General features: G+C 39.2%; 1 protein-coding gene across 1 annotated transcript; it reads right to left on the minus strand.

Moving 5' to 3' along the window:
* Positions 1–17,072: 17,072 nt before the first annotated feature.
* LOC127233963 (amphiphysin) lies at positions 17,073–121,261 on the minus strand. The gene is made up of 21 exons (XM_051200643.1): positions 121,172–121,261; positions 114,374–114,454; positions 89,532–89,586; positions 83,819–83,913; positions 80,551–80,646; positions 73,289–73,396; positions 71,700–71,785; positions 65,246–65,321; positions 64,563–64,645; positions 61,914–62,052; positions 60,609–60,737; positions 47,794–47,910; positions 46,839–46,862; positions 44,956–44,979; positions 42,217–42,249; positions 41,511–41,567; positions 37,274–37,396; positions 27,838–28,044; positions 26,824–27,090; positions 24,150–24,251; positions 17,073–17,935 (listed from the first exon to the last, which is right to left on the minus strand). Exons 1-21 carry the CDS (start codon positions 121,259–121,261, stop codon positions 17,828–17,830), a joined length of 2,100 nt encoding a protein of 699 aa, XP_051056600.1. The 3' UTR covers positions 17,073–17,827.
* Between the last annotated feature and the right edge of the window lie 4,375 nt (positions 121,262–125,636).

Genomic DNA, 125,636 nt, shown 5'->3' on the forward strand with positions numbered 1-125,636 from the left:
GAAACAGTTTTTTGAGTATTATAACATAGAAGCACATAACTGGTATACCATACAATCCTACAGGACAAGCAGTAGTTGAGAGATCTAATTGTACTTTAAAAGAAATGCTCTATAAACAGACAGGGGGGACCAAGACACCCAAATGCAGATTTCATAATGCTTTATTAGCATTAAACTTTCTTAATGCTAATGAAAAATGAAAGAGAGCTGCAGAAAGACACTGAACAATAGAAAAAACTTCTGAACTAAATCAGCCGGTGTACTTCAAGAATGTATTGACCTCAGGATAGAAACCAGGATATGTGTTACATTGGGGTAGGGGTTTCACCTTTGTATCTATAGGAGAAGAAAAGCTGTGGATACCATCTAGGTTGATCCAGATCCGAGTTGAATACAAGAAACATCTTAATGAAGAGAAATGACAAGTCATCCAACAAAGTAGTTCCCATGAGTTGGGCAGAGACCTCTGAAAGGTAGGGGAAGTGTCTGTTCTTTCCTTACAAGAAAACAGAGAACACCCATCTTCAAACAGCCAAAAGACACTGAACATGTAGGTACCTACAGAAGAGAAAAAAGCTCACCAGAAAGAATCATTTAATGAAGAGGAATCTGATTTATGGTAAAAAAAAATATTTAATTCTAGTCAACTATTTCTATACAGAAATCTATTTCTCTTTACTATCTAGTATTCTTCTAGTCTCAGTTCATGTAAACCAGTGCTGGCTTTGGAGTTGGATTTGGCTTTCCTTCTCTAAATTCAAGCATGTTGTTAAGATTAAATTCACAGTTTCTATCTTATATCAAGAAGCTTATTGGTGTAAGGCAGAAGAAAACAAAATCTGCGGCCTGTCATTTGCCGATAATCAATTTTCTTTCTGAAATTCTAATTTTCCTCATATACGTTTTCATGCTTATTGTTGCCTTTCCCAATATGAATACCTTAAAAGTTGAAATTTTTATGTTGATATTGATGTTTAAGTTTTCCACAAGGAATAATAACAATTCCTAACAGCAATCTTTGAACTCTCTGAAAAGAATATGGGGCCCCACTTTGTCATTTCCAGTTGACTCAATCTGATGTATCTAGACTACAAACCTCACCCTAAAACTGTTTTGGGACTGTTATGCTTGAGACAACTCCTGACTAGCTAGCTGAAATGGTGAACTTTCTTATTACACTTTGGCCAGAGTTTCACATAGAACTGCAGTCAAGCATTTCCTGCAACACAGAGACTAGCTACATATGTCATAGCCAGTTCTGTTGAGAAATTTTGTTACTAAAAATTTTCTTCCTACAGGATCCCATGGAGCAATCATCATCCCATTTCAGCAGGAAGTAATCTTAAGATACCGACGTTCCCTTTCCCTACTCTTGGCTTTTAGGAATAAAATTCATCTTCATAGGGTTGGTTTTAGTTACTTAGGGTTGAGTATGGAAGGTAATACCTAGTCTTGGTTATCTTTTTTAGACAGGTATAGGGTATGGTTGGTAAAGGTATAGTTTAGATGTGATATAGGTAGATTTGCCTATCTTTTTTGTGAATTATTTTAGTACTAGTGAGATATTAGTATTATACAGCTTACATTGTTATAGATTCTTATATGTAAAATTAAGTCTATAATCCCTTCCCAGATGAATTGTATATTATACTTTGTCATATTGTATAAAATCTTTCCATTTATGATGTTTTATGCACAATATCCTTACCATATTCTATGTATGTATACTTGTACTTATGTTCAGGAGATTTTGTATATTGATACAATTTAGGATATTTTTTATCATTCTGAACTATATAGTTCTACCTCTGGTCAAGACATATCTACTTTACCTCTGTTTTAGAGATTTATATGTATATATACATAAGTAGTTATATTGTTTAGGTATTTGTCCCTGCTTTACTCAAGGAAGTCTCAACCAGTTTCATAGCTAGATTCCTGGGTACTATAGATTATCTTCACCCATGTTTCTTATACCTATGAGATTAGTCAGACATAGATGGTTAATCTTCAAACACTTCATAGGTCTGCAGAACATGGTGTTTAAATGTTTTAATATTAGTACTCAGTTGACATGAGACACCATTGCTCCTGACAGCACCATGCATTTACCCAGAAATATGTTGGGCACTGTTGTCTCTCCTTCTGGAGTCCATCATCGCTTTGGCTAATGGCCTCTTGGACAAAGAACTGCCCCCACCTCGACCACTGATTTGGATGTGCAGTCCTATGTGCTTGCAGGAGACAAACATAGAAGACTGCCGAACCTTGCCAAGTCAGGGTAAGACAGCCTTTTTACCGCCCTGCTTCTGTAGTGATCTGTCAGACACACTCTAGGCCTTAGCCAAAAACTGATTGCACCAACATTGCTGTCAGACTTTGGGTGACTGTCCAGATAGCCTGCTGTTTCTGTCCTCGCTGCACCATTTGGAAGTTGCCCATCTACACTTCCTGCCTACCCTAATACTGTTACCTTCCTTCTCAGGTTTTTGATGAAGTTGAAGATTAAACTATCAGAACTTTATTCTCTCTTCCTGGTTAGATATATTAGGTACTAGACTTAACCTTTCCAACGTAGGACAACTCTAATGTAAACTCCATTATGCCTTCACCCTAGGACTAGATATGTAGGTCTTAAGTTTGTATGTTCTCAATTTTCCTTTTCTTAAAGCACACTTGTCGTTCACTGTTACGTATATAGTTTTGTGTGAAGCCTAGATCTTTTCTTTAGAATAAAAGGGGAATTGTAGTGAGATATTCACTTTGTCTGCACCTGCGGTACTGACCATGCCCATTGGGGTGAGGAGAGGGGCCGATGTGACCTGGGGGAAGGGGCCCCAGAGCACTCTCTTGCTTGCAGGATGGGGACAGAGAGCATCTGGAGGCATCCTCGGCACCAGGAACCTGCTGGTGTTCATCTATCCCTGTTGTAAGTTATTTCTCCATGAATAAACGTCTACTCAGCCTATCTGTTTTTTTCCTGATTCTTATTAAACCACAATACAGCTTTTCAATGCTCAGGACACTGGGACAGCTCTCCAAGGGTTCCTAGTGGTAACATGGGCCACAGACATCATCATAGACCCTGTGGTAGGACCATAGACCCAGACATGGCAGCATAGGCCACTCAGATTATTATGGCCCCACTGGCAGCATGACCCCTGGACATCAATATGACCTCTGCTGGAGGCCCAGATCATGGGCGTCCATATGGCCTCCAGTGGTATCACAACCATAGACATCTACACAGATCCCAGGCTGTGGATCCACACATGGCCTTCTGCAGTAGCAGGCCAGGATAGCACATGCCCCAGGTGGCAGTGTAGGCTACCACTATCAGCCTGTTCCTTACTGCCAGAGCATCTCCCCTTGCACTTTTCTCCACAGTGCACAAACCACTTCATTTCTCCTTCTCTCCAATTTCTCCACCCACACACTTGTTCATCAAAGTAGCATCCACCCACCTGGGCTGCTTGACCCTGGGCAAACTGGTGATAAATAAACACTTTTAAAGGCTTTTGATTAAATGTAGGACAATGTCTATCCCAGTCACCTTTTGGTTTCTAATAGGCAATTCACTTTCCTGTACAATGAAAGCTAGACAATCAGAAAGCTTGTGGCAAATTGTTTTGTCTCTGGCCTGCTGGTCCAAAGTGTAAGGATGTGAAACTGCGGTAGGAGTAGTTCTGAAATCAGAGGCATTGATCAGGGGTGGGAGTACATACATAGGCAAACACTGCAGGTTCTCACAAGCTCTACTGTCTTGGAAGCTGGAAGGCCCTTGCTAGGATAGAAGGCTCAAAATTAAAACTAAGGAAAGAGGAAATTACTAAAACCAGAGTAAAAGGATATTCTTAAAAAAAAAAAAAAGTCAGAAAATGAACTCATTACAGAAGAACCATACAAACACCATCAATGAAGAAAGGCCAATACCAAAGTGTTTTATTAGAAATATCCATGGAATACAATGGAAAATGCATAAAGGAACTCAGACATATGTGTAAGGGTGGGGCATTCAGATCAGCAAGGAAATACTGCTCATTCATTTACTGTTCTTTTGTGGAATGATATTGTTACATTGCTACGTTAATATATACAAAATATTTAAGTGTAATAAAGATGAAAGCAGAAAGTATTAGAATTTTGCATTGACAAGTTTTACAGACATTATAAGAAAGGCCTTTCCTATTGCTGACATTAAAAGCAATATCAGGCATGCTTCCTCTGAATTTGTAGACTAAATAAATGAATAACTAAACAAATGAATGTCTAGGAAGAAGCAGAATCTGTAAGGAAAATGTTAGGGTTACGGTTAGGATTCTTATATAGTAGTGTCTGAATGATCCATACATATTGCTATGGAAGAATTGTCAACAGTTGTATTTGTTACTTTTTTATATACTGCTGTTTTATACAGTGTGACAAGGCAGTTAATAGAATAAACAGTTTATTTGGGCTTACAGTCCCATCAGGGTGCCAAAGATGTCAGATCAGAAATATGTTAGCTGGAGACTGAAGTGAGAACTTCCATCTTGAATCTCAAAAAGTGAGCAGAGAGAATGGGAATGGCATGGACCTTTGAACCTCAAGGCCTGCCACCAATGGCATACTTCCTCCAGTAAAGCCACTCCTTCTAAACTCACTCAAACTATTCTACCAGCTAGAGACAGGATATTCAAATGCCTGGGACTATGAAGAATATCTCATTCAAACCACTACATTTCACTCCCTGACCCCTATAGTCTCATGCCCATACATAATACAAAATTCCAAATTCAGAAGTTCCCATACCCCTTTACAGTCTCAATACTATTTAAAGTTTTGAAGTCCAAAGTCTTCTCTGAGACTGGAGGCAATCTCTTAACTATAACCCCTTTTGAAAACAACCACAACCAGTGTACTTCCAACATACAGTGGCATTGAATATATAGTTCTGTCCCAAATGGAAGGAATAGTGGCATAATGAAAGCATGGGGAATGCAGAATTTTGTCTAGATACTTGAGAAAGAGGTCCAGCTACTGTTTGTTTCTGTGCAGATTGTTTGAGCCTGACACCTGTTGAATGTCTGTGAAATAATCACAAACAAAAAGCATACTCAGCAAGTCACTTGTCCAACAACTGATGTGTCTGTTGTCACAGATAGCTGAACTTTCATTTCATTTCACAATCCTATCAAGAAAAGGTTTGTTGTTATGTATAATAAAGAAAATGACACTTTTTCTTTTTCTTTCGTCAGTTCATGAGATGCCTATTTGTCAAGCTTCTTCAACTGGCCAGTTTCTTCTGATAGGTCCAAATTTGCTAATAGATATATTTCTGCATTTCCTGGTAATTGGACAGGTCATATTTCACCAGAGCTAAACTATCATGATAGAATTGTAAAAATGAGCATTGCCTTGAGGGGCAGGTTATAGCAAACACATTTTAGTCTCTGTGTGATGATACCTAGCAATGATATAGAAATTACTCTATTTACCATGAATTAGTATAATTATTGCATTCCCGGTGGTTTCATAACCTGTAAGTAGGTGTCTGATCTCCCTGAGCTATGTTTTGGGCATAGTGAGGTGGATCATTAATGTGTGTGGCTAGCTCCTGGGTCCACATTCAGCAGGATTAGGAGCACTCATCACAGAGTCTGAAGCATCACAGACATTTAGTATGTGTGTTCAAGGGAAATCATCATAATACAATTTTAGTGTATCAGTGAAGCTAAATTGTGAATTATCTCCATAGAAGGTTTAAAAAGAACTGTCATTAACAGGCCTTTCATATCGTCAGCCTGGACTGGATCATGGGCAGGAACAGTGACTACCAAACCATTGCTGACCTAGGAGAGGTATTAACAGTGGATTAGACAGGAGAGGAGGTAGACATAGGGATCCTAGTTCATGTTACATGCCTCTGCAACTCATAGGGCCTGCTGGTTCTCATGCAACAGTAGCATCTCCTGTGAGTATGGACAGTCAGGGCCAGACACCACGTCCTGTCCTGGAAAGTTGATTGTGTCCTAGAAACCTCAGAAAAAGTTCTATTTCCTGGTCACTGTATTCATATGTGCAAAAGAATACCAGGAAGCCACGAGTTCTGACCAAACACTGCCTCAGGCTACAGGACTGTCACACTACTCAGTCAGGTCATGAGACTCACTGGGAAAGGACAGACAATAGTGTGAACAACATACAGTGTACTGGGGACAAGAACTCTGGAGATGGAACTTCAGGAAGGACACCATAAAGAGTTTGACTGAAAATCTATGATTCTTCAAACACAATTGCTTTGAAAAGGGCAGAATGACCAGTCAAGTCCACAGCCACTTAGAAGAGTGTGTCCTTGGGAAAGTCCCTATAGAAGGCAATAATAACTCTTCCCCTCTGCACATGATGTCCTGGGGACTGCATCAATTTATTGGTGTTTAGATAAATGAGTTAGTTTTAGGGACAATTTAAAATTTTATAACCTTTTAATCCTTATACTAATATTTCAAGAGAGATTAAAAACTGCATTTGACAGGTGGGAGAATTGGAATTTCAGAAGCTTTACCTGCTCAAGGTCACTTAAGACACAAGGAGGCTTGGACTACATACAAGCCCAGAGAGTTCCCAAGCAGAAGCCACTCTTTTTTTTTTTTTAATCACATAAAGAATCTGGTGTAGACATAACTTCTACCCTAAACTAGACAGTGTAAGTGAATGATATGAAGACATTTTCAGAAACTAAAAACATAGCACTCAGGTGTCACTAAAGAACACGGGGTATTCTCAAAGTGCTTAGTCGATTATGGGAACTGAAAAAATTAGTAGCATTTCCCCTGACATTTCAATAGCCAATGGCTCTTTATGAAGAACTAAGTCTTGATCCATAAATAATAACGAACTGTCTTTAAGACTTATCTGCCATTTCCTAGTAAAAGTAAAGTTAGTGTTACTTGCTCCAATTTTTTAAAATGAAGTTAGGGCTTAGGGCATCTAAGAACTAACTCACTGATTTCATGTATCTCTCCAGGGACTCACTAAGAATTTGAAAGGGGGTTGGAGAGACAACTCAGTGGTAAAGCACTTGCCATACATGTATGAGGACCAGAATTTGAATCCCAGCACCCCAGTGAAGCTTGATGTGGTACATATTCTACCTGTTACCCCTGTGCTAGGACAGCAAGATGGAGGCAGAGGTAGAGTATCCAAATGCTCAGAGGTGAGATAGCCTGGCATATGTGAAGGGGAACAACAAAGGGACTTTGTTTCTAACAAAGTGGAAGGATCCACACCCTAACTTTGTCCACTCAACTATTGCACCTGTTTTCTGAGTAAACTACTTGGCTGTTTATATTCAGAATTACATTTCTTTGCCACATTTCTAACTAAAAACATGATAATAATGCACCATCTTTAAATTTTCAAATGTGTACTTACTGCTTAAAAACTACAGTTATTTGATTGTTTTATTTACACCAATTTCTGGCACCCTCTTCTGGCCATAGTAGGTGTAGCATCACACTGTCCCTATATTGAGGCCCCAGTAAAGGATATGTTCTAAAAGCAGACAGGTCCCAATCTATCCACGGGCTTAGTTAAGAGAACCTCTTTTGCACAGTCTCTACTTTTCAAAATTCAAAAGTGAGAGAAGGGACTGATGGGTTCCTTCCAGATTAATATTTTGTGATTCTGGTTTGAATAGATGGTCCATATACTGAATAAATGTGTTAAGATGAAAGAGGGAAGTTCATCATTTTAATTTTGATTCAACAATAATGTATATTGCTTTTATTTGCTTGACTAGAAACCGAGAGGGATTGTTAAGGAAACCATGTGGGCTTTCTCACTCCTCCACAGAGCAAGATGCCCAAAGGGGTGGGGGGAACACCAAGTCAAAGAAGATAGCCCTGGCTCCCACCATCGTGAAGAAACAGGAGGCCAAAAATGTGGTGAATCCTTTGATTGAGAAAAGCCTAAGAACTTCAGCACTGGGCAGGACATCCAGCTCAAAAGAGGTCTCACTGGCTTCCTCAAATGGCCTCACTATCTCAGGCTGCAGTGGCAAAGGGCCATCCTCTACAGCAGCTCAGAGTACCTCCTGCCATTAACCAGCTGAGAAGAAGGCTGCTGGCAAAGGGGACGTCCCAACTCAGAGACTATCTGTCCTTTGATCAGTGTCAATACAGCACCGCCTTGGGGGAGAACAAGAAGGCTCAGCTGGTGGTGATTGCCCAAGATGTAGAAACCCATTGAGCTGGTGGTCTTCCTGCATGCCCTGTGTCAAAAAGATGGGAGTCCCCAACTGCATCATCAAGGGAAAGGCCAGGCTGGGGTGGCTGGACCACAGGAAGACATTCTCCACTGTTGCCTTCACACAGGTTATCTTGGAAGACAAGCATGCTCTGGATAAGCTGGTTGAGGCATTGGGATCAATTACAATGATAGATATGAGAGATTCACCACCACTGGGGATCCTGGGTCCTAAATCTGAGCCTAGAATTGCCAAGCTGGAAAAGGGGAAGGTTAATGATCTCCACACTAAACAGAGTTAAATGTGCACTGCTGTTTTCTGTACATAAATGTAATTATAAAAGATTTTTATATATTTATTTTATATAACCAAGTCCATTTAAATGAAAACAAACATTTATAGACAATATTTGGGAATTTGGGTGTCGTTCTTTTCAAACTACTTCCTGCTGGTAAGGGGCGCTGTCATGGGGGGATTCTAAGAATATGCAGAAATCCTGTCTGTAAGGCTGCTTGGCCCAGCTGAATGTTGAATGTAGAATCACCTGGTCCTCTGTTTCAGGCGGTCTGGCTTGATCAAACCACATTAGTCTGGAAGGAATCAACAGCTTTTCATTTTCTGTGGAAACAAAAATAGAAATCCTTTTCCCCAGTAACTTGTCCTTGAACTTAAATTTTGGAGTCAAAGCATTTTTTTAAATTTAATTTATTATTTTACATGTCGATCCCAATTCCCTCTTCCTCCCTCCGTCCCTCCCTCCCTCCATCCCTTCTTCCCTGTCTTTTACCCTCTCTGCCCTTTCATATGCACTCTAACCACCCTCCCCTCCCATCCCCCCACCCCAATTCCATATGTAGGGGAATGCCATCCAGTTGGGGTCATGTAGATCTGACAGGTCATGTGAAGTAGGGACTAGGGCTTCTCTCCTGTCTCTAGATTAAGGCAGTTATCCCTCCATGGGGGATGTGTTCTCAAGGATCTTTTGTGCACCAGGAATACATCCTGGCTTCATTGTCTGAGGTCCCTTAGACTGCTCAGTCCTTCTGGCTGAGACCCATATTCAGGGGGGCCTGAGTCAGTCCCATGCTGGCTTCACAGCTATCAGTCTGGTGGCCCGTTAGCTGCTTCTTGTTCAGGTAAGCTGTCTCTATGTGTTTCTGCTGCCTGGCCTTGTCCTCTCCATCTGCATCTGGGTTCTACTTCGACTCAGTGTTTATGTATGGGTGTTTGCTCCTGTTCCCAACAGACATTAGTTGAGGGCTCCATGGATAAGTTAGTTGTTGATCTCACTCTCTGGAAAGGGCATTTATGGTAGCCTTTCCACGGAAGCTCAAATTGTTACTCAATTGAATGAGGGTGTGTAGAAGACTGCAGATAGACCCATGTCTGATGCCATGAGCAAAACTCAAGTCCAAATGGATCAAAGACCTCAACATCAATCCAGCCACATTGAACCTCTTAGAAGAGACAGTAGGAGGTACCATTGAACAAATTGGTATAGGAGACCTCTTCCTGAACATAACTCCAGGGGCACAGACACTGAGAGAAACAATTAATAAATGGGACCTCTTCAAACTCAGAAGCTTCTGTAAGGCAAAGGACACAGTGGACAAGACCAAAAGGCAGCCCACAGACTGGGAAAAGATTTTCACTAATCCTATACCGGACAAAGGGCTGATCTCCAAAATATACAAAGAACTCAAGAAACTAGTCAACAAAACACCAACTAACCCCATTAAAAAATGGGGTACAGAAATGAAGAAAGAATTCTCAGTAGAGGAAATCAAAAAAGCTGAAAGACACTTAAGAATGTGCTCCACATCCTTAGCTATCAGGGAGATGCAAATCAAAACAACTTTGAGATACCATCTTACTCCTGCCAGAATGGCTAAAATTAGAAACACCAATGATGACTCATGTTGGAGAGGATGTGGAGAAAGGGGAACACTCCTCCACTTCTGGTGGGAGTGCAAACTCATACAGCCATTTTGGAGATCAGTATGGCGGTTCCTCAGGAAAATGGGAATTAGTTTACCACAGGACCCGGCAATCCCCCTCTTAGGCATATACCCAAATGATCCACATCATGCAACAAAGACATTTGTTCAACTATGTTCATAGCAGCACTATTTGTAATAGCAAGAACCTGGAAGCAACCTAGACGCTCCTCAATTGAAGAATGGTTAATGAAGATGTGGCACATCTACACAATGGAATACTACTCTGCAGAAAAAAATAATGGTATCTTGAAATTCGCAGGCAAGTGGATGGCACTTGAAGAAACCATCCTGAATGAGGTAACCCAGTCACAAAAATAGGAACACAGTATGTACTCACTCATATATGGATTTTAGACATAGAACAAATGATCACCAGCCTATAATTCACACCACCAGACAACTAGGATACAAGATGTATTCTAAGAGATTCATATAAAGTCCCTCACAGAACCAAGAAGGGACAAGTCCCCCAAAGAAAAGAGAAATTGGGGGTGGGGGGGCAGCGAATGGAGAGAGAAGTAGGAGAAAACGAGGAGGAAAGGAAAACACGTGCAACCAGGAAGATTGAGCCCGGTTAGGAATAGAAGACAGGAGAGAGAGAGAGAGAGGGAGAGAGATAGAGAGAGAGAGAGAGAGAGATAACATAAAAGAGGGAGCCAATGTTGGTTTGAAGATAAAATTGAACACAAAGAAAGGTCTAGATAACTACAAGACTGCTGCCAACTAACAATATAAAAGATTTTTTTTAAGAAAAGAAAACTATGTAAGATACATAGTGTCAAAATAGCTGATGGTTTAGCTACCTAGCTTGGTTGCTAAGGAAGGTGAGCAACTCCAATTAGTGCCCAAATCCTTTATTGCTCTCATTCCAGGTTGCTTCAATCATCTCAGAAATTCCCAAGATGAGTATACAATAGTCAGAGCCACCTAAATGGCCCTTAGCAACTGTGGTTACAGACTTTTCCAGAGAAAGAAAAAAAGTCACTTTTTCTACAACCACTAAAGACAGAACAATTCACTTTACCCTGGTCTCAATTTATGAGCAGAAACCTCTCTGTGTGACTGAAGATTATGGGTTGTCTAAGTCTCAAGACCTGATGGTTAGGCATGATGGGGAGCACCTACAGGCCCAGCTACTTGGAGGGATGAGGTATTAGGATGGCAAGTCCAAGGCCTGCCTGGCCTCTATTCTGAGTTTAAGTCTATCATGGGTAACTTAAGATCCCCTCAAATTAGAAATAATTTAAAATGTGGCTGGGATGTATGTCAGTGGTAGAGTACTTGCCTAGCATTCCTGAGTTTAATTCCCATTATTGAAAAAGAATGAAAATAGTTTACATACAGGTTTTTGGATGGTTACCCAGAAATCAGTAAAACATCTCATGCTGGTGCTGTTTTAGACCTTAGATCTCCTGTTTGTTTGTTTGTTTGTTTGTTTTCCTGAATAGTGGCATGCTGTCCGTACTAACCCTTGCCAGTATCAGGACATAATTTTACCTATCTGTTCACTGTTGTACTTGTTTTCTCTCTATTCCTCTCTCTTCCTGTGCACTCAATCGAAGACATTTTATGCACATCCTTGGAGCCTCTGTTGTCTGTGCAAATGGCCCAGTGCTTTGTGAATCACGCGTTTCACCTGCTCAAGCCACACACTTTTTCCTCCTGAGTCAGGAGGTACTGGAACTCCAGGTTTGCTGCCCTGATCTGTTTGCCTTGCTCCACAGCTAGCTTTGCTGATTACTATCCAGGAGGCTTCCCAGGGTTAGGGTCTTTGCTGTCAGTGTCCATGTTGTGCTGTAACATTCATGGACCTCCTTTCAGGGAACTCAGTTCCTAGAGTTGCTGTTCAGGGGGAATATACACACATATACTAGCAAGGCACATGCAAGCATGCATGCACATGCGTGTGCGCGCACGCACACACACACACACACACACACACACACACACACACACACACACACTTTCACAAAGCATTGCCAGTGGGTGGTGATAGAAATCTTTAATTTTTGCCAGTATGTCAGTATGTACTAAGCAAGATCTCCTCGGTTACTAGGTGCTGATCTGATCATTAAGTAACTGGGCATGTGCAATGTCAATTTTTCTTTAAAACCCTGGCTATCCATGTCCTTTATGTACAGCTAAAGAGTTAGAGAAGGAGACAGTCCTCTGAGGTTAGACATATCCTGGTACTGCTATTCACTGATTATGTGACCTTGCTCAAATTTCCCTGTTTGTAATGAGTGATATTAGTTATTGCAACATAGCTTTTTGAAGATCAAGTGATTTCAAGCACAGAACGCTTAGAAAGCCTGGCAAACCCACACATTATATTAACTACTCATGTCAATTAACCAAAAATGTATACATGAACAAATATACAATATAAATTACTGTAAGAAAATTCTTGGAATTCCTTCTTGGATGAGTAGCCTGTGTGCTGCCAATCCTTTGTGAGCCTCACATGTAACAAGTATATCAAGCTGCTTGCCATCTATATCACTTCATTAAATGAACCTTCCTAGTCAAACCTTTTTATTTATTTCCAGCCATTCATGAGTTAGGCCTTGGAGCTTTATTTAATAATGCTTTCCTGTGTGACATAGTTACTTTATATTTCTTATGTTTATTTTCAGATATTCTGGAATGCTGTTATTGAAATGCTTCTGTACTTTTCTGAACAAATTGATTGGTGCCATGCCTCTTGTTTACTCACTCAGCATGCTTACATATAAACACCAGGGTGGATGGAGAATATGAAGCTGGGCTTCATCAGCCCAGCCAGTGTGGGAAACAAAAGGCTGAAGATATTCATGCACACTCTATACTCAGTAAGAAGTCTGAGTGGATGAAAGCACAGGATTCAACAGATGGAGAGCTCTTTATTTCAGAGAGACGTAAGCTGTGTTCTGCAGTGGCAGGGAGAAGAGTTCAGGCAAGTAGGAAAGGGGGCATTCCAGAAGAGCAAAGGTATAGCATGTGCTTGTTTAGAGGGTACTGGGTAGGGCAGTGAGAAGACTCATATGAGGGAGGCAGAGGGGAAATACTGGTGAAGATGGGAGGTCTTTGAAGGCCAAGCAGTGTCTCTGGGATACATACATATGAGAAGCAAAGATAAGGAGGGGTGTTAGCATGCTGGAATTAATGTTGTGTATATAAAAATGAATTGAGGAGGGGGCAAACTGGGAAGGCAGGAGGTGAAAAATCACTTATGGCTATAGGTTCAGGTAATAAAAACTAAAGTACAGGATGACGCGTCATTTTGGAGGGCAGAGACAACATGGTGTATGTGTTCTTGAGAAACTGAAGCACAAAAAAAGCCCCAATTCAGGGCTCAGCCATGTGCTGAGAAAAGGTGGAAATCTCATAGAATAAATCTACAAAAGCTATATATAGCTTATACGGAACTTGACTACTGTTTAATGAGCATGCAAATATGTTGCATTAGAAGAAACAAGGGGCCCTCTTGAGTCTTTAGACAGCAGGGAAACAAACTGAAGGGTATTGCCATCTCCTCAATTAGGGTACCACTCCTAGATCTCTCAGAATGAAGGAAAACAAGCACAGAAAACCAGAAAGGGGAAATCAGAGACACAGGACAAGTAGAAATTATATCTTGGAATCTTAGGGAGAGTATGGAAATGCCACAGAAATCAAATGGTGGTCAGAAATGGGGGAAATATGGCAACATGATAGATCTATTTTATTGATGGGAGAGGGTACACGGGTATCATCCTTATGACAAAGTACTTACAGACAAGGTGCTCCCACACTCAACTGAACTTATATAACTTTATGATGTACAAGGATGGATTTCTCAAGAGATAAATAAAGACACATCCATAGGGGCTTCAAGGAGGCAAAAAATCAGCTTACAACTCCACTTGTCCTTCAAGCATTGGACAACCTGAGTGTTTGACCTGAGATCGTAAGGGTCTAGGGCTATTGATTTTAGGAAACTAATACAAAGTTTAAGTTTCCTTTGACAAAAGCTGTAGGATCTTCTCTCGGGTTGCATAGATTTAAGAGTTATGTCACAATTATCTTTTAAACCATAAAAGTCATTAAGCAGTCTTGAGAAAGTATAACCAATGTCACAAAATATTTGGGCAGATCACTCATTTTTTTTTTTTTCATGCATTTGAATGTTTGGTGCTTTTGAACTTGCCATCCCCTTGTTACGTGATAGGTTACAGAGAGCTGGTCTCAGGCAGATTGAATTCAGTCAAATGTTGTAGTTTAATCTCAAATCAAGGTTGAGTCAGGAAAAAGAGCATTGTAGGCTGAACAAAACCACATAGCTCTCTGTTGTGTAAGTTTGCCAAGAGACTGTCATGGTGTTCTTCAAGAAGCTATAAAATGTCTATTTACTTGAAGCTCAAGTAGAGGTAACATTCTGGGAAGAGAGTAGCTACTACCACACGAGAAAAGTCTATATGTCCTCCGCCAAGGTCTGGCACACAGTGTTTATGAAGATTTTTCCCTCAGCTCTAAGTAAAAATCAGAAGGCAGATTTTAGTTGGGCTTCTCAGAAAACACTAGTAGAGTTCTAGGATGATTGCTCTGATGACTGTGTCTCTCTAAAGTTTCACAGTGCTCAGTCATGCAGTCTGGGAGAGAAAAATGACTGAGCCTTTGTCATCAACAACTTCTTCATTTCTCACGTGTTTGCAGTTTGACCATGGTGTCTTCTTCAATTGGGCCATCTGAATGGCATTTGGAATCCTAATTAAATTTTTTAAAGAACTTGTGGAATGATGAATCTTCACATTCTACCCAACAGATTCCATCATCGTGGTTTTCTTGTTGACTCAAAAGCTTCCCTAGCTTTGACAGAAAGAATCTTGTTGGTGGTTGCACAGAGGCACAATGCAGGGACTTCTTCTTCCAGAAGAACAGTTTATCCTGATATGCTACTGAATGTTTAAAACAGCAAAGGGTGTTGTAGTTATCAACACCACACAGATTAATGGAGTAAAGTACTAGTATGGGACCAGGCTGGTGTCCACTTCAAGATACCCACAGGCTTTCTCTATCTGATTCTTAAAAATGTGAAAATCTGCATACTATTGGTTTTGAAAGAGAAAGTAAAAGAGTAAGTGGCTTAGACACAGCTTCCTGGATTCGGGCCATGTGGGATAAAATATAGGTACAAACTCACTGATACATAATCAAGTGATGTGCACCGGATGGGTTCACCAGAGTGTTCGCCTTGGAACCACCTGAAGCCACTACCTCCCCCTAGAAAGCCCACTAGAAAAGAAGAGTAGTTTCCTTATCATGGGACAGGGGCACTGTCTCCCACTCATCCCTTCTTAGGATGTTGGGAATTCTTGGATCTTGCCAGTTCCTGAAACAACATGAATACTTACATTTCATATTACAAAAGTAAAAAGTAATTTAGATAAGGACTAAACAAGTAAAGCATGTCGTTCTGAATGAACTTAGTAGGGTCACCTTGGTTCATTCATCTAGGAAGTTCAGGGCAAAACTGATCTGAGCCACATGTTATGTCCCATGTCAGCCTCTGAGGGAGGATGACAGTGGAATTTCAGAGTAACTTCTCCTAGGGATGTAGCAACTAGCTTTGCTCAGTTTAGGTACATGTTATTATTAAAATAATTTGTAAGATGGGGGATGCAAATATATTGCCTAGCATTTGCAATGGTAAGAGTTTAATACCAAACACAACACACAACAACAAAACCAAAGCAAAGTATTCAATCCCGTGTTTGTTCAGTCATATTTCAGCACTCTATATGCTCTCATGCCAGGAATGATTTCCTTTACGAAGTTCACCTTACTACACTTCGCTTGCCACTGCTGGAAAGTGGCATGTTACATTTTATTTTTTGTATTAGACTAGCATTCAAAGTGATTAAGCCTCCCTGTAAATTTCTTCTTGGGAAAACAATGGGTCAAGAATAATAATATCCCTATTAACACTTAAAAAAAAAAAAGAAACCCTAGTAATCTATCAGAACTTGAAGCATAAAAAGAAATACATTCATGCATGTTCTTGATCAGCATATACTGTATACAGAGCTATATTAGTAGAAATTTCTCAAAATGAAATATGTTTGTATGAAGAGTTCTCTTCTAGCTACAATGGCTCCATGAACTGACTTTTCTATTCCATCTGATCTCTTTTTTTTTTTTTAATGTACGTACAAACATAAAAATGCCAGAAAGAAAAGTGACCAAAGATGAAGCTGTTGTGATCTGATATGAGTCATACGGTTGCCAGTGATTCACAGACTGAGTGTCCACAGCCAACAATAGAAGGGGGTCTCCCCACAGCTGTTATTTGTGCTCTAGTAATTACTGGTTCCCAGGAAATACTGAGTGACCAGCAAGAACTGGGATGGAGGGATGGTGAAGGAAGGCAGGGCCATGGAGCACAACCGAGAGGTGGGACAAGCACATGTCTGCACAAATAACAACGCCAATAAAACTGTTTCAAGTAGCATGTCCAACTGGATCAAGATTTTAAAAGAAAAAAAAAAAAACACTCGTGAAAAATAATCTGTGTAACTTGGAGGTTACCAAAGGTTTATTTGGAATGACACAGCACTGAGAACATAACTGTTACAGATGGTTTGTGATACAGCATTCATCACCTCTTTCACTTTAGAATGGTCTGTGAAGATGAGTTGCATAAATATAACGTGGAAGTATATAGGAGCTTTGTCAATAGGTTCTTTTGCCCCCTCATCCAGCCAATTGCATAAAGGCAGAAGTGAAGACTGCATAGTTACTGATCCAGATCTAATTTTTATCTGGCCCCAGCAGCTGAGCAGCTACACAACCAGGCTCTGCTCTCTCCAAAGGGGCAGCAGCGGACGTGCTATCTGTTATATCATCCTGAAAACAGCACACAACACACACAGACACTGTCAACTGTTTTGGCAATGGAATGAGTGGTTTTGCCCTGAGGCAAAACTGCAGCTGTAATGCCAGACGGAATAAGAGCAATGCGTGTATCAATGACACTTAGAGGCGAAGAGCTACAGTGGAAAGGGAAGGAATCAGCTATGCATATGTAGCCATCTGCATACACATAGGTTCAGCAGGCATGGGAATAAGCTTGTGGGACTGTGAGTCCATACATATGTATATAGCGGTGATTGGAAAAGACTGTTAAGAACGTTTGCAGCTGTTTAGTTTTAAACACAGTAAACTTGAAGGGAAAGAGAGTATGTGCTCACATTAGGCAAGGGAGTAAAATGGTGTCTCACTATAGGATAACTCATTACATCTGCAGGGCAGCCACTCGACATCACACACTTGATGCAAAGAAGTCAGAGTCTGGTCTGGAGAAAGCTACTCTAGACTTGGGGAGGGGAATCAAGTACCAGTGTCCACAATTAGACGAAGCACACACAGACCTCTATTGAACACAAGGAACAAAGTAAGGATTTGTTCCTTAATTTGCTACTCTCCCCTCTTCTTACATACATGCTCTATTGATCTGTCTTCCAAAGCCTCATCTGGCACCAGTCTGTCAGTCATTATGAGGGTAGTAGCAAGAGCAAACTCCTCTGCATTTCATGAGGGTTTAAAAACCCAGGCATGTGACTATTTTGCAACATCTGCAGCCCTACTCCAGACGCCGAGTGAAGTTCTCTGGAAAGAGGCCTTTGTAGGTGGCCAGGTCTCTGTACTGAAGCCAGTCTGACTCCTTCACCCCCACCAACCAGCCTGCATCCTGCAAGACAAGAACAGGGTTTCAGAGTACAGAAAACTCCTGGGCATAGCCATAGTGCCAAGAACTTTCATAATAATCCATTCATCTAGTACCGCAGCCTCAGGACAAAACACTACTATAAAACACTGTAAAATTCAGAAGTTGAAAAACTAATGAATAATTTAGGTTATGCATTATTGTACATAGCTAATGTAAGGTTAATTTTAACATTCTAATTTTGTATAAGGTATATTTAGTTAACATTAACTGAGTTATTAAGCTATTAAGAAAAAGGAATTTCACATGAAAACACGGCATTCAAGGAGCACAAACTTGGGTGAGCTCAGGATTGAGGAAACAATCCTTGGTGCCAAGTAGAGTCAAACATTTTATAGTTGTTAGGTTAGAATATAATGCTGACATGGCCACCAAATGTCTGGTGTTGCATCCTGAGCCACTTTCTTATAGGAAAGAATTGTCCCACATAGCCCCAAACAAAGCACCCTATACAAGGCTCATCACAACTGAATGCTGGACAATTGCTGCCTCATACTGCTGCTGCTGATGTTTCACATTCCTACGGATTACAGAGAAATTTGATGTTGTGGTATTCTTGTTTGAGATACATGTTCTTTCTAAATGACCTTTGTTTCTGTTATTGGTGCCATCATGCAAGTCAAGGCATTTAGCCACAGAAAGGTTAGAGAATTCACACTTAGATGGCCACCTCCAGAATGGGAGACAATTGCAATAACTGATAATTGTAAGCTGCTTCCTGCCCTTGGCCTCTAAAGAAAAAAGCAACATGGAAGAATACATACTACATGGACAGCAGTGGGAAACAACTATTTTTATTATGTTAATCAAGGCAGGAAAGAGAGCCCACTTAAAATGAGGGATGGCCAGATTTAATCTGAATGAATCCTCCATGAAGCTCAAGAACATCTGATAAAAAGAGGTCTCAAATTAAATAAACTGTTGGATATAATCCCTTTGATATCATCTGGGATTATAAATTGGTGCTTTTGTATAGGCAAGAAATATAAGCACTTAGACAGGCCAATTTTTGAAGAGAGAAAAAACCCCACAAAAATAACAAAGGAAAAAAAATGCCCCAATAAACTGACTGATAATAGTCTTGATGAGGAGGAAAGGTGCCCTCCTTGAAATTATGATGTCACATATGTGAAGGACAAAGTTATACCTAAAGTAGGAGATGATAAATATACATTTTTCCAAGCCTCTAATATGCATATGACAGGTCAGTTCCCCTTCCACATATCTATACTGGATTTTATTTGCAGGGAGTCAAAACCTAATGAGGCCAAATAGAGCTAGGCATTTTTAAAATTGCTTCAATAGAAAACAAAAAGATAAGCGACATCCACAAACCCATAATGAAGATATATTCTAACACATTACTCTGAAATACAACTTTAACTGTAACATGAAGGATATTAGGCAGTATAAATCTTTAGCTGAGGAAAATTAAATTTAACTGCTGAGAATATATGGTAGAGAAGAATTTCCAGTTTTGGTTATGGATGAAGAGCTTGTATTGGATAGATACTTTAGCATTGAGTAAGGAGTCAGAAAATGATGCAAGTGTGTGTGCATATATGAATCTATACATAGCTAGACATAGTTGTAAAATAAAATTATAAAATAGAAGTTTATATATAGTTAAGTGGGTGTATGTCATGTGCAGAGCTAGCTGAAGGCACTAAGAGTGACAAAAAGCAAGCAGAGAATGGAGGATGTTTAACCCTCCAATGTGAGAACAGCTTTTCCCCAAGTACTGTCCTCATTCTGCATGCTGCAGGGTTATAGAATTGGAGGTCACAAGAGCAGCTTTCTACTAATAGGCAGGAAAGCTCTTGGAGGAAGTGAGTCCTCAAGTGCTCAGAGACACTTTGCTTAAATCCTGGGCAGCACTTATACACGAGATGTCAAGAATTAGGGGAGAACAATGGCAACATGGTTGAGAAACGCAAGGAGAGTTTGGGCACTCTTGAAGCTGGAGAGTTGGCTCAGTGGTTCAGAGTGTAAACACCTGCAAGCACCAAGGTTCAATTCCGAATACCGGAGTTTGGTTCTTAGAACCCACATCTGACAGCTGTAACTCCAGTCTAGGACATTTGACACCCAGCCTCCCTAGGCACCTGCCTCTTGTGCACATATCCCCACACAGTCACATGTGCATACATAAAGTTTAAAATAAAAACAAATCTTAAAAAATAATGCTTACCGAGTCAGGAGAATTGATAAAATACTACACTACAGGCTTTCTATAGACAGCCGCCCTAAAAAGACCTTTTGTTTGAGAGGTAGGAATACTGTCCTATGAATAAGAATTTATAAAAGATCTATAGGTACACACCCTGAGAAAATATGAAACAGTCCTCAACAAATTGAGGTTAATAAGTTAGTAATTTAAGTGCCTACAGAACAAAAAATAAGTAGCCTTTAGATATAGAAAACAGAATCCAGCTCTCTACAATGTACTGTACATTTACCATGTCTAGTGTCAATATAAATGTTACCAGACACACCAGGCAGTAGTGGTGCATGCCTTTATTTCCAGCACTCAGAGAAGCAGAGGCAGGCAGATCTCTGTAACAGATATGAGGGCACCAATATGGGAGCTTAGTGCTCTGGGGTGGGCTATGGCTATCTGGTCATGTGGTTTTAGGCATTTGAAACTGTTTTGTGGGAGAACTATGGAAGAGTTTGAATCCCTGAGCAAGAAAAGACCTTGAATGCTGTACACACAGCCTAATGGGCTGTTGTGATGAGACTTTGGGAAATCAGAGTGCTGATAGAATGCAGAAGGTGAAGAATGACTGTGTCCATGAGGCGGCAATGAGGAACAAGGACTCTACCAGAGGCTACTTGTGTTTTATTCTACCAAAGAGCAGGCTGTGTCTTGCCTGTTTCCTGAAAGTATTAGTGATATTGAACTAAAGGTTAAAAATAATGAATGGACTAAGCTTGACAGAGGACATTTCAAGATAGCATAATATCCAGACTGGGGTATAGTCATAACCAATGGTAATGCATTGGCTTAGATTTACAGTGTAAACGAACAGAAAGATGTAGAAAATGTATAGTTTCAGGCAAATGGCTTGAACAAGTTATGGCTATAAACATAACTGATAAAGGGATAGTAACTAATGTAAAGCCAAGAACTTTGTACTGGAAAAGTAGGAAAGCCACACTACTCCTGCCACCAAAGACTCCAGCTTGTAAAAATGCAAACTTATTTGGATTTTTAAAATTTTAAATAGAATAATTGGATGAAGAGATCTTCCAAAGGCATCCTGATTGGGTAGGACCACTTAGTGAAGTGGTTTCTCAAGTTCATGCTTGAAGGGACAAAGATGCTACTGTGATCTAAGGAAGTCAAGCTATACTTTGAACAGGCAGCCAAGTTTTTCTTTTTCTACATGGTATTCATTTTTTTAAAACATACAACATACAAGTGTTGCAGGGCCCTGGAGGTTTATGCCAAGGTTCTAAGAAGCCATTGAGTCTAACAATGTGTCGCAGAGTCAGATTTCCTGCATGGATCTCTAATAGGTCAAAGCTGTGAAGGTGAAGACTGAGTTGCAAAATACCCCATGAGAGACGGGAAAAACCAAGGTTGTCTGCCAAGAAAAACTTCATTCGCTTAGTGAAACCTTGGGTAGCCAAGAGAGAGAACAGTGGTGAAGAAAGCAGTCAGTGCTAGTGGAGCTGGGAACAGCCAAGTCTACTGTAGCACAGAAGACAATGCCACAGGCCCAGATGCCACACATGAGTACTTGGTGTTGAATCTGGTCCAGTATTTCCTTGCTCTTCTCCAATTCCTTCCTTCTGGGGATGTTTACACTGGGCCATTATATAATGCAATAGGGTGGTCTTTCTTCACTCCCTCCTTTCCTCCCTCTCTTCCTCCCTCTCTTCTTTCCTACCTTCCTTCCTTTTCTTTGTTTTGATCTTACAGGCCTCACAGGTAAGAGAATGTCAAGGTCTCAATTGAGACACCGAACTTTTGAGCAATGTTAGAATGTTGAGACTTTAGGAATATTGCAGATGGACTAAATGCATTTGCATTGTGAGGGAAAGGGGTCAAGAGTGAAGTGCTATATTTTGCAAGAATGTATTTGGTTATCAAGTTGACAACAAATATGTTTGCTCTGGTTGCTTTCCATTGTCAACTTGATTAAATTAATAAATGCCTAGAGCATTTCATAAGACATGTCTTAGGACTTTTCTATGAGTGCTTTATCATTGAGGGTCAACTGAAGGGAGAAAACCTGTCCCAAATATACAAAGCACAGCCTCATGTGTGCTAAGTAAATAGAAGTAAATAGAAAAACTGAGAAATCCAGCTAAGTCCTGGCATGCCCTCTTCTCTGCCCCTAGACTGCCAAGATGTGAGGAGGTGAGGAGGAGGAGGCTCATATGCACATCCCTACTACCATGGAGGAGGCTCATATGCACATCCCTACTACCATGGAGTCACTTGCTATCATCAGATTTTCCCAGCCACCCATGATGAACTGCAATTCCCAGTGATCCACAATCTTCCCCCAAACCTGAGCCCGAATAAGGCCTCCTTGCTGGAGTTGCTTCTCCTCAAGTATTTAGCTTCAGCAATGAGAAAAGCAACTAATTAAAATGGATTTTAATACCTTAAAATGCACAGAGATGTTTTTGTTTCTGCCTATACTGCTAATGTCTGCTTTATCAATTTTCCTCATGAGCAGCCTAATGATAAATAATACTTTCATTAACCCTTTCAGGGGATTTATTTAGTACTTATTAGCTATTGTTAATTGTAAGGTTTTCTTTGTTTTGTACTTTTCTGTTTTCTGGGTTATTGTTTTTGAGTGTGTGTGTGTGTGTGTGTGTGTGTGTGTGTGTGTGTTGAGAACGCAATTTACTATGAAGCTCAGAATAATCTTTAACTGGTGAACCTCACTATCTGCCTTTGCTTCCTGAGTGCTGAGATACAACATGGGCCACCACGTCCAGAGTGCTATTGGTTGCATTCATTTGTGAATTTATTTTTCTCATCTCCTTTTTATTTATACTTAAGTATATATACGTATATACATATGTATATACGTATATATGTATATACGTATATACATATAATTTATTGTTTTGTGTTTTGCGTGCCTATGCATCACATGTGTACAATGTCTGAAGAGTTCAGAAGAGGGTGTTAGATTCTGTGAGACTGGAGACTGTGAGCCACCATGTGTTCTAGGAATCAAGTCTGAGTTCTCTGGAAGAACAACCAGTGCTCTTAACTGTTCAGCCATCTCTCCAGTCCCAGTATGAAATGTTCTTCACTTATAATATTATTTATTTGATAAATTTATTATTTGGAAATCAGTTTTTAGTTTTAATATTTGGAGCTTTAAAATGTATTTTTTTATTAATTTCTAACTCTAACAGAGGCAGAGAATTTGGGTGTTTAGCCATCAACTAAATCTATTACCAAAAGAAAGAACAAAATGTTGGCGTATAAATGTTAACTTAAAAAGCTTTGATTGTAAACTGTATTTTAAGGAGAAGACTCAAATGCATTTCTTTAAAATTAGTATGGGAGTCATAGCTCTTCTCTGTAAAAATACATTCTCACAGGCCCATTTACACATGCTTTGCCTAGCAATTCAGAAGTCCTCAAATTGTGAATAGGAACAACCTTGGAGTCCTGTATCTTACAATCAATCATTCTGGTAAGAGATACTTTCCCCAAATGAGGTATAATTTAAATGCTGTGCTGTATAGTGGCAGAGTTGTTAGCAATGAAGTCCAATAAGGTATAACAAAGGCTATATAGGTGTAACTTCACCATGATCTGAAACATTTCACTTTCTCTATAATGTTTTCCCAAGTTCTTTCCATGGGTTACCATACCATAAGAGGAAATTGCTTCTGAAAGGAATGTACAGTTCGTGCACAGTATCAGCCTTTCCAAAAACCCGGTTACAAGTATAGCATCCCTAGCAGGAAATCTGGAGACAAGAAAAGGCCATCTTATATAATTGTAGATAAATGGTATCATAAATGGGTATCCTGACAAAACAATTGATGGAGTGCTGAGCGTTCAAGTTCTTAAGGCCTTTTTGAATTTATTCTGAAGCATCTTAGACAACAGAGATGCTGCAGGAAGTCACTTGTCAAACTTGTCCTCAAAAAACCAATGTGGTCTGATGCACCTTCCAGTCTTATACATTACCTGGTCAGCTTCTGAGTCTGAGGGGACCACAAGCACCACATCACCCCTTTGCAGGTTAAGTTCATCAGAATTCGCTGCTTCAAAATCGTGCAAGGTTTCCACCTGCAAAACATTTAAACAATTGGTTAATTTGAGAAAGAAGCTGAGTATGGTGGCTCTAACTGTAACCCCAGTCTGAATCAGGACTATAGATAAACATGACTTCAAAGCCAGCTTGCGCTACCTAGTAAGCTCTAGGCCAGCAGGAACATGGGCTACACAGCAAGACCATGCTTCAAAATAAAAAGAAAGAATAGAAGGAAGGAAGGAAACGATAACGTCATATTTTCTAGTAAGATTACAAGCACATAAAGGACAAAGATACACATTGCAATCCTGCTATGGATTTGTGTGTGGCGGGAGACTTGGTCCCCAAAGGGGTGGTGAGAGGCATGGGAAACAATAAGATAAGGAGTGAAGTAGGAGGCCACTAGGGTGATACTCTCAAAGGAATTAGTGTGCTTCTCATAGAACCCTGGTTATTCTCCAAGATTATGAAACAGTGAGCTTTTCCATGTTCCAGCTTCCTGTGTCATCATGTGACCTTTTGTCTCACATGATAGCATCTGTCCTGGAGCCAGAACAGAGCCACTGCCAGTGTTGTTCTCTGAACTTCCCATTGTGAGCTAAATAACCCACTTTTCTTTCTAAAGATCTAGACTCCAGCATTTTACTATCATACCATAGAATAGGCTAACACAAACCACAAACCCCAAGGGGAGAAAAAAGCTCCGAAACACTTTTTGGAACACTACTTTCTATTTACTTAATATCCTTGCTTCTTACTAACTTGTAGGAGGCCATTCGTGTCTATCTCCATTAATTCAGTGTACTATACAATAGCTAAAAGTACTGTGGTGAATTTTAACTTGTTAATTTCTGTTAGATATTTTAGATATTTAATTTTGTTGTATTTGTTATATTTTGTTAGAAAAGTAATCATTGGTTATATATTGTCACTAATGATTATTTAAGTTGAGCTAAGTATTGACAAACTGAATAAATTTTTTTATAAAATAATGAAAAGCCTGGCAAACTGGTCACTTGAGTGTTATGCAAGAATTATTCTTTAATTAAACAAATGGCTTTTTTCCCCACTCTTTCCAAGACAGGGTTTCTCTATATTGGCTTACTTGTCCTGAAACTCACTTTGTAGACCAGGCAGACCTCAAACACAGAGATCCACCTGCCTCTGCCTCCCAAGTGCTGGGATTACAGGAGTGTGCCACCACTGCCTGGCAACAAATGGCTTTTTAAAAATAAAGTTTCACCTTATGCCACAGCAGCTTGTTTTTAATTTGCACTTTTAAAAACATTTCTAAAATTTATATTATGGGAAAACAGAAAGACTAACACATTAAGTACCCATTTCTCAACTTGAAGGACTATATATAAGTTCCTGGCCTGTTGTATTTCTTCCATGTTGGTTCCTTGCAAACACCTGGACCCTCAAGATAAAACAATCTGCCTTTAAAAATGCATTAAAAATGTGGAATGAAAATTTTGAGTGAGAACTGTTATACAAAAATTAATTTCTGCAATGAGAACTGATGTCCAGAGAGGAACTGGGATGTGTACCGTGGGTCACATGGTAGTGACTGGCCAAGCTAAGGACAGGTCCCTTGTGCTCCAGCCTAGCCTGGAACAAATTTCCTGGACTTCACTTGTACTGCTTAAGCAAATAGCCAGGTTTCTAGCCCCAACTTTAACTCATATGTTCAATTCTTTTGCCCCAATTAGTCCATTCATAAATCTATTATTATACCTGCACCCATTTCCAGTGGTAAGGTGGGAGTTTCCTTCCAAAGGAAGAACAGGGAGAACAGATAGATATTCAATGCCATGCTTATGGACACAAACAGATTATATATGTATTTTAAAAGACAAATGGGTATCCAGGCATGATGGTCTGTGCCTGTCTCCCAGCTGTCTGGGAGGCTAAAGCAGACAATCACAATGTGAAGGAATGTCTGCCTATGCAACTTAGCAAGACCCTGCATCCAAATGAAAAAAAGTACAAAGTATATGCCAAGTAGCTTGCTTAGCATGCACAGAACTGAGTTTGCTCCCAGGACTGAAAAACAAGGAACCAAATGAAAACAAGGGGTGCATTTTGAAATACAGTAGCAAATTATACAATGCTTACAATTTCTAATCAGATTTTTCTGGGTCATTATCCACTGGCAACACTAGGCTGTAAGTATGGTCTCTAGGCAATCAATGTTGTGTTGCTTTGTTTGACCAGTAAGAAGGCTTTAGTTTATGATGGTGCCTGGCTGGAAAAACTTTCTTCCCAGGAATGGAGGCTTATTTGTTTCATCCTTTTCAGAGGGCCCTTAGTGCCTTCAGGTACTTGCTTTTGGACTACTGGTTGGCCCCCTGATCTGCATTTGGAGTGGATGACTCTGCTTCCTGCCTATTTGGCTACTCCTTAGGAAATATACTGGAGCACAGCTGGCTTCAGATGCCTGTATTACTGTATGGACGTGTTACCATTTTTCCAGGGGAGGTCAGGGTAAAAGGAAAGCAAATTTGAGAAAGAATATACAATGCAAATAGCACACTAGAAAACCAGAAAGTGGTGCAAAGGGGACTCAATGAAAGGCCAATGACCCCGAAGTGACAATATAAACACCTTGTAGAGAAAGCCAGGAGGCACTTCCTGAGCGGCATCCTCTGCAGACAAGGAGGAATCCATAGCACCTGCTGCTGCAGGTGTAGCTGCCTGAGAATCCAGAGGCGTGGCCTCTGAAGCCAGTTCTGGTGTCTCACCAGCCTGGCTCCGGGGAGCCACATCTTCAGTGGCCTCTCTCGTTTCGGCACCCACAGTGGTTTCATGGTGTTCTCCTTCCCCTTCGTGGTTGGAGGCTGGCTCGATGACAACAGAAGGGATAACCTTCTCCTGATGGATAGAGAAGTGGATATTGTCATGGCCTGGGAAAGAAGAAGTGTGTTTGCTCATGGGCTGTCTTCTCCTGGCCACCTACACTTTCTGTGTGTCGCCAACCTGCAGTTCTGAGCCACTAAGTTTGCAGATTTTGAGCCTATACCTTACATTTGTCCCAACTTTCTCAGTTTCTCCTGATTACTAAAGCTTTAGTGAGGAGGACTCCAGGCTACTCTACTTTGCAATGGCTGTCCATCATGGTTGCCCAAGTCACAGAGTTTGGAGTATATTGTCTTTCATCACTGCAGGGAGACAGGAAGAGCTAGGGCCAACTCTAGCTTCATGCATGTGCTCATCGGATGATTTCCTTAAAAAGCGAGGTTTGCTTTGGTAAAAGAAGCCTGGTAGGGAATCTGAGATACTTGGATAATAGTAACCATGAAACACTGGTAATTGTAACTCGATCTCCGTATTCACACTGAGTTCCTACCAAGGGCTGGCGCTGGGCTAAGCCTCTGGGGGCATTTCTCATTCTAACAGCTTTGTCATCTCTATCACCCTCTGTCTTCCTCTCTCCACTGAGTTTTCTCATCATCTGCCCTTCATTTCTTCCCTCTCTCACAACTGCAGCTTCCTTTCCCCTTTTCTGTGCTTTAGCCATCAGGCGTAGGGAAGTCCATTCCACAGACGACTACCACCCAGGCCAGCAGACTGGAGCCCACTAAACGCCCTCTCCTCAGAAGTCCCTCAGAAACCCCTTACCTGAGTGGCAGCCACTTCAGTCTCTGCTGGTGGAGGGCTCTCACTGCTTGCAACCTCAGTGCTTTCAGCATCGATTTTGGCTCCCTCCATGCTTTCTCCTTCTGCAGCAGGGAGGGCAGCCTTCTCTGCCCCTGTGTCTTCTGCTGGAACCCCTTCAGTTGGCACTGTAGTTCCCACAGTCTCATCAGCATCGGTACCAGGAGGGATCTACAAGGTAGAGAGAATAGTCACTATGCCTGGGTCTCCAGAGCCTCCTCAAGGCATCAGCATCACTCCATCATTCTTCCCCAACTGCCCAACTGCTAAGGCCATCAGCACTGAGCTGCTTTGCCATGGATGGAATCCCAGTAGTCAGGGGCAAGAGAAGCTTGTTCTGTGGTCATTTCACTCTTTCCAGGGCATCCAATGATAGGGATTATGCATCCCTTGACTTTCCCTTCAGTCAAGTATGGTGGATGGCATTGCAACAGGTCACATATACCATTCTTTAGAGGCTATTAGTATAAACAGTGGATGGTTTTCTCTCTCCATGAGCTTTTTTTTTTTTGATGAAATTAGACAACAGTGGATTAAGCTTCAGGAAACACCTAAGTTATAACACTGAAGGGACCTGGGTTCCTGTGAGATCTGACTCACAGAGGAGGGCCACAGAGGAGTGGCATTCCGTCACACAGTCAGAATCAGAATGGTTGAATCACGTTCAGGGAAAAGGAGTGATGATATGGTTTCCTCTGAAAGAAGGTTAAAAGGATGAGGGGAAATAGCTTTAAATTCAACATGCATCAGCAATATGCACATATTCATGGAGCCATCAGCTGGCTAGAAAAATGTCGCCATCAGCTGGCTAGAAAAATGTCACAATCAGGCTTGGAGTCTTTACTAAGGGAAGCAAAATCCCAAAAAGTTTTCAGCAGTGTTTAAAAGATGAGATGATGAAATAGAAGAAGTACCATCACAGGTTTTTAATTTGAACAAATTGGGTTAGAGTCTATCTCTTTAATAGGATTCTATTCATAAGCATGGCAGACCTGATTTGACAAGGTAGAATAAAAAAGACTATTGAGAAAGAACATCCAGGCTGACGCTATATAGTGTACCCAGGACACAATCCAGACATTGATGTTGCTTTCTGATGGTTTAGCATCAGCAGGTGCACTCTCTTACTGGATTAGTTCTATGCTGTTCTCTGCATTGCCAGGGAAGCTATACTCATGAAAGCATTAGCTCTCCAAGCCCAACTTCTGAAGTGAGTGATGGAGAGCAGCGCTCAGTTAGCATCACAAACAGGGTAGGGGAATGTAACCTCACATAGGTACTCAGCATGACATTCTTCCAAGAACTCTCCTTTGCCTCAAAGTCACACCTACTATATTACTTAAAATTGGGGATAAAAGACAGCTGTATCTTTTGACACATGATAAAATATTATTCATATTTATAGAATTTTCTATGTTTTATAGGATAATTTCCTAATATAAGAATTTGGTTTTTTCACAGAAAGTGGACAATGGTGCGAAAGCAGCCACTTGTCTTTATTTCTTTTATTTTTACTCTGCCATTAAAGTACATGGATTCAGAAAAGTGATCCTCTTGTGTGAATTGCAGCTGATACTTAATTAAAATGAATTTTAAGTGTTGGTAAATACCAAAACAAGTTGAAAGTTATATGAAAATCTGTGTTTTGGTGAATGACTGAAAATTCCAACAAAAATAAAAGTAAACAATAATCCTCCATAAATGTTATTGTCACTGTTGTCAAAAGAAGTATAATTAGCAATAGCAGGAAGGCATCTTAATTCCAAGAAGAATAATGAACACTTGATCATTGATTTATTGTTGGTTAAATCAACAATTTTAGGCTGGGATGGAGCTCAGTGGTATATTTCTTCCAGCTGAGACTCTAGTTTCAACACCAGGTATTGTGATAAAAAGATAAGAAAAAGAAGGAAGGGAGGGAGGGACAAAGGGAAGGAGGGAGGGAGGAGAAATGGACTTTCATTAGGATACTAAAGACCTAACAAGTTTTCTTCCATAGTGGGAACTAATAATAAAAAAAAACAATATGAATACAGTGACTCAAAGACTTAAATAGGGAAGGCAAACTGTTTAGTAATAATTCCATTATTTTTACTTTCCATGTATCTGGACAGAAGTCACACCTATGAACTATGCCTGATTTTAATAGCTTTGAAGACAAAATTTATATACATACAGACAGAATGCCAAACCGTGAATGTGTGCACACTATAGATGAAAAAAACATAGCTTGATATTTCATAATATGTACCTCCTCTTACATAAATTCTTTCATTAATATATGTTTTGAGCAGCCAATGTCATTAGTAATTGGTGCACTGTCTTAAGTGAATTAATGTTACTTCCTCAGAAGAAAGTATATTAATCTTCTATGGCATATTTGTGTTGTTGTTTTGTAAGATTTATTTATTTTACTTATGTGTATATGTGTATGTATGATTACACAGGTATGTCAGAAAAGGGCATCAGGTCTTCTGGAACTGGAATTACGGGTGGATATGAGGTACCCAAGTGGGTGCTGGAAACTGAACTGGGATCTTCTGGAAAAACAGTAAGGACTCTTAACCACTTAGCCATCTCTCCAGGAACACCAAAGGTAATTTTAACACTCATTTGATGGAAATGGAATCATTAGCTTATAAATGATTGTTTTCTGTTTGTCTGTCTGCGGTCTCTATCATATTTTACTATCACAAGATAGACATGTCATAGCTTTTCTTTGGCTAAGTCATTTGGAACAGGCATTGCTGAGGGAATCTGCTTGTTCAGGCAACCAAAACTGCTGTGACAACAGCCACCAGCAGGTGGAGACCAGGGACTCGATTTAACTGTTCTATATTGCCTGATCCTAGAAGGGAGTACCTCAGCATCAGGGCCTCCACAATTCACATTACCTCTGCCACATGAAAGGAACCTAACTTGTAGGACAGGGCTAATAAGAGTGGTGGCAATTTCCAGTGGTCACTCAAACACTGGAATGAGAAATGCTGGGAATGGATGCTAAGGAAATTAGCATCCATTTATTTATGTTTATATGACCCATTTATTTATGTTTATATGATCCATATGAGAATCGGGTACAACATACTTTGATAATTTTTTTTTCAGGATTCCTATGGAGATTTCATATTGTTATGTTTTTGATAATGTATTTTGCTCTTTTCATAATGGTCAGTTACTGGCTTGGAGTAGATGCTACTATGTGTGTGGAAGCTCTGTGCTATTCTAGCAACTTCTGACCTTGTTTTGAGAAGGGTAATTCTAAAGCAGGACTCACTGGTATTTGCTTACAGAACTTTTTACACTTTGCATTAAAAAATTAACAATATATTTAGATGTTCTTGTCAATAGTTTTGCCATTGTGTGATGTTTTATTAGTTAAATGCATTATACACAGTAATGGGTTTCATAGAATGTTTCCATTCAGGTATATCATTACTTGGACCATATTTGCCTTCCTATTCTCCCCCATCTCCATTTTTTCTCCTTTCTTTTGCCAGATAGTCTCACTTCTTTATTGTATATATACAAATGACTATATATATTACATAAATGAGCACACCCCCATACACACACGAGAGAGAGAGAGAGAGAGAGGGAGAGGGAGATGGAGAGGGAGAGGGAGAGGGAGAGGGAAAGGGAGAGGGAGAGGGAGAGGGAGAGGGAGAGGGAGAGGGAGAGGGAGAGGGAGAGAGAATGTAGTCTCTCTTCCTAATTGTGATTTCTTGTGATCTACCCCTAAGGAGTCTTTCAATCAGAAAACTTCAATTTAACATGACATGCCTCCCTGAGTCTATCAATCTCTGTTCAGCCCCTTCTTGAGAGTCAGCAATGGTCCAGGAGTTGGATTTTTCCTTTTAGCCTTCCAATCTGTTACCTTTCCTATGCCTTTCCTCTGTACTTGCAGATCCCAGGTGTCTGCACCTATCACTACCATTTCTTTACACAGTAGGCCCTGGTCTTTCCACTTGGAACTCAAATCTTAATTCTAATATGGCATTTTCTTTTCTTACTCTCTTTACATCAGACTTACATCGACTCTTTTCCTCTCATCAATGTCATCTTGAATTTCACAGTGAGAAGACAAATTTGAATAATTTTCAAGTTTGTTCTCTAAAATGAAACTTTTACTTAGTAAGCAATCCTTTCCTTCCTTTGCATTGCTTAATGTGCTGTATGCTGCATAAACTGTTTTTGTTTAGTAACTTCAAATTAGGTGATATCTCGGGAGTTCCTGTATGTTGGAAACATTTTCTTTGTTCCATTTTGCATCCCATCTAGGGACATTCAGAAGCCCCTTTCAGGTCAACAGCTGGGAGAAATTGTCTCTGTTAGACCTTTGTTTTGTCAATTTGACATAATCCAGGACTATCTGGAAAGAAGAAACTCAGTTGAGAAAATGTCTCCATCAGGTTGGTCCATAGGCAAACCTGTGAGGCATTTTCTTGATTAATGACAGATGTAAGCATGCCCAGTACATTCTATGTGGTGGATCTAAGCTATGTAAGAAATCAGACTGAGTAAATCATTGGAAACAAGCCAGTAAACAGCATTGTTCTGTGGCCTTTACTTTAGTTACTGCATCCAGGTTCCTGTCCTGATTGAGTTCCTGCCTTGGCTTCTCTTAACAATGGACTGTGATTGGGATATATAAGCCAAATAAATCCTATCTTCCCTAGGTCGCTTTTTGTCATGGTGTTTGTCACAGCAGCAGTGATTTATCAAGCTGTTACATACAATCACCATGTACTTTGAATGTCCCAAATGTGTCAAAGGTATGCAAGCATGATCCCAATGGCATACTGTCAAGGTGTTGGTACTGTAGAAAAGCACTGCCATACTCAACCATCAATTGTCATGTAGGCTTGGCTATGACTTCTTTTACCTCCATGCTTTCTCTTACAGAACAGGCCCCTAGTCATAGCTGAGAATTCTAGAATATAGTACTATAGAAACTTTGATATTTTTTTCAAAAGTCCCTTTTATCTTCAATTTGGAGGATTATAATAGAAGAACTGATAAAAAGCTAATTTTATTTTTTGTAACTTTTTAGTGTCCATCATCCATCTTCAATCCATCTTCACTTATGGATTTATTTTATTTATGTTATTTTCTGGCATAAATGACATAAATGATAAGTGAAGACTATAAGAAGTATATATTACAGACTTTAGATAAAGGACACATTTTTATAATTGCAGGACAGCCTGCAATATGGTCAGAATATGGTAATATTCCTGAAGTTTGCTTTATAAAGACAGTAGATTGAAAGATCACTGAACTCTAGATTTTCCAATCCTAAAGAATAATAATTCTGATGCACAGATGGGCTGCTCCTGTAAATATTTTTATATTCCATCCTCAGCAAGAAACTTGCATTTACTGTGAATCCAACAGTCTCCAGGTGCCATCACAGAAGTTCTATGTTTACTGCATATTATTCTCTTAATATCTTAATATCTTACAGGTTATTCCCATTTCATGGAAGTTAATTAGGATATAAAAAAATGAACCAGTAAACAAGGTTTGTAATGGCCTGTCAAAATTTTGTGTTCATATCATACCAAGTCTGTATCCTAGAAAATAAACATCTGAATTAGGGAATTTTGTAGTAATCTTGAGAATCTGAACACCAACTACAGGCAATGTGGTGTTAGTTTCCAAACCAACCATGTTTGAAGAGGACTCTAAGTATGCTTTTTAAGCAGCCAATATGTATCCTATGCTCTTGGAATGCCACTCTTTAAATAACATTTTCTTGCTTCCTGTGTTACTTGGGAATAGGCTAAGACATGACACAAAGTATCTCTTAATTAATAGCAAATTTGCAACAAACAGAAATAAAGATTTTAGTTAGTGTCCTAGTTAGTTTTAATTTGTCAACTGGACACAACTTAGATGAAAACCATAATAGAGGATCAGATTGTCATGTTGACATGTCTATGGAGGCACTGTCTTGATTGTAGGAGCAATGAGTCTTCTGTGGGCAGCACCATTTCCTAAACAGGTATTCCTAAACTGTAAAACAAAGGTAGCTAAGCATAAGGTTGAACCAGCAGGCCAGCAGAGTCCCACACACACCTCCATCTCCATCTCACTCTGCTTTCAGGCCGCTACCCTCGTCTTTACTGCAATCCCATCAGAAGCTCTAAGAAGCTCACTTCTAGTCCAGTTCAAACCAATTACAGCACTGTTGCCATGGCAAACAGCTGTTAAAATTAGCTCCACATCTTCTTGAAAACCATCTGCAGAGATGCCAAAGTTAATGAATTTTTGTTGCTGTTAATTTGGCTTTAAGCACAGGGCACACACAGTATCTAGTAATGATACACTTTAGCATTAGGAGTTTCAATTAGTGATTTATTTGAAGAATCACTAGTAAAAGGTATAGCTTTTGAAGCAAAAATAAATATTATGTACTGTGCATGCTCAGAAGTGCAGACATGAGTAAGCAGTGGATGGAAAGCAATAATAACAGGTACCTTCAATGGGGCTTTCTTTATTTAATTTCACTTAACTGTGTTTGGTATTGAACTCTGAGCTTCAGTCAGGAAAAAGAAAATAGCACCAATACTGAGTCATAACTCCAGCCCTGAAGCTGGTTTAAAAAGATGTCTTTGCAAGTCAGGCATTGTGGCATGCACCTGCAATCCCAACATTCAGAGAGCTGAGGCAGGAGGACAGCTTGGGCTACATAGGTGACAAGCCAACCTACACACTGAGACTCTGACTCTAAACAAATGATAACAAAACAAGAGGAGCAGAAGTTCTCCTGTGTGGGAGCTGGATCAGGGTTGTGGAACTGAAGGAATAGTTCCAGGCCCAGCCTGAGACCAGATGAAGACTGAGCTGAAAATTACTTGAGTATTCTCATGTTCTACAGGCAGATATCCCAGCCCTGACCATGTGCAAGTCTCAGAGCAGTCTGAGCCTTGACAGATGGCAGTGCGTGGCCTAAAATTAGAGAAGGCAGCTGAGCATCACCCTGGGAAGGCCCTCTGGCAGCCCTCTAACATCGTGGCTTTGGAACAGTGGTAGCATTACTGGCTGAACTACTCCATGTGAATCTGTCACCCTTGGCTAGTAAACACAGGCTACTATAAACAAGACTGCTTCACCACACTGCAGGGATCTGAAAGCCCTTACATTTTAAAGCATTCAGTTGTAGAGTTTTAAGAGCAGAAGAACTTTAAGTTTATCGAGACAACTCCTTTGAAGGAGAGATGAGAAACAGGCACAGAGGGTAAAATGATTTCTCCAACATCAGCTTCCTACAGCCAATAAGCTCTTTCTGTGCATTCCCATTTTGGGATATTGCTGCTATGTCCCCTTTGACAACTGCTTCCCAGCCATAGCAGGGATGGGGGCACACATTGCCTGTGGGATGCTCAAGACTGAGCCGGAACAAGAGCTGTTTCATTTTGATTTTTTTCAGCTACACTTCAGGGACATCTCTCAGTTCTAAGAACTGATTGTAGAAAGTCCTGACATTTGCAGAGAGTTCAGCCTATGTGGGGATACTAATGTCCTTCAGAGACTCATTCACAGACAAAGAACTACAGTTAATTAGTGACAACAGAGAGAGGGAGAAATAGCCTCTCCCTTTGGTTACCTGATATAAAGTGTTCAGCCTTGAAACTATACACACACAAACAAAAATGGGCTCAGCGTGCTGCATTTATGTATTTGTGTATATGTATATATAAGTAATAATAAAAAGGGATTATTCATTTGAAACAGGATCCCTCACTGACCCTGGAGCTCACTGATTGGCTAGATTCTCCATCCTTCCATTTCTGGAACCCGCCTATCCCTGTTTCCTAGTGTTGTGACTATAGGCATGTGCCAACATGATTGACTTTTGGTGGGGGTCATGAGAATCTGAACTCAGGCCCAGGTCTGGGCAGCAAGCATGCCATCCAGTGAGCCACCTCCTCAGCTCCACTCCATTTTAAATAACCACACTAAGGTGAGTGTGAGCTAAGGTGAGTAAATGGTCAAAAGATCCCTGTAGATTCAAGATCTGCATGACTGGATTTTGAAGAAAAATTTGTAAAGAAGAAATCTTTATAGATTCACAGCTCTAAAATATATACCCTAGGTTCAGTATTGGGTCATCAACAATGTATGAAAGAAAAACCATAAATAATCAATACATATATGGCAAGCAAGGATAGGAGATAGGTCAGTGATCACGGGAAACCATTTGGTCTTGAGTTATGCAACCCCCTCCCCCCCCCATCTACAATAATGCACTTGGCAGCCTGCACATACTGTGTTTAACCACTCTTCTCCAAACAATGCACCTAAAACCCTAGAACCTCCATAACCTCTCATTTGCACCAGGCAACACCTGTCCCCATTTCTGAACAAAGATATAAGTTTCCTTACCCCTAGTAACAATCACATTATACAGTCACTATTCAAGTGAATCCAAACATGTCTGGGTATTAAGATTAGAAGGGCCAATCCGGCTGGAACTAGTTTTGCTGCCTAAGTAGTAAGGCAAACCTGTGTTCTCCTTTAGTGACCATCTTATGCCTATGCATAATTGGCCATGCATATGATTAAATCAGATGTATTGTGGGAAAGGACATTCATAGCAGAGAAATGATGACATAATCTAATTTATCAATCAGAATGAGAAGCACTCAAGCTGTAGTAGCCAGACCTTCTCTTGAATTCTATAGAAGGAAGCATAGTCAGGACCCTTAAGAATAGTCCTTTATGTGTCCTGCTGTCAATACTGTCAGTGTATCTCTCTTTAATCTGAACTATCACTTTGCTCCCAATAATTTTATCTTGTTTCTTTTGCAAGTCTGCATGAGACCTCATTTTCTATTGTTTTGGATAAGAGACCAAGACCCTGGAAATTCTGTCCATACCCAACTGCCAGTAACACCCAGACATGACAACATGACCAATCCAGTTATCCTTTCTCTTGGGCAATTTAATCCCCAATTACAGTACATTTCCAGCTATCTCAGGTAGAACATAGACATAGGTCTGATTCTCTCCACAACCGCAGCTTCTCAACTGACAAAAGGAGTGCATCAGGAAGAATCGAGGCACAGTTTTCACAGAGCCACACCTATGGCTACACGGCAGGTTCCCTGATCCGTAAATTCTGTTCTTCGGTATAATCTGAATAATAATAATAATAATAATAATAATAATAATAATAATAATAATAATAATATCATCATCATCATCAGGGAATTGAGATTTTACTCAATTGAGATGAAACTGGAGAAGGCTCTTTGATCTGATCCTGGGATCCATGGCAGACAAGTGGATTCCTTAGCCCAGCTGAAGCCTGGACCGGATGTGGTACAAAGGATCATGGGAGAAGGTGGATGGAAGCAACAGAGTGGATGGAGGGGGCAGGGAGTTGGCTCACCACTGCGTCTTCCTTTGGCTCCTCCGTCTCCAGTGCAAGGTCCAGCCCGGTAGCAGGTGCAGCAGTGGTGGCAGGAGCCTCCTCCTCGTGGGGCTCCATGGATAGAGCCTGTTCAGCTTCAGCCTTAAGTTATTTGTGGGTAAGAAGGAAATAAGAAGATTCAACACATGAACAGGTGACACTGAAGAATGCTGGAGAATCCAGAATTTCATCATCATTCAGAGCAGGCGGCAGTTTTGTTAAAGCCATCATAGAAAAATAAATTTTCTCATCTGGTGTCAGGGACCCTTGCAGAACTTTAGAGTCAAGGAGTGGGATGATGAGGAGTGGGATCGGGAGGAGTGGGATGGTGAGGAGTGGGATGGTGAGGGAGTGGGATGGTGAGGAGTGGGATGGTGAGGAGTGGGATGGTGAGGAGTGGGATGGTGAGGAGTGGGATCGTGAGGAGTATGATGGTGAGGAGGGGGATCGGGAGGAGTGGGATGGTGAGGAGTGGGATGGTGAGGAGTGGGATGGTGAGGAGTGGGATGGTGAGGAGTGGGATTGGGAGGAGTGGGATGGTGAGGAGTGGGATGGTGAGGAGTGGGATGGTGAGGAGTGGGATTGGGAGGAGTGGGATGGTGAGGAGTGGGATGGTGAGGAGTGGGATGGTGAGGAGTGGGATTGGGAGGAGTGGGATTGGGAGGAGTGGGATGGTGAGGAGTGGGATGGTGAGGAGTGGGATTGGGAGGAGTGGGATTGGGAGGAGTGGGATGGTGAGGAGTGGGATGGTGAGGAATGGGATCGGGAGTAGTGGGATTGGGAGGAATGGGATCGGGAGGAGGAGCAGGCTCCACAATTATTTCCTTAAGTCAGGCAAAGACCTACCGCTGTATTCACCTGTAACAGTTTATCTGTATAAAAGAACCATTTGCTAGGTAGAAGGAGTCAAAGAAGAACCTACAGGGCACATAGTTCTGTGATCTCTCTGTGTATAAGTATATATTACACTAAAAATGGAGGGATCATTCTAGTGTGCACATTAAAAGGTATTTACTTAACACAGTGGATCATTTCCAAAGCTGGGAGAGCAGGCTCAGCCACCTGGCTGCTCCATTAACTCCAGAATCTTTGTTGTTTTGATTGATATTCTGATTCAGTCCTTTCTTCCCTGCCTTCAAAAAATCTATAGCAATCAATTTATTTCATGTATCAAAGTAATTCCTTAATGAATAATAGGACATCCTTCTCCATGGTCTCAAGTAGACCCTTTAAACTAGTAGTTCCCAACCTTCCTAATGATGCAACCTTATAATACATTTCCTCATGTTATGATAACCTCCAACCACATTTTTGCTTCTACTTTATAACTGTAATCTTGCTACTGTTATAAATCATAATGGAAATATCTGATATGCAGGATATCTGATATATGACACCCAAAGGGGTCATGACCCACAGGTTGAGAAACCTTAAGTTGCTAGGGCAAACCTTAAGTTACTATTGTCAGCATGAGACTACTATATATAATCAGCCTCCAACACCTGTTACATGCCCAATCAGGTATCTGGCATTTCTTAACTCAACACCTTTTCTTTTTCTTGTATATATAATTAACTTCTCAGATACAGTGAATTTCACAGAAAAGTACTGGAGCAACTGTTCTGAAATAATGACTCACTTGGTGCTGAAGAACAGAAAAACTGATTATCTTATGGCTTTCACCAAGTCATTCTCTGTGACCACATGCCTGATATTTTCAAAGGGCATAAGAAAATGAAAAGATAATACTTTTGTAGACAAGTGTGCAAAGATTTAAACATTTTTACTGGATTTTACGATATTTATGATGTTCTTTCCTGGCCAGCTGAGTCTACTTTGGAGGAAGTCTGAAGCCAAAGAGGAGCCAAGAGAAGGTTTGATACACAACTCACATAAAAATAACAAAGATATTGTGCACTTTAAAGAGGCAAAGATAACTGAAAATACAGAACAACGTTTGGATCATTGTCTTGGATTTCTAGCTGTCTGGGGGAAATTCTGAAACTTTATTTAAAAAATAATGATGAAGGTAATTTTATGCACTAGTCTAACTGTATTCCATATTAAACTTAATAAGTGGTACTGTATAAAATGAAAGATATTAGATTACCATTTTCTCACAAGCTACACATGTTCACTGAGTTCTCACTACTGTGGTTATGACATAAGTTCTAGGGGACAAATGTAGTTTACTAGTAATGAGCAAGTATACAACACATTCTGCATAAACTCCAGCACTCAAATTATGTAGGTAGGTCACTCTTTTATTTCTCTGAAATATGAAATTATAAATATTTTCTAATAATATACCAAGGAAAAGTTCTTTTGTGAGAAAAATCTTATGGAAAAATCTGAAGCTGTATATGAATTGGGCTCCACTTAAACTGTTTTTGTTGTTGTTCCTACAAGGTATCTGCCTTGACAGATGTTAATGGATTGAGAACAAGCCATACCTATTTTTTGAGCATTAGAAATGATTCTTCAGAATTAAAATTCTTCAGAATGAAGCTGTCTGTGTCGTCTCAGAACACATATTCTGAAACCCTTTCTGACGAGATTAAGCCAGTCAATATATATATATAGAGAGATGGGGTTGAAGAGTCAAGAGTCTATTCATAAGCCAATATGGTATTTGCCTTCTAGTACTGCTTTTCTTAGATTTAGAAGAGCTATTTAAGACAGACTGAAAAGGACTTGGTGAAAACTACGGACAAGGTGTGAAGACTCAAAATGTTTTTCAACTGGTCCATAGTGATGTTCTGTGGGCCACGAGACATGAACCAGGAGATGTACAGCTGAATACCAGCTTCAGTCCCCTTTGCTCAGCACAGTCAAAAAATCCAGTGTTGGGGCTTCTGCTGCTCCTGAGATGCTGCAGAGTGACAATTTACTGATAGTTATATATTACCATTACCATGCATGGCAATTACCTGCTGCCTCATAGCAAGAATTTTAGTAGCGTTTGCAATGCTAGGTATGACAAACTGCATTCCTCAGGAGAGAGGAAGTGTGACGTTTGCTCAGGAAAATATATGTGGAGAAGACTGTAAGGAAAGCCTAGAAGTCATAACACAACTAATGTGCAGTGTGAAGATACTCAGGATACTGAAAGGTCATAATTCTGAACCTGAATTTTGTGTATTGATGTAATGGCTATAAATTTAATCATGATCAATAATCTCTATTTTATTTATGGTTTTCTGAGTTTTCACAATTGTGAATGTAAAACCTCATCATCCAAGTTCTATCATCAAGGCTAAGAATGACCAATGAACATACAGACTGAGTTTATCTGGTTTTGTTATCATAGACTTGAAGAAAAAAAAAAATCTAGACTCTGTCTTCCACTTGTTTGGGCATAAAGCAGAAAGTATGTTAGTCCATTGAGAAGACAGCAGAATATTAACAAAATTAACTTTTCGACAAGTTTCTCAAAATTCCTTAATTAAAAGTGAAAATATTATACAAAGAAAAATTTATTCTATGTGTATATGAATTCCATTCAAAACTTCTATTGTGAAATATGGTAGCTAAGATAATTACATAGTATTCCTATAGAAATTCCAATGCTGATAGCCGCTTCAGTCCTCAGCATGCACATACCCTCTGTCCTGCAGGGTAAATTACACAGTAACATCTCTCAAGGTCTCTTCAATCAGCTTGATTAGGAAGCTGCCAAAAGGCTTCCTATGATAACTGCAACTTCCACCTTCTAAAAACCTCTATTCCCCTGGGTAACGCTTTCTCCTTCCTACTCGTTCCCCTCGGATATCATCATCATCATCAGCTGGCCTGTGCAAATGCTTCTCTCTATAACTTACAAAATCAAGAGATGAGATGAGAAATTAGTAGCTCTAAACTCAAGGAAAAGGCAATGATTTATAAGTTGAAGCACAAATTCTTGAGACAAACCCATTTTCCATCCCATAGCTTAAGTTAGTCACATAGAGACCTGTGACTTTGGTGGATTCACTGTATTCCAACTGAGGACTGTAAGTATCACAAGAAGCTGGGTTTTGCTTGTGTCATTGTGTCAGCAGGAAACAAGTTCAAAGTTGGGTTTTACAGATGGTTTTGTTTCCATTTTTCTGAAAGATGGAGCTGTTCAAATCATATTCTATATGTTAAAAGTTCAGAGAAGTTAGTATGACCAACTAACTTCCAAATATTTCATGATAACTATCAACCATCCCTAAATCCAATCACATCAACTTACCAAGCTACCTACCATATTCTGATCTGCCTGCATGGTGAATAATGAAGTGTCCTGGGGCTGAAAAGAGGGAGAAAATTGTAAACAGCTATCTAAACTAGTAACTGTCTGTTGAATCAATAGAGATGTTTTAATGTTTTTGAAAGTTCTCTGTTCAAATCATTTAAGAAATACCAAGTAATAACACAAGTTATTCTAAACGTAAGTCTGGGCTGGCAGAACACCCAGGAATCACTGCTTTCTTGGCCACAGCTGGAATGTGGTTCTCAATTTTCAGATGGCTCTTATCTGGAGATTCACTAAAGGTACATGGTGTGGCTCACTATGACATTTTAGATGGAGCTTTTAAAAATCATCATCTCTAATATCCATCATCTTAGTAAAAATAATCAAATCTCCTATTTTATAGTAGCCAAGTCTAGAGGTACTTTCCAATTGGAATTTCTTCTAAGGACTAGTAGAAATATTGGCAAAGCATTATGGAGCACTTAGCTCGAGCTGGGTCACTGGGTTAATGGCACTGCAGGCACAGCTCATTTAATCACAACAATGCCACAATGCTGTCTCCATTACTCAAGTTGTAAGTAGTGAGATAAAATTTTGTACTGATACTTTTCATCATTTTACTAGACTGGTGACACAAAACTCATACAGAAAAGAATCAAACAGTCCCAGCAGTTGGCTCTTGTAAAGGAAACATTCTCCTTACCTGGGTGAAGCCATTAAATGAACCTCCAGAAGCCTAAAAGAAATGGAAAACAGGTATGATTTTTTTCCCAACACTTTCATAAAATGAGTATCCATTAGACAAGGGGAGAGTAACTACTACACACAAATTCAAAAATAATACAACAGCTTGCTTTGCTTGAAAGTGCTTAGGAACTACAAAAAGCTATGCTGTATTATTATAAATAGGCTGACAAAAAAGTGAAAGATAGCTTTACAATTGTCTCTGGTACACGGTTCAGTGTTCACCAACACTGACTTTCTCAATAATGAGAAAATGATTCTAGGCAAGAACCATGGAAGTTAATGGCTCTTTTTAAGTCATTCATATGCATGACTTTAATGAACAGCAACTAAGACTTTATAGTTTTAATGAGCCTAGGTAGAAACATTTCATGTGTTTTTATCAGAGTGGAGGTACATTAGCAACAGTAAGTCTGTACTGCTCATGGTTGAGCACATTCTAGTGTCCAAATTGGGGGTGGGGAGGAGGTGGAGGAGATGATAAAAAAGAGGAATAGTAAGAATGACTCCATTACTTCCCAGCATAATCATTATGTAGTTTCTTGTTTTTGATTTTTTTTTTTGTCAACCTGTTTGTGTTTGGTTTACATAGGTTTTAAGAGGTAAATCTGTCAAGGAGGTCAGTGATGGAGAATGAATTTGGTGAGAGACATAAGGAAAAACAGAACCTAAGGAAGTCCGTCTAGTCTATGCTACATTCTAGAGCAAGTACCTCCTCTTTATCAGCCTCTATTTCTTGGTACAACAATCCATATCTCTGGTTAGCAATTTCATCTTCAGATAAATCTGAGTTGTTGATGTCATTGTCTTGGGGACTATCATGACTCTCCATGGTAGTGTTCCAGGAGGTTCCCTGAACCAATGGCCCAGTGGTTTCCTGGTGTTGATCCAAGCTACTAGCCCTGGCATGTTTCTCACATACATCTGTTAGTATGTCCACTTCCAGTCCTTTCTTGCTTTCTACTAAATGTCCCCAGCATTTATATAAACCCTCTAAATCTCTGATAGACCAGTGGCTATTAGATTCCTGCCAACTGGCAAGTCTACTTGCATGGCCATCTGGAGTACCAGAGACTCCCATGCTATCCACATTCTTTACTCCTGAATTCAAGTGTGGCTGCCAGATTTGACCTGGATCTGTTCCCCAAGAATCTGTCTTTGTGGTTCTTGGCAATTTAATAGCATGACTACAGTTTCCAGGCACTATACTTACAGAGCCCTCTGCTGATGAATCTTTTCCCTTATATGAACACTGCCCTTTTCTGCTTGCAAGAAATCCCAGAGAACAGTTAGGGTCAGTGTAAGATTCACCTGCCACTGCATAATCAATTGACAAAACAATATCCTGACTCTTAAATCCATCAGCCTCATGAGCACTGACTGCAATGCCACACTGAATTTCTTCTACACCTGCCCCTCCCTGTGCTGGATGCAGCTTTGTAGAATGGTTGTGAGAGCCTGTTGAATGTTTCCCTGTCTCTATTCTAGTTAAATCCCATTCCTTAATGCTCAAATCTTTAATAATGGACACAGGGTCCATCTGCAGAGGCAGATTACAGATCCCTGTGTGACTGACAGATGTAGCTTCAGAGTCATCTACATTTCTATGATGATTGATTATACCTTGGATCTCTTCAGAGAACTCTTGAATTCTGTCACCAAATTTATCTGTCACATATATCCTTTCCATGCCTTTTCTAATAGATCAGCTTCCTCAAAATAATTTTCATAGGTTTTTAGTCTTTCTTCACATCTCACCCTTAGATCTTTTCTATTTCCCACTTCACTCCTTTTGAAGGTCTCCTGGCCTTGTTCTGCTGGGTTTTTGAGATGATGTAGTGTTCTGTTTCCTAGATTGTCACACACTTTCTCCTCAAATACCCCAGTATCTTCTAGTGCCTTCATATCAACAGCTCCAGTGTCTACCTTTTGATTTGTGTTCACACATTCCCAGATAGGCTCTTCTACCTTCTGTTTCTGTTTTATTTCTCCATCTGCTATTTTAGCTTCTTCATGACCTTTTTTGAGCAGGTCAACATTTCCCATGGCTGGCTTCTCTGAGTCAAGTACTGCATATAGCTGGTCCATCTCCATGCATGAAGTAATAGCAACTCCAGCCCCGGCCACATGCTCTGAGAACAGCTGCTCATTTCTAGCTGGAGGGGCTGGCCCCAGGGCATCCTCACCCTGTTCAGCCATAGTAGAATAGTCAACAGAAGAAAACATTCCAGTAGATAATCTCATGTCTTGCTCTGCTTCAGAGAGACAGATAATGTCTTCTGGAGACCCACTTGGGGTCATCCCCTGGCTGACATTGTCTGCCCTAGCATGAGGGCCCCAAGTAAATGCACCTATAGTTTCAGATCTTTGAAGCTCTTCAGCCAACCCACTGTCATGAGTTTCCTCTATGATGAGGTTACACATAGAAAGACTTTTTGAAGAGTCAGTCTTTAAAGTATGTAGAAAAGCAAAGGGGAAAAAAGATGAAACAGGCCATGAAATATTTGATGAAAAACATTCATCTCTTCAGTAGTGTAGCAACAGTTAAACAAAACAGAAGTACTTGAGTTAACTGGCTTAAAATCAAGTCTATGACTGGCACTGCCATTGAGAAAAGTCATTCTACCAAAAACAAATGCCATATGTATAATGATATTAGGTATTTTTAAAATCCAGAATCTTATAAAAATCAACCTACCGGTTGTACCAAATCAGTATTTGTCTGTAAGGGAGAAAAGGGGAGAGGGGGAGAAAAAGTAAAGAATGAGAAACATTTCAGTGGCTGAAGTCTTGTACTGTTCAGGGACAACACTCTTATGAATGCTGTAGTGTTTTTACTGCCCAGGAATTAAAATTTACCAATTTTTTGTTATAGGGATGATTTTGTTCTAAAATTTTTTCAAGACAATTGTGGAAGAGGCAGAAATGAAACAAAAAGAGCCCGTGCCATTTTTCTAGTATCAGTGAGGACCTTTGTGGCTAGTTCACAATTTCCACCTTAGAAAACTGTGAAATGAAAATGCTTATCCAAATGAGTATGCAAGTCTCAGAACACCAAGATGTTCTCAAGAGTAGAGGTCAAGAAATTACTCCATGTCCTATGCTCTGTAAGAACACTGGGACAAAATGGCAAACTCATTTTTTACTAGTCTCTATCCATGTCCTGGGTGGAAAGTGAATTTATATTAACTTGAGGATTTTCTTAAAAGTCTTCCCTTAATCTAGAAACCATTTTCTGCTCACAATAAAAATATCCTGTAGAATAGACAGGACTAAGAATTATGGGCAGCATGTTCAGAAAACCACTATATTTTTATTATGACTACTATTCCTAGTAAATCTATCATCTGAAGCAGTGGAAAGATTCTTCTAGAAGGTACCTTTGCCCTCACCACACTCTTTTTAGAGAGGGAAGAAAATGTGTTATAGTTCTAATTCACGTAATGAATTTTGGGATAATCAAGATTATTATTATTCCCATAGTCAACAATAAAAGTAACACAAAGTTTAAGTTATAATTCTAGTGCCCTCCCTGATTTGTAAATACACAAGTAAAACTAAATTCTGTGTAAATGTACTGACTTAGGTCATGTGTGGCTTCAACCAACACTATTATATGTGATCTTCGTCTCTTTCAAGGATCCTAAAAAGTAGAACAGAAACTCTGGGAAGAGGATGAGTATTCTTTTACTTTTAGGGAACAAGTAGAAATGTCACTTCTGAAGAGTGTGTCCACAAACAACAGTTACATCTATTGACTGTGTCTGTTGCAATTTACTAAACTCAAGTGGAATTTACAACCAGAGTTTTAAAGATGAAGACCCTGCCCTAAGGAATTGTCAGGATTTGCATGGATGTCTCCAGTCTCCCAATTTTGCAATGCTGATGAACACCACCATCTCTGGTCATCTCTCCCCAACAAGTCTAAATTCTGAAAATACTCAACCTTGCACATCAGATTAGCTTTATAAAATAACACGATTATTATAGCTTCCTTTTCTTGATAGCTATCACATACTGGGATAAATATCATATACATGTCTTACTAAATCCTCTCACAACACTTTGAAGTAGGTATTATTACCTTTATTTTATAGATGAAAAAAGCTGAGGCTTAGAAAATTTTAGAAATTGATCAAATTAACAAGATTGTAAGTATTAGGGCCTGAACTCAAATCCACACTATGCAGCTCAAATTTTCCAAATGTTTCAACCAAACTTAATTGATGACAAATATTTCCCATAACCTCCCATTTTCTCTCCCACACTCTGTGTTTTGATCACATGTGTGCATGCCTTCCACTACAACAGCTCTTTTGCTAATCATTCCCCACAGGAAGACACAAAGAATACAATGCTATTGCCTTGAATACCACAAATTCAACTATGCGGACCACTGACACAAGTTTCTCTAGTAGGTTTTCTAGCTTTGGGGAATACTCACAACTTTCAAGTATTTTTCTTGGGAAATACATTATCATTAAGTGTTTGAGTTTCTTTTTCTCACAAGTGAAAAAGTATATTGAGCTTTCTAAATTTTTATATATCAAAATATGTGAAATTAGTTTTTAGATGCCTTACCGTCCATAAGTCCCAGGGCAATGTCTAAAATCAAACAAAGAAAAAACAATATAAGTCCATATAGTTAGTGATAAAAACAAAGAGGCCAGGGAGAGTCGTGATGTACAAACACTTGTGAGCATTTAGAACAGCATTCTTCCCCAGCCCTGTTTTTGATAACAGAAACACTTCATTTCTGTTACCTGTTTTGGTAGACACTCATCATATGCCTATTAAGAACTTTAAATGTGCTAGTCTAACTGAACCAAAATTTAAATTTACATAACTTTACTGAATTTGAGTTTATCTGCATGTAGATACCATGAGAGCAGCAGGGACCTAATCGATCTGCCTTTTGCTTTTATAGGAGCTTGCTCAGTACTGAGTGTGATTTACAATGAGCATGGTACTTCAATATTCACACATCATTAAAGCAAAATGTTTTCCAACACTAACGGTTATATTATTGAAAAAATTCAGACTTCAGTCTTTAACTACTGTGCTTGCCTCTCCCTCCTATCTCAAAAATATATATTATGGCAGGTTGAAGGCAAACAGATCCTTAAATATGCTCCAATATACTGGGTTAAAGGACACACAAATTAACTGGCAATCATGTACATTATAAAGTATGAGAAAGGAAGTAGTGAACATAGGAAACTAGAAGATCGTTGTTTAGGAAGGCATGAGATGTGTTGTCAGATCCTACACTCATCTGAGAGAAGCGAGGCACTGATAACTACCCTGTGAAATGTGACTCTGAGGCAAACAGCTCTGTAGCAAGAGAAGACCAATGGTATAGTGTAATAAATATATTTGGTACTAATGAAGTCTCACTTCTATACCTTACACATGGTAAATATTTTTAACCAATAAGAAAAATAGATAACCATCAATCGAATGGCACAGAGATCGGTGGGTAACTCGGCATAGTTATTAAGGTTTTTCATCCTAACATCCCTCATTCTCTTTATACCTGAGACATGGGTGAGTGGGTTGCTGTAGCAGAACCTGCAGGAACCACATCAGGCTTGAAAGGGTCAAAGTCCAGATCCAGCAAAGTCTCCTCCTTCTTTGCCTCCAGGACTTCATTCTGTTGAGACAGATGGATAGGAGATCATGGAATGGGTCAGGTGGGATGCCTCACTGAGATGCCCTTAGCCATATCAGTGCTTCATGCGATGCACTGATAAAGCCATGCATAACCCATCTTCCTGGAGCATGCCCCAGGCTAGATTTCCCATCAAGAGGAGGTATCAGAAAGCCACACAGGTAAAAGAAATATCATTTTTTTGATATTTCAAACAATGCAAAACAGAAAATTACAGAGTAAAAAAAAAACACTACAGATGACTATAAAAATAAAACTATGTACTGAGACCAGAACTTATTATTATAACCCATTTCAGTGGTTCACCTCTTATGATGCTAAGACATAGGCAGCAACCAATAAATGCTGCCATCTCACCTCCTTCATCCTCCTTATGGTTCCCATGCATGGACTGAATATGAAATGTGCCCCAGATGCTCAAGTGTGTGGACATTTGGTCCTCATCTGCTGGCACTTTTGGGGGAAGATTATAGTAACTTTATGTGGAAATGTTAGAAGAAGGTTCTGAGGTTTTACAGCCTGTCCCCTTTCTATCCTCCCTCTCTTTCCTAAGTGTGGACTCAGTGTGGCCAGCCATCTTATGTTCCTGCTAGCATCCTCTTCCTATCATGATAGATTGTCTCTCAAACTTGAGCTGAAATGCACTCTTGACTTCAATTGCATCCGGAATTATTACTCCCTTCCTAGATTTAGTTATCATATGATCCATCCCACTGTGTGTGTGTGTGTGTGTGTGTGTGTGTGTGTGTGTTTGTGTGTGTGTGTGTGTAGAATGGTAAAAGGGAAACAAGACAGTGAGTGTTATACCAGTCAGTATTTCCACAAAATGATTCCTCAGCTGCTGTGGAATAATCCCTCTGTACACTGTGAATATTTATTACTCGCATTGGCTAATAAAAAACTGACAGGCTAGTAGTTGGGCAGGAGGTTAGGTAGGAAAGCCAAACTGAGAATGATGGGAAGAAGGATGGTTACGTTAGGAGAGACACCAGCCAGCCACCTAGGAAGCAAGTCATGCTATAGGACAGATAAAGCAACCAGCCATGTGGCAATACATAGATTAATAGAAATGGGTTAATTTAAATGTAAGAGTTAGCTAGTAACTAGCCTGAGCTATCTGCTGAGCATTTATTTATAAGTAATATAAGCCTCTGTGTGTTTATTTGGGACTAGGGTTAGGACAGGAAAACCCTGCTTACATCCACCCTGTAATGTTTTTTGTTTTTTGATTTTGTTTTTGTTGAAAATCAAGTAAGCTACTAAGACACAGAATGAAAGTCCTATAATAATACTCTAAGACTATACTAAGCATAAACACCTGTTCACAGCCAACCATTGGTGGTGCACATCTTTAGTCCTAGCACTCAGGAGGGAGAGGTAGGTAGATCTATGTGAGTTCAAGCCTAGCCTGTCTACAGAGAGAATTCCTGGACAGGCTCCAAAGCTACACAGAGAAACCTTGCCTTGAAAAACCAAAAAAAAAAAAATTCTGTTCACCAGTTAATGAACACAAGAAAACAGCACAAATAGCATGGACCTGAAGTTGGATAAACCTGGGTTCAAGTACAAAATAAAGGGCAAAACTGAGACAACATCTCCATAAAATATACACAGTGACAGGAATTGGGGGCAGCTTTACACAGTCAAATAACATGTTTTTGATATTTGATATGCTTCATTTTTGAACATTTGGTTGTAGAGAAATTGAAAGGTCATGTCAGTGGGTCATGTACAACATAAGGTTGAAGTGTTTGCAGAAAGCTTTTGAAGAATGTGAATTGTTTTCATTACTGGTCACAGAAACAAACTTCAGAATACAGAATTGCAAGAACAGGTGGAAGGTGTAAGGGTAATACTTTAACATCCTGTACTCGCTGTTTAGGAAAGCTACTAGTGTATTTGTCTCTGTGCCCCCTTCTAAATGAACAACACATTCTTATCATTTAGGTTAATACTGTATTTACTAAGTTTTTTTTTAAATATTGAGGGATAGATTTTTATCATGTTCTTACATATTATTTTAAAATAAGCATTTTTAGTTAAATCCAACTTAAAACATTTTTTAGCCCTTTTGTTATGGTTTTTAGCTATGTCTGTTCATTGTAGGTTGTGAAGGCTTTCATAAATATATTTTGAATCAAGCATACTTTGACCATATTCACCTCATATTCCTTACTTTTTCTCCCATCTTCTTCTAGTATCTTTCTTTTCCTAAAAAATTTTGCTTCTTTCATGTCATATAATGTATTATATATATATATGTATGTATATGTATATATATATGTATATTTATATATCCCTGTTGCTTCTTTCTATTATATATGTATATATACCCCAATATATCTCATCTATATGCTTCAATATTAGTCATTAGCTTTCTATTTTTTTTTTCAGCATAATTATTCCTAATATGCTTTTTAAATTTCATAAACATTTTTCTTCTCAAAATCACTTCTTTTGTTAATAAGTATTAAAACAGATTACTATGTCCTTTGGAAAGAGGGGGCACGAAGTTAGAATGAGTAAGTGGCAGGGTGTCTAGGAGGAGTTGAAGAGGAAATGTTGGATATGACTATCATCAAATATACTATATAAATGTGTTAAAAGGAATAACTAATATATATTTTATAATTCTAACAATGACCCCAATGAAATTTGGAAAGGGTTTGCCTACAAAAGTATCATGTTTCTAACATAGCAAACAGACTATTAGAAAAAAGAGGTAACACAAAGCAAGCTCTTTGCTTCCATTGAACACAAATTTACTAATCAAATCTAGAAACCAAGATAATGGAAGAGTTGGACAGCATGTGGAAAGCAGCTCTGAATCATTGTGATGGATAAGTTCTGCAGGGAAATGTCTGTAACTGTCTATTAAACCAAGAACTCTGTGGAAATATGCTAAATCAGCAGCTCTTTGATCTCTTTGCTCCTACTCAACTCTTTGATCTCTTCCTCCTCTCCCTTTCCCTCTTCTCTTCTTTGTAGTTACCCTCCTCTTTGTCCTCCTCCTATTCATCATCCTTCGCCTTCTCTATTCTCATTACTCCCTCCTTTTTCTCATAATTACAATGTTTTCCTGAACAAATTTGCAATTCCAATAATACTTTATGCATTATAGATCAGAGGCTTCCAGGAAAGAAAGGTTATCAATAGTCATAAATTGTAAATCCCATGAACTACACACATGACAATAATGGTCTGACAAGAGATGCTTAATGTTGTAATAGCAGCACTGATATCTTGGGGCAGCCAACAGCTATTTGGTTGTACCAAACCCCACTGAATAGTAGGGAATCTGTGCCTAAGTACATGTAGGAAACTAGCTTAGATGTCAGAGCTAGAGAGGTCATAAACTCTAAAGGAGGACCTACTACTATCAATTTGATAAATGATACAGTATTAAATTATCTTCTAACTACTAATCCTTATACCCATATATTAGTGTAGCTCTTATCAGAGGATCTTATTTTAACAGAGAACCCCAATTCACTGAAATGCAGAGAATAAGTAACTGACAAGTGCCTAAACTCAAATGTGGCATCTATAACACAACACCTCCAGCAAAAGACCAGAGAACATTGTGCAAGGGAGGACAGAAAGAGCTCAAGGGCTAGAGAACTGGAAAGACTACTACAAATTAGTGTTCTCTGTACAGGACTGGTATGTTGTACTCATGAACTCTCAACAACTATGAATATTACACAAGACCATATCAGCCAACATTCCACTGAAGATGAGAAAATGGTTCGCAGGGTTTCATCCTAGATAAAGAGCTACAGGGATTCAATAGCTGCTGAGGAGTGGACAGTTTTCTTCAGGCAGGAGGTCTGTGGTAGGTTCGCTCTGCCATACACTTAAGACTGTATCTATGTACATATAGGCAACACTAGTTACATATAACACAAAAGAAGTAGAAAACATCAATTTGAGTGCCGAATGGGGGGATATGGGAGGGATTATGGGGTTGGATATGATTAATGTATGAAGTTCTCAAGAAGTGTGCTGAGCAGGTGATTAGTCTAAGAGGTCGGCATGTGACAATAGTACACCATGTTAATGCACTTCAATGCAGTCTGTGACAATGGTACTATTATATCATTTAAAACAGTGACTGTTCTCCAAACTGCATTTTACCTGAATCATTTGATGTAATCACTATTAAAAAGCTGAAAGAGAATGCCGTCATATGCTCTTTTGGAGGTAAAGAATTGATTGGACAAGGTCATCCAGTGTTCTAGATTCTCCAGGTTCACTGCAAAGCAGAGGCAGGGTTCTAGTCAAGTCCCCTTGACCCCAGTGTCTTTCCAGGCAGTTGATGGGACTCTGTATCACTTATGTATTTCAAGCAGGGATCACAAAGATTCCCTGAGGAATTCCTAAGTTGGTCATACAAGATTAGATCACAGAACACAGACTTTACTTCCTCTTTAGCCCAATGAGCCACTTTAAAGAAACTTTGATAAAAATAGAGAAATCAAGAATTAATTAAGTCACCTTCTTTGAACTTCATTCTTATTATGAATAAAATAGATGTATTATGACAGTAGCAAAGACAATAGATGTGTGGTATATAATATGTACAGAATATGTGAACAATAATATGTTGTTATTATTATTATTATTATTATTAATGACATAGTATCTGTGGCTACATAAAATCACTGTAATTATATATTCATAATAGACATTTGAATGCCTGCATGTGTGTCTTGATTCTTCTGGTTCAAATTGTATTGGTTTTATTCTATTAATCCAAAGGGTCATTTCTAAAGGCACTCACATCATACAAGATTTTGATAGAACTTAACAAAGAAAACATCATAACCTGATTGATGCTCATATTTGTATTTCAAGTACTTGAATTATTATACTAAGAAGTAGAGTACCTTATAAAACATAAAAATACTCCTCTGTAAAAACTGCATTGAGCAACAGGTATAATAGCAAATTATTACAAGCTTTTGACCTAGGACTAATAGAAGTATGGCTGCTTTGTCATTTCTATTAAACATTATGATAGAAGCCAATGAAATAAAGTAAGATAAAGAAAGGCATGATATCTAAGTTAGAAGGAAGAAAGAATTAAATTACAGAAAGTTACGATGCATACAGAAAAGGCAATGGAATTCATAAAATACTGTAGGAACTAATTGACTTTTCAAGGCTTCAGGACATAGCATTAATATATAAAATTGCATTTACATATAATTTTAATAACCACAAAGTAAAATTTTCAACTATGATTTAGATAGTACTACTGTATAAAATACTTAGGATTACACCAAGCAAAGAATGTTAATATTTATATATTGTAAACTATAAAGGCATAGTGAAATCAGAAAAATCTTTAAAAGATAAACACAATAAATTTATGGGTTAAAAGAATCAGAATTTATAAATGTCATTAACCTGTACACTCCATACCAACTAGTAACTATACTAAGGTTCAACAGTATCACTCCAAACACCAAAATTGTATGTCTAACTGAAGCTTGAGAGTATCACCTTCTTTAGCAGTACTGTGCTAACAATCGTACAAGTATACTCACTATATCTACTCTACTGGTGATTTCTTACCTGTGTATATAGGCCAATACTTAGGAGCCTGTACATATTATATATGTGCACCATAATATATGTTAACACATAGTATACTCACTAATGAAAACAACCACCAATAGGAAGAGTTACATCTGCTATGACATACCTGCATATTTGCAGTCATCCTGCTGTTTACCAGGATGAGGTCAGCTCAAACTGACATGAGATTATCTTGCTATATTTGCAGTAAAATAGTCAACAGATTATAAAAAAAAACTATAAAAATTTCAAAACCAGATTTTATTGCCCTACTTGAAGATAGAAAATATGATATAATAACAGGATAACTAAAAATAGTACTTCTGGAAAATTGAATTATACTTCCTAATTTTTATCTTGTGCTTTGCTTTATTTTACAAACTTTCAATGTTAATTATATGCCATTTTAGCATATATAATACTTCAGAAATCAAATGAGATAATGGATATTGCAATTTATAGCTACAGCTACAGTATATTTAGATATAAAACACCTACATCCAAACAAAATCCCATAATGTCACAAGTGCACACACATACATATAGACAGTATTAAATCATAATCCATTATTTTAGTGAGCCAGACTGATGAGTGCATTGGTATTACTTCTAGAGATTTCTTCCCTCTTCCATTCTTTCAATACATGTTAAGAATGTTTACTGTATCCCAAGCCTTTGCTTCCCCCTAGAGCTTCCTAATAAAATAGAGGAGCTCAAAAGGGAAGTTGAAGGCAGAGAAGACAAAGCTTTTAGGAACAAGTCCAATTAAGAGTTATTTTTCATGAAATATCAATACCTTTCACTTAACAAAACAATTGATAATTTCTAAAAAATGAGCAAAGTTGAAGCATTTCATTAATATGTACGAGGAAGCAGTGGCTGGGGAAATCTAACTTCAAGACTGGAAATGTATTAAAAGGTTGCAGATGTATTACAGTTAACCTGAACATTGGCATTAACTACAGTATACTGGCAGGATTTACATAGTTTATATTCACAATCTTAGAATGAAACAAATTTTACTCATTAAAAATGATTTTGGCAAGTGCTTTCCCCATGACATTTATTATAGATTTAAAAAAATAATAACATTCAGATCTTCTTACATATTAACTGACACGCCATCATCCTCTTATTGTCACATTTCCTTTACATTCCTGCACACACTTAGCAACCCTGCAGTGTCCTAGTAAGTCAACACAGGATGAACTCAACCTTCTAGGGAACTGATTCCTTAGTTATTTTGTTTTTGTTTTCTCAGAAGCCAGCTGAACAAAGTCATTCTGAGCTCAGTATGCCCTGGCTTTTGTGCAGTGCCTGCATCTATGCTATCAATTAGTGTAAAAGCCAGCAGTGATAAAGAAGGCAAGGAAGATGGATGCTCCTTTGCTTAGAATGAGCTTCTGTTACGACTAGTAGATTGACAGAGTTATGTAATCCCTTGAAACTTGACAATAAAATGTTACTGACATGTACATTTCAAGTAGTGAAACAATGTATATGGAAAGAAAAAAAAAAAAAAACCAACTGTCTCTGGGCCAAGACCTCTAAAGAAGAATCTGGTGGCAGATGAGGATGGATTTAAAATCAAGTTCCCAAAGTAAGCTGGAGAGCAGTTTAAATCATTTTATGAACATAAATGAGAGAAAGAGAGGACTAGAATCCTATACATATATACCTAGATATTATGTGTTTCTATGTGATTGCTTTATTGTTTTGGTGAACAGTTAGGATCTTAATTATATGCATAGATTTGTTTCCCATGGATATATCATTTAAATATTCATTTCTTAAAGTATTTTACCAAACCCACTTCTCAAGAAGTGGAGACCTTTAGAGAAGGTAGCTTAAAGAAGACAAAGTGGGGCTTTTGCTGTAATACTTCTAAGAACCTTGCACATGGCAGCATGAGCTATAACAAAGAGGAACTGGATGGAGATCTTCCCAGTCTCATACGACTCCCATCTGAGTCCCTCTTTTTATAGCATGTGATGAGGTTAGTGTTTCTCAAGAATGCACATTGGTATTCTAATCATAATAGCCACAAATGCTGGTGCAATAGTCTCATGGCACATATGTTATGGAAGAAACCAATCACCTGTTAAAAATTGGACTTAAGGCCCACTCCATGAGATGGAATCTGTCCTGACACTGCTAAGGAGGCGAAGGATCTGAAATTAGTTCATGGACCTTATTGGGGGAAACCTACTACTATTATTCTGCACAACAGTAAATTATTTACACAACAGTAAAATGACTACTAATGACATACTGATATACCCCAGATCAGTGTCTCACTCAACATTCATCTAAGAAACTTTTTTTCCTACAGTAGATGGTCATTAACACAGGCCCACAACTGGGAAATGAGCAAAGAATGAGAGACTTTGGAGCACTCGTCCCTCGATAAGATTTTTTCCTCAACCCCAACTCAATTCTCAGGCAACGATTTATAAGGAAGAGGAGGGAGAAAGATTGTAAACGATGGGGTCAGAGATGACCCCAAGAAATCATCTTTCTAGAAACAACAGGACTTATACATACGTGAACTCACAGAAGCTGCAACTGCATGCCCAGGATGGTTTACAACACATAAAGTCCCAGCACTGAGAAGAGGAAGGAGAATAGAAATCTCCTCTAACAAAGAAACAATTTACATTTGATGCCTACCGGGAAAGGAAAAATGAGCTTTTCTAATGGATTGTCACTGTGTATATCAACAACTCTCTATTACAGGGTTTATGCTCAAGAGTAGTTGGGTGATACAAAACAGACTCCATGTTTTATACATGTGTGTAGGTTGAACAGCGGCTTTTTGTTTCATTTTGTTATTTTTTTGTCTTATTATTTTTTGTCTTATTGTGTCTTATCTGTGAATCCTGAAATTTATAATAAAAACCTGCCTGTCAAGAACCTTGAAATTCACAGGCAAATGGATGGAACTTGAAGAAACCATCCTGAGTGAGGGGTAACCCAGTACATGGTATGTACTCACTCATATATGGATTTTAGACATAGAACAAAGAATCACCAGCCTGCAATTCACACCACCAGAGGAACTAGGATACAAGGAGGAACCTAAGAGGTTCCCCTCACAGGAGGGGAAAGGAACAAGATCTCCTGAGCATATTGGGAGTGGGTGGAACAGTGAGTCGGGAGGGGGCTAGGAGAAAGAGAAAGGGAGGAGAGGAAAGCAAGTGGGACTAGGACAATTGAGTCAGGGAAGGAATAGATGAGAGAAAAAAAGAGAGAGAAAGAGAGAGAGAGAGACCACAATAGAGGGAGCCATTATAGGTTTGAAGAGAAAACTGACTCTAGAGAAATGTCCAGAGACCTACAGGAATGACCCCAACTAAGAATTTGAACAGTAGCAGAAAGGCTACTTCAAATGCCCTTCCCTGATAATGAGACTACCATATCTGCCATCATAGAGCTCTCATATAGTAGCTGATGGAAACAGAAGCAGACACCCATTGCTAAACACTGAGCCAAACTCCTGATACCCAGTTGCTGAGAGGGAGGAGTGATAAGAAAATGGGGCGAAACCAGGCTACAGAAACCCATAGACAGCTGACCTGAACAAGGAGGAGCTAATGGACCCCCAGACTGATAGCTAGGCAATCAGCATTGGACTGACTCAGAGCCCCTAAACATGAGTCTCAGTTAGAAGGCCTGGGCAGTCTAAGGGACCTCTAACTGTGGAAGCAGGATGTATCCCTGGTGCACAAAAGACTTTGGGAGCACATTCCCCATGGATGGATACTCCCTTAGCCTAGAGGCAGGAGGAAGGGCCTTGTCCCTACTCCAAATGACTTGACAGATTTTGTTGATCCCTCCTGGAAAGCATCACCCTCCCTATGGAGTGGGGGTGGGTGGGAGGGGTGTTGGGGGGCCATGGGAAGGAGGAAGGGAGGAAGAGGGAACTGATATTGATATGTAAAATAAGAAAAAATAATAGTAATAAAAATATAAATAAATAAAAATGCCCACTGGTACAACAGTGGCATGAATACTGTGGGAGTAACCAATCACTTCCTGATTGGATTTAAGGCCTACTCCGCAAATTAAAAACCTATTGCTGGTGCCATTATTGGGCCAAAAGCCTGAGGACACATCAGAAAGACTATGGGAAAACATGCTATTATTCTTAAATGGATGTAGATTAAACCAAATCCTAATGACCTATGTTTATATTCACAGATTGATGCATCCCATAGCCCTTGTCAGAAACACTTCCTTTTGTGGTAGATGGCACTTAACTCTGAGACCCACAACTGATTGACATACAGAGAATTAGAAACTAACTGTAGAATGCTGTACAACCCATTTCTGGACACAGCAGGGCAATTTTAAATATGAACTCACAGTGATTGTGACAGCATGTACAAGACCTGTACTAGCTCAAGCTAGACAAAATTTCAACACAGAAAGGGTATGTATGCATAAAGTCCCACCCCTAGTTGAGGAGCTACCAGTAATTGACAGCTTCAGCTTTGAGGCCAGGGAAAGTCAGTTTTCTTTAAGGATGTGATATTTGGTAGATTGACCACATTTTAGTGGAAGGCCATGGGCCCAAGAATATAAGGGTAGCATAAACTGTTTCTGTAGAAGAAGAAAGAGAAGGAAGAGGAGGCTGAGGAAGAGGAGAAGAGGCAGAAGAGGAGGAGGAGGAAGAAGAACAAGTTGTCACAGAGTTGGGTGAGTAGGGAGGAGTGAAGGAATTAGAGGAGTGAATTATTACCAAATTATAAATTATGAAATCCTCAAAGAATACAATATTAAAGCATAATAAAGGATTCATGCCTTGCACAGGATTGCTTTTTACTGTTTAAGTTCTTGCGAGGAAAATTTAGAAAAGGTTGATCTGCCCTTTAGCAGTTTAATTTTGTGAACAAAAAAGTTAGGAGATCGGAAAGGCATTTTGGTCTAACTTTCCATAGTGTCCTCACATGTAGGAAAAAGGCATTTCCCACAGAAAGTTCTGAGCTAAAGCTAAGGTTTGGGCCATTAGAGGGCTCTGCAGGCTTGCTGGGGTTCTCGTCTCAGTCCTAAGGGCACGACTGGGAAAGTAAGTGTTGCTGCTGAGACGATTTTTCCATCAGACAGGAAAGATTTTACTTCTTACATTTGCAGCATCTGGCCAGGATGAACACAAGTGTTTTTCTTTCCCATTAAGTACATGATAAAAATAGCCATTTTCAGCCATAAACTATTTTCTAAATGTAGGATGACTCACTTCTGAAAAGGATCATTCTGTGTTAATGTAGGGGGAAATCATTGCAGATAATTTTCAGCTTTCTAGTTTTCAATAGTTCATGTTTCATCAAGAATTTGCTATTTTTCCTTTATTATCCATTTATCTATGCACTGCCAAAAACATGATTACCCAGTTTATACAATCCATTAGTTTATAAGTCCTGATACACAGTCCTTTCAATGCATCTAATATTATAAACACATAACATGTAATTGTCCAAAAGTCCTACATGAGACACTTGAAGCAAAACTGTTTTAAGTGGGGCAGTTGTAAATGGGCAGTCATCACACAGCCTTGACAGAATCTGTTAATTCACTGCAGAAGTCAGCTCAGCATCACGGATTTGGACAATCAGCTCAGCATTACTGATTTGGACAATCAGCTCATCATCACTGATATGGACCATGTAGACTTCCAACTGATCAAATCAGCATCTCTCTGAGTGAGATCTCAAGAATAGAGATTGTAGCATGTGTTAAACTGCTGCTTTCAGCCACAGAAGGATAAATAACTGAGGAAATAGATAAAAACACTGCAAAAAAAGGCAGTTTCTATTTAAAATAAAACTAGATTTTTTTTCACATCATAACCCAAGATGACAAACTGAAATGTAAATTCCATTTCACATCTCTGTTTATCTTGATGTGAAATCAGGGGCCATTTGGTGAATGAAAACATTGGATTTCATACTCTGTGATCCAGCTTCTGGAGCCAGGGTGCCTTTCAGATAAAACAAAACAAAAATAAAAAACAGAATCCCTCTTCTTTTGTCCTCTTAAATTAAAATGAAACATGTTAATAATGCCTCCCACCCCCCACCCAACAGACTGCCTTATGTTTCTGGTGAGTTTTAATTTCAAAATCAGCTGAGCTTCCATCCTGAAGGACTGCCTCCCCCCCTTCTCCCCTAACCAACCCTGTTCCATCTCTATCATTCAACAATACTAGCAAGAGTTACTGCTTCCAGAAATACTTCAGGACTCTCCTGGCATCTGTAATTTTCAAAAGTACCTTGATTATCCCTCTCCCTACCACAAGGGTCCTTGTAAGGAAGCCAGAAAACTTCAAATAAAAACACTTAAAAAGCAAGAACACTTCTGAACCTCATCTTTACTTCTGAACTACTCTGTGTGCCATCTTCTTGCCATTTAAGAAGCCTCATCTCCTAGACAGGGAAGTCCTCAGCTAAGTACACAGGCTTCTAGAGGACTAAAGCCCCTACTTGTGATGGAATTGGGAGGATTCTATGGGTGGACACAGGTAAAAGCAACTGAACAAGGACAAGCTACCCTAAAATATGCTCAGTGCAATTGTTAATGTAGAAAACCAGAAAATGTCTCTGGCTAGTAGCAAATGTGTAGGCTGATGCAATCTGGAAATAAACACATAGCTAAGAGCCAGAGGTTGGTAAGTCCAGCTGATAGGATAGTAAGGGTCAATGCTTTTGTGAAGACAATATTGTGATGTAAAAATGGCCATTGAACTAAAATGGCAACATTAGGACTGCATAACAACACAACCTGATTTTTAAAATATGAAATCAATTAACTCTCAAGGGAGTGAAGACAGAATGAAAGAAAACAAGCCAGGTTGTGTCACAATGGTAAGATGACAGTGACTCTTCATTTTATGCTTTCAAAATACTCTACTCAATAAATGTTAGAATATTCAAATTCAATACATTGTTCGTATAATCTTTTTATTTTTACACAAATTAAGCAAGCCCAAGTGACACAATCTTATTAATGGCTCAAATGTCTGCTACTTTCTCTACAGCTGCCCTGAAATTCCCTCCCACCATGGTACTTTCATGGACATCCCTGCTGCCCTGAGCACTCACCTGGGAAGGTGTCGTCACATTGATTTCTGGAACAAAGTTGTCCCCAAAGAAATTGATGATGTTCTCCTGCTTCAGTTCTTTTGTTGGGGTGACTTTAGGCAAAGGTGGGACAGGAGGCCCTTTTCTTGTCTAGGAAGCATCAAATACAAACATAGTAGCCAGAGACATTATAGGTAACATCTTTGAGGAAGTCCCACAAAAACACAGGTATGTGACCAGACAGACTTCTGAATGAAACTGGACTGTACATAGGTGTAAGCCTGCTTGATTCAAGTCAGGAATTCAAGCCACTTAGGGGCTATATGAATACTGACAAGTAATGGTCTATTTGGAAGAAGTCAGGTCATGAGATAAGAGCATGCATCTCAACTTAAGCACTGTCCAAGGCAGCAGGATCTATGATGTCACATGGAGGCCAGGTATTCTTTAAACTCAACTACAGATAATTTCTATTGTCCACAGAAAACTGGGATTTCAAAACAAAAATTCAGCCTATTTTTTTTTTGTTTTGTTTTGTTTATTTTTTCCAATTGAATCAATGAGGCCAACCAGAGATATCTTCCACACCATTTTGCACTCCAGGATTTTGAAATGAGAACTTTAGAATCTACTTCATGTATCTTCTTAAACTTTCAGCTTCAGCCATATCTATGAAAACTTATACTGGACCCATGGATGTTAAATGTTCCTACAGAACTACTATTTTCACTCAATATAAAGAAATCAAAATTAGTATTTTTTTCCCCTCTTCAATTCCCTTTGCCTGGTCCTTACAATTTCTTTCAACTTATTATAGACTCTTATTGAGAGATCACTCACTCACATGTAACACAATATGGGTGACACCAAACACTACTGCAGTCCTGGGTAGCCCTTGATCCCAGTGTAGCCTCCAGCACTGAAAATGAGGTCCACAATGAATGGAACTTTGAAGATGTGATTTTTGTTTTTCAAGGCTAATAACTGAACTGAGAGAATGGGGTAAGCCAAGCAATTGTTCCATTATTGAATGGACCCACAGCCTCTAAACGGCAGGATTCTCAGAGAAAGCAGGGATGAGTTCATTATAGCTCTAGAAGCTGGGGATGGGCAGGATGGTCCAAAGAAATCAAACTCTCAAAATAGGAGAAAAAAAAAAAAAAAACAAATAGAAAAACAGACTGATTCCATAGAGGTAGTAATGTCTACTGTCTCATACCTTAGTCTTGCCACAGAAACATTTTATACCTGGTCACTACAGGGTGATCCCAGAAAAAAATCACCCACCCCATGAATTCTACCATTACCCAGGTATATACTTCCTACCTGTGAAGGTGACCCGGGTCGCACTGGGGCAGGAGACGCAGGTGCTAGTGTATGGTTGGGGCTGGCTGTAGGGCTGGGCAGGGGTGAAGGCTCTTCTGGGGGTGATGGTGTCTTTGCAATGCGAAGAGGACCTGAGTCACTGGATGGACACAGAGGATTGAGCAAGAGGCCTTCTGAGAAGCAGGTCTCCTCTGACCCAAAGTTCTTTATCCCAGAGAAATCCTGAAGCTTAATATCATGTTATATTATTCCCTATTTCCAGGCTAATTCTAGTTGTTAGCAGTAGTAACAGATGCTGACAACTGGCACCACTTACTGTTCTCTATGACCATGATCTCTTTTCTTTACATCAGCCATGCAATTTTGATCCCACATTAGATATGCAAAAGGCAGAATGTAAATAAGTTAAAAAAAAAAAACAAAGAAACTCAGTGTTTTACTACATTTGTATTTAGATCTTAGTACAAATGTCTTGTTCTCTCCACATGCCAAACAAGCTTCAAAGATTTCCCAACATAAGATGTAGAAATAAAACCAGTTTCACTTTTGATAGACAGGAGAATCATGTCATGCCACAATCTATAGAAAACTACCCAGAAAACTGTCACTTTTGTTTTCCAAGTCATCTCAAGAGAGTGTTAATAAGTCTTCTGTGGGAGTGCTTTCTGATTACATTTGAGGAGTCACCAGTTACTTTTTTTCCATGCTTTATGAAACAATGAGTAACTCAGACACCTTGCAATATGCCAGAAGACCACATGACAGGTAAGATTCCACAACTTCCTAAAAAGCCACCATGTTCTAGGCACCTTGCCAGGTGCTTGGGGACAGTTTAACATGACTCAGATAGCAACTGGGACACATCCTACTCTCTAAGAACTTCTAAGACAACAGCCAGAAGGAAAAGAGTCGGTGACCTAAATAAGAGTACAGACACAGAAGCATGATCTACACATTCAAGAACTAAGGGAGTGGGTTCTTCAGAGAGAAGACACTACATCAGTGGTTCTCAACCTTCCTGATGCCGTGACTGTTTAATACAGTTCCTCATGTTGTAGTGACCCTCAACTATAAAAATGAATTCATTGCTATTTTATAACTATAATTTTGCTACTGTCCTGAATTATAATGTAAATAGCTGATAGGCAGGACGTCTGATATGCGACCCCAAAGAGTTGCAACCCAGGAGTTGAGAACCACTGCTCTACATGATTGGGGCTCTGGACCCACAATCATGACTTCTGACAGGAAACAGTCCTGATCTAATCTTTAGTCTAGAGACTTCCCCAGGGAGCTAACTCACCACCTTGCTCTTCAGAGGAATGTAAAAGAGATAAATAACACAAAAATAAAGTAAGAATACAAAGAACAAAAAGGAGGAGGAGACATTTGTTAAGTGGTCGTGGCCCTACTTCTCACTTTAGCTGATTTTGAAACTGTACATCCAAATGTAACTGTTGCTTTCATTTCCATGTGAGGAAGTCATTCTTTGTTTCTTTACCTACTTGACTTTTACAACATCCAAAAGTCATGTGGATATTCAAACAATGTTGGAGCCATAATCCTGCCCCTTTCCTGGCTTCTTTTAGGCCATGTCCTTCCCTTGGAGAGAGAAGACACACTTGCTACTCTGGCAGGAATAGCAGGGGCACAGTTATGGCCACTCTCAGGAGTAGTAAGTGATCAAAACAGCAGTCATCACACACTGACATATGGAGAAGTTGGCACTGCATATGTTTGTGAATAATTCTATAAATATATTCCTATGAATATATTAGAAACCATTTTTGTTTTGGTTTGGTTTTCACCACAGAGTTCACTGTATTGCTTTGGAGGTTATCCTAGAACTCACTCTGTACACTAGGCTGGCCTCAAACTCAGAGAGATCTCCCTGCCCCTGTCTTCTGGGTGCTGGGATTAAAGGCGTGAGCCACCAACACCTGGAAAGTCTATCAATATTTTTTTTAAATGAGGTTATTGGGCTTCAACAAGGAAAACAAAACAAATTGACAGCATAAACAAATTAAGTCTTCAGAAACCTAAAGGGCCTCTGATTTATAGTTTAATGCTTGCTAAGCATGGGTGGGATAACATAACAGAGACTTCAAAATCATAAGAGGAAGTGGACCTGCAATCAAACCAAGGCAAACAGCTAAGATGTGACAATGGGCCCTCAGTCTATGACTGGCACACCATCAGCAACAGGCAATGGAGGCATAATAAAGCCATGTTGGGTGGTAAATGCCAAAGCAGTGGGAGAGGTGGAAAGGGCTCTTCCACTTCCTTCCTTTCTTCAACAGATAAGAGTCAGCACACAACTTCGGAGCCTTCGAATATTTTCTATTCTGGGTAAAGTAACAAGTAGAAATGATCACTACCCCATACTATTGCTCTCAGGTCCCATGTGAGCCAGAGAGGCAGCTACTTACTTGTACTGTGACCAGTAGCATATTGAGGTATCTGAAGCCCAGAAGGAAATATAAAAGCCACACATCAAAGGTTGGGATCACTCTCCAGGTGGAAAGGGTCCTTTTAGACTCTTACAAGGTGAATAAAACAGTACAATGTGCTCTCCAGACTCCAGACAATTCAAAGCACAGCACATCACTGCACATGGGACATAACCAGCTCTGAGGAACAGTGGCATACCTGGGAGCTCCTTGAATGCTGAAGGCCTTGTCAGCATGCTGATCACCGAGTTTCGTCATCACTTCATAGAGCTTGTGGCAAAGCTAAGGGGACAGAGGCCTATTAGCTACAGGACGTTCTAGTGCCCACCCATGCTGTTCGCCTTAAGAAAGAAACTGTTTAATGAGAGGCTACAATTACTCTAAGAATTAGATTGGTATCAGGGCACTTGAAATTCCATATGCCAAATTTAAAATCTATAGCTAAGCTGAAATAAACCAAACACTAAATCAATCAAATACGTATTCACTAGAATATAAAGCAGAAGAGAAAAACTTATTGTCTTAATTCTATTAGAAATAGTCCCATGGCTGTCCTGATGAACTACAAAAACAATGGTAATCAACATGGCTGATGCCTTTCTGAATATTTTGAGACCAACTTTTCATCAGTTTAGAACATCACTTGAAATTTCAACTGCAACCAACAGAAGAGAAAAACAAGATAGTGAGGCTATGATAAAACTTTGGAAGGATATAAAGAACTGTGTTCACTATTGACAAAAGGCAGTGCAACTAGTGCAGAGTAGTGACAAACCACTGCTACAAAAACCATGTAAGAGGGTGAATTAGTCAGTGGTTGTGTGCCTTGCCCTCTGATTCCTTTACATTATCTTCCATAAGGAAACAGTCACCATTACTCACCACTGCAATTTCCTTGTGAAACTTGGCCTCAAGGCTGGAGACATTTTTGAAAGTATTGACATAAAAGCCAACTCGTCTGCCATGGGGAAACACAAATGAGAGACCAGTTAGCAAAACATGGTATTAAATGGCAATGAAACATATTAAGACTGTTTACTATACATAATTTTGAATGACATTGGATTTAATAACAACATAGAGTAAGCCTAACTTTTCTTAGCTATTGAGTACACAAGCTGCCCATTGGCAACACCTCATACACATTTGTAAAGGGAAGTTATGGGAAGGGTGCTGGGACATGAGGCAAATTCCATCTGTCTTCATCTGAGATTTCTAAGAATAAGCACAAATGCCAAATGGAGACTTAGCCTGCCACCCAAGGATAAATTCCAAATGAAAAATATATGGACTTAATTTACTTAATTCGTTTTAACTCATCTGAGTAACAACAACTTTAATTAATTCATTTTATTGTTTCAATAACATTCTCAAAAATAACGGGTGCTATGATTATTTCATTAGATCTGAACTCTCAATTTAAAAAAAAAAACAACAAAAATTAAGTGAGGCCTTGGACAAAAGGAAACTTAATGATCTCTTGCTTAAGCTGAGACTTGCAGTGCATAGAAATGGAGAAACCATTAGGATTGACGGAACCGGGAGTTATCAAGGTGCTTTTATTTGTCTGCTCATTTGATGCTCACAGTAATCCCCCTGAGACAGTGATCCTCATTTACTAGAAAGAATACATGGGGATTAACTGTCCAGTGTCACGCATTTCACAGGAAGAGAAAACTGTATTACAATCCCAAAAGAGGAAAATGTAACAGAAAATCATAGATACTTTACAAGAATTTTTTATAACAATGATGTTTGTTATTTCAGTATTAGCAAATTCTGCCTAAATTAGGTGTTTTTGAATTTTAAGTAAAGTAAAAACTTGGAGCCAAATTTAAGAAGTCTGAAATGAAGTGACAATTAAGTGGTAAATCTGTCCCATAAATAAGACATTGCTTTTCTGTGGCTTATCTTGCACTGTAAATCCCTGCCATAATATATTTATTTCCTATACCCACAGTCACCATGTGGTCCTGACTTCACATATTTTTTGTAACTACTTCAGATCCCATATTTTCCATATACACACATGCAGATAGTTCTTTGTATTCATGGTTTTGTATACTATGATTCAACCATCCATGGATCAAAACCATGAGAAACCAGAGGGCATCTGCATTGAACATAGACTGTATTCTTTCTCCACCTTATTTACTGAACAATTTACAACAGCTATTTGCATAACTTTTTCATGGCATTAAGTCTTCTGTGTACTCTAGAGATGATTGAAAGTGCATAGGAAGATACAATAGTAGGTTATACACAAAGACTGCAACATTTTACATAAAGGGCTTCAGCAGCCATGGAATTTTGTTTCCCCTAGGGGTTCTGGGAACAAATTTTCCACATATATAGGGGACAAATATATGCATTTGCACATGTACATGTACTATGCACATAGGGACATGGTAATACAAACCCTGTCATAGTATGTTTGGGAAACAGTAAAGACTCAGATCAGAGACTAGGAAGCAGAGGCCCTTGCCAGGCTGTAAGTCACGTTTATTCACAGATCAGAAGAAGCATGTAGACATGCTTTGAGATAGGAGAAAGGATATAACTTGCACTTGAATTTGACGAGACAAGGTCAGACATAACTATATGGGAAAGGAAAGACAGCAACAATGCTGAACAGAAGAAACAACTCACTGTAGTATTTTCAGAGAAATGTTTCTGGAGGATCAAAGTGGAATATATAAACACCATTTCTTAGGCTCTAATCAACCCTTTTGTTTACTTAATTACTCAACAAAACACACAACTCTGGGTACATCCATAGTAGTGGGCTCAGATGATACCAAGGGGCTTAGCGAGCATTTGCATCAATTATACTTAAATTCTAAAAGCAAAGTATTAAACCATGTGGGAATGGCAAGTTACCCCTGTAGTTCCTATGCAAACAAATATAAAAAATGAATGGATATGGGTACAAACGGCTAAAGGAAATCAACTGCAAACATCTGCCTGAGAGGACACATGTGGGCTGACCAAGAAGATGGGTAGTTATTTGTTTGTCTTCTGCTTTGATAAGACACCATGACCAGCACAACAGTTTATTCAGGCTTACAGTTCCAGAGTGACAAGAATCCATAATGGTGGGGCAGCATGGTAGCAGTAGAAGGAATCTGCGACTATACCTTAAACAGCAATCATGAAGCAGAGAAACTGACTTAAGGTGATGCCTTAAGCTCTCATAGGCCATACCTGGTGACACACTTCCTCTATCAAAGCCTCACCACTTCAAACCTCAGCAAAGCACCACCAACGGGGACCAAGTGCTCAAACACTGAACACTATGTGGGGCATTTTTCATACAAGCCATGACAGCAAATATTGTTTTGAGTTTATTTTTTAAATGACTAAATTCCAGAGAAAATCAATAAATGAAACGTTATGCCTAGCTCAATAGTTCCTTAAAATATGTTTCATATATGCAAATTCTAGGGAAAAGCTTAAATAAGGAAGCTTTGATGTGTCTGTTAAACTGCTTCTATTGGCTGAGCAATCCAGAGTCTCACATCTAACCTATTCAAGGAAAAAATTCCTCATTACATTTGCTAATATCTATGACCCTGTTTTTAAAATTTGTGTATGATTATTACCTCTTTTTTCCTGAACTTTTTTATTCAAATTTTTTCAAACAATATATTTTTATCATGATTTTCTCCCCATCACCCTGCTTACCCATCCTGTTGTGTCTAGAAGACACTTTATCCTTAGAGTCACTATCACCTCTGGCTTTTACAATCTGCATGCTTCTTCTTCAACATCAATCCCTAAGCCTTAAGGGGAGGAAGACTTTGATGAAGACATCCCATTTATGACTAGGAGCACCAAAGTCCTTCACCATGCACATGAGATCACTATTTCTTTATTCCAAGCAACAGAGTCCACTGCTGTCCAGTCTTTCAAGCCAGAATCATGTGAAACAGCCTCCAGCCCTATCTGACCAGTCCTATTCATACCCCCTATATTCCTATCCACCACTCATCCCACACATTCTCGGGCCAAATGTCCCCTTTTGTCACTGGCACTACCATCTTCTCAAGGGGCCAAGAGTTGATTTTCAAAGGTTTACCTTGTTCTATCAAATCTCTATATTTGCTGTGTGATTCCTCATGCCCATCCTAAAATCAAGATCTTCAAACCGGAGATATCCACTGTGCTGTTCCCTCACATCTGATGGACTCATCAGTGCCTGCCATGGGGCCTCTGATCCCTCCACCCACTGAGCCCTCTTGTGGAAGTTCAGCACAGGTGAAATATCATTAATTTCCCTGTACTTGATCTTCCTGTTGTCATGGGCATTCCTGCAATGCATTCATCATTGGAATGTCCTCTGGTCACAACTTGTTGGGGTTCTACAATTTCAGGGTCCTGAAAGAGTTCTGATTACTTCCTCTCAGGTTTTCCTTCAGGGCTTCTCGATACTGCACACTGCTTCATGTTGCCACTCAGGCATCTGGCGTCTACACCATCCATGCTTAGTGTTTCCTATCTTGCTTTCTGAGCCCCAGACACTGTTACCTTAATAGGCTTTCTAATGATTCTGCAAACATAAGATAGAACTCAACGAATTTCCAAACCTTCATTTTGATTATGTACAAAACCCTTGAGAGAAGACTTCCTCATCTCTGAAGTTACAGTAGTCAACCAGCAATATCAGTCTCCATTTTGTTATTTTTGTTTGATGTTTTATTTTTTGTTATTTCTTATCCTTTAGCATAGGCTGTAAGAAAATACAACTCTCAGAATAAAATCTATAACACCTCAAAAAAATTTGACAAGCAGTGAGTGGCCAATAAATATTTGATAAATAAATGAATGTAAACTTAGCCTTTGTCCCACTCTTTTCCCATAATTCCCTTCTTAGCATATGGTTTCTAATCAACTCATGTCATGTGACATCAATTAAACTTCCAAAAACTGGAGCTTGAGAGATGTCTTAGTAGTTAAGAGCACTGACTGCTCTTCCAGAGGGCCTGAGTTTAGTTCCCAGAGTTCACATGGCAGCTCACAACTATTCTTAACTTCTCAGTTCCAGAGGACCTGACACCTTCATCTGGCTTTCATGGCTTCCAGACACATATGGTACTCAGAAATACATGTAGGCAAAATACCCATACACATAAAATTTTTTTTTAAATTAAAAAGGTTCCAAGAAGCAAGAATCTACAATGACCCTGCCTTTATTTGTGCACTCATCATCTTAGAATATTTGTTTACCAAATACTGACTTCAAAAAAAAATCCATCTGAAGTATCCCCTACAACATCCTCAATCTTTGTAGTAATACTTTATAACCGTCTTCAAAGAATCACAAGTTTGGTCAAAATATAAATATAGGTCAGGAGGTAGAATACTTCTGTAGTGTGGGTGAGCAACTTCCCAAAATAAACAATAAATAATACAATCTTTTGCAACCATATATTCCTCTATGCTGTAGTGTGTGTGTGTGTGTGTGTGTGCGTGTGTGCGTGCGCATGTGCGTGCATGTGCACGTGCATGCATGTGCATTTATGCATGTATATATGGTGAATTTTGAAACAAGGTCTCTCACTGAACCTGCAGCTCACTAATTGGCCTGCTTGGTGGCTGGTGAGCTTCAGTAATCCATCTGTCTCTGATCCTTATGCTGGGTACAAATGCATGCCACTACGCCCAGCTCTATTTGGCAATGGGGATCTGACATCAGATTCTCATGTTTGCATGGAAAGCATATCACTGACCCAGCCATATCCACAGATCTTACTTCTCTTCTTTATACAGACAAATGTTTGAAACAATTTTCTTTGCATGGAAACAATGAACAAAAGAACAAATTGAAGAACAAAAGAAGCAAAGAACAAACTAAAGTCAAGCATCCACCTTAATACCATCCACCTTTTAAATCCAAAGATGCAAACAGAGTGAAAGGAAAAGAATGGAAAAGGGTGACCAGAAAGGTACCATGAAAAGTGTGAGTAACAGAGACTTGAATGATGCAGGTATCAAACACATTTATTAAGAGAGATACAAGAGGATACTTTATAACTTCATGTGGTGGTGTACACCTGTAATCACAGCACTTGGGGGGCAGTGAAGTCAAGAGGATTGGGAATTCAAAGTAATCCTTTGCTATAAATCAAGTTAAAGGCCAGACTGTGTCAAAGCAACTAAATAAAAACATCGGACATGTTATAAGGATAATATTCTCAGTAATATGCACATCTGCAAAGGGAGTAAAATACATTTTTTTAAAAAGCTGACAAAACTGATGAGAAAAATGGACCTGAAAATAGTTGATGTCAATAACTCAGCTTCAGTGATAAGTAGAATAATTAGGCAAAGACAGAGAAGAGAGGACCCGGTGAACACTATGGCACAACCAGACACAGGAAATAATTTCAGAATGTCTGAGTTTGATGCAGGGATTCAAGCATTTATCACTGAATACATGTTCCCTGCTGCATGGCCAGTCCTGTGCATTTCCTCATAGGAGACATTGAAGATTAAAAGTACTGACTTCAATTTCAAGGTTGAGTAATGTAAATGGGAAAAGAACTATGTACTTGTGAAAAATCATGACTGTGTGCAATTTCATTTAAAGAGAGCCTCAGATAAAAGCAGTGGGGAATTAAGCTTGCACGCAAGTTTAATTTCTTCAGGGCCAACAGCTATTTGGAAGGTAGGGGAGGTGATTGACTAAAAGTAATACAGCATGGCGAGCAGAGTTCTGTTTAAGGGGCTGGTGGCAAGGAACTGCTGATGAGAACTGAGGAACATAAGGCATCTCTGCTTCCAGTAACTTCTTGGTTCTACCACTGAGTAATGAAAACAGGATAAACCACATAAATATCACTTGATATCATGAGAACTGTGGAATGCCTGTAAATAAGAACAGCACTTGATGTCTGAAGTAGGAATCTAGCCCAGGTTAAAAATCCAAAGAACAAGGTCAGATGACTAGATAACGTCTTAAGAGTAAGGGAAATAAAAGTGGGAGGGGTCTTACTGTAAGGGGTCTTAAGATTAGAGGAAATTCTCCTAGCTAGAATTTGACTCTCAACTTGAGAAACATATCAGTGTCTAAATAACCACCAAGTACATATGGCTATTTAATTAAAACGAGTCACAACAAAATAAATATAAAATTCCATTCTTCAGTCTCCCCAGCCATAACCCGAGTATCCAACAGGTATATGTGACAAGTGGCTTCCATATTGGAAAGCATAAGTACAGTACTTCTCCCAGAAAACATAGAAACACTATAGGCAAGGAAGGTGATACAGGGGAAAGCCACTCTTCTTGAACTGCCAAAGGTGGTATGTGCAAACTGGGGCAGCAGCATATTTACCTGGACCATAATGATGGTAATTCTTCTTGTAAGTCAACATTGAACTCTTCAAAGACTTTCTGAGCTTTCTGAAACTCTTCTTCTGCCTAGAAATGACATACATTATATTTACACACATGGGGATCCATTCTGGTACTCAAAGTATCACTTCATATTAAACAGGAATAGCTTTGTGGTATCCTGGAAGGCTTCAAGGAGAGGTATTTGTTTAAATCCACACCATGTTGTAATTAAATATGAAATAGTAAGATTCACGAAAAAGCCAATGGCTATTTGTTGAGCTTTGGTCTGATTCGTTGATTCTACAGAAATGCTATACTGCCTCTACAGATCTCTGTTGTGGATACTGCTCATGAATGCTCCCATGGAACAGTTCAATTTCCATACAAAATATAAATTACTACTAGGTATATTTTCAACATAGACTTGTAATTTGCTATAGAACATACTACAAAGAAAAAATATTCAGTCACTGTATATAAAGGCAATGAAACACGGGCTGAAATTCCAGGACACAACCTTGCTGGTGTGCTTGGATCTGCTCAGGGTGGGTGCATAGAAGAAAGGAGGAAGTAAAAGGCTTGAAATTTTGTAAGGGTAGACAAGTAAGTTATAACCAAACTGTGAAAGTCGTACATGTCATGATGGGAGATTAGGCTGTTTTCTCCTAATGGGGACCATTAAGAGATGTGAACAGTAGAAAACCTGATCTAGGGATGCTATGTTGGAAGATGCTTTGGCAATGGTATGTGATAGAAAAGACAAAGATTGGATCCTAGGGAGTAGTAGAAAGCTGGCATCTGCAATGCTGACACACATGACTGTGGTGGCTTGAATGGGATGAACCCCATAGTCTCAGGCATTTGAATACATGGTCCTCAGTTGGTAATACTGTTTGAGGGGTTTGTGCAGTATAGCCTTGATGAAGGAAGTGTGTCATTTGGGGGTCAGATTTTGAAAGCTTAAAGACTCTCCCAATTTTGACTTTGATCTCTCTGCTTCCTATGATTTAAAGTGTGAGCTCCCAGATCCTGATCCAATTGCCATGCCTGCCAGCTGCCATACTCCCCCATTGTGCTGGTGATGGATGCATTTCCTTACAAAACCCAAAGCCCCAAATAAACCTTTCTTCTACAAGTTATCTAGGCATGGTGTTCATCACATAATTAGAGAAAATAACTATTAAAATGGTAAGAGCTGCTGCAATAAATACAATAAATTGATGTTATGTAAAAGTTGCTTCTGTCTTTATTTTCAATTGGGAGTCTCGTCTGAGAATTCCAAGGTTGGCCTCCCACTAGAATCTGTATTTTAGCAGTATTCACAGACCATGAAGAAGCAAAGAAACTCTCCTTGGTTTCTTTGATCTTGCAACACTGCAAAGGGCTCAAATTTATTCTGGTCAAAATATGTCCGTAACTGTCACTCATGGATCTCACTTATAACAGCATTTTAAGGAAAGTAGCTTAGAAAAGTATAACTTACTTTGAAGTCTGTCCTTTAAAAGGGAAATATCTAATTTTTAAAAACAAGGCTGCTGCATGCCTTAAGATTTGGAGAGTGATGTCATGCACTGGATCCATCCCTACCTTAGAGATCCGACTCTCATCCTTCCTTTTGGAACTCTGCAGAGCCTCCAAGTGATGGCGAGCACTGTCATAATCCACAAGCTTCCTGCTGCGCTTAGCAATGCGATTCTGTCAACATGGAAAACACGTGAACTGATGAAGAGGTGGTAAGAGTCTATGACTGCCAAAAGTCAAAGATCAAATGCTTTCTGTCAAAGACAGCAGCTGAAGACATTAAAGAATTGCTGCAATTACATTTGTATGTGCCTGGGTGAGTACAGTTAAAAAAAAAAAAAAAGAAAACTATCTGTTGAGCCTGTTCTTTCCTTGTATCATGTGGCTTTCTGGGACTGAACTCAGGTGGGTTCCCAGGCTTGGTGGCAGGCACCCCTACATGCTGAGTCATCTCACTGACATGGAAGGTGAGAGCTTTAACAGGAGACAGAGGTGAGCCAAAATATGAATAGGAAGAAAGACAGCTAGACATCAGAATGAAGCTCTCAGACCTTTGTGTAGTAAACAGTGTCCCTTCTGATAATAATGCGGCCAGTCATGAGTTGCTAAAGGCATACATTTCCATCAAAGAGCAGGAAAATTGCGGAGTTTCTCTGGTGTAGCAGGCAAACCCGGACTCTCTATTGGCATCTATGCTCACTCTTAACATGCTTGCAGTCAGAAGATAGAAGAAAGCCACATTAGATTTTGTTTTATGATTATAATAGCATACCAAAGGAAGTTCCCTATAAGACAGTTTTACTTTCTAAGAAATCTTTTGGAGTTATCACTGTCCTTTAACTTTAGAATCCCTAGAGCTAATGTATCACTTTGGAAATGCCGGTGTCCAGTACATGGGGATACTGCTCATATGCTAGCTCATTCCCATGGCCACCTCATCAAGGACATTTTACAAGCTTGGTGCAGAAATCCTGAACCACTAGCCATGGCATACAGCAACCTTAACAACACAGAACTTCAGCCCCATGACCAAGTTTTTGATCAGGACTGAATTTTGCTTATCCAGGACAATCTTCATTTGTATGACGCCTACTTGCACAGGGACCATATAGCCTGAAATTATGTGCACAGTGACCCACTCCCAGAGCTGTATAGCAGCCAACATGGACGATTCTCCCTCATGTGGAACAAGTTACTTTTCAGGAAGCTGCCCATAAAGAAACTCAACCTAAACAGAAAAGAACTTCTCTGGGTTGCAGACCTCCATAGCACAAGGCCCATGTCCTTCAAGATGTGATCTACTGACCTGCCAGCTGCTGACTCCCTAGACCACTGCTGACTATCTACCGCTGCTGACTACCTCCTTCTGCTGACTACCTACCGCTGCTGACTATCACCTGCTGCTAACTATCTACCTCCCCCCACTGCTGACTATCTACTTATAGTGATGGCCAAACTGTACATGAATCCATTTTTTTTATCAATTCCAGCTCTCTCATTTGTTTTAAAACACAGGGAAACTGGGCATCAGGTTTATGAACCTAAATGCTCAATAACAATACAGATCTGAGAAACCTAGAAGGGAAAAATACTGACCTGTGGACACCCAGGCCTATATTAATCAGACCATTTAAAATCAATAATAATGAAAAACATAGGAGGAGGAAAGTGACTGAACATGAGCAAAATACAGTAAGAGAGAGAGAGAGAGAGAGAGTGTGTGTGTGTGTGTGTGTGTGTGTGTGCATGAAAATGAGAGAATGGAATTCATTATTTTCTATACTAAGATAAAAAGTAATTTAAAAATAGTGTAAGTATAGTATGTCCACAAGAAAGAACTACAGCAAACTAAACTTTAGAAAACATATAAGGCATAAAACAATACCAGCTATAAAATATTTAAAAAAAATAAGTTGTGAAAAAAATCTTTTAAAGTCAGACTATTTCTGGAAGTAAAAGTAACTTCTAGAAATGCAGGTGAAAGAAAATCTCAGACAAAAACAGGGAATTCATTCCCAGCATACTTTTAACACAATAAATGAAACTGCACGATGTAGCGAATAATATAAAGGGTAAAAGTCAAAAAAAAAAAAAAAGAAAAAGAAAAAATAGAGGGTAAAAGTCAAGGTAAATGTGTACAACTGTCTTCATTTTTAATTGCATGAAGACATTACTACCCATTCTGAACAACAATAGCAACAAAAACAGAGGTGGTGTATTATGGAGCTTATAACACTGTAGAGTGAAATATGGGTAAACCATACCCCAAATGGAAGGATGAGTAGAGTATATCATGAGTGATGCAGATGATATATTAAGTAGCATAAGCTGTGTGGAGTTAAATATGACAGTTGAAAATGTATATTTATAAAGGTATGGTAATTACTAAAATGTGTAGTTAAAGAGGTGGAGCCAATAAACAAATAGGGAAAAATACACTGAATTCTGAGATCTAGACTTAGATTCTGACTTAATTAGCCTGAGAGAAGAGTTGACAGCCACGCATTATATGTCTCTGCAACTTTGGCTGCTTGCAGTAGGCCTAAAAATAAACACCATTTCGTGAGATAACATCTGAAAACCTTTTATATTGGGTAAGCTAATAAGATTGAAAAAGTATTAATAATATACTTATGGTTTAATGCAACACAGTAACCACAGAAGACTCTTTACAGCAACCTACAGAATGGCTATGGTAAGGATTGTTCCCATTTTACTCACAGAATATGAAGTTTCAGGAGATTAATCTAGAATTTGCCTAGAACAATCACCATGCCTGAGCTGAACAGGAATTAAATTAGAAATCCACTCTACCGACTGACACAGGAGAAGATGAGACACAAGAAACAGCACTCAAGAGGGCAGCTGACTCTCAGGTGTGAGTGCAAGGCGAGCAGCTGCCAGAGACTGCCTGCTTCCAATTTGCACCTTCTGAGATCTCTCCTGCCTGACCTCCTATCAACCCAATCCTGCTTCTGGGACTCTGTTAATGCCCCCTCCCCTGCCTCCCCAGTCCCTGCTAATTATTCCTGCCACTCAGCACCAATCCTCCACAGTTCCCTGAGTCTGATGACAGGTAGATTCAGAAGGTTATTCACTCTGAGCAGCTTCAAATCTTAATTTTCAATCCAATAATAATTTCCTGTTTCTACTACTTTCCAATGGCAATGGAATGCTTTAAGACACACCCAGAGTGGCCTTATGATAGTCATTGAGTTAGCCCAGGCAGGGGACCTCTTGTGCCAGAATGATGATAAAACTCATTGTTTTTAACAAGCACCTGACTGTTTCCTTCTAAGGGGCAGATGCTTGTGCATTGTCCAATGTCCCCAGAGCTCTTCTATACAGATGTGCATCTGCCCTAGAGACAACTTTAATATCTTCCAAATAGCAAATCTTAAGCTACTGAAGATTGAATTGGTCTTTGGAAAGAGCTGAAATTCAGTTACTCCCTTGCTTTGGAATGAGGTAGAAGAGTACACTGGTAATTTGGTTTTATTCAAGAAGTAAATGAAGTGAATTCTTGTGAGACATTTCCCTGTATAACTGACAAGGCTCTCTCAGAGGGCAGCTTACTAGGGTGGAAGTGAATATTTTAAGATCTGCCATTCACTCAACACATACAGTTTTGTGCTGGGACAACAAATCAAGCTTATTTCCTTTCCTGTGTGGCATTTTAGGAGTATGAAACAATAAATAAATAAATAATAAAGTGTCATAAGAACAGAGTTAACTCAGATTAACGTTTTTATACAATACAATTCTAATTAGTTACCCAATAGTAAACTTAATTAAATAAGCCAATTTAAGTAATAGTAATAAATGTTAAGCAATAATAAATTTAATTAAAATTTCTCAAAATTCCTCACTGCTTAGTTTAGAAAATAATTTGTTACACTTTTAAAAATTCTCTAACAACCCCAATTTGGAATTCAATTTGGCACACTGAAGTAAATATATGCTTAGTTGCTCATGCATGGCTGCCAACTTAGAATCAAAACTGCATTTTATAGTAACTGTTCACAGCTGTAAGCCTGCCTGGGTTGGTGCCATGTAGGTTTTAATTATAATGTTGATTTCTAGATGTCACACTACACAATGGAGTGCCCTGCCAGTCACAGCTCAAAAGTCAAACATCATCCTCATGAATGGTGCTTCATAGTCCTTTGTGATAGGCTATAGTAAATGTTTGGGAATTTGCCTGACGTTTTAAATGCACATGGCCTGTTGATTCAAGTAGGAGCCAAGGAAGTCAGTTTTACTCATAATGCTTCTTTCCAACAATAACCCCTTCATTACACATTCACCAACCATCATTTTATGACCTTAGGGAGTCTACTCCTACTCCTCTATTGCATTCCTTAAGTACATGTAAAATTAAAATCTGTTTACACATACACATTTGAATATAGCTATTGTCCGCTCTACAAATTGTGTCTTTCTTAATATATCCACGATATTCCCTTAATTGTTGGTCATGTTACATAGTTTTCCAATCCTCTGAGTTGGTTGATAATTTTGTCAAAGGTGCTTGAGAGTTAAGGCTAAAAGGGGAGAAGAGACTGGTCCAGCTTCTTCACATGACACATGTAAAATCTCAGCATGTATGTGCCTTCAGAGTATCATGAAGACCTGTTATTCCCCAGTCCCTAGATGTGCTGCCACTGATGGATCACACTTGTGTGTGAAGTCAATGATGACTCTCAAGAAAGAGGCTCCTTAGGTAAAAGTTCCACTTGTTAAATCATGTTGATTTCAAATAAACCGATATGAGCAACCAGTGTAATCGATTTTGTTTTGTTTCAACCCTGTAATTCTGTTCATGATTGCTTTGTAATTCTATACTTTTAGGAAACAGAGCAATAAAATAATTGTCTCTGGGTAATACTGCACCTGTTTTTTTTTCCTTCTGAAATCAAGATTCCTTTTAGTTGTCTATTTATCTAGTAAACCCCAACCATACTTAGTTCAGTCACACTATGAAATGGCAATAGAATCAGACAAGTTGCAAGCTGATTTAGGTTTTCAGGTAGAATACTGTTTTCTTTATTTTTTTCTAACTTTTAGATTACAATTTTATGGAAATTGAACTAGCAGGCAATAGAAGTAATATCAGAAGTTAGAAGGATAAGACCTGGTTTCTCTTTCTCCCCTGGATACACTGATTCAATCTACCAATCAGTTCTCTCTTGGAAAACAGACATTACTTGAAAGGCTCTTAGCTACACAGCAAACGCAAAGAAAAGCCTTGGTTGAGAGATACTAGAGAGGTGTGTGGCCACTTGAAGTAGTTTCATTGCCTGGCACAGCCCAGGGTATGTGGCTGCCATGTCCTAACTCCCTGTCTTGAAAAAGTATTGGTACACAATTATTTAACATACTGAGGAGCCAGTTCAATCTTGGATGACACTTGAATCTACCACAGAATTAGTTGCCATTGCCATTTCTCTGAGTTCAGTGAAAAGAAAGCTTTTTAAAACTCTGTACTCCTCCTTCAGAAAGAAAAATTTCGACAAGTGTACAATGGTCCCACTTTTAGAAAGATTGCCTATTGATTTGGCCTTGATCTCCGCACTGACAGGGTCCAGCTCTCTTGATAACTGGAGATTTTGAAGAACAGATGGATTTGGTGGTGGATAAGTGCATAAAATGCATTCAGTATTGAAAGTGTGAAATCTAATGTGAAGCTTCATAGCTTCCATTTCAAATGCCAAATTTAAATGTACATAAGTTCATTAAGTTGTATAGAGTTTGGGTCTGGCTAATTTTGGCACATGGTATTTTTATTTATTTGCGAGTGTTTTTAATGTTTATTTAAAAAGAACAGGAAGTGGGCTGTACTACAGAAACACAGGTTTCTCAAAATCTGATGGGGTGACTTTGAGGGCCAAGACCATTAAAATGAACACATCAGAATCCAAAGATAGAGCAGGGATAAGAACCTCTCCAGAACAAAGGTGACAAGAAATATAGCAGGCTCATCAGTGTGCATAGTACAGTTCCCAGCATGCCTGAAAGAAACACCACTGACCTAACCTTTCCTAGATCTCTGGTCACTTCCTTACCTGGGTGCTGTGCTTATCAATAAGCATTTTGTTTCTAACACTATCCATGTGCCCCTCATCAAATTCTTTATTCTAAGAACCTAGTAAATTCTAGTAGCTGCCTTCTAGATTTCAATGTCTGCTGACAGATGCAGACACCAGCACAGAGACTCAAAACAAATGAAAACACAGGGAATAAACCACTGGTGGCTATGCTAACAACATTGGGAAGCCATCATTCAGAATTGTTTCCTTGACATGCAGCCACTGAGAGGAACATTTTTGGAGAGATTCACTAAAGTTCATGACCAGTAAGTACTCAGCAAGTGGCAACTGTTCTTCCCATATTGGGCAGTTCTCTTTATTCATGCCCTGTGGAAGCAGAAAAGCTAGTCCTCACCCTGTGTGCTGTTTTATGGAAGCTGTTTCATTTCACTGGATGGCCAGGGCCAGTGATTTTCCTATAGGAAGTTTCCTGGTGTTTGTTCACAACTATAGAAAAGGTCAGGGCACAGTGGATTTGTACAAGGAAATGCTCCAGATGCCCACAGGTGCTGGATCATAGCCTCCTCACCCTGCTAAAAGGACAAAGTGCCCTGACTGCATCTTGAACACAGGAACTAGTGCTGCATATCTGTTGCACACAGACATTTGCTTAAACTCATCTTTACCCCCAAAATCAGTTCCAAATCCATAGCATTAAACCATTCACTTCTTTTGTTCACCCTTGCAAAGGAGTTAAGAACTAAATCAATTGTTTTTAAACATAAAGCATTTACATCCTAATGCAAATACACCTAAAAGGCTTATATTCAATTTTGATGTGAAATTTTCAAAGACAGAAAAAATGCCCAGGTGTTCTGTGACCACATGTAAAACTAGCAGTGAATAGCAAAATATCAGATTTCTCCCCACATTTACAGTTAGGTTTCCCCATTCCCTGTGACCATTTATTCTAATGAAAATCACCCCACAAGGTTTGACTATAATGAAGATTTGGATTTTTGGTACATTTGATTTCTGAGTTTGTATCTACAGGCTTATAGATAAAAAAGACTTTGGCAAAGAAAGAAACATTGAAGTGTCCACTAAGAGAGACACTTTGATTTCTGTAGCTGAATTTTATTTCACGATAATAGGAATAGAATAAAAGCCCATGCTTGACTAAATGAAAAGTTATAAATATCTTTCATTTCATCCTGAGATCTTTTAATTCTCCTCTATTGCCCTGGTTCCAATAACTACATGTGACCATTCCATTATTTTCTTCACACAGTGAAATACCTTTATGTCAGGAAATTGGCCCAGGTAGGTGTCCAATGTCAGCAAGGACCCATCCACTAGTTTCTGATGGAAGTCCTCCCACAGCACATCACACCTCTAAAAGGAAAATAAAGGGACAGTGACTCGGTAATCTCAGACACATTTCACTAAACCCCAAAAATATCTAAAGCTACAAAACTTCTAACATTCTGAGATGTTAGAAGATGCAATATGAACTAATTAAGATACAAATATTAAGACAATCTGTTGTAGTTAACAACAGAAGCTAAGAGCATGGCTCCTTTAGAATACATCCCTGATTCTGAATTACTAAAAGATGCAGATGCTTTCTTTAGCAGGTTCTCATGTCCCAGTAGATGGATATTAGAGCTAAAGATTGAGAAGAGCTCCTGTGAGACAGCGAATTCCTCTGCCACAGTTGATGAAGCTAGAACCAACCCAGACAGAACCAAACAACAAAACGTGGCTGAAACATCATTTACAGAATGAAGAGTCTATCATACTGGGAAAATCTTACTAGTTATGAGGTATCCAGTGGATTGGAAAATAAAAAAAGGGTCAGATATTTGACAGTCTACCATGCCATGTCTGGGCTATCACTTTCAAATTTATGAGTAGTAAATCTTTTTTTAAACTTTCTTTTTTATTTATTCTTTGTATCTTTCACATCATACATCTCTATCCCTTTCATTTCCCAATTCCTTTGTATCTGCTCTCTGGCCTTGCACCTCCACTATCCCAAACAAAATAAAATTTAAGAGAGAGAGAAGATCTCATTGTGTAGTGTGACACAGTGAGTCATGCTGTGAACCCTTTTTTCCACATACCTTTACTTTCAAGTGTTCATTGCAAAGAGTTATTGGTCTGGTTTGAGGTCTCTAGTGTCTACTATACTGTCAATGCTGGGCCCTCACTGGGACTCCTCTTGAGCATACTGTTGTTGCCCTGTGTCATGGAGATCCTACAGTTTTAGGCCTACAGGACCTTTACATGTCTCCGTAGATCATAGATGGGGTGGGTGTAGAGGTGAGCCAACACATAACCCTGGTTCTTGGCCTGGGTAGTTAGTTGGAGGGCTAGTCAACCACCAGCTTTCCCCTGTCCTCATCACCAGGGTGAGCTCTCCAGCATTGGCCTGGCTAGCTCACCCCTTACAGTAATGAGCAAAGAACAGAGCCAGTTCTTTTGCTTTCATACCCTCAGTGGCAGCTCTCACACACCTGGACCATCAGGGCCAACTCTACTGTGTTGCACAGACTAGGTGCATGGGCTAAGACATAGAGCTCCTGAGAGGCAAGAATGGCTTTCCCACTCTTACGACCTCAGGGCTAGCTCTCCTACCACACCATCATAAGGCAGAGGAGGGCCAGGGCCAGATCTCCTGTGCTCATATTCACTTGTACCCCTGTCAATAGGGTCAGCTCTGCTGTACTGCCTAGGCCCACTTTCCTGAGTGCTGCAGCTGGTAAGGTGGCCAGGTTCCTAACCCACCACAGGTGGCAGGGGCAAAAAGGGAGGGCATCTTTCCCTCACTGTCAGTGAGTGCTAATTCATGATCTTGTTTTTTTAAAAAAAAACTTAAAGCTGGATATAATGCCCCACACCTATAATCCCTGAACTTGGGAAATAGAATCTAGAGGATCAAGGCTAGCCTTAGCTACACAGTAAGTTTGAATCTATTTTAGGCTATATAAGATCATCTCCAAAACAAACAAAATAAGTTATATTTGCATTTTGTTTCCTTTTTAACACTTCAAAAACTAATCCTAGTTATTATAGGAATCTTATGCAAATGAAGTAACTGAAAGAGCTCATCATCAGTGATGAGTAAGCACTCTGAACATGTGATGATCTCTTGTTTGGTTATCCAAAGGGTGATGTTTGCACTTGGAATGGAGGGTCCAAATAGTCTGGAATCCACAGGGACCTCTGTAGTATAGAAGCCATTTCATTAAAGAATTAGTGTCAATAATGGCATTGCCTTGGACAAAATGGAATCATGTTCTAAGGATAAAAACACCTTTCCATTATTCTTTAAATTTTCCTTGTTTGTGATTGGTTTTGAGAATACGTTATTAGCCAGAAATGTACAAAGTAAGATAGGCATTTAGCAACATGATGAAATATGATGTTTTAATACTGAAAAATGTAAGATGATAAAACACTTGATAGTTGCATTAGAAAATGGTGTGTGGGAACAGTTTTGTCAAATCCTCATCCTGAAAGATTTTAGGGGATGGAATATATCCAAAAAAGAGTATTTCTCATAGATAAATGGGCTCTTGTTTCAGTTCTAATGATCTTACAAAGATCACCATCAGGGTGACATTGTTGTCATGCAGCATTCGGAGACACTCTGTGAAGCCCTTTTCCAGGGCTGCAGAGAGGTGCAGCTTATAGAATTAGCCTTCCCCTTGGCTTTGGCTGGTATCATCTAACTCAGATCTCCTCTTCCTAAAGGGGTTATATTGACTCAACCTAAGCGATGAAATGACAAACAATTGCTCTTTGTTTCAATAAAGAACTTGGGTGGAAGACAAAAACTGCCTAGAAGCTTCCATCGATGACTACAACATACTCTGAACAATAACTAGGGGACCCGAACACAAAGATTCAAATGTGTTTTCAGTTAGTATACTTATTATTCCCATTTTGGACATGGAAATTAATCCCAAGAAGATAAAGGAACTGCCTGAGGTCACACAGCCATTCTTGCTGTCTGTTCCCCTGCATTTTCCACAAAGTAGTGACACCCAGGCCAGGTGACCCAGAGCTGTAGCCTTCAGGTCAGGTGTGAGGGTATTTCAAAGTCCAAAGATGCCATGAAGTCCAGTTGATTTGAGTGAATGGACTAATTATACTATGGGGAATGGGACGTCTGGGTTTTTTGTTTCTTCTTCCAAGATGGTTGATTAAAAGGGATATAGGAATAAAAGGATGAACTGCATTAAAGCCACACCTATTAAAAGTCTCTGCCAAAAATATCTGTTATAACCTATATTATGTAACAGAAAAGAGTTATTGTTATTTTGAAGAAAAGCATTTTTTTTAACCCAAATCTTTTCAAAGATTTTGGAAGTTTTTGGAATCAACTTTTCCTCACACTGCAAGTGGGAGATGATTTAGGCCATAAAACTCCAGGCTGCTTTCTGAGTGAGTCTTATTTTATGATTGGTGTCCTGAAGTGGGGGAGTGGTAGGTGGGATGAGCAGCAGAAGTCTTCTGGGAGCCACCGCAGGACTCCTATGAGCTGCCACCTGGCTCTTACCTCACCAACCATCTTCACATCTTCCCGCCCATACCAATCGGGCTCGTAGACTTCATGGAGTGACTCGGTGAGCTTCATTGAGGCTTCCTGCATGCCTGGCATTGGAGAAAAACAGCCCCTGTTATGTGGGGAAGGCATTGTTCTCTTCTCCCCTGCTTTCATAAGTGACACAAAAGCAAATGTGATGGCACAGCTACATGTTTCACTGCAAGTCTCTGAGTCTCATATTCTTTCTCACATTACACATTTTCAGTTACTTAATGTAGCAAGACACTGGGTTTCAGAAGTCAACACTGTTGTATTCTCAGAACTGCAACAATAACATCCTTTAGTCACTTATTAAGGGGAATCTAGCAACAAATATCTAGGACACTGAAATAATAGACAAAGCTACAAAATTTAAAAAAATTAATCCTGAATCACTGTAAAAAATAAAGTATATATATATATATCAGTTGAAAGTGGTTACTTAATGTAAACAGTAAAATTATTGAAAGTAGTTACAATTCAAATGGAACTTAGGTGTTACAAAGACAAATACAAATGTATTTTGTCAATATTTCTCCAAACTATGAATATAGTTTTGAATGGCACCTTTTAGAATGCTTTGGATTCATGAACCTACAGGTCAAATTTTTCTTTACACATCAGTAGGTTGCAAACACATACACTTATTAATAATAGTAACAAAGGGGAATGTCTATGAGCAGTAGGGGTAAAAAGCATCTCCAGGGCTTTGCAAACACCACCCCCTTACCACCTCCTGACATGACCATACCCAGCAAAGCATGGAGGATAAGATGCAAATGCTAGGTGGCTCAGGAATGACACCAGAACAATAGGCAAACAATTGCTGGAAGACCCCACCTGCCGAAACTGGTGTCTAAGCTTTAGCCACTAAGAGGTTAACAAAGGGAAGCAGAGTGACTGTCCTGCAGTGAAGCAAAGATCAGAATCATGTAAACTGAAAACAGCCACATGATGGCTGGACAGATGAAAATCACCAAGGAGTATAAAAGGAGGCACACACACACACACACACACACATTACAGTGTGTATCACAGAAGAGTGTGTGAAAGCCATCACACAATTTGACATGTAAGCCTATGTTTTTACTGTCTGCCTGACCGCTGATTATACATAGATGATGGTTCCCACACCCTGGAGTTTTGGTATGCCTCATATCATATGAGGTGACAAAGACAGTACATGTCATGTGTGTCCCAACCCATATTCATGCAAACTTGCACTAAGAAACACCCTCATTTCATGACAAACACTGGTTACTGGTTGTTGTGCTTCTATAATCCAGATAACAAGGGCTTTCTGGTATTTAAGTCTTTGTCTGAATCTGATGAAAATTATATAAATAGCTATGGAAACAGGTCCTCAATAAGTTTTGGAGTGGCATTATCAGTCAAATGACCTTTGTAGTGAAAAATGACACTGACCTCAGACAAAATAAAATTTTGTAAGACTTTACTCATCTATGCTAAAAGCACGATGTTACAGTAATGTTTCTATTAAGCCAAAATGACTGTCCATTACTATGCTTATACACAGGGAATTTTTAAGAGGCCATTTTAACATAGAAATGGGCTCCAAGAAGTTGACTCCATAGGAAGCAGGTAGACAGTAGTTGGAATTTTCTTTGGGTCTTTCCAAAGAAAGGCACAGAGATGTATTATTAATTAAGAATGTTCAGCCTTAGCTTAGACTTGACCCACTAGCTCTTATAACATAATTTAACATATTTCTACTCATCTACATTTTGCCTTGAGTCATTTCCATTTCTTTCATTTTGAATGTCCTACTTTCCTGCTTCCTCCATGCCTGGGTGGCTGCCTCCTGGCATCTCGGGGCATCTCCTTTTCTTTCTTATTTATTGAACCTAAATTCCTCCTTCTACTTACACCCCCTGCCCAGAAGTTCCACTTATACCTTCTCCCTTGCTATTGGCCATTCATCTGTCTTTTTTTTTTTTTTTTTTTTTTTTTTTTAAATTTGACCAGTCAAGTGCCATAGGCAGGCAAGGTAAAAGAGCAACAGGTCTTTATATAATTAAACATATGCAACACATCTTTGATGGGAGATGCCATTATGCATATATGTTTCTCATACTGGTTAATGAATAAAGCACTGTTGGCCAATAGGAAAGCAAGATAGGAGGGACTAGGAGACAAGGAGGAAAGAGGAAGTAGTAAGTAGGAGTCAGCATGGAGAGACTGGGGAGACCAGACGCCTGTCTCACTCCCCCGGTAAGGAGACCACGTGCAAATACATAGAAATGGGTTAATACTTAAGACAGAGCTAGCCTATAAGAAACAAGTAACTGGCCAACAGCATAATACCAAATACAGAGTCTCTGTGTATTATTTGGTGCTGGCGTGGCAGCGGGACAAGACTTGGCGGCAGGCTGAAAAAACCCATACTCGTTACAAATGGCAAACTAAAAACAAAGACCTCACTCTGATGGCAAAATGTAAGATAAGAACAAACAGCTAAAATCCAGTTTCTTTACAAAGTAATTTGTTAACATCAGAACACCAGAGTTCATCCTGAAAGCCACTAGTGGCAGTTAATATCTAATACATGATATTTTATAAGATTAGTAATTTACAAGTTTGTATAGCAACTACAGACCACTACATATAGGAAGAATATTCAGTTTCTATAGGATAGAAGTCTCTATTCAAAATGTAGGGCTTTCTCCAAGGCATTTAATAAAATAGATTTCCATTCATGACCTTCCTGTTATCCTCTAAGACTAATGGTAGAGAATGCACTCCAATAAGTACTTTTTGCTTGCATAGCTTTGGAGTATATGTTTTAATTAAAAATAACATATATTATATAGAATAGTAGCCAACTACTCCAATAAGTCTATAAAATGTTGTCAAGGTGTCACACTATATGGGATGACAATGCTCCCTGCAAGAGCCACTGATTACCTAACAGAAACCCCAACTCCAGGCAAAGAAACCTCCCTTCCTATTGTTGGTGAGGGGTATTCAAGACTCCCAAAACAATGTAGGCTGCTGCCATTATCTTTGGTTGCTTCTTAGAAGTTGAATGTAAAACTCTGTCTGAAGACACACCACACATTTTAGACATGGATGGGACTTGGAGAAACAGAGTTGGAACTGGCCTGAAAACCTCCTCCTGGGGATTAGCTCTCATAATATTAGAAATGCTATGCAAATTATCAAGGAAAAAAGAAACCAAAAGTCCTCCCCAAATGTAAAGCCACAAACCACAGTAATAATAAGCATGATAAGATTGTCCCAAGGGTACAACAGTAGCACTTTTATCTTAGGAGTTACCAACTACTTTCTAATCAGACTATGGATGTTCAACAGGAGGTAATTCATTCTTGTTACTATTAGCCTAGCAAACTATTGGAAGCTGAAGGAGTAATGGACCCTAGAAGATAGATAACCTACTACTGCCAATTTTCTAAGTCAATATAGTTTCTAAATATATTCTAAAGTCATGTCTTTATAATCACAGTCATGTGTAGCTTCTTCAACGAAGCTCACTTTATGCACTAGACAGGGGCTACAGAGATCCAAATTCAGAGAATAAATAGCCACGGTAAAAAAAAAACTCCAATTGGAACATCTACAACACAACTTCTATACCCTAGGTTTGGTAAATATTACAGAAGAGAGAGAAGAAAAATTATGTGAGATAGAGCCAGGACACTAGTTTTGAAATAGTGTCTGTGAATGCAGCCAGTGGCTCAGCACTCCTCCCCAAATTGTCTGAACATCCAGGATCCTCTGGGGCTGTATCCCTTTCCTTGGTGCTGCTGCTATGATGTTGTGTGCATTGCAGTGTTATCAATTAACCAATGTTCTCTGTGTAAACAAAAATTGTCCTCGAGTGAATTGTCTTCACAAATGCCAATTATGATCTACTTAATGCATGCATACTCCTTGTGTTTAAGTGTGTTCCCTACCCCAAGATGTGTTCTGGAGAATATTACTTATTCTTCATGACACTGAGAAGAAAAACCATCTGGGATGTACTGCTTATCCCACAGCAGCTCTGCAGAACACAGTATCACAGGCAGCTCTAAGAAGCACTCTGAGAAGCTCATCAGGCATCTGTATAAGCATTCATCCTAACCATCCTTGGCCACTGCTTGTGAATATAACTATCAAATACCACCCAATCAGCAGACATCAAGGAGGAGCAAGCTCACATTATTTCTTCTCCTTCAGAGAGATGTGGTCACCAGAAGCAGCAGGCTTTCATGCACCATCCAGTTTCTCACTAGAACTAATGCCTCTCTTAAGGGGGCTCCCTTTTTAGTTCATATTAGAGAAAAGAATTATGCCAGTCTTTTTCTGTGGCATCCTCTGTACTAAGGAGGTAAAAGAGACCAACTTACACACAACTATATAGGACAGTGGGTCTCAGCATGTGGGTCATGACCCCTTCAGGGTGAAAAGATCCTTTCACAAGGGGTCACTAAATACAGATATTTACATTAAGATTCATAATGGTAGCAAAATTACAATTATGAAGTAACAATGAAGGCTATTTTATGGTTGGACAACATCACCATAACATAAAGAATTGTATTAAAACTGTGAGAATACCTCCTTAGAAGTGAAATGCTGTGTCAAAAGGTGTGTGTAAAAAAGTCAAAAAATGTGCTCTCTTCGGCAGCCCATATACTTAAAAAAAAAAAAAAAAGGATGGCATCTCCTGGGTCACATCCTTCAGAAGTTCTTTGTTTCTTTCTGGTATGCAGTGCCGGGGACTGAACCTAGAGCTTCACCTTAACTAAGCAAGTGAGTTCCATCACCCAACTATGTATCTTGCCAAGACCCCATTCACCCAAAAATGGGGACTAAATACTTTGTATTTTACTCTAATACTGAAACTTTTACATGTGCGTGTTTAAATCTTTATCTGAATCGGGAAGCAGTGAAATTCAGCCTCCCATGATTTTCTCAGTGTTTGTAGAGTTTTCCCTAGACTGCTTTTAAGATATTTCATCCCTTTCCACCTATCTCGAGGTCTGCTCTATGGAGCATCAAATCTGTTGGTGCCTTTGGCTCTGACTCAAAGAGACAGGAGGCCTGATGGTAAGTGGAGAGCAGCCTGGCTAGCACACCTCACCATTCATTCCTGTCTTCCCTGTTCCACTAGCCTCCTAGATTGCATGACAAAGGTCAGAAACCAAGCAAAAGCCTCTCTTTTCCCTAGGTTGTACTTTGTCAAGACTTTATACACAGTTGGGCTTTCTTTTTCTTCTTGCAAGTCACAGGCATGTTTTCCTGGTACCCAACCCCACTACCTGCTTCTCCTGCAACTCCTTGCTCCTAATAGTGAGAGGGCTGAGTGAGTCTGTGAGTATTGTTGTATCTTGGTACCTAACTCCCTCGGAAGGGAAGCCAGCTGCAGCTTTAATTCAGTAAAGTCTCCCACTCACTCTATCTAACAAGCCTTCCTAGAAACCCCTGGCATGTGGGTGGCATTTATTCTTACTTTTCAGCAGAAGGGCATATGTATATTTGTCCTTGTATATTCCAACTATCATGGAAAATGGAAGTGGGTGGAATGAAACACCTGTGTTCCAGTATGCTATTTGCCAGGAAGCCAAGTGGGGCTCTCATTAACACTCATTCCTGTCTCTTACAAATTCCAAGAACAACTTGTGCTTGGAAACAGGTGGTAAACAACACACATACACATTACCTTTGATTGCTGCTAAATATCCTCGGAATTCTCGCTGAAGTCTGGTACCCTCTGCCTGAAAAACACACAAGTACAAAGATGCTAAACAACATGCTTATATTTTGCATGCAAATATGAAGACATGATAAGATTCAGTTATCATTACCAGAACCTTGTTACTGAAAATATGTATATGTGTAAGCACAGTCTGAACAAGATGATATACCCATTAGTCTTGGTATTTATATAGGTATTATTCAGAAGAACAAAAGACAAAGAAGATTTTACTAAGAATAGAAATGGGGTCCAGCAGACAGAGCTTATGTACTTAAGAATAACCAGTAGGAAAATTCCTATACCCCTGATTTTGACACCTGGGAATGGTAGCTGGCTGTGTAAGTCAGCCTAATGTCCTGTGAAAAGGCAAGTTCTGAGGCATGTGGCTGAGCATTCAAAAGTTCTGAAAGCACACACACTATACACTACACAAGTCACAAGCTTGCAAAAACAACCTTTCCATCTTGAGTTTAATGAAAATAATTATGGCATCCATTTTTGATCAAAAAATCAACCAAATGATTATGCATATGATTATAAATTATCATTGAATACAAGCCTTACATTTCTAAGTAAAATATGTATATTACATACAAATGACATTTAGCACTAAACAGCCATTCAAAGTACTTGGAGATATGAAATAACCATAAAAAGTTGATCATTTTAAAATATAGATAGTGATTAATACACAGAAACCTGAAAAAAATTTATCTAGAGACCATTTTTGATATATCCTACTGAGTACCAATGACGTGCAGAAAGAGTGTCATTGTTTCTTTTCTATCTATGTAACATGCAGGGAAAGTGTATGTTTGAATTAATCTCAGGCTATTTTTTGCAACTCTGCATACTGTTAACATCAGAAAAGAGATGAGGGTTACTGCATGTGTTAGAATATATGAACTTTAATCAGAGTGGCTCCATTCAGAATGGGAGAAGGAACTAGTCAAGTTCTAAGTAAGGGACCCCATGTTTAGTGTGTTGACATGGTTTAAATAAACATTTCCTTGACTTGAGCCATCTCAAAGCACAATGTGAAGGAAAACTGCAAAAATCTCAGGGGGAAATGGGTGAAATTTTAAAACAAGAGAGTGCAGTCACAAAGCATTCCACAGAGAAGCTAAAGGACGGAGTGTTCATGATAAACATAGGAGATGAAGTGGATAGTGAAGAGCTCCCAGAAAAGCTACAGGACAGAGAAGCAGAAGGAATGCTAAGACCTTTGGAAAGGGCCATTTCCCACTAAAGTCTAAATCTAAGTACAAGAGATCATCCCCTGCCTTATCACAACTTCACTTTCTACAGAAGCCATAACCCTTCATCAACTCTGGTCTAAAAGCACTTAATGGAAAATTCCATAAACAGTTCTACACTTTAATTTGTGACCTGAACAAGAACATAAAAATTCTGTGTTTTACCCTTGTGTTCCAACAAACTTTATTTTTATATGGTTCCACAGAGTGGGAACACTCATTATGATGATTTAGATTTGCCAAAGAAAATCCACAAAGTTCCTGCATAGAGTAAAAAGTGAAAGTTTTGAAGACAAGAAAGAAGAAAAATAGCTTGCTGAGGTTGCATGATCTTATGATCTATGATAAGTTATTGTTACTCTTCTACTGTGTCTCATCTATAAGCTTGTAGATTATAGGTGTGTGTGTGTTTGGGAAAAGACAATTTATACAGATTTCATATAATTTGTGGCTTTAGAAAGTTTGGTCTCTCCTCAGAAGAGAAAGAAATGTTGAAAGATGCAAAAATAGATTTGGAAGATTTTATTATTGAAGATATACCATAGTTCTTTTAATAAGAGTGGTATTTCCAGCTTTAATAACATCAAAGTTGGCTTCACTTGGGCCATGGAATGTGAGTAGAAGTACCATGCACTGCCAGGTTGGAAGACATCAGTCAACCTTAGCACATCTTTCCCTTGCCTTGTGTCCCACAGTGTTTCAGATGAGAGCTGCTTCTTTTCCCTGGGTCCTAGAGTGACAGAAACATACAATACAGCTCATTTTTTCATTTCCAAAAGTAAGAACTATTTCTGTAGAAAGCCATGGAGATAGTGTGACCTCAGCAGAATGTAGGGTAAACTGCCCAATCAAATGAGTCAATGAACACTAAGAATGCTGACCTCTAGGGAAGGCAGAAATACAACAAAGGATCCAATGGAGTTCCTGAGTGGATAAGCATTACTGGAATTTGCAGAACCATTCAGAAAAGAAAACAAACAGGAAATGTTAAGTACAAAGCAGATGGTTAGAGGATTATGGAAACTTGAACAAAGGAAAGAGGTGAAATTGTGCTGAGAGAGATGCCAGGTTTCACATCAGAAATTAGGACACTTAGAGGGAATCAAATCTGAAATGAGACATTTGATTTTCCTGGACTGATATGAACCCAAAGCAATCTGAAGCTGGAAGTTCTAAAAGGTGCAGTTTAGGGGGTCTTGGGTTCCTCAATGTCACACTTCTCTAACCAGATAAGTTGAGAACCAGTGCTGCCTGAGTAGCTTCTCCAGGGTCTAAAAGAAAAATGATACCCACAACCATTAGGGCAGAACCACACAGATGTCTCTGCCTTTCAGATGTTGACTCTGCTGTTTGTGGTTCTTCTTTGGAACAGTCCAGGATCCCAGAGACAAAGAAAAATGCTTTACCATCAGCATCTCATGCAAACAGCGTGCAGAGCCCACTGTGAAAACAGTGTCCATGTGTCACCAGGATTGTTCAGAGTAACTGGAAACAGTAAAAGTGTAACAGCAAAAAGGTTCATCTCCCAAACACTCATGGAACAGTATGTCAGATGAGTTCACAGTTAAGCCACTGCCTTTCCTTACAGAACAAGAAATAAATTTAAATTATTCATGCACCCTTTCATACACTGGATTTATCTTGCCAACAGGAAACAATAGTTTTGTTTTGTTTTGTTTTTTAATGAAATGAGATTCTCAGAAGAGATTATTTTTTAATGTAACAGTGAGGAAATGTTCAGGCTGTACAGCACTAACTTAAATAGATGAGTTTAATTTAAGCAGAAAATCGGGAATAATTTAAATGACTTTCTTCTTTCTCAGTTATTATTAACATGTTTAATTTTCACCAAGGTTATGTAAATCTTCAATAACAACCACCTGGAGCTCCACCTAAAATTCTGCCAGATCACAAAATGTGAAAGGCAATGCAGAAAATTTTTTTACCTACATCATGCCATGGGGTGGGTTCTCCTGCATGTTGAAACATCCCTACATCATTACTGTGGGTGAACCATAGATAATTGCAATTAATAGACTATCTATATGCATCTGCCCTTATTTTATATTCATCTGTAATAAATGCAGGATCCCTGTATGCATATAGTCTAGCAGAATTGTGTAATGTTTCTAAGATTTGACTGTTGGTGGCTTCTAAGTGGAAAAGCATGAAGTTATAGGCCCTCTCCTGTGATCCTGTCCTGTTCTATAATAGTCCAGCTGGTGGCTGTCTTTCCCCACTCACCTATAATGCAGTGACTAACATGACAATCTGAAAAATGTTTTCCAATGTACCATGTTTATTTGGTGTTACTTTTCTCCATTCATTTCTAATGAGTCTTTGACTTTCTCCAATGCCCACTTTGCATTTCCACAGAGTCCAGAACTCAACTCAAGTTTTCTTCAATTTAAGTTGAAAACTCTTATCTCACTGCTCATATTTCACTAAATTATGAAGCCATTCTAAATTCCTCTGAGGACTGCCATTTCAAAAACTCAACCATGATTTTTGTAATTATTCTCTGTGTATAGAAACTACATTTAAATCCCCACATCCATGGTACTACATGCCTTTACATTATTAAGATTATTATTATTATTTACTTCTTGATCACAGTCTCTTCAAGGCTTATGGCTACAGTAGAGCAAAGGAATGCACATAAATTAAGTCACCTGAATGTCTTAGCAATGTTCTTCTTTGGATAAGACCCAAGAAAGATCTGCCACCTACAAAATTCTTGTCCTGCCAAACATGGTAGTATTGCAACATATCTTCAGTGTTGCTCAGAAGTTTGGGGTTTTTTGTTTGTTTGTTCAACTGAATCATTTTCTGTTTGTTAGGAGCTGAGTGACATTTCTCAAGCCCAGCTGGCTGCCACCACCTCCCACCCCCCTACCCCCAACCTCACTCCCCACCCCCATCCCACCCCCACTCCCCAACCCCACTCCCCCACCCCCCATCCCACCCCCACTCCCCACCCCCACTCCCCACCCCCATCCCACCCCCACTCCCCACCCCCACTCCCCACCCCCACTCCCCACCCCCATCCCCACTCCCACCCCCCACCCCCACCCCCCACCCCTGTTGCACTTTCCCCACACAGAGCTTAAGAGAGTTATACCCATTTGTTTTTTTTTCACATTTAAGTTCTCCCAATCATTTTTCTCATGGAGTTTCACACTCCTCCAGCATGAGGAAGAAGAAGGTACCCTCTCAAGTAGCCTGCTTCTCAGAAAACAGAAAATCTCCTAGGCTACATGTGACAGTTTTATCACAGGGGTTTCAAAAATTGGCAGGCACAGACAAAGTACAGATGGATTAACAGGCCACTGCATGGGTCTGAGGATCTATGCCTGTTCCTTTCTTTTGTGTGTAGATCTCATCAACACACCCCCAAGGGTCAGTTGATGTTAAAAATCAAATTAACAGAGAAACACTGCAATAAACAGGTCAGCAATGAATACTTCAAATATCATTGTTAGTATAAGGAAGTCACATTTCATGCTTAAGTCAATGTATTTCAAGTTGCTTTTTACCACATTGGCCCAGATTAACAAAAGCCCATTAATTATTTGCATATCAGGGAGTGTAGCATAATAATGTGGAGTGAATGGTACCCAGACAACCAAGGATTCAAAACAGCTACATTCATAAGAGTCTTCAGAACCTTGGATAGCTGCCACTGTTCAGGAAGTACCTAACAAACAAGGAAAAATGCCATGGAATTAAATGTCAGTTATATACTTTGGTGGTGACAGGGGGACTTTCTATGAAGTAGAAGAATGATAGAAGTGCTATGCCCTTTGAAAGACATTCAGGTCTTTGACTTCAGAGCCAGATCTCCACTAAGGTATAATAAATAGCATTTGAAAAGTAACATTGAAGAATTAAAACTACATGAGGAATTAACCCCAGGCTGCAAGAGTCGATAAAGAACAATTTATTTTTTTTTTATATTTTTTTTTTTTATTTATTTATTTTTTTTAGCATGAAAGGACATTGGGAGCACATTCCCCATGGAGGGATACACCCTTAGCCTAGTGGCAGGAGAGAGGACCTAGACCCTACTCCAAATGACTTGACAGATTTAGATGATCCTTCCTGGAAGGCATCACCCTCCCTGTGGAGTATAGGAGAGGGGATGAGATGGGAGGGGGCCAGGGGGCATGGGAGGGAGGGAGGGAGGGAGAGGGAACTGGAATTATAATAAAAATTATAAATATACATTTAAAACAAAGAAAAAGTTTCCATTAAGCCACCTCTCTAATTAAGAAGCAGTGAATTGGCCTTGTGTGAAGTAATAAAAGTACACAAAACCTGGACCTCAGAAGACAGAACTTCACAATGTGATTTTAGAAGATTAAACCCTTCCATCTCATCCATGAGGATTGGCCTACATGAATTCCCATCATTAACCTTATTATTTTTGCCCTTTGCTGACATTTCTCTCTTGATAACAGCTGAAGTCATACATCAAAATTAGAATTGGCTATGATTTTTAAGAGTTCAGGAAAGTTAACTCAAGCATAAAAGCAATGTTAATAAAATGGGCTTATCCTTTTTTTAGACTTAAATGAAATTACATTATCAAAGAATTGAGACTTAATAAGACCTTAATCAGCACTGTGATTATTAAGAAGTTAACAAGTAATAACATCTGAATCCATGTGTGATCAAATACTCTAGGATACTGAATCTACAAGAGCTTACAGGGAGCTAGAAATTGAATGTTCCCTAAGACAAGTTTGGGTGATGCTAAATTGTAAAAAGCCTTTCAAAGGCAAATGTGCATCTCTGACACATTGCTCTCACCTCATGTTGAACATTATATGGCAACAGAATCCATCAATAAGAACCATAGTCTAGGAGTGTCAAGACAGCTCAGTGGTCAAGAGTACTAGCTGCTCTCACAGACGACCCAGGTTCAATTCTTTCTGTAACTTCAGTTCCAGGAGATCTGAAACTGTCTCTTGGATTCTGCAGTCAACAGGCACACAAGTGATACATAGACATTTATACAGGCAAAACATTCATGCACATAAAACAATGATAGTCATGCCTTACATGTGACCATGGTTGCTGAAAGAGGGAAAATCAGCTTGCTTCAGGGACATGCTCCTACTTATGTCATGGAATTCCAAGTGGACATCCCTGTCCATGAGCAATGTTAAAATGATTCAGTTAAAATATTCACACTTGATGATACAGGTAACAAAATAATTAGATAAGAGATATGAGATACAGGAGAAATGAGGAGGAGAGCAGGCTCATGTGTAAAGTTCACATAAAATATTTAAAAAATAGAGCCCAGTTCTTTTCAAAAAAGTCTCTCTAGTTGGATCTTCTTTTTGGTAGACACTAATATTAATGTAGAAGATATAAGACAGATAAGAATCAGGAGTGAGTGATATTTGAAATTATAGTTCTGGCTCTATGGAGATGCCAGGATGATCATAGAACAAAGAGAGACCAAAGAAAATAACTTGTTTTTGAAATTCTCTCTAGTATTTGTGATTCAATTTTCAGTTTTCTCAGTCATTTAATTTAAAGAATTAATAAAATTGATAATAAAATTAAATATTTTGTACCTACTAGCAAAACACAGAAAGCTAATTTATAATAATTTGTATTATTTCTCCATTAATTTCCATTAGATCAATTAACTTAAGTTCATAACCACGTGTATTAATTTGCATACATGCTAACCAATGGACTCATCACAGATGCTGGTGAGATACTACTGCCTATAGACAATTGAGTTTATGCATCTATGACCGTTGGTTTCACATGCACACACATGTTTGTTGGGGAGAGGAGACAGTTGAAGGTACACTAGAGAATGATTTAAATATCTTTTCAACACTCTTAATGCAGAGGGCACAATATTGAATAGATAAGTGGAGGATGGGTGAAATAAAGAAACTCAACAGGAGCCTCACTCCAACAGTAGCTGTCCTCGCATCTTACTGTTCATGTGGGTGACAGCTCTATGTACCACATTCTATCACGCCTAAAATGAACAGACTTGAAAGCTCTACAAAAACTGTGTCAAGGTAAGGAAATGCATTAATGAGGGAGAGGAATGTGCCTTGTCTGTCATTACTCCAGTTACAATGAAGCTGCCACTTACAGTCTAAATTGTAAGCTGTCTTCCCGGGGTTCCTATAAAAGAAAATTGTAGTATGGGGCCCCAAACAACAGAAACATAGTTTCTCACATGTCTCCAGATGTGGATGCAGGGAGCCCAAGCTATTACAAGTTTTGTTTCTCTTCAGCTTAGAAGGAGTCACCTTCAGTACATCCTCACAGTATACACAAACTCCTGCATTCTCTGCCTCCTCTTGTCATAGCACTGGCCATACCATGTTAGGACTCACTCACATGACCTTACATAATCTGATTTACAACTATAAAAATATTATCCCAAAATACAGGCACATTCCTGGGTCTTGAGGGCTAGCACTCAGCATATGGATTTGGGGAAAACAAAGTTTAGTTCTTGACTGGACAATATCCTCAATGGAAGCTGTCACTATAGGAATATAATTACAAAGTCTGACACTACTGGGTTGTTCCTTTATTATATAAATTGTCCTGAATGTCACAGCTCTGCTATTTCTCAACAACTCCATGAGACTGCTATGGAGTTTTAGAGTTTTAGAAGTGGAGATTTTATCTTTTAGAAATGAGAAACTGGGCATAGAAGCAGAAAACTTGCCCCAAATAACATCAATCTAGTAGACAGAAATTTGACTTTAGGTTGCTGGGCCATTTAAGCCCTACAGTGCCGAGCTATAACTCTATCAGTCCTGTGCTACAGGCTGTGGAGAAATGGTGATGACAATGAAGGATGAGACCATCCAGGAAGAGTGAGTTTTTGACCAATGAGGAAAATATAACCGAGGGCGCCATTCCTTGTATTCTCATACAGTCCTCAATTATAACTTAATATGTCAATGTTGATTACTTGTTTTTCTCAAAAACTCATGATTCCAGAGTTTATTTGGTATAATTTGTAGAGCATCATGACAATGAGCTTTTATCACATTGCCTGGCTTTAAAATATGAACTCTGGTTCATAGGCTTCATAGCTAGGTGAGACTATTGCTGCCTCCCTCCTTTGGAAGTCTGTATAGTGCTTTTGGGAACCATGAACACTGGTGGTCCTCATTAAGGAGGCATCTCCTCCTCAATGGTCAGTTTCTGTTCAGTGGTAAAACAGCATCCTCCCCCAAAACAATCTGGACATTTGCTCTTTTACCCAGAGATAAATGTACCCTTTACCCTCAATAAGGAAACTTCTCCTTTCAACAAATAGAGACCACTACAGTAAACCACAACCAATCAAAATGTAGAGTTGGAGACCCATCCCACAAAATAATTCCACACCTAAGACTCGGGAAACAGTGTGTGTGTGTGTGAGAGAGAGGGGGGGGGAGGGAGAGAGAGAGAGTATAAGTGGTATGAGATTGTAAGCAACAAAAGATTAGAGACTTTTCTGTGAGAATGTGCTGTCTAGTAAAGTCAGAAGCTTCAGGCATAAAGTCTCACCAACATGACTGCCCAAATGTGATGTGAAAGAGCACAGTATCAATGGAAATTTCAAAGTACATGGGGAAAAGCTCATGGAGCCCCCAACTTAACACAAAGAACTACAACAACCAAGGAACACTAAGAGTAGAAGAAATAATTTCCTCCAGGAAAGATAAATCCAATTGACTATCCAAATACCAAATGCTCAGGCCTGAAAACAAACATAAAGTAACATTATACAGACTGAGCAGACTATATCTAGGAATATATTTGTAGATATATATATATATATATATATATATATATATATATATATATGCAATAACAATTGTAAAAGAGGCCACAAACTTGAAAAAGATTAATGAGAATTATATGGAAGGATTTGAAGGGAGGAAATGGGGGTATAAAAGCTCAAATATTTTATTGTAAAAATACATAACATGATTTCTATCCTTCTAGCCATATACTCTTGAGCAAGCCATTTAGCCTGTTTAATTCTATTCTGCAAAGTGAAGGTGATCACAGGACTTTATCAATAACAAAGGCTAAGGTCCATGAAAGCCTCAGCAGAATGTGCCTGGCAAGCTTCATAAGCTCAGTATGTGCTATATATCACTATCACTGTCCTAACCAGTGCTTTTCAAATGTTCCACTATGCCAAAAGTGGATATTTCATAAATGCATAAAGGGATTAATATGTTTCAGTGGGTAAAAATACTAACCTAGCAAGCATACCAACCCAAGTCTGACCCCTGGAATCTAAGTAGAAATGGTGGCACACATCTGTAACCCCAGAACTCTTATGCTGAGATTAGAGGGAATGATGGGAGAATCACCTAAAAACTTGTAGGCCAATTGCCCTGGAGTTCAAAGCTTAACAACAAACCCGGCCTCAACAAGGTTCAAGACCAAATTTTAAAAGTTGTCCTCTGGCTGCCATACACATCTTGTAGCCATGAACCTGCCCTCCATAATTAATAAGTAAATGAACTAAATTATGCTCTGTGCCATGACTCAGCAGAATATCTTCACAGGGAACATGCCAGACTTCCCAAACAACCTCCTTGGGAATTTGTAATGTGTCCTTGTTTTTCATTTGTACTTCTAAGTATCAAATACACAGACAAGCTATTCAGAAAGTTTTTATGGTTTTAAATATTGAAGTAATAGAGTCCAGGGGCACACAGGGGCAATTTATGCAGGTGTATAAAAAACATGTAACAATAGATATGGGAGACATTAAGCTGATCTGAAAATTTACTGACTGAGGAAACTAGAAAGCATGAATATTAACAGCAGGAAAATAATTAATCTAATTCCCACAATGATAGTTCTATAACATATCTTCCATTTTCTTAGAGGTAGAGCAAAATGATAATTGTAGGTCACTATGTAAATCAAGTACATACTGTACTCATAGCTTATAATTAGCAAAGTTCTTGAAGAACATTTCCACAACAAGCACCTTCATCTTTTGTTTGTGGTAGTCTAGTAGGGCTTAGAAACTTAAAAATCATAGGCTTCCTTATAAGACTCATAATCAGGTATGGGTTCATATTCAAATATACACTCAATTAAGGAACCATTATATCTTCTGTCTCTGTAGAAAATCAGACTATGATTCAATCACAGGATGATTCTTTAGGGACACAAGTCAAATGTGGGACTCAGTTTAGAAGCCAGAGTAGAATACATGGATCAACATTTTTTAAAGACCCTCACCTGATGCTTGTTGGAAATTCTGTTAACTCTTCATTGCATCGATTACCTTATGGTAACTTAAATTTACTAGCATCTAGTACACAGTCCTACACTTAAAAACACATGCCTGTCTCCAGAGTTCAGACAATTGCCATGAGAAGTTCCTGGTGAGTCATCTTTTGTTTTAGAATGTTACTCCTTCAGTGGCAGGGCCAACAATGGGATTACAGGGTGACCAGTCCAAACGAAATAATAGAAAGGCTGCAAACCTAAAACTGACTGCAACTTATTTATGTAGACTTACAACCTCTTGGATGGTTGCTCCCTAGGCATGCATGAGAAAGATGCCTGATTCTCTGCATGCCACAGCAGCATGACACAGTCCTAGGCTGCCAGTCATTCAGAGAGAAGCCCTCCAACTAAGTAATGAGCTTTTCTCACAGGTGGCAGTGGAGATATGTGTAATCAGCCTTTTAATGGGTATTGAAGAATGAGAAACCAAACCCTCTTCAGTTGTCATGGGTAGGTAAAAGATAATCAAAGTAACAGACTATGATACATCAAAAGAAGTCTTTAGAGAAAAACATGAAGAGCCTTTTCCAGGAACAATCTCTTCAACTGGGAATAGGCACCACAGAAAATGGCACCAGCAATGATGTTAGAAATGTCTTTAGTCTCACTGACTGAAATTTTGGTTCATTTTAAAGATTTTTATTTATATAGGATAGAACAGGATGGTGGGGCATGCTGTTGGTGATAAGAGGAGACATGAGAGAAAGGAGGTTGAAGATGGTCAGGTTATTTTATCAAATATGACAAACTTCTTTCTTCATCTGGTACCATAGACAGCAATTGTAGCATGGATATAAAGTAGGCTAATCCGCCCATACCTGCACATATCCATTTTCTGCTCTTCTCATAGGAGCCAATGTTTATTGACAACTTTGATGGATTACAATTTGCAAGGACACACATTATAAAACAAAAAAACAAACACAAACAAAAAGGCCCACCTGTGATCTTGTGGCCTGCCGAGAGAGCTCATGCCCCACCTGCCTCTCTACACCCTCTCCAACACCATCTCCTTCAGACCAGAAGCCCAACTCTAGAAGCCCATCTATCCCTGTAGAGACAGTCTTCACTCAGAACTTAGTGAGCAACTTATTTGCTATGACTATTATATGATGAATATATCTCAAACAATTAAAGACTCCCAGGAAGTTACAATGTATTTCATGGCATTTGTTTTTTCTTTTCAGTAATATTTCTTATGTTCTCACCGAGCTTGGAGAGATCAGTTGGGAATTACTGCTACCAAGAGATGGCACAGAAAATCATTTGTTTTTATAAGGATATTAATTGTGGTTGGAGTGTTTCTGTAAACTCAAGTAAAGCTTAACCTAAGTAAGAGTAGTGTCATCCCTTTTTCTCCAGGGCCCAGTACCCTGAGCTGCCCTGAAGACCTGATGTTTATGTGCAGGTATGAATGCCATATGATGGCCATTTACCTATAGGGAAGTTACTCTCTAACTACTACCTTAGATGAGCTGTCCAGCTCCTCCTCAAACCAACTAACTGGATTGTGTGTGTCAGCCCCCTTCTCTTGCCACCTGTGTGCAAATCTGCTGAGTATCTGTATGATGAATCAACACATTTTCCTTTGGGAACAAATGAATTCCATCATCATCTGTGTCTGCCATCTTAAGCAATGTATTCTTTGTTCTACTTTCCCAGCTTGACAACTGATCTCTTCAGGCCTCCTGTATCATGCCCACTGCTCACTTACCTGTATTTCCATAGCTCTTGAGTTTTTCAAGAAGACAATATCATTTACCTATTTGTTATATTCTGATTCACTGTGCGATGTAAAGATCTTTACCAGCAGTGACTTAGTCTGTTTTCTTCTTGAAGTTTCCTAATGGCATAGCTCAGCTCCTGACATGTAAGGCAGCCAATAAACAGCAAATGGATACTTTGGTAGTTGCCTACTGCTGTTCTAAATATGCTTCCACATAATGTCAGCTATCAAACAACCTACAAATGACCTTGGCAGTTGACACCAGAGTAAATTGGCTTAAATGCTGTAGCCTTTTGTGAACTAAGTTGGTGGTCAATACTAAGCAGCTCCTGCTGGGACTAGAATGAAGGATCCTGCAGCAACCTCCCGAAGATGCAGACAGATTCTGATCTGCTTACAAGATAACATATCACAATGAGTTTTTACTTTAATAGACACCAAGTATAAATTCAGGCAACAGGACTCACAATTCTTTCAGAAGAAATTTTCTGATATCAATTTAGCGTACAGATGTTTTATAGTAAAGTGTTTCTCAGAAACGAAAGAGCTTTCTATGAAACACAGAGCATATTTTCATTAATAATTTTATTTATCATGAGAATTTCATATATATGAATATATAATGAACTGTGATCATATCTACCTCCCATTTATTTCTTCTTTCTAACTTCCCCCATGAGCCCCAATACATTTTCCTCAAATTTTCATTATCATCTTCTTTTATTTTAGTTGATAATCCACTAAAAGTCCCAAAACCTATGGTGCCAATATGCTCATGTGGCATTAGTGTATGTGTGTGTGTGTGGGGGTGCCAGCCAGAGTACAGAAAACCTACCAGTAGCCACATCCTCAAAAAGAAATAATTCACAATCCCTCAGCCAGTTGCCAACTGCCAAGGGCTGCCCCGTGAGGAGTGGGCCCTGGAGAGCACGTCCTCCATTTATTGGCCAGAATTGGGGCTGGCTATACTTTGTGTGGGTCACCACTGCTTGTGTGAGCTCTTGAGTTTAACAGCCATGGCATGACCTAAAGAATGGAATTGGAACTCAAAGATAAGAGAAGCACTTTGCTGCATAAGTAAAATGATTTAGAATGTGTATATGAAAGTATGTAAGACTCCCTGAAGTCAGAGAACAGTGTGTGCAAGCAGGTCCTTGTGGCACTCATGGTTGTAAGGTTGCTCAGGTTACTACTGAGCCCAAATCATGAAGACAACACCCAGTAGGTATTTTGCTGCCAAATGTGAGGGTGTAAAAAGAAAAAAAAAATAGTGACAACAAAGAGAGGAACTGATGGTGAATGAGAGAGGAGGCACATAAAGGGCAAAGCAGAATCACATTCTCCAAGGAGGCAAGTGAAAATCAGGGTGCATTATTAAGCATGTGGCATATGTGGCAGCCAGAATATTTCTTTAAAAGACTAAGACAGGAAGTCTTTCTTTAGGTATATGGAAATCTAGTAGCCAGCAATATATAGATAAATAGCTGTCACTCAAGAAAAGTGGAGAAAAGAATACATTAGTGAAGCAAACAGAGGAACACACTCTGAGAGAACTGGGCAACATCAGGTCCACTGTAGCTTTAAGAACAGATGTGGTGAGATAGGGAACACTCCTCCATTGCTAGTGGGAGTACAAACTTGTACAGCCATTTTGGAGATCACTATGGTGCTTCCTCAGGAAAATGTGAATCAGTCTACCTCAGGATGCAGCACTCTTAGGCATATACCCAAAAGATACACATCTATGCAACAAAGACATTTGTTCAACTATGATCAAAGCAGCATTATTTGTAATAGCTAGAACCTGGAAACAACCTAGATGCCCTTAAACTGAAAATGGATAAAGACAAGTGGTACATTTATACAATGGAGTACTACTCAGTGGAAAAGAAAAAAAAAGAACAAACAAACAATGGAATCTTGAAATTTGAAGGTAAATGGATGGAACTGGAAGAAAACCATCCTGAGTGAGGTAACTCGGTCACAAAAAGATGAACATGGTATGTACTCACTCATATATGGATTTTAGACATAAAGCAAAGGATCATCATCCTACAATCCACACCTCCAGAGAAGCTAGAAAGCAAGGAGGACCCTAAGAGAGACATACATGGTCCCCCAAAGAAGGGGAAAGGGACAAGATTTCCTGAACATATTGGGGATGGAGGTGGGAGGCCAGTGAGTGGAGAGGGAGTTAGAAGAAAGAGAAAGGGAGAAGAGGAGAAGAAAGGAGAACATGAAGGAGCAGGAAGATTGAGTCGGGGAGGAATAGAGGAGATAAAGAGAAAGAGAGAGAGAGAGAGACAGACAGACACACAGAGAGAGGTACCATAATAGAGAAAGCCATTATAAGTTTGAAGAGAAATATGGCACTAGGGAAATGTCTAGAGACCTATAAAGATGGCCCCAACAAACACTCTGAGCAATAGTGGAGAAGCTATCCTTAAATGCCCTTCCCTGATAATGACATTGATAACTACCTTATATGCCATACTAGAGCCTTCATCCAGTAGCTGATGGAAATAGAACCAGACACCCACAACTAAACACTGAACCGAACTCCTAGAATCCAGTTGCAGAGAGGGTGAAGTGATAAGCAAAGGTGTCAAGCCCAGGCTGCAGAAACCCACAGAAGCAACCTGAACAGCTGACTTGAACAAGGGAGAGCTCACAGACCCCAGACTGATAGCTGGGAAACCAGCATAGGACAGACCCAGACCCCTGAACGTGGGTCTCAGATAGGAGGCCTGGACAGTCTATGGGACCTCTGACAGTGAAACCAGGATGCATCCCTGGTACACAAAATGAGTTCAGGAGCGCATTTCCCATGGAAGGATACTCCCTTAGCCTAGAAACATGGGGCTGGAGGGAACAGTTAGTCCCTACCCCAAATGACTTGGCAGATTTTAATGATCCCTCATGGAAAGCCTCACCCTCCCTGGGAAGTGGATGAGGGATGAGATGGGGGGATCGGTGGTGGGGCACGGGAAGATGGGAATGAGAGGGAACTGGGATCAGTATGTAAAATAAGAAAAAAATATATAAAATAAAATTAAATTTTAAAAAAGAACAGATCTTTTGTGAAAAATTGAAATTCCAATGTGGACATGGGTAGTCAGGCAAGTCATAAGGGATAGGATACACTGGAGGATGTAAAAAGAACTTGGAGACAAATGGTCTGCCCCTAAGAGACCTCTCCTGACATATTGACCACAACCTGCAATTGCCCCAACCTTCATCACTTAATTTCAACAGAGTGGCTTGTCTCAAATATGCCTCACATTCCTGATCACGAAAGAGAACAGACATTTATTTGGCTGGTAGGCTGATGAGTTCTGCCAAATATTATAAGGAGAAATGAGATTAAATCTCTGGGTTTGGTCAAAGAAAGGTTTAGTGTTCTGAATGTAAGAGGAAGCCCAAACTTAATTGCAATGGCAATTTATGTTTAATACAGCAGAAGTTTTTATGAAGACAAGAGCAAACAAGTAAGATTTGTTCCAAGTCAACAAGGTTAGATATGTTCTGTCTTAAAATGTATGCATATTTTTATACAGAGAAATTTCTGGTAGAAGATTTCTGGAAAAGTGCAAAGTGAACACATTCCTCCACATGCCATGCCATCTTTTGCTACCTGTCCTAAGGTGAAAGGAAATGCCATTACTCCCACAGTTTCACATTGTTTTCTGGAACCACAAACTACTTGTTCTCTGTGGGAGATGCCTCACAGCCATAACTTTTGAAGAAGATTTTCTTATACATTCTCTGCTGAAATGTCACCACAGGCCGTGGTACTTTTAGAAATCCTGGTGGGTCTTCATCTTGCAATCAACCATCCTTTCTTTCCACTTAAAAGAGCCTACCTGTTTGCATAATGGGCACAAAGAAAAGCCCACTGTAAATCTGAGTTGCTAAAGGTTGTCAGCCAATGGGTTGAAACCTGGACATCGGACCCTTTGTCATATGCTTGTAGCCTCCTGCTAAGTAAACATCATGGATGTGGTGGCATGCCCTTTCAAATCCATTGCCTGCTGTGGTTGGACAGAGTTCTGCTATACAATATTTATACAACTTAGAGATTTTATTCTCTACAGCCCATGGCCCTAAGCCAATGATTTCTTTTTCTCCATGTGACCTGGAATAATGCTTGCTGAGATAACATACTCAAAGTAGACAACAGAAAAAAAAAGCATGTTCTATAAATAAATAACCTGTAATTTGTGCCAGAGCTGGCCAGGCTTGTGTGAGCCCTCATCCCAACACTGAGGATGTTATTCTGATTTCTCTTACTGGTCATGATGGAGCAGAGTAATTAGAGTCAATTCTAGAATGCTGAGGAATTTACTGCTTTACTTCTCTTGAAAATTTTCTAAGACAACAAAAACAAAAGAAAACAAGAAATAGTGTGACTAGTTACAAATGAGCTATCTGGGATCTTTAGGGTCACTGTATAAGGTAGACAGGAGACATCCCAAGCAGGGATCTCATTCCTAAAAACCAAGAACAACATTTTATCGTCTTAGGCAGTGGTTCTCAACATGGGTCTCATGATCCTTTTGGCAAAACTCCTATCTCCAAAAATATTTATAATTCAACTCAAAATACAAAGCAAAGTCATAGTTATGAAGTAGCAATGAAAATAATTTTACAGTGGGGGGGGGTCACCATAACATGAGCAACTGTAGTAAAGGGTCACAACATTAGAAAGATTGAGAACTACTGCAGGATAAATGCAAACAAACTATGCACTTAGACAAATTGTCTTACTCTTAGAGTGTAAGAGTAGACTAGCTTAATCACAGTGGTTAAATGTCATATCCATGTTGTTCACCCAATAGTATACCACAAGTGTGTGAAGAAGTGACAAATGGCCTTCATACTCAGTTATACTACGTGAAATAACTTTTTAAGACATTAACATACTTATAATCCAGAATAACTTCATACATAATAAGCCTTTTTAAGTTCAATACAGCATACTAATGGGTCAACTCAGTACTACAGGTACTTTATAATCTTCATTATAAAATTTAATTAGTTGATAACAATAAACAAGGTATTTCCCTGTTGAACAGTCCAGCATTAGCAGAACTGAACTGAAAGGAACAAACACTATGAAGACACCCACTGTACCAGGCAAGGGAACTCTCAGCTGGTGAGCTCAACAGCTAGGGGTTCATAGCCAGCAGTCTTCCAGAGTGGGAGGAAAGAGAAGTAGTATGAGTCAGCCCACAGCTAGGTCATGGACGACTATTCTGCACACAGAGGTTCGAGAAATGCAACTTATGTCAGAAGAATTGTTACAAAAATAAAGTTATATAAATAAATATTGGTGTAGAGATTACTGAGTGATAAATGTCTCACTCTCAAAGGAGGTACAAATATGGGAGAGAAGAAGGTTCAAATTTATCAAGAAACACCAGATTGTCTCACAGTTTCATACTGAGCTGAAGTGTTCCCTCTTGATTTTTACAAGAGTTTATACAATTGATGTTAATTCTACCTTAAGTATCTTAGGTCTCTAGCAGAACAACATGGGCTTAGAAATTTCTTCATCAAACTTGAAATCACAAATTCACTTTCTCTAGTGTTTGTATGCCATTGCCTATCCCATCTTAGTAGTTTGTAGCTGTGGTGTAACTGGTCTGCTGTGGTTGTTAAATGTTTAAATACAGAGTTGACTGCACTATTCTCTTATTATATTTTAACTGGCTACAAATTCTAAAATGAGAGTCTTTCATTTCTCAGACTGGTGAATTGTGTCTTTTTTTTAATTACTCTTGCCTAAAGGTTTATCAATTCTATTGATTCTTGTTTTAAAGAACCAGCTTTTTGCTTCATACATCTTCTCACTGCTTTGTTATTTTCAGGATCATCAATTTATGTTCTTAGTCTTGCTTGCTCAGGTTTATACCACACTTTTTCTAATTTTTTGAGGTAAGAACTAGATTAACGATTTGTGATCGCTACTAGCTTCTAGTGTTTGCATTTCGTCTTCTAAATCATCCTTCCAGCGAGGCTCCAGCTGCCTGCAGAGAAAATACTTTTATCTTTAAGGCTTATAATGAATCAGATTTCCCACTCTTCATTTTACTCCAATAGCCTATATCTAGAGTGCTAATGCTATCTGAAATTTCCCTTTCTAAACAACAGGACCTATAAAGACCTTCATTCAAATAATTTTCACTGAAATGCAAGCATATATACATCCTACTTTAGCAAGATATGCAACTTTTGCTGGCATGGCAACCTCAAGGCCTTGGGAGCTCTACCTCAGCACTTGGTATCATGTGCTATTTATTATTATAGACAAGTCCTTTCCACTGGTTAGATCCCATATATGTGACAGATCAGCCAAAGCATGACAAACAAACCCTTTCCATATATCAAGATGCTAAAAGTAGTCACTGCCCATAGTGTTAGAAGGCTAAGGGACTAATTAGAAAAGGCAGCAGACAACACTGTGAGTAATGTGCCAATGAACAGGTCCTCCATGTACTGTCCCTGGACCAGTATCATTGACGGTAATTAGGAGTGTATCAGAAATGTAGACTCTTAAGGCTCTCACCAGACCTATGAAAATCAAAACTCTGGTGTTCAGTCCAGGGATCCATGCTGCTCCTTCTGGGTGGTTCTGAAGAAGTCAAACTCTGACACCGCTCTGCAAAGCATACAACTCAACAAATGAGGCTCATACTCCAACTCCAGAGGTTTCATGACCAGAAAGGAAGATTTGTTGTCTGACTCAAATTCACTAGGTTGTGATTTAGAACGAGTTCATTATGCAAAACAGATTGTTTCATCAAGGGAGTGGCTAGCTCACAAAAAGGGTCAATGTTCATATTTAGTGAAAAGTCAGTGAATGCACCAACATGTATACATTGTAGCTACTTATTATTAGAAACATGCCCCAAAGGTATGTGCTTGGCTTAGCTATTTAGCCAAACTGCCAGCATTTCAGGATAGAAGTGCATTTTACCATAATAAAATGTTACGTCAGCACACAGGGCAATATTATTTCTAATTATGTACCTTTAAATGTGTATTTTTTTTTTGGTGGAGGAGTAGTGGTTTTTGAGACAGGGTTCTTCTGTGTAACAGCTGTGGCTGCTCCAGAACTCACTCTGTGGATCAGGCTGGCATCAAAGAGATCTGCATGCCTCTGCCTCCTAAATGCTGGGATTAAAAGGGTACACCACCACTGCCTGACTATATATGATGGCAATTTTTTTTTCTTTTTAATCATTGATATACACCCTCCAAGTTCTTTGAATATGTCATAAAAGTGTCTTCACTTAAACACATAACAAACATGTCTTTCATCTCAGAACTGAAAATATACTCCAGGAATACAGTCAAGTATCAGCAAACATGCTCAACTTCAGAGCAAGACTTCGGGTCCTGTGGAGATAAAAAGGTGAAGCACAATCTATGGCTCAGAGATGCCAGCAGCTATCAAGGTCGCCTAGGAACTAGAGTCTCCATGTCTGCAGTTGCAGCTGAAAAGGATGTCAAGGTCCCAGGTTTTGTTTTGTTTTGTTTTGTTTTTTTTTTCTTCTTGATGTGTACAGGTTGAGCATTTCTAATCAGAATGTCTAAAATCTGAAAGACTCTGAAATGGATACTTTTTTAAAGTTTTAAATTCAGATGTATTACAGATTTTGGATTTTCAAATAAATCATGTTCAACAAGGAAAATCTATAAAAATATCCCCAAATTTTATGAGTCCCAAAGATCTGAAACACATCTGCTCCTAAGCACAGCACCAAAGCAGGCACCCTGAAGGGTGGCTTAGAAGGCAGCAGGAACCACCTGTGCTGTGGGCCTGCACAGAGGAGATGGAGACATATAAATCACAGTTCTCTCTCCCAGTGTTTGAAACCCTGCTGTTGGACCTAACCTGATGAGTGTGCTCACATCAGCTGTCACCAAGATGTGATCTGATAGCTGCTGATGTGGGCCCAGGCAACCCACTGGTTCTTTTGTTAATCTTAGCGGAATCACGAAAGGTGAGCGTATTAACAAGAAGGGCGAGTTTATTAGGCAGAAAAAAAGAAATGTCAAGCAAGGTCCCTCCTTCCACTGAAGACTTTTTCCACTTAGTAAAGGGTCCATCAGCAGGCAGCCAGGTGTGCTGAAAATAATTGGTGCCCACACCAATTAATTTTGCTACTTGTTAGAGACACTAATGAAAGAAAAATCAGGAAAGGGGAAAGGCAACCTTTAGAGAGGAAGGATTAACATCAGATTGTGTTGCTTCCTGCTGGATTAGCTTTCATCATGGAAAATTCCCAACTCTTCATAGGAGAGCTCGCTGATTTCATTTGCTGTTCTACCCTTATTTCTCCTTCCTCTTTATAATGAAGCAGTTAGAAATCTGAGCCACAAAAACTACAATTGAAGTCCAACAGACCAACAGGACCATGCATACAGAACTTTCGTATAGTTTTTTTCCAAGCAAATCATCTTTCAGAAAAAGAGACTTTAGATTAAAAAAAAAAAATGTGGGGCTGGAATAAATTAAAGCTAAACTCTGAATCAGAGATCAAAGACAGACCTGGTGGAACCTTTGTTCCAACAAACTAGCAGGGAACATGCCAACGACTATGAGGATGTCTATTTTGCAAAACACAATTTTAAAGTCACAGTATACAAATAAAAATTCCGTTCATTGTATACTGTCAGTAACATCATAGAGGATTGAAAAACACATATTTGCTGGAAAAACAAGAACTCTAGGTTGCCTAGTTTAGATAATGTCTCTGGAATTCCGTTTTTGAGTAATGAATCACCATGATACAAGAATACCTGATCTTGTTAAGGTGACTGTTGTCTCAGTAGGTCATTCTTACTAAGTTAACATTTGTTCATAAACAACACCCCTTTTTCCAGCATATGCAACAGATGTTAATTGCTCACTTTGTTAATCAGCTTTTCTTTTTGTAACCACTGCAATCAAACACTTGAGAGGAAAAGAAATTAAGTAAGAATTTAGCCTGTTTCAGTTGTTTCAGTGTGTACATAGATAGCTCTAGTGGTTCTAGGCCATGGTGAGGTAGGATGGATGGCAAGGCAGAAGCAGGTGGGGAAACAAAGTTGCTCACTTCATGGAGACCAGAAAATAGAGAAGAATTCTGAATATTATTTTTTAATTGTCACATCCCATTTGAGAAGTGTATGCAGTGACAAGTTTGAGGTGTAACAGGACACTCTAGGTACACACCTTTAATCCGAGCACTCGGGAGGCAGAGGCAGGCAGATCTTTGAGTTCAAAGAGAGCCTGCTTTACAGACTGAGTCTAAGATAAGCAGGGTTACACAGAGAAACTCTGTCTTGCAAAGCCAAAAAAAAAAAAAAAAAAAAAAAAAAAAAAAAAAAAAAAAGAAGAAGAAGAAGGAAAGAAAGAAAGAGTGGAGGTCAGCCAATCAATGAAGTGAAGCTACCCCAGACTCTTCTCCAAGAGGCAAAGACCATTATCTGTTGTAACTGTGTAACTGATGATGTAACAAACTATACCTTTTTCTAGTACCTCATACAAGAAAAAACAAAACAAAACAAAACAACAAACCACTTCTGACCTAATTCAGTTTAAAAAAAAAAAAAGTCCACCAAAACAGACAATTGTAATTGTAGTCCAAAAATGCAGAGTGCCACCTAGTCATGAATACATTATAGACCAGGACAGTTTTCCAGCTAGGATGCTAGGATTCTGGGAAACTTTAAAATGCCAGAAAAGTGATAAGACAAGAAATCCAATTGGATCCACAGCGATTCACTAGACAAGAAGGTTGGGTGTTGAAGAGTAGTAGATCATAAGTCCTCAAGAAGGGAAAAGCAGCTCTAAGATTGATTCTTCTTCAATTTAAGTCTAGTTTCCAAAAGTAGACATCAAGGGTTGTCTGGAGAAGGAACAGGGGAGTGATTTATGAGTTCTGTTGTGGACGGCCATCCAAGTTCAAGAGATATGGGAGAATTGTGCAAGGGGAAAACAGATGTTGACACAGAGAATCTATTATCCTGGGGGACAATAAGTACAATTTATTCAATGGGACCATATGTATAACATCTCTTAGATTCTCTTTTCCATTTTTTAATCCAAGTTTATAGTAATAGTCAGCAATTTGAAGGTACCTTTTTTTTTCTACTACTTCCTTTCATGTTTATGATGACCAGTGTTGGTTGTAAACTTGACTGCATCTGAAATCAATTGAAACACTGTCTGCTGGGCATTACCTGTGAAGGATTTTCTTGATCAAATTATTTGAAGCAGGAAGGCTCACCCTAAATGTGAGTCATACCATCTGGTGGCAGCCCAAGTCAGAGGACATGGAAGAAGGAAGCTTTGCTTTTGCCTGCTTGTCCTCTCACTATCATGGTCATCTATCCCTGTGCTGCCATAGTCCTTCATCAATATGAAAGCCAACTTCTTTGGGATTCCCAAGTATACTGAAGACCATCAGCTTTCGAGGAATATTCCAGGCCCTCTGGGCTAGATTGGGACTACCGAGACAACCAGCCTGCTGGATGGAACAGTTGCTGTATTCTCAGCCTCTCCAGCATGAGACAGGCATTGTTAGACTACCCAGAGTACATCTTGTGAGCCCATCTAACAAATCTCCTGTTCTGTTAGTTCTCTTCCTTTAGAGGACCCTGACTAACACATTCTCTACCTTCCTCCTCTTTCTTACTCTTTAAATAGAACAAGATCTCCATGGTTTATAATAAATTGAGCTCCTATCCACATGCACCAATCCATAGTTCTGGAATATAATTGGCAAAATTCAGGAATATATATTAATGGAAACTAGTCTACATGGCTCTATAGCTGTTGACTTTTATAACCCATCTTGGCAAGGAAAAGAAGTGGCATGTCTCCCATTAATAGAAACAATAGAAGCCCACATGCAACTGGGAAGAAAGAACCTCTAGGACCATGGGTCTTTATATAGGGCAAAGCTGACCAAATAACCTACAACGAATGATTTTCCATTATTGATTTAAGATTGGCTTAAGATTGTCTGTGGACAAAGCAGCTCCAAAGACAAGTCTTTGTCTTGACATTGACCCCATGTGCAAGCCAATTTTCCATAGTCTACTGGCCCCATCTTCTTTCCATCTCCTCTCTACTATAAGAGTGATAATTGAGCCAACTATCTAAGCCTTACTGATTAGAATGGGCCATTTAAAATGTACTTTATTCACCCGCATGTCTGTTAAACAACAAATTCCATTAAAGAAACAAGTATCACACAGCGCTTCTCCTGGCTTTTTAAAATTAATTTATTTTTTATTTTATATGCATTGGTTTTTCTTTTGCCATGGGTGTTGAGTCACCTAGAACTGGAGTCATAGACAGTTTAAGTTGCCATGTGGGTGCTGGGAATTGAACAGTCAGTGCTCTTAACCTCCGAGCCATCTCTCCAGGCTCTTTCACACCTCCTCTCAGTCTTATTTTTTTTTATTATCATGTCCTATAAGGATTCTTATTGGACAATATTTCTTTAATTATACACACTATGAAACTATGAGTGTAATGCATGTTTATCTGTGCTTTAGGCATCAAGAGTTTAGTTCCATTTGTGTGTGTACACACATGTGCATGTGGGGGTAGGAGGGGTATGTGTGGAAGCAGAAAGACAACCTAAGGTACCATTTTCAGAAATACCATCATGTCTTCTGAGACAGATCTCTCTTTGGCCTGAAGATTACCAATTAGGATAGACTGGGTAGAGAGGCAAACCCCAGAGATTCTCATATCTCTGTCTCTCTCACCCTGGGATTACATGTATGCACTATCATGGCCTGCATTTTTATATGTGGCATAAAAAATAAGACTCACATCATTTGCTTGTGAGATAAGCGTTTTGCTGACTGAGTCATCTCTCCAGCCCAATATGGCATTTTCTTAAAAACACACACTAACTTAAATCAATTGACAGCCATGTGTAATGCCTTTCTAGGATTCTGTGGAACATGGAGTGCCAAAAAAAAAAAAAAAAATCTTTCCATTGCAAAGGTGCAGAGTAGCAAAATATAATATCCTGAAACTATACTCCAAACTCAGTTTGCCTCTCCTCTTGTCTTCCAGAAAACATAGAAATATCAAGTATCATCCTTGTGCTATGCCAATCCATTTTGTATTGCCAGCAACACAGGATCATAAGTGCAGTATAAAGATCTGAGATTTACTTTAGCTTGTAGTTCTTGAGAACATGCAGTAATGACAGGCTTACTGGCAGAAACCTGAGGCAGCTCAGGGTCACATAGCAAGAACCAGAAAGCATGTATGTCTGCTCTCTATCCCTCTTCTTATAAAGCCACCAGGAATGGCTTTTCCTAATCCTCTCCACTTCTGAAAAGCCTTGCCTCTAAACACCATATTACATTAAATTGATGCCTTAAGACTTCACAGTGGGGATTAACTTCCTACACAAGAGCTTGGAGAGTGATGCAAACTGTACCACATGTGAAAACACAAACAGTTCTTCCTGCTGCAGAAACCTAAGACCCAGACTCACCTCTTGTCGTTTGAAGTTCTGGACATATTCTTCAAACTGTTCATCTTTTGTTTCATCGGCTTTCCCCAGCTTCTGGAGGACCTAGTTTGTGAATGAAGCAAAATGATTTGATTTAACAGCGTTTCTCTAACAGGACCACAGGCTTGTTCAGCAAAGACTACTGATGTTCCACAATGGGTCTCAGCAGAAACCACCCCTCAAAACTGCCAGCTTTTCTGCTTTGGAAGTGATATGCTTGGCAGCTCTGAAGCAGAACAGACTTGAGTTTTAATTACAGATCCATTGCCCAAAGGCTGTGTGACTTTGAACAAGGACCATGTGGGATTGCATTTGTTTGCTTACATATGAATTCCTCAAGGAGCCTATGCATAACTTTAAGACTAAAGCTAAGCTCTACTTGTCATTTTTATTCCCAGAAGGTGGCAAAAAGCATCATGCATAATAACCCAGTCAGTGTGTTAATGAAGCAAAGCTATATGACTGATGTGAATTCTAGGGATGGCATTCAATCCTCCTGACCCTGTTCTGACATTGCCCTCAATTCAATAAACATTCAAGTAGCCATGGGTATGCAATCATTGCACAACCCCATGCTAACCATTGGCTACACAGAAATATAAAACAAATAAATCAAGTTGCAGCATTCACCTTAAAAACATCTAACAGAATATGTAAGGTAGTTAGACAAAAACAAAGCAGAGATAATGTATAATAAGCAATACAAGGATGTTATAGAGGATTGTAACAATATCCTATTGAGCCTAAAGCTTCAGAGAATTCTCTGTGGAGGCCATTTTTAATATGTTGTTAGGAATTGCAACTGAGGGATGTGGCAGAGTCCATTCCAGGCAATGAAGGAGTCTAAGAAAACTCACAAGAAGAAATGTGTCTGTAAAACAGGACAACATGCCAAGGGAAACATTTCTTACAGACAAGTAGGAAGCCACATGAGGAAGGATGACGTAGATAGAGCCTGAGTGCTGCAGAAGAGTTCACTATTTGATGATAATTGTCCTTAGTGTCTCAGCTTTTTAAAGCCTGACTTGTTCATGAATGTGGAAAGTCTGTAAGCATTGTCTTCTAGAAATTCACCTTGTGACATCTGTAGCACTTTCAAATATTGCTAAAAGACTTACTAAAAGGTCCACATTCTTGAAAACACACAGAGTTAATGCTGTAGGAAGCTCAGCACCAATTCAGACTCTTACTACTATTGTCATTAATGTTATTGTTTCAGAGATAAAGAAAAGCAACAGAAGCCGCTATTGTAATAATAGCAAACTTGAATATCCAAGGGAGTCAGAGGCCCTCATCTTTCCCTGTGTTTTCTCTCTAAATTTCATGGTTTTAAGAAAGAAGATTTTGGCTTTATAGCTACTTTACTCATTTTTGTCTCATCATTAAAAAAATATTTTAGAGGAAATTCTACCAAATTATCTATGGCTACTCAAATGCGTGGGCACACACACACACACACACACACACTCACACACACACACACACACACACACACACACAGAGAGAGAGAGAGAGAGAGAGAGAGACATTCAGACATGTGCAAGCCTAAAGGTAATAAGAGAAGGGCAGTTGGCATGTTATCACACAGCTTTCCCCTAGCTCTCAAAGTCCACAATCCCAACCCTTTTCAGACACTATATATCATAGGTCTTGCTAGGTTCAATTAACTCTTCATCTATTGGCATCAATATGCAGGCAAAGGATGCTACCAGTCTCTTCTGAGCAAGAGGAGCTGTCAAATTCTCAGCTCTACAAACTGCTAGAGAAGTGAATAGGCACTTCTGTCCTGGGCATGGAAAAGAACGCTACAAATATGTTTTGCACATCCTCTATGAACCTGAAATCACTGAATGTAATTGACCTTCACCCTCATCCTCAAGACAGTCTTTTCTGGCACCTATTATATCCATGTGATATCTGAATGACTGGGGTCATATAGTTAGGTGAGTGGTCTCTTGGAAACTTTTAGAAAAATTATCTTTCTGTCATGTAGTGTCTCTTTCAGCTCAGTATGTCTTTTTTTTTCCTTGTTAAGGAAAGAAGATATGGCCTACATATCAAGTCTAATATTCTTATTCTCATGGACAAAATATATCAAGGCCACTGGGCTCTAAGAAATGTGTCTTATGGGCTACACACACAATTGCAATAGTGGGAAGCACATGAATGGACTCCTGCTTTAAACTCTTCACTGAAATTTCGAATCATTGTTCCTTATGTTTCATGTTTCAAAAGTAATATGAAATATAAAAGAGATGAGGCTATAAAACAATCGTGGAAACAGTTCCCTACATGTACAAAGAGTTTTTAACTTATCGGTGTCATTGAGAATAACAGAGTACCCAGGACTTTGAGTTGCAGTGATCCTCTAAGTTCTTGAAGCCTTTGGCAGCTGCATCCACAGAGGAGAGCGAGGAAAGGAGAAGAGACAGGAAGGTAACCTTTACCAGGAATGCTTTCACTCTAGTGGCTGCTTCTAGACCTATGCATTCTATTTCAATTGACCTTGAAAACAGCCAACTCATCTTTGAGTTGGAGACAAATAAACTGAGACTTACAGAAAATGGCGCCTGTGAAAAATCACTTCCTTTGTAAGTAGAATATCCCATTCCCTATGGTGCCTTTCTCACAAAGACAGTGTCACCTCAAGGCATTGACATTGTAAAATGCATATTTAGAATACCAATCCTAAAATATCCATGGCAAACTTCTCTAGTTTCCAAATTTACTATGCTCCCAAGAAGTGGTGTCTATGGTAGATGCTGAATCATTTGCCTTTTTTTCAATGTCTCTCTTGGATCCCTAATTCATCATGAACCAAAATCTCAGTTTCCTGTGGTGGGTGGCAAAGTTCTAATGCTCCCTGATATTATGGACAGAAGCAGGAAATGCTCATTTTACAGGCTGCCATGTCGCAATGCCTCAGAAATCCTGACTTTGACAACATCAGGACCTGATCAATCTATGTGCGACTTTGGAACACATATTAAATTTACAATTTGGGCATGAACAGAAACACATTTGCCATCTATATTTTTTCCTTTCATCGGAAGTATAATTTTTCCTCATACAATGTATCTAGAAGGGAAGTATCTTCTCACCGTATCCCTCCCAGTTCCTCTCTTTTCCCCTGGCCATCCAGATTTATCTCCTTTCTATCTTTCATTAGGAAAACAAACAGGCTTCTAAGGGATAAAATAAAACAAACTCTACATATCAGAATAGGACAATATGAACACACAGAAGTAAAGGAGCCCAAGACAAAGCACAAAAAACAGATATAGATGTAGAGAGACACCCACTCATTTGCACACTCAGCAATTTCAAAAAACACAAAACTGGAAATCCTAACATATACTCAAACTGCATATAGGGCAATATATCAATACTTACATGTAATACCATACAGATATAAAGGATTAAAAATTAAAAAAATATATATTTTTAAAAGCCCTGACATAATGTTGGGAGACAAAAAGCCTCCCAAAGATGCTACTGAGTTCATTTTATTGTTGGCCATCTACTTCTAGGCATGTTGTCCACCTTCACAAGTAGATCTTTTTCCCCCCAAAGAGACTCCCATGGAGAAAACTAACTTTTCATTTACCGATTGTTATCAATTGACAGCTTCTGGCTTAGGGATTGAGACATGTGTCATCTATAATTTAAAATCTTATCTCCAAAATTTATTTAATTAACACTTTGATCCCACGCAACATTTTCTGTCACCTTAAACCTACAAAATTCCTCTCCCATCATATAAGCACGAAGCTTTGTACATCCTTCATGAAGCTTTCCATTTCAAATTGGATTATTACCATTAACTTCTTCCAATTTTCCATAGTAACAAAAGTACCATTACAGGTTTCTGGTTGTTTCTATAATAACTAACCATCGATTGAGCTTTACTGTGTTTCAGGTCCTTTTCCAAAGACTTAAATAGGTTAATTCCTTTAATTTTCATGACAAACTTATGGCATATACTACCAAATTTGTAAGTGAGGAGAGCTAAACAAGGAGAAGGCACATCCTAATCATTGTGAAAGTAGATTCTTATTTAGAGAGAACTTTCGTCCTATTGATGACCTATACCCTTGATTTGAAAATGTCCATCCATTTTTATTTCACTTTCATGCTTCTTGGTCTATCTTCCAAATAGTAGGTCTTCACAATAGATCATATTCTCCATAACCTTCAGTGGTAGTGTGTCACTAAGACAATTAAGACATTACAGGATTAATAAACAATTTTTATTATATAGTTTGAGTTACAGTTTAGTCTATGTATATCCTGATTGCTTTTTGTCAACTTGACATAGACATTTGAGAAGAGAGAATTTTAATTAAGAAAATGTGTCCATAAGATTAGCCTACAGCAAGTCTGCAGTAGAAATTTTCTTAATTAGTGATTTATGTGGAAAGGCTCAACTCATTGTGGTTGATATTATCATTGGTCAGTTGGTCCTGAGTTACATAAGAACATTTGGATTTAGAACTTTAATTTCATTGCACATTACCATTTGAAAACAGTAGAATTGTTAACCTTTGTTTTTGCTTTTCAAATGGCAAATGATAGATACAAACAACGAGGTATTTCTCTTCAGTGAAATCTCCTGCATCATTTCCCCAGGGCTGTGTTCATTCTCCCAGGCTCACTGAGTCCAGAAGTTCCACGTTTTAAAAAATAAATAAAAAGTCAAGTGGAGAGGCGAAGCAAGAACATGACAAGTTAGAGTGTTTCATAGTAAGCTCTCTTTCCATGTCCCCTCCATCAGTGATCTGCTGGGACTGAGTTGCAAACATCTTGTATTCTTTCCTGGAGAAATTACTCCTGCCTAGAGCACATTACCCAAGGATTTGGAAAAATCTGGTTTGACTACTTTCTCCATAGTGTAAAAGCAAAATTCTAATCAAGTTTTATGTTCCCAAAGTGGAAGGCAAATTCACTACTGACTGCAGCTGTGGTTGGGGAACAGCAGCCCTGTTTAATATTTTAAATTAAAAATGGGGTAGTAAGTTGGCAGCTCTCAAGATAAAAAAAAAAAAAAAAAAAAAAAAAAAAAACCCTTGGCATTTGAAGTCAGAGAGAAAAAAAAATCACACTCTTCCTTTTACCATGGAAATGGCTTCTGTTAATTAAGGGAAAAGATCAAAGCAAAGTTCAGCTATGCTTATGTCTGACCCCAAAGCAGCAACACCAGTCTTGTGATTCCGAAGTGGAGAAGTTGATAAGGGCAAGCAATGCAGACTTGAAAGAGGTTCAAAAGGAAGGCTATGTGGGGATATCAAGTACATGTGTTTGTACCTGGCTTGATATTGTGACCAGAACTATATATTCTTAAGAGAACTTTGAAGACTTGACCCCTGGGACACCTTAGAGAAAATGGTACAGTCGTTGATGGTGACAAACTTCTTATCCTGGTGACTCATGCTTCCTGTTCATCAGACTCTAAATGTCATTGGGAGAAGTATACAATTAATTTAGTTTTCTTTGAATAATGAAGTTCTTTCTCTTCCCACTGTATATCTTCACCAAAAATAGTACACAACCTTGTATGGACATTATCTACTGGTGAGATGGCCAAAGCCAGTTCAGTAAAGGACGGGGAGAAGTGATCTTCCACATTACCCTACAATCAGATGATTCACTAATTACTTTGTCTGTAGCTCCACCAGCGATTTCCTCAATTATAAAGCATGGAAGTGCTCACTCAATGCTATAATGTCCAGTAAGGTAAGTGCACCCTCACCGCTTCTTCCACCCATTCTGCAAGGCATGAGCTGTGCTGTTTCTCCAAAGTTCAAGATTCTCTTCCTTTTACCATTCTCCAGATGTGTTTCAGGACCTAGACAGTAGCCTTAGTATGATGACCCTCCAACTTCTTCCAGTTATTTTAATCAATGCTTGTGGTCTTTACCCACAGAAGAATAAGAAAGATCATTGAAAAAAACATCTTTAAGATGGCTCATGTGCCCTTGATGGTCCCCATATGTCCTCAGGCTCATCTTCTTGGGGAGAATAGTTTTGTACAGTTCTCTGATGGTCATCTCATCATCAAAACTCTCCGCCTGGTACGAATCCTTAATGGTAACTCTGGGAGACACTTTTGGGAACAGTTAAGACAAGGAATGTACTCAGTCTCCTGTCTTACTTTAGTAGCCTTCAGATTTAAAAGTCTGAGCAAAAAAATATGTAATAGAACCTACAAGTCTAACATGAGTAGGCTAATACTAAAGAGAGCAAAGGAAAATGAAATGGGAGATAATAGAAGAGAGAAACTCAGGGACCTAAAGGGGAAACAGAGGTAAATGACTGGAAGTCCTAAAAAATTAGATGTAGCCAGAGTAAGTAAGCAGCAGCCTACACAGTTTTTAACCAAGGCTTTCTAATCAGGTACCAAATTGAGAATTCTGCTCTCTTCTATCTTGAGTCCTTTAAAGTTGAGAACACCTCATCCCCTGACATAACAGAGGAAAGGAAAATACCTTAGTGAAAAAGGATAGCTTGATACTGATCTTGGAAAAGATGCCTCTCCCTGTGTCTCAGTTACATTTCTATTGCTGTAATAAAATACAATGACCAACTCAGAAGGAAGAGAATTTCAGCCTACAGTGCCAGACAGGTAAGAGTCCATCATGGCATGGCAGCAGGCAGGAACAGTAGCCAGAGCAGGAAGCTGAGAGACCACACAACCACAAGCTTGTAGCTATGCAAACAAACTAAAAGTGGAAACGAGGCTCTGTGCCCTGAAAGTGAACCCAGTGCTTTGCACCTCCTAACCTTCCCCAAATAACCATGGATTAGAGTAAGAATGCGGATGCCTAAGGCCATGGGGGCATTTCTCATTCCAACCACCACACTCTTGGCCATCTTTTATTCTCAGAACTACTTCCCTATGAATTTGATACTTCCAAGTATCAATGCCAGGGTACAATGCATACCAGTGAAAGCTTGCTAATCATTTCCTGAGGTTGAGAGATGAACCACATCTTCCTTCACTAACAGACATCTTCAAAGTCACAGCGTTCTCATGTGCCAAGTCTATACAGGATAACACAATGGCCCTAAATTAACCTTATGCGTGTAGTCAGGGGTTGAGATTCTTCCATGGGACCATTAGCCAGATGTCCCAGAGATGTCTCATGTCTACTGAACCTGTATCAATGTTCTTTGTAGCAAAGCTGCTAGTAGTAAGAACATATCTAGGTCTGAAATCCAGGATGGTTCCACTCTCAGCAATGCAGCACGGAGGAGCTCTGTGCTGGGTTGCATCATACGGACTCACTGGGTCAGTTCTATAGTGTCAGTTATCTTCCTTACCCAGACAAACCATTCATTCGAAAGCCCAGACCTGCTTCACAAGTTTGAAGGAAGGTAGAACAAAACGTCCAAAAAAGCTCTCCAAGGCATCAACTGAGAGCAGCAAGTGATCTGGTGTGAGAAAGGGCTGCCTTACCCTGTGAGTGAGAAACAGATGGAAGGAGAGTCTGGAAAAGGAGAACATGTTCTTGATATTCTTCCTCTTGTGAAAATGCTCCACGTTGACTTCCTTATTCTAATGTATTACTTATCATATATGGAAACTTTAATGATATCAGAGTTCTGAGTGCCTTAGTTTTAAAGCCACTAAATCCTCCCCACAACTGAGTTTAGCCACTATGATTGTCCTCTTTTCCTGGTAAGGCCCATGTGAGTGTATTATAGCCATGTGGATATTGGAAACACTGGGAAATTGAGTCATGCAGCTAAGGTGTAATAGCCTAGATTCAAAATACAGTTTAATGACAGAGTCAGTTTCTGACCACTATGCACTAACACCCTGAAGGCTGCAGTAGAGAAGGAAACAAAGACTACTAGTCATACTTCCCTTTGCAATTCAGTATTTTCCCTCTACTTTATATTCCACCCACATCCTGAATGCTCATATAACAATGCTTGATTCATAGCCTTCTTAAATGGAAGCATCTGGCATCAACTTCATCCAAATAGGATTATTATTTCAACTCAGATCTACTATGGAAGGGAAACAAGTTAAAATACATGACCATCTCCATTTTACTTGGAGATAACTTCCAATTAGTCTCTGTTAGTAACAGGATGTGCTGGCTGGTTTTATGTCAACTTGACACAGACTAGAGTCATTTTGGAAGTAGAGAATCACAATTAAGAAAACGCCTCCACTGGGTTGGCCTGTGAGCAAGCATTTTCTTGATAGAAGATTGATGTGGGAGATCCTAGCTCATTGTGAATGGTGCCACCCCTACAGAGATGGTCTTGGGTGCTATAACAAAGCAGGCTGAACAAGCCATTAGGAGCAAGTCAGTAAGTAGCATCCTTCCATGGCCTCTGCCTCCATCCAGGCTCCTGTCCTGCTTGAGTTCCTGCTCTGATTCCCCTCCGTGATGGACTGTGATGTGAAATTGTGAGCTGAAGATAAACCTTCCCTCTCCAAGTTGCTCACAGCAGCAGAAGGCTAAGGCCCAGGGAGACATCACTCCCTTATGTCAACACTATAGATCAGGACACAGCGGGTGACTCATGAGTGCAACAGAAAGTAGTCCTGGAAAAACACCAAAGACAACTTTATTTCATATGTGCTATGAAGTCAAGACAAAGCCCAGCCCACCAGGGCAAGCTTTAATTTTCCCTGGCACATGAAGCAAGTCTTGGGTTCACTCAAGCCTCTTATTTCTTGGGGACACCTGATGCCCATAGGCAGAGCCTTCTCATTGCACCTGTCCACCTGTTATAACAGACAGAACCAAAGAACCCTCTTGCTAAAGCACATTTGTGAGCTCTTACATTCTAAAACCTTTGCCTCACAGAGTACCAATTTTAGCGAAGGATTCCCCTTCCTCTCGTCCTACCATGGGTCCATGCAGTTAAAAGTTTGCACAATCTACAAATCACAAGGGAGATTTCTGGAAGTTTTATGTCTTTTGAAGGAGGTTACTTTGTTTTGTTTGTGTGACTGGGTTTTGTTTTTGTTTTTGTTCTTTTTGTTCTGTGTGTGCATGCAAGGGTGGGGATTGTAACTCACTAAATAGCACAGGCTAGCCTTGGAATTCATGGCAATCTCTAGTGTCCTGTGTTATGGGATTCCAGATGTCTTCGCTTTTGACAAGAGTCTTATTTTGCTTCTCAAGAGGAGAATTGAAAGGCCATGGTGAACAAAGTCAGGGAAGACTGAAATCACTCAGCTATTTTAACATCGTATATTGATGGTTTGGACTAAAGTTTACTAATAGGCAACACTGACTATGATCTCTTTGAATCTATGATGATTACTCATCTGCTTTGTTCTCACAATAGGCAGAAGTGCATGAGAGCAAGATCATTTGCCTTCTCTGCATCTCCAACGTGTCATAGGTTGGTATGTTTTAATTTATGTAAGGCTGGGATGTGGTTTGCAGTATTGCTTGTGACTTACTGTGTTCTCTTTCTGGAACAGGGGTTTCCCAAAACATTTCATAGAACATAAAAAAAAATCTGCATTAAAACATTTTCCAGGGTAAGGCATCAAGAAGCATGAAATATTATATATATTCTCTGTGGAAACACAAAGATACTGCAAAAAAAAATTTCAGAACGGAGACTCAAAATTCTTATAAAATTTTTAGATGAACAGTGTCAGTAAATGTTTTTATTCACTGATTAATAAGAAATAAATTCTCTAGAAATTAATTTCTAGGAGAAATTAAAGAGCCCCACATCTATAAGTAATAGGGAATGATGAAGTAAATTTACACAGAAGTGGGGAACACACATGAATGTAATTAATTGCCTCCTACCTGACATAATCCTGAGCCTTTCATTGTACTTTGAAACAAACATGGAGGCTGTGTGACATGTGTTGTGAACCAGCTTGTCTAGCACGATGAACATCTACAAGGTTCCTCTTACACAGGACAATTACTTCTATCTGCATATCTCATACACTCTTATCTCCCTAAAAGATTAAGTGCAGAACCTCCCGATAGCTTACCAAGTTGTTTTCCCCATTCACATTTGTGTTCTCCGAGGAAAATAATCACATTTTTAAAGTAAAAGGTTAAAGCTGAATCAGGGAAGCAGGTTGGGTTTGAGCAGCTCAGCACGTGAACTCTGATTGTGAAGACTATTTTAAATAGACATTTTCTTTCCTACCATGCTCCCTGCTTGCTACCTGTTCTCTTGTCTCCTCCTCCCCAGATATCTTTTCTCAGCCTTCATCCTTCCTCATCATCAAACATTTCCCTCTCTTCATTTCTTTCTAGATTTTAAGACTCTACACACACTTATACCTAATTGAACAAGTAAACATGTACACTATAGGCTATGTAGGGATCCACATATGAATGAAAACCTGTGGCTTTTGTCTTTCTGTGGTTCCAGGAAGGCTAAACAGAAATACAAGCAAAGTTATTAGCCAGAATCTGAGAATGTTAATAGGGGCAGAGGCTCTTCTTGACTTAATCCCTTTAATATGAAAGCAGTTACAGCTAGTTGAGTGACTCATTGAAAAACACTCCCAAAGAGTTAAGCAGGTTCTACCTTCCTTCAGCCTCCTATTAGGTAGACACATACTGCAAGGTAACAGGATACTGAAAAACTGGGACAGTTTTAATTTTGAAAATGATTAACCAGAAATTCTCTCCATGCATCTCAAATAAACATCAGGGGAACTTTTCTATCTCAAAGCACCATACTGTGCCAGCAACATTGCTGATACATCTAAGAGACCTATGGGCAGCTCAAGCTACGGATATCACCATAGCTGGTGATTGCTTCATAGCTCAAGAAGCATTTAAGGGAAGTTGGTAGCTATAGAAATGGAATCCTCCTATTATGGAGCCCCCTTCAAAATAGAAGTTCAATGTCTACACAGGACCTGCTCAGACATTCCTTTCTGAATCTAGACAATCTGTGCTGGAAACAGCATGGAATATGGCTTAGGCCTAAGAAATATTTTTTCCTTGTGAGTTTTACTTAAAGACCAACATCATTCAAAGGGGTGGTTTGTTTTCTTATTAATATGTTTATTAATTCATTCACTTACACAGGAAAGAACAGTGTGAGTACCATTATAGTTCTGTCTGCCACCAGTGATGTCAACAGGTCCCCTATCTCAAATAAACTTGCCTCCTTTTGCATCACCTTTAAACCAATTAGTACCTTTCAGTAACATTCCTGCTCACAAACATATTGTGAATGAGATAAAAAAAGTTTACAGTGTACTCGAGACTCTTTTGAAAAAAGCTTCTTT

This window comes from Phodopus roborovskii, unplaced genomic scaffold (genome assembly GCF_943737965.1).
Source record: "Phodopus roborovskii unplaced genomic scaffold, PHOROB, whole genome shotgun sequence".
Taxonomy (NCBI): domain Eukaryota; kingdom Metazoa; phylum Chordata; class Mammalia; order Rodentia; family Cricetidae; genus Phodopus; species Phodopus roborovskii.

Excerpts from the sequence above, each read along its gene's own strand:
- LOC127233963 (XM_051200643.1), bottom strand. The coding sequence starts at position 121,261 with ATGGCCAAGAGTGTGGTGGTTGGAATGAGAAATGCCCCCATGGCCTTA. Across the intron at positions 80,647-83,818 it reads ATGTGAAGATGGTTGGTGAG|AGGTGTGATGTGCTGTGGGA; the intron begins GTAAGAGCCAGG and ends TTTTCCTTTTAG. Across the intron at positions 41,568-42,216 it reads CATTTAATGGCTTCACCCAG|CCCCAGGACACTTCATTATT; the intron begins GTAAGGAGAATG and ends CCCTCTTTTCAG.